Here is a 144,179-nt window from a genome sequence, read left to right on the forward strand (position 1 = left end):
AAGTTTCTTTCTATATTAAAGTCAAAACAATATTTTTCTAAGTTATCTTTTCAAAGTTTGAATTGTTTCACATTTAGGTCATTAATCCATCTGGAATTAAGATTCTTATAAATGGAGTGTTTTAGGGATATAATTTCATTTCCCAAATGTTATCGTTTGTTGGATTTGTCTATCCTTTCCTCATTGGTTAATAATGCTATTTCTATCATATCTATCTAGTTTCCTTATAATCATGAGTCTGTTTCTTGATCCTCTATTCTGTTCCATTTATCCATTTGTTCATCTCTGTGTCACTACCACACTTGTTAATGATTATAACTTTAAGTCTTTATATCTGAACACAAATGTGAAGATGAGCATGTAAACTTACACTAAAAAAAGACAGAATATTTATTGGAATGGCATTGAATTTATAGATTCATTTTGAAAAAAACCTGACATGCTTTAAAAAACATCTCAAGTCTTTCCATTCATGAAACCTATTTATGAATCCTTTTTGTCTTTTCCCACGTTGCTTTATAATTTTTCTCCATCTTTTGTAAGATTTAGTCTTAGGTACCCTATATTTTTGGTTGCAATTGTGAGCTGAAATATCTTTGTCCTTTTTTTCCGTTTTAAACTAGAATGCTCCTAAATTTTTTTTTTTAGTACAATGTTTGCTAGAGGCTTATTAGATACCTGTTACCATAGTAGAATATTCCTTCTTAGTCTCAGTTTGCTGAAACTTTTTTGTCATTAATGTCTTAGGGTTGTAATAGTAGAGATAAGAGAAGTGTGTAGATAACAAATATATTTTGGAAGTAGACTTGTTAAGATTTGCACATGGATTGGAGGTAGCAGCCCAGGGAAGGAAAAACATCAGAGATTATTCCGAGGTTTTGGCAGAAGTGCTGGTGGGGTTGGAGGAGAAAACTAATAATTTCCTGTTGCACAGGTTAGATGTGAGCAACATGACTATGTTTAAATCAGAGCATCATCAGCATGTAAATGAGATCACCTGGGGAGATTCTAGATATCGAGAGGAGCTATGTACCCTGGATCATTTCAACACTGGGAGGTTGAACATAGGCAGATGATCCAAAAAAAAGGATGAGAAGGGCTACCCAAGGAGGTAGAAGGGAAAACCCAGTAAGTATAGTGCCCTTTAGTTAGTAAGATGGGGATGATTACAAGGAATGGGTTTAGGATTGGAAGATTTGGATCTTGGTTATGGATATGTACACTCTGTCAAGTCTACCGGATATCCAAGTAGAGACATGGAATAAGTAGTTGAACATTTGAGCCTGAAGTTCAGAGACGTTTGGCCTAGAGATATTAACTTGGGAGTCATCAGTACTTAAGTCAGTGGTTGTCAATCTAGGCTGAACATTGAAATCACATGATGGCTTACAAAATTTATATATATCCAAACCCTACCCTAGACCAATTAAATTAGAGCTTCTGAAAGTAGATATTGGCACTAGCAAATCATAGCTGATTCTGGTTTGCAATCAAAGATGATAACCATTGGTATAGACCAGTGCCTCTCAAACTTTAATGCAAATGAATCACTTAGGGATCTTGTTAAAAATGCAGATTCTGATTCAGTAGGTCTGGAGTGGAGCCAAGATTTTAAATTTCTAATACATTCCCAATGTGATACTGATGCTTTTGGACCATAGCCCACCCTTTGTGTAGCAAGGGTATAGATAACATGTAAAGCCATGGGATTGAATGAACTCACCAAGGGGGTGAGTATAGACAAGGAAAAGGTGCAAGGGTACCTAGTTTTTCTCTCTAAATAGGTGAGAACTTGGTGTAAGCATTGAGCAGGGAAATTATTACATTTAACCAGGGTTAGGGTTTTTTTTTTTTTTTAATAAATATATGGCAGAATTAAAGAGGGGAAAAGAGTGGAACATTTATGCAAGGGGTGATTACAATGATAAACTAGGGACTCTAGTTGTGTAACTAGGATGGGGTCAAATAGTTGGTAGAGTGGGGATGTTAAAAAACATGAGATGAAAGAATAAGAAGTGTTGGTCAGGAATGGGAGATTTGACATCAGGACTTTAGTGATTTGTGTTTATTGTTGATATCAAGAGTGGGAGCTAAAAAGGTTGGGCAGAAAAAATATATTATTGGAGGTAAAGAAGTCAAAGTGTTTAGAAGCCAGTAAATTGGAAGATTGGTTCACATGATGTTGAAATTTCTAAAAGGACGAAAGAATTAAAAATAGAGAAGAGACTGAGCCAGGTGCTAAAGTCCTTATGAATGAGGGATGACTAGGAGGTCAGTAGATGATGGCAAAAATAAAGAGAGGGTGGTATGGTGTAGTGGCATCTATAGATTCTGACTCAGTTGAACTGGGACAAACAAAAGCATCAAATTTTGTAAAAGCTTCCCAGCAGATTCTAATGTCGACCAGGATTAAAAATCACTGCGTTAGAATAATCAATGCAAATTAAAATGAATGGGGCCACCGAATGATTAACTCCTTCTATAGTTGCTGAGAATTGTGGAGCCAATAGCCAGTGTTATCTTAGAATGTTAGTAAGCTCAGTTAACTGCCTTGCCCAAGGACACACAGCTAATAAACGTTTGAGCTGCAATTCAAACCTTGATTTGTCTGACTCCAAAGCCTGGACCGACTTCACTTTACCGTGTTTCCTAGGAGGACAATGTTTTAGTGCAGAAGATACTGAGATATCTTGGAAAGAAAGTCAAATTGCCCCAAATGAAATTCTAGTAAGCTACAGTGGGAGGAGACACTTTCTCTGGAATGGTTCTGATATTTACCGCTTTATTTACCCTTTTTCTCTCTTGAACTTTCTACCAGCTTTGATTCTCATCTATAGTTTCTACCACCTCCTCTAATGTCTCTTTCATGTAGCAGAGATACTACATGAAAGGGAGCCAACATCAGGGTCTTGCCAATGTGGATGCTGGCTGGCCCTGATGCCCCCCTGACTCCCAAGTACTATTTTCTGGGCCTCATTTCTGGAGGGGAAGGAAGGAGAATATGGCGTTGCCATATTCAAAACCTAGCATTTTGTCTCCCCCTACTTCTGCCTCCTAATGTATCAGCAGCTCTGTATAATGAAAATCTAAATTATTTGTGTGCACACATAGCAACTGTTTATTTGCTGTTAGCTTTGAGGACTCAGTGGGGGTTTGACGAGTTTAGAGAAGAGATCAACCCTGGGAGAGCCAAATCTCAGAAGCAGATGAAAAAAATGAAGCTTAAAATGCATTTCTCTACATCTGAGAGAGAGGCCAGTAATAAATATCTTTCAACTCCAGCCCCACTCCAGCTCAGAAAATGCTCTTTAACCAAGAAGGTGGCTATGACTCTTTGGAGGGGCCCTGTCTGCTGTCTACTAAGAAAGCTTTACTGGGTATGGCCAGAGATTGATTGTGAGTTCTAGAAATAGCACACCTTTCCCCTCAAGCCACCAAGTAGGATGCCTTCCATCCTTTACAAAATATATTGAGTATTAGTTTTCTTGAAAGTTCCATTTTTTCCCATCACCAGGCTTCCTTGGGACCAAATACAATCTTGAAACTACTTTAAATTAATATGAATATTTCTACAGAAAGCGAAAGCCAGACTCTGAAGAAAGTGTCCCCATCACATATTGAAGGAGCTAGACCTTTCCTTGGCACAATTTATGTGACAAATGTATAAAGCCTCTGCTTCCCAGAAGCTTCCTCATTCCCTCATCCTCACAGGGTTGTCTCTCATCCAGCCAGGACTTCATATTGCCATCTACTCTTACATAAGCCAGAACTCCTTTCCCAGAGACCAGAACATTTCCATCTTGGCTCAGGTCACACGCTCCTGCAAGGCACAACCCACTGCCTGGAAGTCACTAGCAGCTGTAAGTGAATGAAAGCAGCTTCTCCCCTGAGAGCAGAGGTAATGAGGTGTGACATTAGAGAGACAGCACCACCGAAGACACACCCCAGTGACTTAACACTTGCTAGCCCAGGTGTAGAAATTTCAATCCTCTAGACACAAAAGCATGCCAACTAGGTAGTTGCTGCCCATCTGACATTATTTTCTGAAAGGAGTATCTTGCAAAATGGGCTCTTATGAAATACTAAATGGACTGTGAGTTAGTCCAGAAGAATCACTTCCCACCTCTCTCCCCCTCCCCAAGAGCTAAGTGGTTCCAGGGTCATAATGGGCCCATAGTTAGGCACTCAGCCTGCATGCCCAGGCAAGGAACATGACAGCCAGCCAGGCATGGGACAAACCGCAGAGTCTTTTAGGTTCTTACCTCACTCATTCAGCCTCCACCTGACCCATGGGCTCTCCTTCTTTTCTGTACAATAGCAGCCCAAGACACAGATTTTGCTTCTAAAAGTTTTCTCCAGGCCATGGGGAAAAGAACCTAGTCTTGTCAGACATCTATGTAAAAACAAGGCCTGGCAGGAAAGAAACCAGACACAGGCAAGGAGGAATTTAAATTTGAATTGAACATGGGGCTAGATCCGTCTTTGAATATAAGCCCCTGCAGGCCTGGTTTCTTCACAGAAAAAAAATAATCTCTTTTAAATCCAGTTTCCTTTCATTGGAAAACAGGAGAAAACAGTCCAACTTAATTCAACCTGCAACTAACTCCTGCAAGGTGATAGTTACTTAAAGTGTTATTTCAAATGACCCCCTTCCTCTTCAGTCTCCTTTCCAGGGTCCAATTACTTCACAGTGTGTTTAGGTGTCTGGGCCATGGAGGAAAGCAAAGCATATACTTCCTGGGAAGCAGTGCGTAAGGCAATGGCATTGCCTGGTGGCTAAGAGCACTCACTGAAATGTTATTTTCCACTGGCCCCTCATACCCCCAAGCTTCATTCTCCACCCTTCCCTGCCATGCTCTGTGCCAAAGGAGTCTGACCTCAACTGACTATAGCAACAGGCTTCTTTTCCAGCTGCTGTATGGCTGGATCTGGCTAATGATGGGCACTGGCAGGAGATCAAAGAGTGGAAAGAGAGTGAGATATGGGTGTTCATTCCCCTCTCTCCCTCCTTACTGCATTTGGGCAGAGACTACATTGTGCTACCTGAAGCAACAGCTCCTGTGAGGCAGCCCCTCTTGTACATGTGCAGTACTTACTGGATGCCAATAACACTGTTTTTCCCCTTTGTCTTTTCAGTGTTAGGAGTAGTAATAATAATAGCCCCTCACTGTTCATACTCTTTCTATGCCTCACCATCAGTGGTAAGTTCCCTTAACCCTGCACACACCATCATAAATTGTCCTTTCACTGAGCTCATCTCCGCTAAACTCCTTGAGTATACCGTCTTTTTCTTGGCAGGATTCTGACTTATACAGTCACTTTGACAAAGTCTATCCTACAGAAATCCAGAAGGTTGCCTAGCCCGAGAAGAGAGATCGACTGATCCAACTATCTTTTCTGAAGTGAGCTATCTGCCTTTTCTCAAATATTTGACATATTCTCTATACCGTGGGCCTTCCTAAATTAAAGTTACATTATTGTGTCGACACAATAAAATTGAGGTTTAAGGTAGTTGCATTTTTGTTTTAGCTGTTCTTAGTCATCTTTCTTAAAGAAAGGAGGTGCTGCAAACACATTGCTTCCTTCCCAGTGAGGTATGTTCAAGTTGGCCTTACCTTAAACACTTAATGCAGTTCCATGAGGGAGATAATACGTGAAATGAATTCAATCACCAGTTCCCTACCACCTGTTATTCATCTTGCATTTGCCATCTTGATGATAGGAGTCGCTCACATACCAGAGTGGTCATCCCAAAATTTTCACTTGCCAATACCTACACATATCCATTAGACAACGTACTTCCTAAATATCTTCTTTCAAATTCATCTGTCTTCTCCGGCCTCACAGTCACTACCTTCCTCCAGGCCTTGATCGTTTTAAACTTAGATTATTGAAATATCTCTAGTTCTCCTCTTCTTTTCTTTCATTCTCCTCACTTTAGCCAAACTTATCTTTGAAAGCTACAAGTTTGTTCATGTCACTTCCCTTTCAATGACCCTTCTTCAGGATAAAATTCAAATGCCTTATTATGGAGTAAAAGGTCCCACGGAATCTGGCTACTGCTTCCCTTTTCAATTTCAGCTTTTGCCACCTCTTTTTACACCCATCTGTCATTCTAATGCTGTCTCCATGACTTGGCTGCCATCATTGCTTGTCTTGTGCACTCTTTGCCTTTGCTGACAAAGCTCCTGCTATTCATCTTTCGGACCCATCTTAGGTATCTTCTTTGCTAGGATGCTTTCCCATGAACCCCTTCATGCCAGGTTGGTTTAATGACTTCTCTGTGATCATTTAGCTATTCTTCTTCACTTTTCTAGCACTTAATACACTGACAAGTACTTGTCGACATGTCTCTCAATACCTCACCACTATCCCTTTTAAGGTGAGAAATTGTCTTTGTCCTTTTATCCCCAGAACTTAGCACAGAATGTGTCACACAGTAAGATACTCAAGAAATGTTTTCTGAATGAGTGACTCAGTAATGAATCAACTATAGATGGGGGAAGCATTTAAATTCACTTACCTATGTAAAGCCAATGGAAGAATTCTGACCTCTCATGAGATGGAATGTAACTTATGAAGCCAGTTTTTTTCTATTTCTATCCCTCTAGGTAGGGCTGTACCAAAAACATGCTGGAATTATTAAGAATAGAAACAGATGAGCTGGCCTTTTGAATCACGGGCCCTCCTCATTCCCTAAAGCTGTAGTTATGGAACAATAGAGCTGGCCTGAATTAACTGGGGTGGGGGGGGAGGAGTGAGACAAACTCTGCCCCCAGGAGACAACAAGTTCTTCTATACCATCCATCAACCTTGAGCACAGATGGGATGGAGTCCAGGCCTAAAAATACATCAGCCCTAGGTGACATCAGTGCTGTGTTCTTTTGTGGCTAACTCGCCCCAGATGGAGGAGAGATCATTTGACGAACAGTCTTTGAAACAGGCAGATGAACTTATGTCACATTAGGAGTGACTATAGGGGGTAAAAGGCCACCGTGGATTTCCTAGTCAATAAAAATGATCTCTGATAGAAATTTCAATAAGTATCTAACAGAAACATCCTTGTCACTGTCACTGTCACCATGAATTTAAATTGATTGAGTGCCCCACAAATGCTAGTCTATTCTCAGTACATTTGATGAACACTATTTCTGTATCTCTAAAGGATTAGGGAATATTTGCTACTATATATTTTTTTTGCTCATCACCCAGTCAGAACACAAAATGAATGCCTATGAATATTCTAAAGCATAATGAGGAAGGGGCTCCAGGCTAAATGCAAGTATCCTTGACTAACGTTTTCCCCACTGTGAGTCACCCTCCCCCCTCTCCCGAAGCTTCCCCACAACCAGGGGGAAAAAGAAAAGTGGGGAAAAAGAAAAGCAGGGAAGAAAAAGGAAGAGTCAAGGTGTACTCCTGATAATGACACAAAAATTGAGCAGTAGTACTCCAGAGATGTTTGGGGGTAGCAATAAATACTTGGGAATGAACTGTGTGAATGGAGTGGTAGGAACCAGCCCTGCCCATCTCATGCTCCCTCCCTGCACAGCTATTCTTACCCAGCCTTAGCTTTGGATCCTATTTTGCATAAAGGAGTACTTTGGGTCTTCGGGTTAGCAGGTACTTGCCAGTTGGGTAAATGTCTGAGATTGTTTCCTCTAGATGAATTTTATAAACAGCCAGTGACCTACTGGCTAAAAGATAAGTGAAAATGAATGACAGTTAGTTTAAAAAACATGCAAACACTAAGCTACACTAATGACAGTTAGATGACAAATGGCCTAATCCTTAGTAGCTCTTTTCAGGGCTCTCTCCTCCCATTTCCCACCCTCTCCAATCTTCTTTCAAAGCTCAAGGTTTGAGGCAATGGTCAAGCTCCATAGCATAAGAATTGGTATTCCTCATGATGCTCTCCACCAATATGACAGGCTTGGGGTTTCTTCCAGCAAAGCAAGAGAGCCAGGTGCAGATCAACATGGCTGCAGCTGCTCCACCTCCAGCACAGTAATAGGCCCAGCCAAGCCGACACGTACCTGTGAGAACAGGGACAGAGAATGAGGATTGGGTTGTCTTTTCATATTTTCTCTTTGGTAGTGAACTATAGAAATGATTCCAGAAAGTATCGTTTTTATACATTCTCTTTGAGATGCTATGGTTAGGGTGAGAATAGGAAACAGTGAATGCCCCTGGGCTTCCTATTTTCTTCTTTCCTTCTGTGCTGACTGCTGATCTTTGCTTTTTAGCAAGAGGTTGTAAGATTTTATTTTTTTGTTAGAGTAGGAGCCTGGGGGTGGTATGGGTGGCAATGCTAATGACAATGATGACAAGAACAACTTGATAAGATGTCAAGCATTATGCTAAGCTCTTTAAACATATACCTCACTGATCATTACAGTAATTATATGAGATAGGTACTCTTATTATCCCTGTTTTACAAAGGACAAAGCAACTGAGGCACACACAGCTACAGAAGATGAGGCAACTGAAAACCACACAGCTGGCAAGTGCTAAAGATATAAATGCTGACTCATCATGACTTCAAAACTCCACACTTTTAACCACAGTGATAGAATACTGTACATGGGCTGCCTGCATCATCAGGGGATTAGACAGGTAAAATAAAATCCACTCCCTCTTACATCATGTCTCTAGCCTAACCTAGCCTTCCAACACCCAGGAAAGAAATATGCATTGGAATCAAAGCCAAGCTTTGAAGTAGGTAGTTTTCTCTTTATAAGGTAACGGGAAAGGTCACCTGCTCAAAGACATCCACCCCACCACCTGCTATTCCATCAGAGACAGGTTCCTTTGTCTGAAAGATTTGTGACTTTTCAGCCATCCTTCAGAAAATGTCAATGCCTAGAGAAATAAGAGCTATTACTTTAAAAGGTATCAAAGTAACTAACTGCTAAAATAAAGTTAAGCAAACAGGACTCCATAAATTATGGTAGGGTCCCAGTGATACAAAATTGCAGAAAGGCCCTGAAAAGAAAGATAGGCAGCAACTTTCACCAACCTCTAAATCTTGAAGAAAGTTAATCCTGACTACAGTCAGTGGAAGATGTCAAGATTGATCTGTATGACAATTTATTTTTTAAAAGGCTAAATTCAAATAACCAATTATTTATTTTCATATGGTACCTGGTGAACCTTAATTTTACTGCTTTTAATTGATTAGTTGGTGTGTCCTAGAAAGAGTCTAAGATGGCCCCAAGCTTGGCTGCTTTCCTTTCCCATTCAGGCCAGCCTAATTTATCCTCACATTTCCCATCTCAGAAATAAAGTAGTCTACCACCAAGTCATGTCTCATGCTGTTTATCCTGCCAGAAACATCTTCTCTCCTCTTATTCACCAGTCTATAGCTTCCTCAGAGCACAATCCAGAACTTGGTACCTGCTTGAAGCCCTCCCTTAATTCACTCCATTGGGCTCATATCACCTCAACCAAGTAGCCCTCCAGGAATGTATCTGTATACTCCATAAACAGATGTACCTGCTGGACAAAATATTGGGAGAAAGATTTACATTTCACAGTTTTATCTGTCCTTTCCTCTCTTCCAGATTGTTGGCTCAATAGTACAGATGCATTTGTTTCTTTTTGTGATTATACTTTCATGTGCTCTATCCACAGTGGGTACCATTTCAGTATGTGTGATTTAGCCTAACAGTACTTCAAAGCTGAGTACATTGGCATTTTCAACCCTTAACACCTAAAACTACGGCTTAAATTTTGAATTAAAGTTGAAAAACCAGTGAATATAGTATTTTATTTCTTTCTGGAATGTGCCCTGATCCCTTGTACCTTAAGGCTTATGTACATTCTGTTTCCTTTGCCTAAAATATTTACTGCATGTGCACGTGTATGCATATACTTTCCACTACTTTCTTTACTTAGTCAATGTTTAATAATTCCTCAGAACTAAACATAATCATTAATTCTTCAGTAAAGTTTTCTCTGACCTTCCTAAGTCAACTTCCCTCGTCAGAGGCTCTCACAATACCATGTATCCTTCCTCTCTACTTGAATGGGTGAATGGATCCCTTATCCCCTCTTATGACCAGTGTCAAGTGTTACAGTCCTTCAGAGGAAATAGTACTTTACCAATAGACCTGGGCAGTCATATAAGTTCCTGAACTCCTGTGGTCCCACCCAAAATCATGGTGAAAGCCCAATTACAGCAGCTATGAAAATAGTGCAAACCTCAGAAAGAGCAAATTTGAAAGAGAAGCCTCCTTTGAGAAAGGAGCTCAACTATCTCCAAAGTAGTTTAAACAAGAACAACAATGGTGGACTCTGAAGACAGTAAACTGAAGAATAACGTATAGAGACAAGCAGCCTATAGAGCTGTATCCCCGCCTTGTTGTTCCTCCCCCTAGACACACAGACACACACACACTCATGTACACACAGACTCCCTGGTTCACATACACAAAGTAGGAAGGTTTGAAGGATGTTTTGGAATTCACAGAGTGAAAACTCCAGAGACTGGAAAACCTTCAACTTCTTGCCATCACTGGGAGGAAGACTGCAGACTTTATTGCAGCTACTTCACAAACCATAATATGAGGCTCTGGTGATAGCCCTGGGAACTCTCTCAGAAACAGAGAGGTAGAGGCAGAAATCCAGACCAAGTCTCTTTACTCCCAATTCAGTGCTGTGCCCTCTGCAGGTTTTTTCATCATACCCAAAAGCATTTTCCTCTTACGGGACCCTTGACCTGTAAGCCCTAAGGAGGGGGGTTCCTAAGTCAAGTTGTAATAGACTCACCTGAGCTTCTCTTCTAACCCCCTCCAACAAAAATCTCCTGTACTCACCTGGCAGAGGAGACAGGAGCCAGCTCTCAGGTAGGCCCATTGTCAAGCAACTTCATCCTCCCCAGCTTATTCCAAATCTAGTCTAGGTAAGACATCAAAAGTCTCATTTTGTTTCTTCAGCTGCCTGTCAGGTCATCCCCTCATTCGAGGAGCAAGGATATTTCTATTAGGTACATGCACCCTGGGATCAGGGAAAGACTCATTTCTCTGAATGAAGAGAATAAATGCATAGCATGCCATTACCCCAAAGCCCTAGGCAGGAAGAAAGCTGACAGAGTGGTCAGCTCCAGAGTGAAGAACTGGCTAGAAAGGCCCCAATAAACCTCACTGAAGCCAGACCAGGTATCACTGGGCTAGGAGCCAACACTAAAGTGCTCCTATTGCCATCCCAAGTGCCTTGTGAATTCCCTCTCACAGAGATTCCTGTTAGACCTCTGAAGGCATCTAAGCCCCAGGCTGCTGTCATAAAGGAAACTAAGGAGAAAGAGGGGAAATATCTCTTACATCCACATCCCTCCCCACAACTCTACCTGTTATCTACTGGAGGAAAGGAAGAGATTATATCATTGGCATTGTGAAAGAAAAAGAAAAGCAGACCTTTTAAGAACTACCTTACCATTTGGAGAGCCACTGTAAGCACTCAGTTACTCCACAGAAAACTTGCATGCTGGTCTGATGGCTCACTGAGAAAACCTTCTATGGAAGGGTGCGAAAGTAGGGAGCAGGTGGCAATGAGTTGCCATATTTTACCTCTTGTCGCCTTTTAGTGAAGTCCTGTGGACCATCATCTATTCCTAAATCCCATTATTTAAAGTACTATTGATCCTTATTTTCATCTGACAAACATGTATTGAGTACCAACTATATGCTAGGCATTTTTAATACACAATCTCATTTAATTCTCATAATAGCCATGATTATTTCCATTTACTGCTCAGGGAACTGCGTTTCAGAAAGGTAGATGACTTGGCCCACTTATAAGTGTCAGAATTGCAATTTGACTGCCAGACCTAACTCAAAGTTCATGATCATCCATTTCAACCATGCTAGGAGAATGAAACCAAGAACACAAATTACTACAGTCCAAGTCTTACGAGAATATACAATGTCTTCAGCCAATTACTTCACCTTTCTGGACCTCCGTTTCCTTTGTTTTTAGTGGAAGGATTTACTGAAGAGAATTCTAAAAGCCCTTCCAGTTCATATTTTCTATTGTAGTATGACTATGATAAGTGCTTTAAGAGATATATGTGTAAAATACTATAGGAATATCCAGGGAAGGAGGAATTATTTGCAGCTGGGAAAATTTGAGCTCAGGTAAGCCTTTGTAGATGCTACATTTCAACTTCGCTTTAGTAGTGGGAAGTGGGCATTCTAGGCAGAGGGAGTGGTTGGCGTGAGCCAAGTTATGTGAGTGAGAAAGCACATGACATGTTTCAGAAAAAGCATAACATTCAGAGTTGTTTCCAAAAAGGAGCTATAGTTGACAAAATAATAAACTGAATCTACATCAGGAGAGGTCATGAAATCTGTCATCTTTCTGACAAGCAGTGTGAAACAATGGAAAGTTTCTGAGCAGGGAACGATATGCTAGAGCAAGGTTTCTCAACCTTGGCGCTATTGACATTTGGGGTTGGACATTTATTTGGTGTGAGGGCGGGGGCAGGGGGCGGTTTTCCTGTACACTGTAACACCCTGGCTTCTACCCACTATATATCTATAGCAGCTTATTCTTCCTCCCCATCAAGTTGTGAAAACCAAAAATGTCACCAGACATTGCCAAATGTCCCCTGGTGTGAGGGGAGGTTGCTTTCTATTGAGAACCACTAAGTTAGAGGTATTGTTTGGAAATATTAACCTGAAAGGTCTATGTCAAATAGATTGGAGGTAAATGGAGGACATAGGCAGAGAGAGTTAACCAGAGGCCAGGGACACTGCTACACATCCAACAATACATAAAAAAGTTCTCCTCAACAGAAAGTGATCTGGCCAAAAAGTATCGATATTGTCTAGGTTGAGCAATCCTCATGTAGACAAACACCAGATATTTATACTTTAAATTATATTCAAAATAAATCTCGATGACTAAAAAATTAGCCCAACAGAATGGAAATTCCTCCCTTAAGAACGGCCATGCATGGTTCCTTCTTGACCTGGGAAGCAGACTGGGACCGAGGCATGGTCAGTCTTGAGCATTCTGGTATGTTACCCCCTGGAAGGCAAGGGAAACTCAAGGGGAGAGATCTCACAAGGTATTGAGGAGGAAGCACTGATTCCCTGGGAGTAAGGAGACAGGATAAACATATGAATAAATGTTTTGACTCCACCAGGTCTCAGCTCTTTAACCCTTAAAATGGGGAAAAATAATTAAGTACCTGCCTAAAGACATCACATTAGGATCAGATGCGTTCTTAAAGTCCCTTGAGAAACACCAGACTAACCGCTTCCTTGCCTTCAGATTAAATGCACTGACTCTACTTCCATGCTAGAATTGTTAAAAGTCTGTGTCCTTAGAAGATACTGCAGGGAGATGACATCACACCTAGAAATTTTCTCCATATCCATGCATGGGTGTCTGTGAAGAGAAAGATCGGTGGCAGGATAGGGGGAGAAAAGAGGTTCTAACTGCAAATTAGCTTTATGCAAAGATTCTGGTTGAGCCCTGAGAAAAGCCTATTCCTTTTTGTGCTCTTCTGTATCATTTCTAACACTCTATCTGTGAGTCACTCAACTCTAGTGTTGAATTTGCTGTGACAGAATCCCTCATATGAGTTATTAAATCATCACTCAGCAGTGGGCCTGACATTTAAATCAAGACACGTTGCTTTTATTCCAAGTTGCAAATCAAATTGGTTTGGAATTTGACTCTGTTTCCTTTGATGCAGCACTATGTTATGTTTTACAGCTCACTGTTTAGAGATAAATTGTCACTGGCAGCCACTTAAACTGACCACCCTCCCTAGAGCCGCAGTCATATGCCCTTCAGGGTTGTGGTGTCTGGCTAGTTGTCAATGGGTCATGATGAGCTATGGGGAGTTAGCCCTAAACCAGTGCTTGTGGTGGGACCTAGCATTGGTGTGAGCATCAAAATTATGGACCAGAGTGAGTCAGAATCTGATAGAGTGGCTCCCTCATTCAGGGGGCATGTGCAGAATGCCAGCTTAGAAACCAAGAATGCTCGAGAGTGAATCAAAAAAATGAGTTCTCTTTGGAGGAAGAAGGAAACAATGTCGAAAAGAAAGGGCATAAAAAGAGTGAGGTAAGTCTGTCTTTTGAGTGAGTTGAGTCTTCTCTTTCAGAGAATCATCTGATGAAATTCCAGGCTCCTGAAAGGTTGGAGGAAGAGTCAGGGAAGCAGGGATATAGCAAGCCCATAATGACAACTAACACCTCCAAAACTGAATAAGGCTGCATGAAATGTAATGGCACCTTCAGATCTATGACAATTTAATTTCACACAAGTGTTGCCAACAGTCAAGTTCTGAGAGCTGCTACTGTAGAAGAAAAAAACAAGCATGCTAGGACCCCGGATTATGGTAAGAAGTGTTCGATATTGGTGTGGCAGGGGAGAGGCTCATGAAGATGGGGTAAGAATTGTGAAGCAGTTTGGAGTTTCAGGGTCAAGCAAGAAGGGAAAAATCAATTTGGACAACATGAATAGTTCAAAGGTGTAGATAGAGGGTTGTATTCCACTAGAAAGATGAGATCCAATTTCTAGGAATTATTGCAATCAGAAGACTGGAGAGTGTTTCAGGTAAGGGGCAAAGAGAACAATATTAGCATTTGTTTTTTCATCTAAAATACTCCAATAATCAGGAAGTTTAAGAGACACTGCTCTGGCCTTAGATAGGCAAAAGAAGGGAAGGAATGACACCAAGGATAGAGAAGAACCTAAAATGGGAACCTGCATATATCATCCTCAACTTCACCACCCAGTGTAGAGGGACAGGACAGATATGCAGAGAAGTCTGCTTGGGAGTGACCCGGGGGTCTCGATGGCCTTCATAGGCTTCCACATATCAAGCCAGGTAGCCTATACTGGCCCTGAGGACAAAACCCTCAGCTACAGAGAAACGCCTAGGAATCCTTTGGAATTTGATAGAGTAGGGAGTGAGGCGAGGGAATAGAGAGAAATCAAAGAAGAGAAAGAGACTACAGGAGAATCAAGGGGGCGGGTGGAAGATTAGAACACTAGAGATAGGATCATGGCACATGGAGACTGATGGCTGGGGAAGGTTAAGCTTTTACAGACCTCTTCCTATTGAGGGTATTATATTTTCCAAAGCAAACTCAGTTCAGGAAAGCCAGCTGTTCTTCTCAACACTGTGGCACCATCTAAAGTCATGAAACCAGGTAACAATCCATCTCCCAAACTACCGTTTGGTACACATGGTAGAGTAAGGGAGGAAGTGGTGGTTGCTATTCACTGACTCAACATATTTTTGCCATGAGGACTTGAATTTTATATTAGCAAGAGCTGGTGGTCGCATCTGTTCAGAAACATACTGTTGACTTTAGGGTCTTTATAGGTAGCAACATAAAAACATTTTTAATGCAGCCAAGCTAAATGAGCAGAGAACTTTCTCTGCTAGGTTCAGCAAACACAGATGAATAATCCACAAAGATAAAGCAAAGCCAACGAATTCAAGAGCAATTGCCAAACATCCTACCACCCCCACCACGGCCCCCAGCAAAAAGACAGCCAAAGCTATGAGAACATCTCTCTTCTCACTCTCCAAGCTGGGCGTGAGTGTCAACAGCAGCCCAGATTGGAGGCCCAGAACCTACTGAAGATTCCAGAAGCCTGCCAGGCTCCTTTGCCAGAGAATAATAATAAAAAAAAAAAACCCACTGAAAACTTCAGTTGTTCAGGTAAATATGCTATTGTGAGTAGCCACTGACTTTTTGGTCCAGTCAGGTCTGCTGGAGGGGTAGGACATTCTGGGTTTTCAACTTCATCGCGGTTCAACCCAATGTTCCAAAGGGTAAGGGAAGACCAGAGCACTTGCTAGAAAGTCCATGCGAGTACTCAAAGAAGAGCCAAGCCCTCATGATGACAGAAATGCCCTGATTTGGCTGATTTTTCTTTTCTCTCTCACACACTTCTGCCAAACAAGTTGAGTCTTTCAATTAAAATCTTCCTCGCAACTATTGAGCATTAGCTTCCGACATTTCCTCATGTTTTGCCAACCTGTATTGCTTATTTATATCGCTTTTCATATAGCTGTCCTGAGTTTTAGCTACTCTGCTCATCTACCATGTCTCAGGCCAAGTTAAATTGTGCTTCTAGGTTTCTCTCCAGATTTACCTTTAGCTGCCTCTGAAAAACACTTCTGTGTCACCCCGTGTTGCGTTTTATATAGCCTGTCAGCTACACCTGGAGCAGCTTCTCAGAAGAGCTTTGGGCGCTCTCCTCAAGGAGATGGGTTAAAACCCATCTGACCAAATATTGGATGTATTTGATTCAGCGCTAGCTCTTGAGGACACTTAGCCTCTAGGAAATTGGTTCCTCTCCCCTAACATCTGCTCAGTAGCCCTCTGCTTGCTTCCACTTAAACTTTCTCAGCTAAATAAGGCAGTTACTGGAATAGTAATAGCTAATATTGGTTAAATGCTTCTATATGCCAGTCACTATAGTAAGCTCTGTAAACATACTGTTTTCTCATAGGTAAGATCAACAAACTAGATGAGTGAAAGGGAGTCAGAAGCAGAAATGGGACAAGGAAATAGACTATTAGTGTGACAAGTGCTCCGATATGGACTGCTACAAGGATATAGGTGAGAGATATCAAATCCAATTGAAAGGAGCTGGGGAGTTTTCAGGGAAAAATAAGAAGTTAGCTAGGTAAGGAAGAAAAGAAGGGCATTCCTAGCAAACGGAGTAGCACATGCAAAGTTGCAAAGGGGTGGAGGAACATGGTATTTTCGAGGTGGCTGGGCAAGAGAAGAAGATAGGGTCGTGATGGAAGTGATAGTCAGAGTCCCTGTAGGCCTTGCTAAAGAATCCGGACTTCATCCTGAAGGCAATGGGGAACCACTACTAAAGAAGGACAATGACATCAGATTTGCATTTTAGAAATGTCAGTTTGTCCACCAAATGGGAGATAGATAAAGGGGTTAATGTGCAGTACCTGTGTGGAACAGGGAGAGAGAGAGTCGGGGCTATTTTCAGTAATCTAGATGAGAACTTACATAAAGAGAAGGAAGATAGATTCTAGAGTTCTTATTGTGTGCCTTAGCATAACAACAGTAATTTACTCCTGACGACACTACACATTTGTGATTGACATCATTATGGCTGCTTTTGTTAGATTCCATCTGTGTGTGTGTGTGTATGGATCATGTCTCCTCAAATAAACTACAGGCTTGTTGAAGACTATATCCTTAAATTCTTTGTAGTTTTTACAATGCCTTATTCAGCATCTTGAATACAGTGAATGTCCAGAATATGCTTACTGAGTGACTGTTACTAAGTTTTGACCTAATCCTCAAATATTCAAGAATGCTAGAAAGCCAGACCCAGTGAGCTGACTTACCTCAGGACTCAGAAGTGCATGTTCCCTCATTCTAGCCATCAAATTAGCCCCATACCAGCAATGTCAGCTTTGAACATTAACTATTTCCATCCATGCTTTATCAGCCAAAGAATAAACACCATAGAGACTTTTCCAGGTCCAAGGTTCCTGGGTAATGACAAATGCCACAAATACCACCCAATATGAGTTTGCCCTGTATCATTTTTAAGGTATTTTGTAATCCATTATCTCATTTATTTATTTTTCATTTGTTTTATTCATTCTTCAAGTCCCAGCCAGAGGCAGGAATTATTATAGAGGAAAGAATCGAACAGTCAGATAAAGTGTCTGACCAAGGTCCCCACTTAGAGAATATAGAGACTGAGCCCAGGTCTGTGTGTGCTCAGGAAGTCAGTGTGATACAGGAAGAAGAGTCTGGGATGAGAGTTACAGGGAACTGGGCTGGAAATCATGTCCTTGCACAAAATGAACCTCTGAGGCAAGCCACTTATCCTTTCTGTGTTTCAGCTTCTCCAAGAGTAAAGTGGAAGTGATACCACCTATCTCACAGAGCAGCTACAAAGGTCAAAAAGATGACACATGCAAAACACTTAGCGCCAGGCCTAGAATAATTAATACTTCTAGATCCTCTTCATCTCAGCTAAACATGCTCCCAACTGGTCCAACAAGTTCCCAAAAGCATCTGAGAGAGTAGTAAACTACAGATTCCTAGGCCTCACTCCAGCTCTACAAAATTAGTATGTCTGGGGAGAAAGCCCAGATGATTCTGATACACAGCTCCATGGGGAACCACTGGATATGACCATATCATTAGTCCACATCAGTCTAAAGCAAGAGGAATCAACATTTATTGGAAACCTATACTTGTGCTTGATGCAGTGCTAGCGGCTTTCACTTGAAAGATACATTTGTCTCCTTCTCATAATTTCTCACAGTTCACCAGGGTGTGGCTTGGTGACAAAGATCTGAAAAAGTCATATGACATAGAACCCAGATATAACATATATTTTCACCCCTGTAACTCTAGCCTCGCCAGGGAATTGCTCCTAGGATTACAGTTGTCCCTAGTTTTCCTCCTGGTTCCTGCCTTTGAAACCCATTTCACTTTATTTAAAAAACCTTCTATATTGTCCAACCTATACTAATAACAATAGTAATACTATCAGTTAATGTCAAGCCAAGTGGCTCAAGCCTGTAATCCCAGCACTTTAGGAGGCTGAGGTGGGCAGCTTACATGAGTCCAGGAATTCGAGATAGCCTGGGCAACATGGTGAAAAATATTTTTTTAAAAATATATTTTTTTGTTGAGACGGGGCTTCACCACGTTGCCCAGACATTAACCGGAAGAAACAGAAGCAAGGTTAAAGTGTGATTCACATCCTTTGAGCTAAGGATCAGAGGCAGGACTGAGAAAGCTGCAGAGAATGAATTCACCTGACTTTACTGCCATCGTGTGGTCATCTGATGCATAGACAACTGGCTCACAATTCTGCATTCATTTTTCCAGTCGTTGAGCCTACTAGGCCCTCTGCAAGGCAATATGAAAATAAGGCCAAGTGAAGCAGAAGACCTGCCCTTCAGGCTATTGTAACAGCCTTGTTTTCCTCTGGAGTCATCCAGCTGGAAGTCACCTTAGTCACCAACTACTCCAGTGGTGAGCACCCCATTCTCATGCAGACTATGTCAGAAAAGATAGAAATGTTTATAAGCACCGTCATTATTTTTCCGTTCAAAATGAAAGTAGCTTAGTGGCCCATGGGATGTATAGAGTCTCATTACTTTAAGCACCTCACTATTTTTAATAGAAGATGATCAGGGGCGGAGCAAGATGGCCGAATAGGAACAGCTCCAGTCTCCAACTCCCAGCGTGAGCGACACAGAAGACCAGTGATTTCTGCATTTTCAACTGAGGTACTGGGTTCATCTCACTGGGGAGTGCCGGACGATCGGTGCTGGTCAGCTGCTGCAGCCCGATCAGCGAGAGCTGAAGCAGGGCGAGGCATTGCCTCACCTGGGAAGCGCAAGGGGGAAGGGAATCCCTTTTCCTAGCCAGGGGAACTGAGACACACAACACCTGGAAAATCGGGTAACTCCCACCCCAATACTGCGCTTTAAGCAAACAGGCACACCAGGAGATCATATCCCACACCTGGCCGGGAGGGTCCCACACCCACGGAGCCTCCCTCATTGCTAGCACAGCAGTCTGTGATCTACCGGCAAGGCAGCAGCGAGGCTGCGGGAGGGGCGCCCGCCATTGCTGAGGCTTAAGTAGGTAAACAAAGCTGCTGGGAAGCTCGAACTGGGTGGAGCTCACAGCAGCTCAAGGAAACCTGCCTGTCTCTGTAGACTCCACCTCTGGGGACAGGGCACAGTAAACTAAGACACACAGACACCTCTGCACAGACGCAAACGACTCTGTCTGACAGCTTTGAAGAGAGCAGTGGATCTCCCAACACGGAAGTTGAGATCTGAGAAGGGACAGACTCCCTGCTCAAGTGGGTCCCTGACCCCTGAGTAGCCTAACTGGGAGACATCCCCCACTAGGGGCAGTCTGACACCCCACACCTCACAGGGTGGAGTACACCCCTGAGAGGAAGCTTCCAAAGCAAGAATCAGACAGGTACACTCGCTGTTCAGAAATATTCTATCTTCTGCAGCCTCTGCTGCTGATACCCAGGCAAACAGGGTCTGGAGTGGACCTCAAGCAATCTCCAACAGATCCACAGCTGAGGGTCCTGACTGTTAGAAGGAAAACTAACAAACAGGAAGGACACCTACACCAAAACCCCATCAGTACATCACCATCATCAAAGACCAGAGGCAGATAAAACCACAAAGATGGGGAAAAAGCAGGGCAGAAAAGCTGGAAATTCAAAAAATAAGAGCGCATCTCCCCCGGCAAAGGAGCGCAGCTCATCGCCAGCAACAGATCAAAGCTGGACGGAGAATGACTTTGACGAGATGAGAGAAGAAGGCTTCAGTCCATCAAACTTCTCAGAGCTAAAGGAGGAATTACGTACCCAGCACAAAGAAACTAAAAATCTTGAAAAAAAAGTGGAAGAATTGATGGCTAGAGTAAGTAATGCAGAGAAGATCATAAATGAAATGAAAGAGATGAAAACCATGACACGAGAAATACGTGACAAATGCACAAGCTTCAGTAACCGACTCGATCAACTGGAAGAAAGAGTATCTGCGATTGAGGATCAAATGAATGAAATGAAGCGAGAAGAGAAACCAAAAGAAAAAAGAAGAAAAAGAAATGAACAAAGCCTGCAAGAAGTATGGGATTATGTAAAAAGACCAAATCTACGTCTGATTGGGGTGCCTGAAAGTGAGGGGGAAAATGGAACCAAGTTGGAAAACACTCTTCAGGATATCATCCAGGAGAACTTCCCCAACCTAGTAGGGCAGGCCAACATTCAAATCCAGGAAATACAGAGAATGCCACAAAGATACTCCTCGAGAAGAGCAACTCCAAGACACATAATGCCAGATTCACCAAAGTTGAAATGAAGGAAAAAATGTTAAGGGCAGCCAGAGAGAAAGGTCGGGTTACCCACAAAGGGAAGCCCATCAGACTAACAGCAGATCTCTCGGCAGAAACTCTCCAAGCCAGAAGAGAGTGGGGGCCAATATTCAACATTCTTAAAGAAAAGAATTTTAAACCCAGAATTTCATATCCAGCCAAACTAAGTTTCATAAGTGAAGGAGAAATAAAATCCTTTACAGATAAGCAAATGCTTAGAGATTTTGTCACCACTAGGCCTGCCTTACAAGAGACCCTGAAGGAAGCACTAAACATGGAAAGGAACAACCGGTACCAGCCATTGCAAAAACATGCCAAAATGTAAAGATCATCGAGGCAAGGAAGAAACTGCATCAACTAACAAGCAAAATAACCAGTTAATATCATAATGGCAGGATCAAGTTCACACATAACAATCTTAACCTTAAATGTAAATGGACTAAATGCTCCAATTAAAAGACACAGACTGGCAAACTGGATAAAGAGTCAAGACCCATCAGTCTGCTGTATTCAGGAGACCCATCTCACACGCAGAGACATACATAGGCTCAAAATAAAGGGATGGAGGAAGATTTACCAAGCAAATGGAGAACAAAAAAAAGCAGGGGTTGCAATACTAGTCTCTGATAAAACAGACTTTAAACCATCAAAGATCAAAAGAGACAAAGAAGGCCATTACATAATGGTAAAGGGATCAATTCAACAGGAAGAGCTAACTATCCTAAATATATATGCACCCAATACAGGAGCACCCAGATTCATAAAGCAAGTCCTTAGAGACTTACAAAGAGACTTAAACTCCCATACAATAATAATGGGAGACTTCAACACTCCACTGTCAACATTAGACAGATCAACGAGACAGAAAGTTAACAAGGATATCCAGGAATTGAACTCATCTCTGCAGCAAGCAGACCTAATAGACATCTATAGAACTCGCCACCCCAAATCAACAGAATATACATTCTTCTCAGCACCACATCGTACTTACTCCAAAATCGACCACGTAATTGGAAGTAAAGCACTCCTCAGCAAATGTACAAGAACAGAAATTATAACAAACTGTCTCTCAGACCACAGTGCAATCAAACTAGAACTCAGGACTAAGAAACTCAATCAAAACCGCTCAACTACATGGAAACTGAACAACCTGCTCCTGAATGACTACTGGGTACATAACGAAATGAAGGCAGAAATAAAGATGTTCTTTGAAACCAATGAGAACAAAGATACAACATACCAGAATCTCTGGGACACATTTAAAGCAGTGTGTAGAGGGAAATTTATAGCACTAAATGCCCACAAGAGAAAGCAGGAAAGATGTAAAATTGACACTCTAACATCGCAATTAAAAGAACTAGAGAAGCAAGAGCAAACACATTCGAAAGCTAGCAGAAGGCTAGAAATAACTAAGATCAGAGCAGAACTGAAGGACATAGAGACACAAAAAACTCTCCAAAAAATCAATGAATCCAGGAGTTGGTTTTTTGAAAAGATCAACAAAATTGACAGACCACTAGCAAGACTAATAAAGAAGAAAAGAGAGAAGAATCAAATCGACACAATTAAAAATGATAAAGGGGATATCACCACCGACCCCACAGAAATACAAACTACCATCAGAGAATACTATAAACACCTCTACGCAAATAAACTGGAAAATCTAGAAGAAATGGATAATTTCCTGGACACTTACACTCTTCCAAGACTAAACCAGGAAGAAGTTGAATCCCTGAATAGACCAATAGCAGGCTCTGAAATTGAGGCAATAATTAATAGCCTACCAACCAAAAAAAGTCCAGGACCAGATGGATTCACAGCTGAATTCTACCAGAGGTACAAGGAGGAGTTGGTACCATTCCTTCTGAAACTATTCCAATCAATAGAAAAAGAGGGAATCCTCCCTAACTCATTTTATGAGGCCAACATCATCCTGATACCAAAGCCTGGCAGAGACACAACAAAAAAAGAGAATTTTAGACCAATATCCCTGATGAACATCGATGCAAAAATCCTCAATAAAATACTGGCAAACCGGATTCAGCAACACATCAAAAAGCTTATCCACCATGATCAAGTGGGCTTCATCCCTGGGATGCAAGGCTGGTTCAACATTCGCAAATCAATAAACATAATCCAGCATATAAACAGAACCAAAGACAAAAACCATATATTATCTCAATAGATGCAGAAAAGGCTTTTGACAAAATTCAATAGCCCTTCATGCTAAAAACGCTCAATAAATTCGGTATTGATGGAACGTACCTCAAAATAATAAGAGCTATTTATGACAAACCCACAGCCAATATCATACTGAATGGGCAAAAACTGGAAAAATTCCCTTTGAAAACTGACACAAGACAGGGATGGCCTCTCTCACCACTCCTATTCAACATAGTGTTGGAAGTTCTGGCTAGGGCAATTAGGCAAGAGAAAGAAATCAAGGGTATTCAGTTAGGAAAAGAAGAAGTCAAACTGTCCCTGTTTGCAGATGACATGATTGTATATTTAGAAAACCCCATTGTCTCAGCCCAAAATCTCCTTAAGCTGATAAGCAAATTCAGCAAAGTCTCAGGATACAAAATTAATGTGCAAAAATCACAAGCATTCTTATACACCAGTAACAGACAGAGAGCCAAATCAGGAATGAACTTCCATTCACAATTGCTTCAAAGAGAATAAAATACCTAGGAATCCAACTTACAAGGGATGTAAAGGACCTCTTCAAGGAGAACTACAAACCACTGCTCAGTGAAATCAAAGAGGACACAAACAAATGGAAGAACATACCATGCTCATGGATAGGAAGAATCAATATCGTGAAAATGGCCATACTGCCCAAGGTAATTTATAGATTCAATGCCATCCCCATCAAGCTACCAATGAGTTTCTTCACAGAATTGGGAAAAACTGCTTTAAAGTTCATATGGAACCAAAAAAGAGCCCGCATCTCCAAGACAATTCTAAGTCAAAAGAACAAAGCTGGAGGCATCACGCTACCTGACTTCAAACTATACTACAAGGCTACAGTAACCAAAACAGCATGGTACTGGTACCAAAACAGAGATATAGACCAATGGAACAGAACAGAGTCCTCAGAAATAATACCACACATCTACAGCCATCTGATCTTTGACAAACCTGAGAGAAACAAGAAATGGGGAAAGGATTCCCTATTTAATAAATGGTGCTGGGAAAATTGGCTAGCCATAAGTAGAAAGCTGAAACTGGATCCTTTCCTTACTCCTTATACGAAAATTAATTCAAGATGGATTAGAGACTTAAATGTTAGACCTAATACCATAAAAATCCTAGAGGAAAACCTAGGTAGTACCATTCAGGACATAGGCATGGACAAAGACTTCATGTCTAAAACACCAAAAGCAACGGCAGCAAAAGCCAAAATTGACAAATGGGATCTCATTAAACTAAAGAGCTTCTGCACAGCAAAATAAACTACCATCAGAGTGAACACGCAACCTACAGAATGGGAGAAAATTTTTGCAATCTACTCATCTGACAAAGGGCTAATATCCAGAACCTACAAAGAACTCAAACAAATTTACAAGAAAAAAACAAACAACCCCATCAAAAAGTGGGCAAAGGATATGAACAGACATTTCTCAAAAGAAGACATTCATACAGCCAACAGACACATGAAAAAATGCTCATCATCACTGGCCATCAGAGAAATGCAAATCAAAACCACAATGAGATACCATCTCACACCAGTTAGAATGGCAATCATTCAAAAGTCAGGAAACAACAGGTGCTGGAGAGGATGTGGAGAAATAGGAACACTTTTACACTGTTGGTGGGATTGTAAACTAGTTCAACGATTATGGAAAACAGTATGGCGATTCCTCAAGGATCTAGAACTAGATGTACCATATGACCCAGCCATCCCATTACTGGGTATATACCCAAAGGATTATAAATTATGCTGCTATAAAGACACATGCACACGTATGTTTATTGCAGCACTATTCACAATAGCAAAGACTTGGAATCAACCCAAATGTCCATCAGTGACAGATTGGATTAAGAAAATGTGGCACATATACACCATGGAATACTATGCAGCCATCAAAAAGGATGAGTTTGTGTCCTTTGTAGGGACATGGATGCAGCTGGAAACCATCATTCTTAGCAAACTATCACAAGAACAGAAAACCAAACACCTCATGTTCTCACTCATAGGTGGGAACTGAACAATGAGATCACTCGGACTCAGGAAGGGGAACATCACACACCGGGGCCTATCATGGGGAGGGGGGAGGGGGGAAGGATTGCATTGGGAGTTATACCTGATGTAAATGACGAGTTGATGGGTGCAGCACACCAACATGGCACAAGTATACATATGTAACAAACCTGCACGTTATGCACATGTACCCTACAACTTAAAGTATAATAATAATAAATAAATAAATAAATAAATAAATAAAAGAAGATGATCAGTAAGAAAATCTAATGGTAAATTAGCTTTCTAATCTGTTATGCCTTGTACCTATAGAGCATTATTTTCATAAAGCACATTTATGTGCATTTTGTCATGTTATGGCCAAAACAATTTTTGAAGGTAGGTGTATTAGTCCATTCTCATGCTTCTACGAAGAAATACCTGAGACTGGGTAATTTACAAAAAAAAAAAAAAAAAAAAAAAAAGCCGGGCACAGTGGCTCACGCCTGATCCCAGCACTTTGGGAGGCCTAGGTGGGTGGATCACAAGGTCAGGAGTTTGAGACTAGGCGGACCAACATGGTGAAACCCTGTCTGTACTAAAAATACAAAAATTAGCCAGGTGTGGTGGCGCACGCCCGTAATCCCAGCTACTCAGGAGGCTGAGGCAGAAGAATTGCTTGAGCCTGGGAGGCAGAGGCTGCAGTGAGCCGAGATCGTGCCACTGCACTCCAGCCTGGGCTGCAGAGTGAGACTCCATCTCAAAAAAAAAAAAAAAAAGAAAAGAAAAGAAAGAGGTTTAAGAGGTTTAATTGATTCACAGTTCCACATGGCTGGGGAGGCCTCAGGAAACTTATCATCATGCCAGAAGGTACCTCTTCACAGAGCAGCAGGAGAGAGAATGAGTGCAAGCAGAGGAAATGCCAGATGCTTATAAAACCATCAGATCTTGTGAGACTCGCTTATTATCATGAGAACAGTATGGGGAAAACTTCCCCCATGATTCAGTTATCTCCACCTGGTCCTGCCCTAGACATGTGGGAATTATTACAATTCAAGGTGAGATTTTGATGGGGACACACAGTCAAACCATATCAGTAGGTAATATCATCCTCACTTTAGTCATGGGGAAACAGGTTTAAAGAAGTGAAATTACTTATCTATGGTCATACAGTCAGATAGAAACAGAGCCACCCTACAATTTGTTCATTCCATTCAGTGCAACACTTAGCATGCCAAGCACGACGGATGTGCAGTTGAAATCACATCCTGTCACAAACTTAACCTCTGGGGCAAGTCATCAAACCTTTTTGAGTTTCAGCTCCCCATGAGTAAAACAGAAGCGATACTACCTACCTCACAGAGCAGCTGCTTAAGTTGCCTTTTAACTGACTGATTCCCCGCTGCCTGCTCCAGCCCAACACAGTTGCTTCTCTGGCTGGATACCCCTCTATGTGTGGGTTAGACAGGCAACTAAAAAATCTTAAGCAACACCTAAGCCATGGATTTTTAAGGACTGCCTGCCAGGGCATTCTAGCTGATGCTGCAGGAAAATTGTGAGGGGCGGATGGCCTTCTATAGATGAGTTGCTTTGGACAATCCCTTTGGCCAATCTCTGGCCCCTGCTTCCATGGGTGGGTATTACTTTCTTTTCTTTTCTTTTCCTCTATAACCTAATCTTGATGGGGTGGGTATTACTAAAAAGCTTCTTTCCTCTAGAAGGGATGCCTTAAGTAGATTGCTTTAGTTTTTATTGTACATTTTAAACATATACAATATGTTTTTATAGTGAAATGATTACTATAGTCAAGCAAATTAACATATATTTCTCCTGTGTGTGTGTGTGTACACATTAAGAGGACCTGATATCTGCTCTTCTGTTATTTAAAAACAAATAGGTAGACATGAAATTAGATCAAAGACCTCACCATAAAATTAGGCATATCACAACACAGGGAGCTAGGCATGTATCTGGGGCCTCTGAGTACTTATTGATCTAGTATAATGCTCTCTATGTGGAAACAAGGAAACTAAGGCTCAGAGTGCCAAAGTGATATGCCCAAGCAAGCTTAAGAAGATCAAAACCCAGGTGCCCTGATACCCTGGCCATGGTTGTTTCTACCACACTTTGATGCCCCCCTATGGGCACAGAAATGTATTCGCCTGCTTCTTTGTGCTCTGGTGAGCACAAGAAAACAAACTGTCCATAAAGAAGGAAACTGACAGAAAGAAAAGGTAACAGGAAATGCCTGGAAACTGAACCCACAAAGGTCAAACCCCAAGTCACCATAAAAGGCTTTGAACTGGCAAGAATGAGCGGAAATGATGGGAGAGCAAAGGAAATGAACCTCCAGGAGAGGAAACACAGGGAGCACACACATGGCTTTTGGGTAGCCTCTACTGCAGGCCTTTGCCAAGTGTGTGTTGGAGGGAGTCCCTCCTTCCCTCCCAGAAGCCAAATCTGAGGCATCCCCTCCAAAAAGGCTCTTGAGAACTGGGCTGCTACTAATAGCAAGTTACATATAATGCAGCCTGTTGTGCTTTGTATGTGTCTATACTTCACTTATTCTCATTAAACCCAGGTCATTCTACTATTAACCTGTGCATTTATCCTTCATGCTGCATATACTGACTCCTTGCTGTAATAGGTTCTTTTTCTGGAAACTAAAGTGCTGGGAACATTTTTATTTTAACAACTGGTATCAGGATGATGATGATGATGATGATGATGATGATGATTATATCAGATATCAACTATTGACTGGTTACTATATACCAAATACTATACTGAGTGTATTGCATGCATTATCTCATCTAATCCTCATAACAATCCATGAGGTAGTAACAAACTCACAAATGCTGAATAATTTGCCCAAGGTCACAGGGCTAAGAATGTACCTATGCAAAAGCCCAGTCTTACAACTAGGCAATCTATGCCCAACCCTCCCTTTCAATTAGATGCTTGGTGAAGAATAGCATCAATTTAGAATTGGACTTCTCAAGAATTCATCTGTGTGGCATCAAGTCCATAAAATCTTCATTTGATGGCTGGAATTCAATTAACAACCAGCAAAGCATTTTTCTCAACTTAATTTTTTTTCATTTATTTAATAAAATTAAGGCATATGAAAGGCATTGCATTTGACAGGGCTGTTGCAAGGAGCCTTTACCTATTTTCTCCCTCTTGTTGAATGGGTGATTCATTCAAGAAACAGATACTGGGTTGCCATTAAGCAGCATCTACCGTATATGTGGGAGTCCTAGGTCACTAGTTGTGGGGCCTTGAGAAAGTCACCTGCTCTTATTTGCCCCACTGACTCATCTCAAGGTCCCTCTCAGTTTAAGTTTCAGTGTAAGTTCTGGTTAATGTTTGTTCATTTTCTGTTTTAAATATTTGGCTATTAGTTTCTTCTTTAAGTGAAGAAAAGAAGAAAAGGAATCAATTTCCTAAACCGTTCAACTGAAGACTGGTGGGACAGGGTCAGGTACATAATTTTCCAGCGGGGGTAGAGTGAGCACCAAGGGAGTCTCAGGACAGCAAGAGACCTGGAAGATGGACTAGAAGACACAAGAGAAGAACCTGGAAACAAAAGAGGCGGTGGAAGGAAGGAGGTCAAACTTTCCTGGTTTGCGGGGTTTTGTTTTCAAGGCTGTATCTTCCCCAAACCCCATCCAATCATTCATCCTCCCTATCCCCCAAACACATACCCCAGAAGATCAGAGAGAGGCCCCAGATAAACTGTATATACTCTTAGAACATGTGGAACACAACAATTTTTGTAGATATTTCTTATTTGATTGAGTTTAGCAGGACCATTTAGGTTCCTTTATTAGTGCAAATCAAATCTAGAGGCATTTAAGAATTTCTCATATATATCCATTCCAATTGGGATCTCTTTCAAAATTCCATCAGGTCCAGCCACTTCCTTATTTATGTTTAATCTGATTATACTAAAAGATTGAAGGGGGCTGGGGGTGGGGATAGGGGTTGAGGTGGGGATACAGGATGCAACACTAGGTACTTTCCATGATGTTTCAGACATTTGTTTCTGAAAACAATAGAGCTGAAGTGTATCCTAAAGAAAACAAATTCTCAAATGACTCAAGACATACTCTCACCAATGGAGAGGAAAAAAATTGTAGCACACAGGCAGTGAGTTAGAAGATAGGTTCCATTCATTATTCTGCCTTTAGTTTGCTGTGTGACTTTATACAAATCACTTTAGCTCTCCATCTCAGGTTTTCCTCATTATAAAAATGGCATATTACCATCAGTTATGCTTGAGTTTTTTAGGGTCTTATTATATTATGTTCATGAAAACATGTTGTGAATGTGATCCACTGGTGGACGATACAGACATGACCCTAGAATTAAGTGCTATTTATAACATGACAGTTTTATAAGCTTACTTAAAAGCAGCTATGTCTCATTAGAGACCTAAAACCATAAAAACCCTAGAAGAAAACCGAGGCAATACCATTCAGGACATAGGCATGAGCAAAGACTTCATGACAAAAACAACAAAAGCAATGGCAACAAAAGCAATGGCAACAAAAGCCAAAATTGACAAATGGGATCTAATTAAACTAAAGAGCTTCTGAACAGCAAGAGAAACTATCATCAGAGTGAACAGGCACTCTACAGAATGGGACAAAGTTTTTGCAATCTATACATCTGACAAAGGACTAATATCCAGAATCTACAAGGAACTCAAACAAATTTACAAGAAAAAAACAACCCCATCAAAAGGGGGCAAAGGATATGAACAGACACTTCTCAAAAGAGGACATTTATGCGGTCAACTAACATATGAAAAAAAGCTCTTCATCACTGGTCATTAGAGAAATGCAAATCAAAACCACAATGAGATACCATCTCACGCCAGTTAGAATGGTGATTATTAATAAGTCAGGAAGAAACAGATGCTGGAGAGGATATGGAGAAGTAGGAACACTTTTACACTGTTGGTGTGAGGGTAAATTAGTTCAACCATTGTGGAAGACAGTTTGGCGATTCCTCAAGAATCTAGAAACAGAAATACCATTTGACTCAGCAATCCCATTACTGGGTATATGCCCAAAGGATTATAAATCATTCTACTATAAAGACACAGGCACACATATGTTTATTGCAGCACTATTCACAATAGCAAAGACTAGGAACCAATGTAAATGCCCACCAATGATAGACTGGATAAAAAAAATGTGGCACGTATACACCATGGAACATTATGCATCCATAAAAAAGGATGAGTTCATGTTCTTTGCAGGGACATGGATGAAACTGGAAACCATCATTTTCAGCCAACTAACAGAGGAACAGAAAACCAAACACCACATGTTCTCACTCATAAGTGCTAGTTGAACAATGAGAACACATGGACACAGTGAGGGGAACATCACACACTGGGGCCTGTTGGGGGGTGGGGGACTAGGGGAGGGATAGCATTAGGAGAAACGCCTAATGTAGATGAATGGTTGATGGGTGCAGCAAACCACCATGGCAGGTGTATACCTATGTAACAAACCTGCATGTTCTGCACATGTATTCCAAAACCTAAAGTATAATTTTTAAAAAAGAATGTCTTTAATAATGTAGTTTAGGGACAGATGGCCATACAAAAATAACCAAGTTTACCAAAATGATGGTTAAAATGCCACATTTCTCTGAACATTGTCACTGAGCAACAGGAGTAAAATTCAAGATTTTTATGTCCTCTTCCTCAGAACTAAAGAGTAAAGGAAAATAACAGTATAAGAATCAGCTAAAAATAATCTGTTTCCTGATCATTTCATTTTGATTAAACTAAAACTTTAACATAGGAATAGTTTGACTTCTACCTTAATAGACTAGAACTTAAAGTATATATTATATTTTAAAAACTCACAAAACTGTGTTCTCTTTTCCCCTATGCTAGACAAAATAGGACTTCTTAAATTATTTTATCTTCCACCTTTTTCATCTGTAAAATAAAAATTGCAACATTAAAAAAGAAATTTATGTATTTATTTATTCTTCAAATATTAATGAGGACATTTATTGTGGACTCTGTGTTAGGTATAGAAGGTATAAGTTGAAACATATTATTTTTATCTTATAATCACAATGTAGTCTCCCATACCTTGACAATAGATTGACTCTATTACCAATAAATAGTGCTTTCAATAATAGGAAGTAGTAAATATTGTTCAATAAGGGACCAAGTTCTCTACTAAGATACTTCTCACTTGTTACATGTACAGTGTTATTTTCTTGAGCTAATTTAATATAAATGAACCCATATTTAAAATTAAAATATATTCTTACTTTAGTTCCCAATTGTTTTAAAGTATACTTCTTTTTCATTTGCTTTATATTTGGACCATGACTTTCTTATATATGTTTATTGCATGTTTGTTTATCTGGGCATTTCTAGTATTCTTTTTATCTGTCATCTGACATTTTCCTATTCACAAATTATCTTAACCTTTCAGTCAGAATTTCTCCTTCTTCAAGACTCCCTTTTCCTTATCAACCTTTTCACTGAAGGCCATAAGCCTCCTCCAATTGGGAACAATTGCCTTCTAATATGTTACAGAGGAGTCATTCACGCATTCTTCAAAAATTTGCAGACTTGTAGTTATGGTTTCTTGGATTACTTGCCTTCCTCTTTTGGGATTTATTCTCTCTTTTGACTGTAATGTATCTTCCAATATTCTCTTATGAAAAATGCATGAGAAATAAATGTTATATGGCCTTCCATGTTGAAAATCTTCATTATTTTATTTTACTTGAATGACAGTTTTTCTGGGTATAAAATTTTAAAAGCATTGTACCTTTTTCATCTAGCATTCATTGACTTTGATAAAATATATTATGCCAGAAGGATTTTGATTTTTATATGTATTTTGTCTTTTATAACTTTTTTCTTCTCTACGAGTTTTTAAGGCATTCTGTTTATCTTTAATGTTCTGAAATTTTATCATAATATGTGTATTCATGAATCCTTTTATTCTCATTGTGCAGAGTAATCAGGGAGACCTTTTATGTTGCTGAACATGACTTCTCACATCCCTTTTTTCATGTGTAGAACAAATAAACATCTAGTTTTTTGTGAAGAAAAAAAAGAAGTATATAGCTTCTCTAAGCTTTCAGTGGGACCTATTTGGGTGTCCCCTGTCTATATGCCATTGAATATGAAAGAATTCTCTAGTAGTGTGGTGGATTTAAGAGGATTTTGAAAATCTCGTCGAAGTTGAAATAAGTATATCAAGAAATCACTTGAAATCTCTGTTCAGGGCTCTTACTTAGATTTCTTTATAATACAATAAAAAAGTATCCTACTCATTGCACCCTCAGTTTCTCAGAGACTGTTCTTTTTTGCATCATTCTCTCTCCACTACAGGATCATTCCCATCAGCATCCAAGCATTTGGTCATCTTAGAAAAGGCCTTTCTTCATCCTGCATTCTCCTCCAGCTACTGCTTACTTTCTCTGCTCTCCTTCTTAGCAAAATTGCTTGAAAGAACTATCTACACACATTGGCTTCATTTCCCTCATCTCACAATACTGCCAGTATCTGTTACTCCAAAACTTCTCTTCTAGATCACCTTTGTCTGACTGACTCCAATGGTCACTTCTCTGTCCTCATCGAGTTTAATGCAGCAGTATTAAACATAGTTGATTACACCTTCTTTTTTGACATACTCTTTTTCTCTTGGCTGCTGTGGCCCCCACATTCTTGATTTTCTTTTTTATGTTTCTCTGGCTACTCCTCTGAGTCTCCTTAGTAAGTTTCTGTACAGAGAAGCAACTAAAAGCACAGACTCTCTCAAGTCGTGCTGTGCAATATGGTAGCCACTAGTCACATTGTGTCTATTACACTTAATAAAATTACATTAGATTAATTTAAAAAATTAGACATTAATAAAATTAAAAGTAATAATTCAGTCCCTCAGTCCCATTAGCCATATTATAATTGTTCAACAACATGTGACTAGCAACACGTTAGACAGCAGCACAGAGAGCATTTCCATCATTGCAGAAACTTCTGTTAGATGGTGTTGCTTAGATCGGACTTCTGTCTGCCACTCCACAGCTGAATGACCTTAGGCAAGTTACTTAACCTCTCTTAACCTCAATTTCCCATTCTGTAAATGAGGCTAATAATATCTTCCTTATAGATTGTGGCAAAGATGTAATGAGCTCTTGATGTATAGTGAGTGCCACATAGGAGTTCGCTATGATTGCCCAATGTTTACATATGAAGAATTTCCCATTACTAAGACTGGGCTCTCTTCTCTTCTCACTCAACTCTTTCTCCATAGCTAAATTCATCTCGGATAAGTCCCTTTACCTTTCTGTAAACTTCTCATCCTCATGATAAGATGAAGATAATGACAGCATCTATTTCACTTGGTTGCCGTGAAGATTAAATGAGATGATACGTATAAAACACTTGGAACATTGTCTGGCACATAGGTCACATTCACTAGGTGATAACCACTGTTAGTATTACAATCCTCTTTCCCAGTACTTTAAACATCATTTATGTACTAAGAACTTCCAATTTCTAAACTCAAGGTCAGATACCTCACTGAGCTCCAGACTGCTTGCTTGACATCTCCACTTGGATTTCTCACACAGGTATCTCCAAAACCTACCTAAAACTGAGTTTCCTTCTCTTTTCCCAATCCCAGCCACAGTTGCTTCTCCTCTAGTCTTCCCCATTTCTGGACATCTCTTCCATACCCATATCAAATCTACCACCTGTACAATTGATTATACCTTTAAAATATATTTTGAAACAGCCTACTTTCCCCAGCTCCACAGTCACCTTTGCTATGCTCATGTCTTTGCCTAGACTATGGCTCAGCCTCCTGACTGGTCTCCTGCTTCCACTCTTGTCACCATCCCCATAGCCATTCTCTATAACACTGCCAGAGGAAACTTCCTAGAATAGAAATCATATCCTATCTCTTTTCTTCTTCAAGCCCTGTAATAGTCTCTCATTGCAGTTAGGATAAAATACAAAGTCCTTTAAATTCTGACTAATGCTTATGTCTCTGAGATCATCTATTACTCTTCCCATTACTCACTCTTCTGATTCAGTAAAACTGGCCTTAGAGTAGTACCCAAATGCAACATGTGCTTTCCCACGTTAGAGCCTTTATAGCATTCTACCTCTTTGTGTGGAACTCTCTTCTTCACGTAGTTCACTTGGTTAAGCCTACCCACCTTTCAGGTTTCTTCTTAAATCTTACCCTCTTGAAGAGGACTTCCTTAATCCTCCTCTAATTGAAGTCAGATGCCCCTCTAGAATTCTCTTACCAAACCCTATCTCTTCCTTCATATCCTTTATCAACACTAATCAGACACCATGAGGATATCTACCATTTTTATAACCACTGAAGTTCCTTCCCTCATAGCACAGTGCCCGCCTGAGATTCAGAAAACCTAAGGTGTGTGATCTTGGCAAGTTCTTTTCCAGGTCTCAGGATTCTTGTCTTTACATTGAGGAGGTGGGATTAGATTTATTTGCTCAATAAGCCTCTGTTGAATGTGAAAAAGGACATACAAGGTCTCTGCCAACATGAAGCTTACATTCTAATAAGGAACACAGGTAATCAAATAGGCAAATCTAATAATTATAGATTGTGATTAGTGCTACAAAAGACACCAAAATGATGCTGTGATAGAAAAGTATGATGGTGGGGGACTTTGAGGTGGTGACATTGAAGACAAAGGATAATAAAGAACCAGCCAAACCCAAATGATAGCTAAGATCTATTTTGCTTGGACATTCTATGATTCTGTATGCCACACATAGCTAAGTATGCCAAGTAGCATAAAGGAGGGAGCTGCCTCATTAAAACTGGCACCAAGGGCTTTGTGCTCTCAGTGCAGGGATATGAGAGTTTTATTCTTCCTCTCAGGATAATATCAGTAGATGAAATCAACCTCACAGAATTGTTTTAAGAAACCAATATGGTAATGAATTTAATGTTCATAGCACAATCACCATAATGGTACATATAACATTTTTAAGACCTCCAAATTCAAGATTGTAGTTACTTCTGTTGAAGAGGCACAGAGATGTAATTGGGGCAGGATACACAGAGATCCAACATATTGGTAAGGGTTTATTTTCTAAGCTGGAATTCAAATTCCAGCTCTGCCACTCTACCAGCTGAGTGAGTGAACTTAGGCAAGCTACATAACTTTAAGTAGCTGCTTAATCCGTGATACGTACATGGATGTTCATGGTATTACTTCATATCTCTTAAAATATTTGAAGTATTGCATAATAATTCTAAAATGTAATTAATATGATGCCTATGCAAGCATTCAATAAATGATAGCAATTATTGTTACATAATGATCACAGCACTAAGTAATAGTTGACAGCTAGGGCAATGGAGACTGCCAGGCCTGGTTTTAAATCCTGGTTCTGCCAATTACAAGCTCTGTGCCCTGGGGTAACTTAAAAACCACCTTGTCAAGAATTTTGCTCCTTCAGTTATTCCCTCTCTGCCTGTCATCAATGTTTAAGTAAAATAATGTATTGGATAAAGTAAATTCTCAAAAACATATTAATTATTGTTAACATCGTTTTTATTCTCCTCAATCCTATGCACAGAAAAAAGAAAAAGAGTTATGAATAAGTGAATGGAAAGGATAAAGTGGGTCTCCCATCCTCTGCCCCCTCCCTTTCTATTTCTTTTCCTTGTTGAAGGAAGATGGCATATGCTAAAAACTGTTCTCTCCAAGAGAAGCAGCAGGAGGTCCTTCGATAGCAAGCCTGCCTGGGAGTTGGAGATGAGCTGCTAGAAAGAGCTTTGACTCCAAGCTAAAATACACCAAGGCAAATCTCAGGAACATTCTAATCAGGGTCTGAAATCAAAGTAGACTTAAATATAAATGGATAAAAGTTAAGGATTTTTAAAGAATTGTAATTGTAAATAGACACTGTTACACTTTAAAGTTGCTGGAGTTGAATATATTATTTGAAATGAGCAATAAAAATGAAATGTTATTTACTACTTTTCATAATTATTGAAATGCAGATTAAAAGAAGATACCAGAGTGGAAGAAACTGAAATGTTGACAATCCACAAAACCGAGGAGGCTATGGGACATCAGGCAAACTCACACTATGGGTTGGAGAATAACTTAGTGCAGTCTCTTTGGAGAGAATTTAATTCACCAGTGACTTCTGAAAATTTAAAATAACCATTAACCCAATCATTCCACTCCTAAGAATCTGTCCTACAGATAAACTAGTATGCTAAGACATATACACAAAGTTGTTCCCTGAAATATGTTTTGGAAAAGCCAAAAACTGGAAGCAACCTAAATGTCCATAAAGAAGTGGTTAATAATCATGATTCAATCATTCAACAAATATTCAGTACTATTTGGTACTCTTTAAGCAGGCACTGGGGAGATAGCAATAAACAACACAGACAAAAATCTGTGCCCTCACAGAGCATGTTATCCCTACAATGGGAAAATATGGCATACCTAAAATATAGAAGGAAGATCTATAAACATTGATAGCTTTTCAAGAGACATGAATAAGTGAAAAATCCAAAGTTCAGAACAGTGTAGCTAGCTAGATAGATAGAGAGCTAGATAATATGATCCCAGTTGGAAAAAATGTGTTGTATTTATTAAAAATTCTGGAGTATATAAAAGGAACTTAATGGTCACTTTGGGGAATGGGATTGAGGTCAGAAAAAAGACTGATTTTAAGTTTTAAACCTTTATATATGTATTGTTTTATTTTGTCACATACATGAATTATTTTTATTTAAAATAACGTTCTGAAATATACTTATGGTTTGGCATCTTTCTGGTTATCCATTGCTGTATGACAGACTACCTCAGAGCATAGCAGCTTAAAACCAACCATTTTATTATATCTCGTGGTTCTGCGGATCACAATTTGTTCAGAGCTCAGGTGGGAAATTCTACTTTAAATGGTATTAACTGATGTTATTCAGTGATATTCAGTTAACCGGTATGGAGGGTTCAGAACAACTTCACTCACATGTCTAGTGCCTTGGCAGGAATGGCTGCACTAGCTGAACTTTTCTGTCTTTAAGTAACTCTTGGAAATCCCATGTGGTCTCTCCAGGATAGTCAAACTTTCTACATGATGACTCAGAGCTCCAAGAAACCAAGATGGAAACTGCAAGTTCTTTAGACCATAGGCCTAGAATAAGCTTGACGTCACTTCTGTCATACTCTATTTATCTTTTATAATGAAGCTGACTAGACTATGAAGTCTAATGCTCTAATTAGATTTAATTAGATTAACTTAAAGCAGCTATAAGTCACTTAAGATTTGGGGAATAGGAATTTGAGATAGACCCAGCTTCTCTATGGGAAGACTGTCAAGAAATTTGTGGCTATCTTTAATCCAATGCAGACATCAAGATCAGTGCCTTAATATAAATTGTATCTTTGATCATTCAAATTAGGACTGAAAAATAGTGTGGATAGTTTAGGATAACTTGAATGAAAACCTAAGAAAAGATAGATTGAAGACATGAATGTGATTTCTTCATATAGGAGGCTACAGAAAACCTATCAGAGTATTAGAGTGGTAAATCCTTTTTACTTACTCTGACAGATTGATAATGCCTGCCTCTATTCTCCTCCATACCTTCTTCATCTCTCTGAACCATGTCAGGGTAAAAATCTTATTCCTTTGGTAGGGACTGTGTCTTTTCTTTTTTGGCTCTGTGTATCTCCCTTCCCAAGTAACTGGGACTATAGGTGAACATTGCCATGCCCAGCTAATTATTTTTACTTTTTGTAAAGAGAGGGTTTCACCATGTTTCCCAGGCTGGTCTTGAACTCCTGGGCTCAAGTGATTTACCCACCTCAGCTTCCAAAAGTGCTGGGATTACAAGCATGAGCCACTGCACTCAGCCCAGAACTACCCATTTATGAACTAGGTCCTTAGGTGGTGATTAGGGCAGAAAACAAAGTTGGTAATCTCCATGCAAATCACATATCCAACTTTTTACTTTGGCATTTTACCTTAATCAAAGTAGAATCATAACAATTCATTCTGTAAAGCCAATATTACCTTAATACCAAAAGTCAATAAACACATCACAAGAAAAGAAATGTACAGGTCAATATCCCTAATAAATATACATGCAAAAACCCTTAATAAAATGGTAGAAAAGTAAATCCAGCAAGGTATAGAATAAATTATACATCACGACCAACTGTGATTTATCCAAGAAATGCAAGGTTGGTTTAACATATGAAAATCAATCAACGAAATGCACCATATTGAAAGGATAAAAGACAAAAATTTCATGATTATCTCAGTAAATGAAGAAAAGGCATCTGATTAACTCCAACGCCCTATCATTATGAACACAATCAGCAAAATAGGAATAGAAGGGAACTTCTTCAACCTAATAAAGTTCCTCCTGGGAAGTGGAGGTGGCAGTGAGCAGAGATCGCACCACTGCACTCCAGCCTGGGTGACAAAGTGTTACTCCATCTTGAAAGAAAGAAAGAAAGAAAGAAAGAAAGAAAGAAAGAAAGAAAGAAAGAAAGAAAGAAAGAAAGAAAGAAAGAAAGAAAGAAAGAAAGAAGAAAGAGGGAGTGAGGGAGGGAGGGAGGGAGGGAAGGAAGGAAGGAAGGAAGGAAGAAGGAAGGAAGGAAGGAAGGAAGGAAGGAAGGAAGGAAGGAAGGAAGGAAGGAAGGAAGGAGGGAAGGAAAGAAACCAAGCAAATGTTTTGAATGCACATTTCTCCAAAGGAGATGTAAAAACAGCCAATAAGTACATGAAAAGATGTTTGAAATCATCAGCCATCAGGGAAATGCAAATCAAAACCACAATAAGAGAGCACTTTACTCCCACTAGGACAGCTATAACAAAAAAGTGGAAAATAAGTATTGAGGAAGATGTTGAGAAAATTGAAACCATTATACATTGTTGGTGGGAATGTAAAATGATACAGTCATTTTGGAAAGCCTGGCAGTTCCTCAAAAGGCTTAAACATAGAGTTAATATGTGACTCAGCAATTTTGAGATATATACCCAAAAGAAATGAAAATATGTCCACACAAAAATGTGTACACAAATATTTATAGAAACATTATATAATAATAGCCAAAAAGTAGAAACAAGTCAAATATTCATCAAATGATAAATGGATAAATAAAATGTGTTACATGTATACCATGGAATATTATTCAGACATGAAAAGAAATAAAGTACTGACACATGCTACAACATGTATACATCTTGAAAACTTCTCGCTCAGTGAAAAAGCCAGACACAAAAAACCACATATTATATGATTCCATTTACATAAAATATCCAAAATAGGTAAATCCATATTGACAGTGGTTATAGCAGCTGGGAGCAAAGGGAAATAGGCACTGACTGCTAATGGATAAGAGGTTTCTTTTTGGGCTGATAAAAATGTTCTGGGGCAGGGTGCGGTGGCTCATTCCTGTAATCCCAGTAATTTGGGGGGCAAAGGTGGGAGGATCACCTGAGGTCAGCAGTTTGAGCCATGGCAGAAACCCCGCTGCACACCCTGTCTCTACTAAAAATACAAAAATTAGTTGGGCATACTGGCGTGAGCCTGTAGTCCCAGCCACTCGAGAGGCTGAGTCAGGAGAATCGCTGGAACCTGGGAGGCAGATGTTGTAGTGACCTGAGATTGGGCCACTGCACTCCAGTCTGGGCGACAGAGTGAGACTCCATCTCAAAAAAAAAAAAAGTTCTGGAATTGGATAGTGGTGATGGCTAGACAACATTGTGACTATACTAAAACCCACTAATTATACCCATTAAATGGGTACATTTTATAGTATGTGAATTATATATCAACAAAACTGTCATTTTCAAAAAGTAGAATCAGTCCCCACAACCAACTAGGAAAAATGTACTCAATCTTTAGCTTTTACCTCAGCTAGCAGGACTAGTAGCTTGCTTCCCTTTCTTCAGCACCTGCCCCAGGTATTTACTCATTCCTTTATGTCAGAAATATTATATTTACCAGTCAGCCTTGCCCTGAGTGAAGAACACCGGACATTAGAGCATCCACACTAGTTACACTTTCCCTCGTGTTATGTTTGCATAATGAAAAACTTTCTCAAAAATGAATCAAGCAAGACTCAAAAAACAATCTGAGGCAACAGAGAGAAAGGGAAGTATTGGAGCACAAGCTATAAGTGGTTGGATGGCCTTGTTGTTCCCAAATCCTTCTGTACAATTGAGAATACCCAAGGAAACCTAGACATTCCCTCTCCTACTCTCTTTCATCATGATAGGTGGGGGAGTATTTTTGAAATCTTCCAATTAGAATCTAATCTATTACCAACTCACAATAGTGAATCTGAGACATTCTCAATGAAAATTGGCAACCAGAGAATGGTTCAGGGCTACTTCTGTCACCTACTCTAATATTTAACAACTCTTGCCGTTAGAAACAATTTTGAATATTTATATAGGTTCCTCATGCGTCAGGTAAACTAAATAACGTTGTGTTACATCTTCAGTGGAGACTGACAAGCAATACTGTTGATTTACATTTGGAAAATGGTGCCTAGAAGGAAACACTAGTAGGAACTAAGATTTATTCAGAAGATGGCAGATTGTTAGTCTCCAAGCATTTTAAATCCCTCTGAAGATAAGGTTGCCCTAACAGGTCATAGGTCTCTGGGTAAAAGTGCATAAATGGTATGGAGAGATAGTTAAAGAAGGGGAATTTACAGCTAACTCTTGTGAGTTAAGCCACCACTTCCCATAAGCTAACACATTGAGAGAGATTCAGGCAAGTACCACTAACAGAGTCCCCTCCAAGTGGTAAAGCGCTTTGGAAAACAGATTTCCCATGAACCATCACTGCCATCTGCCCAGGCCACCTTACCTAACTGAAATTGATTGGAGACATTCCCACATGTTTGCATTATCTCCGGGCTATTCCATCCTAAAGGGTATAAGGCACAGCCTGAGCTTATCAGCAGCCCTAGAAAGAAAGCATACACACAGGTAGAAAAAAATATAACGTCTTCTGTCACCCCAACATTCCCTTTGGATTAGCTCAGCGCAAATTCTGCCTCCTCAATTGAGCTTACACTTCCCCCTTTACCCTAAATTTCTATGAGAGTTCCAACTCAACAGGATTTTTTTTTTTTGGCCATGCCACAGGTAGTGGGGTGTAATAGGTAACAGAGGGGACAACTCATAAATTTAAAAAATGTTGAAAACTGAGACAACCCAATAAACTTTTTACAGTCAAAATACTTTAGTCAATGACTTACAAGGCCAGGTTGGCTTTTCCAACTTCTTTTGCTTTGGTCTGATACACAGAGAATAACAATGTAAAGGCTGCTACTCTTTTCCAAAATCCAGCTGTTTCTTAACATCAGGTAGGTCCCTATTAGCTGAAAACATGTAATGATTTCTGTAACATGGAGTCAACTGCTGGACTGATGAGCAGGGAACCACACTCCTCCCCTAATAAATCATTCCAGCTTTATACCAAGCAGTCCTTCCTTCTTTGGTTTCCAAATGCCTTCCACCATGAACCCTTACCCTAAATAAAAGGATTAAAGCCCTTTTATTTAGGTCATTTAGTCATTACAGGGAAATTCTGTTGTACCTTAGTGATAATCTTATTCTTCCAACCAGAGATACAAATCTGGATCTGCTTGCCAACACTGCCTTCTAAGGGCAACTGTGTTGCTCACAACTTTTTCTTGCTGCATACGTTTTCACATTTTATATCCTATGGCTTTTACCCTGCCTCTGGTCACAGAGGATTTTATCAAGCATTGGCATCTGACAACTAAAACAAATTCATTGGCTGGTCAGTGATGGGTGACATTGCAGCCTGGCATGAAGAGGTGACCTGCGTTAGATTCTTGTTTCTGGAATTTTTAATTGAGAAACATAAAGATGACTGGTCTGAAGGTAGTGAGTTGTCTCAATTGATTGTTCACAGTCAGTTATAGATTGAACTTATTGTTCTACTCTTTCCCCCTTCTCACTACTGCACTTGACTAGTCTGTTTAAAAATGGAGGGAAAAAAATCATAAAGATGCTGAGCTAGTTAACAGATAATGCAGAAGTTGAAAACACCCCCACAACACCAGAAGGTAGAATCAAGTCTGTGTCAAGCTAAAGCCAAGTTCAATTCAAAGTTATGAGTGGGTATGAATTCTGGATAAGCTGAGCAAACTGACTGGTAGAGGGAGAGAATAGAGGAGAATAGTGACATGAAGCAGACATACCATGAGAAAAACTCCATACTGTCAATGGAACTGCTAGAAAAAAAGAGAAGCCAGGCCTTCCTGATGGCTTTCCAATTCTACTTTCCTTATGTTTTAATAAATTCCTTTTTCACTGAGGAAACTCAAGTGAGTTTCTGCTACTTGCAAGCAAGAGTCTAATTACAATCACACCATACTTGGGTGTCACACTAATGATCATGGGAGGGACACCTGCCATGAATGTGGATGCAGAAAGTAACACATAGCACAGAACTGTCACAAAGCAGTTGCTTGATTAATGGTGAATGAATAGCACATTTACAGGTTCCAGAGCTCTGGGGCTCAACTGGACAGTGAAAAGCAGGCTGCTCCAGGGACTGCCAGCTTCATCTTCACTTCTCTTTTCTCACTGAGGAAGAAGCCATATATACTCTAAGGAACTCATATTGCCTTCAGATGAATCCTTTAGGAAGATCTCAAAGTAGCCTCCAAGCTTGGCTGCGCCATGGCAACTAGCTTTTCTCAGTACTCATTGAGGCCGCAGAAGAAGAGAAGGACCTTAAGAAATAGCAAGAAGGATTTAAATAAGAAAATATGGAGAATTTACTGACAGTGAGAATGGTTTTAGAAACTAAAACAATGACCAATTAAGGTTAGAAATTCTCTTCAGTGGAATGCTTAAAATTAGAACACATTCTTATCTGTCTCGTGGTATCACAGGAAGTGAAACTGGTCACTCAAAGACCTTTCTAGGCCCTGGAATTCATCCAGTGGTAATACAACAACACCCCCTGTTTTTTCCACAGATAAACTGAAATCCTAGGATATGAAGAGGTCGTCCAGAGTATGCACACTGGGTTAAGGACAAAAGTAGAAATGAAACCTAAGCCTTTTCCTGCTGCCAGTATATACCCTTTGAGGGAAAATTTAATAAAGACTGAGTTTTCCCACACAGGCTAGGAAGAAAAGAACACAAGTTTATAAAAGAACACCAGCTCTATTTTCTAACCTTCACATTCAGATCCCTGGGACTGGCACGAACTCTGCCTTCTCAAGCGGAAACTAGAGCTGGCCAAGTGCCTTTCTTGGCACAGTAGAGGGAACCTTCCATCTTCCTCAGACCCCTGCCCCTCAGATCTTACCATACTGAGGAGCTCAGGTCAAGGATTTCCTTCTCCAGGAAGTCTTCCCTCACCATCCCCAACCCCCAGGCTAAATTACATGCTCCTTCTTTCTGTTCCCATAGCACCCAGCGCTTACTCCTGTGACTAAAATAGTCTGTAATATATATTCTTTACAAAAGTTTATCATCTGCCTCCCTCACTAGAGTGTGTATTCCTTGAAGGAGGGAGACATACTTACCTTCAATTCTGTGTCCTTGGCACATGGTAGATAATAAGTACTTGATAAATACATCTGTTTCAGAGTATGCACAGGCTATATAACAGACAGTTTCCTTTGCCCACATTGTCCAAGTGGAAAGTCCCTTCTGAAGGGACTCCAATGTCACGGCTGGGAAATCATCCCAGACACCTGACACCGTAAAACAAACAAACAAACAAAAAAACAAAACAAAAAAAAACACACAAAACTTAGAAAGGAAAAGGCTTTTGGACATAACCTACCCTAATCTCTCCTTGTTACAGATGTGAATGTTGACACACAGAAAGGGAAAATGATTTACCCAAGGTCACATAGCAGTAACTAGCAATGCCTTTTTTCACTGATCAAAGAGATCATTAACCCTTAAAGGCTCTGTCCTTCTAGAGACATGTGTCCAGGGATGATTACCTCTTGGCAACAATATTTCTAGCAGGCACTAGGAATTTTCTAGGCATTAGATGGAGAGTGACAGCACAACATGGTGGCTTAAAACAATGGGTTCTGTAGTCAGAATGCAGAACTAGATCTGAATTCAAATTCCAGCCCTGCCACTTGGAAGCTGTGTGAGTTTAGGCAAGTTACTTAATTTCTCTGTGCTTCATTCACCTCATCTGTAAAATGGGAGTAATAATAATACACTTGTCCCTTGGTATTCACAGGGGATTGGTTCCAGGACCCCTGCAGATACCAAAACCTGCGAATGCTCAAATCCCTTATATAAAATGATGTAGTGTGCATATAACCTAGCACATCTTCTTGTATATTTTAAAGCATCTCTAGATTACTTATAATACCTAGTGCAATGTAAATGGTATGTAAATAGTTGTATTCTTATTGGATTTTTAAAAATATTTTTGAGTCATGGTTGGTTGAATCTGTGGATGCAGAACCTGCAAATATGGAGGGCTGACTGCATTTTATGGAGCTGTTCCAAGAATTAATGAGATTAATATACATAAAGTGCCTCATACATAGAAAGTGCTCAAGAAAAATTTATTATTCTTATGCAGCTGACTCTTCCTGTGGCTCCTCTCCCAGTTTCTACCTGTGTTCTCCATGGTAATTTCTTCCTCACCTCTTCAACCCTTTAACCTCATAACAAATAGCTAAAAAGTCCAAACCTGAACAGGGCTTGATTCAAAAGCCGCCTGGTTGGAGTTATCTTGCAATTTTGCAGAGGTACCTGCTGAAAGAACAGGAATCTCTGCAAAGCATTTGTTCAGCTCTAGTGCATGTAGCTCCATGCTCTGCCCAACCCGCCCTCCCACCCCTGCCATCTTCCTCAGCCCTCCATCCTGCCTTTTAGACAGGTGAGCACATTAGGTTGTAAACACACTTCATGAAGATATTTGACTTGTAACTGACAGCTGATTCCATTACATTTTATCATAGCTGGAGAAAGATGCCCCTGGGAACACATTAAAAATAAAAATGGATTCACTGAGTAATTCATTCTCAATTATATTTGTCTCCAGCAGTTCTCATTAATTTGGAGTTGTGAAGATGTGCTTCAGGTAGCAACAGGGAAGTCATTCACAAGTGTCAGTACCTGCCACCTTCTGAAAGAATGGAGGTTCATTAAAAATGTGGATTTTTGAACTTCAGCCCCAGGTATTCAATTCAGTAACTGCAGCCCAGGAATATGCATTTTAAAAGCACCCTGTAATGTGGAGGTATCTTGTCCTGGTACCAACACTTAAGAAAAACACCACTAAAAATGTTAAAAGCAGAAGCTCTGGTGGCAGAGAAAACTTGTTTAAATCCCAGCTCTGCCACATATGAGCTGCAGCCCTGGCTCTCACTTCTCTTCTGTGTCATTGTTAACTCCCAGTTTGACTTCCGCTTCAACCACATATGCCCCTTGAAGAAGTCTGTTTCAACTGCATATGCTTAGCTGGGAACTTTTCTAATCTCGCGTGCCTCTAGGAAGGAAAAGAAAGCCTTTAGAGTGTGTTACTGTCTTTACTCCCCTACTACACGTGGGCAGGTGTCCAACAGGCTGCCATTTTGTTTCCCTTCCTCAACTGCTCCCCTCCCTAAGGATCCCCTATCAAAAAAATACCAAATGTTCTCTCTGACATAGTTGCCATGGTTTGAATTTACTGAGCTAACCAAGAAGAGGGCTGGAGTTACTTTATTCAGCTTCAGCCCTTGTGGAAACTGGGACACCAATACATACCCTCAAGTGCAAAATCTAATACAGAACTTGGAACCCTCCCTCCAGCCATACCACAGCTGCTCTCAACTTTCCCCTCTTCCCAGCATTACTAGTTACCTATATCCCAGCTGCTATATAATCCTCTCCCAACTACACATTCTCAAATAGGTAGATGCCTAATCTTTGTCTTCTGGCAGGGATAACCTCCTCGTTGGGTATTACCAACCCCCATTGCACACCCCTCCACTATTCACAAGTGTAACTGTTGGGTGGCCATTTGTTAAACTTCCTGCTCTCGTTCTCAATTCTTTTATCTTTGCATAGCTGCCAATCCTGCTTTCCAAACAGAATTATTGGGTAGCTTGGAATTACTGCCCTGAGCAGAAGCCTAGTATGGGCTAATTTGTTATTATAACAATTTTGACTCAAACACAAACCAGAGGAAAATTTACAAACCTGACTTTCAACTATATCTCAGCTTTCCCTTCCTAGGGAGTTCCTTCACTTACCTCCCCCATTCATTCTACCCCATATTCCTCTTGGAGTTACAGGATAGTTCATACCTGCTAAAGATGTCAAAAGTAGATCAGGGAAGGCTTCACAGAAGGGCTGCATTGGACCTGGCCTTTGAGAGATAGGTAGATATTTACAGGGAGGGATAGAGGAAAAGGGAATTCCAGAAAGAAGCAACACCCTAAACAAGGCTGAGCAGAGTTTCTCAAATTTTAGTGTGTCCTGGAATCATGATAGTGAATGGTAAGTAACAACTCCCAGACAGTTGTTACCTTTTCAGTGGGGACAAGGGAATGTGATCAGGCTATAAAGGAGGCTTCAGCTATATTGCTAATATTCCATTTCTTACACAGAGTAGTGAGTACATCTGAAATATTTTATAACATATTTTCAAAAACATATGAGCATGAGAGGTTGTATATTATGCACTTTAGCAGGCCCTGGTGCAGTCTGTAGGACTAAGGAATCTGTAATAACAAGCACCCCAGGTAATTCTTAATCCAAGTGGTTCATGGACCACTCTGGAAAACACTGTGATAGCATTTCTTTTCCAACAGAGAAAAGAAAAAAAATCAAGAGCATCAGTGTATGAAGCACAGGATTGAGAGTCAGGAGTCCTGGACCATATTCTCAGCTCTGCTCCAATTTGCTACACAAGTCTTTGCTAGTGGGTTAACTTCCCTGAATACCACTTCCCAAACAGAAAATCACTTTCATAATCCTTTCTCAGCATGGTAAGGATAAATAAAATGATATCTGGTGAAACTTTGAAAGATTTTCCGGAAAAAAAAATGGTTTCCAGAGATGATAATGATTTTTAGAAGCATGGCACTCTTCCTGAAATCAAGTTCTCAGTGATATGCCTCCAACGGCAACTTTTATTCAGTTTGAAGCATATAATGTTAGGATCTTATACGGGGAAAAGCACTGGTGTGTTGAATGCTGTTCTCTTAACAATAAAAAATAATGTCCAGGGTAGTGATCTTCCCTTGGGCTGGGGAAAGGGAACACACATACACATCAAAGTCACTGGGGAGATTTCACTAAATGTATAGCCTTACACCTGTTGTTGTGTATGTCAAAATGGGAAACAAGACCAGAGAGTTGGAAAGCTCACATTTTTTAAGCACCCCAGGTGATTCTGATACACTCCTTGGTCAAGAAAGATTTTTGGCCTCCCATGAGTAACCTGATCCAAGATCTTACATTGTTTTCCTGCCAAGAAGTTCCTTATATTTACTACTCACCTATTTGTTCTTTGTTTAGCTCTCACTGAAGATAGAGGATCTCATAAGCATCTTGCATATGTATACACAGGGGAATGTGAATAATGGCCATGTTCTCAGGGACTGGGAGCCAGCTGTTTGGAAATCTCAGCATCCCCAGTGTTGAAATAATCTCCTGGCCAGGTGTTTCCTTCATTGATTGGAACAGGGCATGGAGGTCCCAGTGGAAGGCTCTCTGGACCCGAGGCTTGTCCAGATGGATCAGCTACAGGTGGAGCAAATGGGCCCCATGGGCCCCATCAGGTCACCTTGCTGAGTATGAGTCAGGCCAGCAGCTCTTTATTTCTTCCTGTCTCTCCCACTTCCCACAACTCATCTCTGTGGGCAGCCGCCAAATGGGGGAAGAAGAGTCAGGTGGGGGAGGGGGTAGTTCTTAATGGATACTCCATCTCTTCAGTGGTTTGGGGTCTGGGAGAGAGAAACCAGACCTGACAGAAATTGACTCCTCCTCCAATGTATTTCAGTTAATGCACTAGCTGCTGAGAAGCAGCCAGGCCTGAAGCAACAAAATCAATTCTCCTCAGCTACACAAGTTTGAACTTAATCTCCCAAACTCTTTCCCTACTGTCTTTTATCCATTGGGCCCAAAATGCTGCCCAGCCATGGTTTCCTTCCACTGGCAAAGCCTGTCTCAGAGGGTCAGGCCGAAGATGTCCAAAGATCTTTAGGTCACAGTCATATGCCAAGGGGCTTCTAGTAAGTTCATCCAAGCAACCCTCACCATTCTTTCACATCTGATATAACCTGGACAGCCACCAGTCTCTAGAAAGGAGGCAGGAATGGTTCTTAATTGACTGGTGTTACAGATGGGGAAGCTGTGGATGTCTAGTGATCTGTCCCAATATCAATTCCCTGCCCAGGGATAAACCTGGTAGCACACCCAGAGTCTTGAAGATTTGTAGGACTACTGCCAAATGGCATTTTCTTCTTGAGCTTTAAAGACCCTCATCTACATGTGAACACTGTGACTATGTTCCTATGAGCAAGGCTCTTGTGGATATAGAATGGCAGAATCATGTGAAACTAAAATGATGCTCATGTTTTTATTTCCTCTATATGATACCTGCCACTCAAAGTTCTGTCCCGCCCAAGCTGTGAATATCCAGATCTCCACTACCTTCCCACATCCCCCATCAACAATTTCATTTGAGTTTCTATACCTAGTAGGTGAAATCAACTGAAATATATCATATGGAGAATTACGAATGCTTTGTGAAAGTCTCAGTTGAGCCCAAAAGAGGAAGCAAGCTGGGGGTATGGGAGCTGCTTTAATGTGTGGAATCGGATGGAGGCTGTTGCTAGGCTTTCTGATTCTTGACAGTCAGCCCCTCCTCACTCTGCTGGAAACTCTTAGAAATACAAGTGAAACTAAACTGTCACTCTTTTGTCAGAAGAGATGAGAACTCAGGGTGCTAACATCCCTGCATGGAAGCCTGGAAAAAGTGGAAAAGATGTGAACTAATCCAGCTCTCACACATTCAGTTTATCTCAACATATGCTAGATATTGCCTTAGCCATGCATTCATTCTTTCTACAGTTACTGAACATCTGCTTTGTGCCAGTCACGGAACTGGGCTCCAGGGCTATGAATACGAATTGCAAGGATGACCCCTCTGCCCTATCAGCCAAGTGTCACTTCCTGAAATAATGTGTTCATAGCAGTGCTGAGTTAATTATAGCATGTTTAAAAATAAAAGTGAAAGGTAAGCCTAAGACCTATTTGTAATACCCATCGAGCTTCGAAAGCCAGCTAAAATAATTGGCTTAGATCAGCCTTAGCAACTGGTGTAGTATTACAGTTTTCAAAGGGAAGAAACTAACCTAATTATACATTCCAATGTGGCTAAAAACCCATTAGTGGCTAAACGGTGGGAAAAATCAGAAATGAAGGAGGCTAGAATGGTAATTCAGATTTAAAACTTTTAAAGTCTGAGAAAAGAGGAAACCAGAAAGCATCACCTTAATTGGTATTACAAAAAGAGTCTGATGCTTTTCATAATCAGGCCAGGAAACCATGGTAGCCTAGCCCAGGGTTTCCCAAACTTGGAACTATTGACATTTTGGCTGGATACCTCTTTGTGGTTGTGGGGGAGTGTTGTCTTCGTCTTGTGCATTGTAGACGTTCATCAGCATCCCTCACCTTTACCCACTGGATGTCAGTAGAACCCTCCCCAAGTTGTGACAGTTTAAAATGCCTCCAGACATTACCAAATGTCTTCCAGGGGGAGGGGCATGCAAAAGTAGTCCCCATTGAGAACCACTGTCTTAGCTCATCACTGCCATCTCACTCCAAGGCCACCTGAATGCAGTCATTGGGCAGAAGAAAGAAAGATCAGATCTGGACTATATCACCAGGGGACAAATTCAAAGGAAGTGAAGCATAGGAAAGGTCATGTCATTTTCCCACTATGGTCACACAGCAACTTGGTGAAAAAAACAGAAGTGAAATCCAAGTTTCCTGGCCCTAGTGACCCACACTGTCATGCTAATGGAGATAATAATGATAATGAATTGGATAATAATTCTAAAACTCTGTAACAACAAACTTCAGCGGTAGATTCTACCAGCACTTTTTTCCAGTGCCTGATCTAGGTTTTGCAAAATAGTCAAATATTCACATATATATTTTCCTGTCTTTCTAAATTTGGTTTTTCTTCTCAGACGTTCAAATTATACAGCTCTCATCGTCTTTCTGAAGTCTCCCATTTTTGCATTTTGTTTTTTTCTAGCCAGTCCACACACTGCCAGTATCTCAGGTTCCCTTCACTAAAGTTAGCGGGAGCCTGAATGAGGGGAATAACAAGTAAGGTGGGTCAAGGTCACAAGAAATCTGGGTAGACTGCTAATAGTTGCCAGACAGGGCTAGCCTTAGATGTGTTCCAAATAAGTAGTCATCTACAGTTTGTCTCATACCTAGCATTTCACTATTAGAGGCGTATTTCTTTGATGAGAACTGTTAGTAATTTGTACCTGTGTGTATGTGTTTATCAGATCACTGTTCTCTGAGATAACTACTAGAGAGCAGGACTACTAGAGATTAAGTTTATATTGGAGCAGTAATACTAGAGTGTATGTTGCTGCCTCTGTAAGGCAGATATATTAATAGATAATGTTTTTAAATGGGCTACCTGCAGGCAGATGAAGGTAACAAAAATAGAGGGTAAACAACAGATATCAACTCTGCCTACTAGCCAAATTTACTGTGAATAAAACTCTGATATTGATTGCACTTTGGGAAGTCCTAGACTAAAATTTTAAATGAGACTTCATTCATAGCCTTAGAGTTGGACAAAGTGAAGGGGATGAGAATGGGTTTCCCCATAAGGCTACACTCCCCACTCCTCCCTGCCCCAAAGCTACCCAACCCACTCAGTCCTAAAAGCACAGTCTTACCTCCAACAAATTGCGCTGCTCCCATGCAACGTCCCATCATTCTGGAGATGAGCTCCTCCATGCAGCAACCCAGGACAGCAGCTAGTGCCACCAGGAGTAGCAGAGCACAGCCGGCACCTGTCACCACCGTGCACATCTGCCAGGCCAGGCTTGGGATGGCATTGAAGCTGGCATAGCGCCCACATTCTTCCACCATGATCAGACTGTGTCCCTCTCCCCGCACAGGGTAGTTGCACCTCCGGAATGTACTGAATGACACTGGCTTCCCCAGCTGGGATCCAAAGAGCCAGTAAGGTAGGAAGTAACTGGTAGAACTGGTCACGGCAGTAACAAGGGACAGGAAGGCCCAGAGAGTTCCCACCATGGTCAGGCTGCTCCTCATGGTCACAGGTTTCTCTGCAGGGATGGGGAGATGAGTTGGATCACAGCACCAAATGCAGTAAGTTACCATGTAGGTTCCACTGGCCTGTTTTTCATCTGGTTGGCCAGTCCTGGGGCTCAATTATGTGCCACTTGTTCATTGCTTCTAGATAAGATTATTCTCTCGAGGACCATTTGGATCCCTGTGGGATTTTGCTTTTCAGTACTTTTCCCACCTTCCCTTCCTTCTGCCTGATTTAGAGTTCTATGGTCTTTAGGCTGCAATGGAGGAACCAGATAACTGAATTAGGGTCTGCTCTGCCAACTCAAATACAGCCGGATCAGACAGCTTTTAACTCTTGACATACATCGTGGAACAAGTGGCAGGAAAGGAGACTAAATGAAAACAAGGCTGCTGTCCCGGCTTCCAGCTGAATGGACTTCCTGGCCTGGTAGCTTGGAAGGAGGCAATATCTGAAGAGGATCAGGAACAAAGTTGTTTTCAGTGAGTGAAGGAGAAGGAAGACAACTTAGCAGGACCTGCCCCTACTATAAGGGGTAAGAGGGAAAGAGACCTCGCCATGGAGTTCCAGGTTGTTCCCATTTGACTTTGGTAAGATGTCCAGCAGTGTGTTAGTGTGGGCTTTTCAACTGGGATGCATCAGCCAGGTTAAAATGGATAGAATAAAATAAGGGGTGTCTAGTCTCATACCCTGTGCTTGTCACTGAGAGAGCACTGATCAGTCACTTTTCCCACAATTGAAATGGGAGGCAACTTTCCAACCAGGAGAGGTTAACTCTGGACTGGCTATTAAGAAAAGCTTCCTCGTCCTTTGCTGGATATAATCCAAAAAGCTTCTCAAAATTCTGAAATAGATCAGGATCAGGCACTCCCTACCTTGCAGAAGGAACATATAGCTGTAAGGACCTTTCAAGGTCCTTTTTGGAACAAGTAATCTTGTAATCAAGACGCTGAGAGTCTTTCCAGATCTAATTCCTCAGCTCAGCTCACAAATGGTTTTCACAGACCCCTCTGTCAAAAATCAACAACTTTCCTCCCAACTCCATTAATCTGCCATTGCTTTCTGGCCTGTTTCTCTATTGGGCCGGCTAGAGACCACACTGCAGCTTGATGACAGGACTGTGAATGTCTCCAGCAGGCAGATGGTGGAATATGTTTCAAAAACTTCTCCATGATTCACCACCATTGCTTAAAGTTATATGTGGTGGTGTAGAGGACAGGGAAGGAGGTTGGGGGACCCAAAGCAGGGGAAGTACAGGAACTGGCTGTATGGGGTCATTGCCACATTCCTAATTTTAGACACTGACAGGAACAAGCAGCAGAGGTACTAAGTGTCTCAGGGTCTCAGTCATGAGCCCTTTCACAACCATCGTCAAACAGTGCCTGACACAGAGCAGGCAGTTCAATTCACGTTTGTTTAGTGAAAGCCATTTCATAGAATCATTCAATTTCCAGATGGGTAGGGAACTTAATGAATCATTTAATCCAACCTTCTTGTTTTACATATGGGAGAATTTGGCCCAGTAAAGGAGGAAGTGATTTTCTTCAAGTCACAGAGTAAGCAAGCAGCAACATCAGAACCAGAAACTTGATCTGCAGATGCCTAGGCCAGTACTTTTCTACCACGCAATGTTAAACTACCCCCTCTCCATCACTTTACAGATGGGAATATGGAGAGGAAGTGATTTACTCAAGGGTGAAGGGCTAGTGAGGTACACTGGCCAGATCAGAGCCCAGTTATTTGATTCTTAATATAATGCTCTTTTTTTACTCAACCACAATTCCCCTCTTGATACATATGTATTTTGTGCTATGTGTTTTGTGCAGGAAGGGAGCAGAGATCGTAAATTGCAGGTGCTTACTCTGGAATGTTAGGGCTTGGGAAGAAAGTGCCCTGAGCTGGGCCCCTGAGAATTAGGCTTTGTGGCTGAGAATGGGAGGAATGAGAGAAAGATGTGATGAGGGATTGAAAGGCAACAGGGGGAGAAGTGGAACTAGTTTTGAGTAATTGCTGTTAGACAGCAGGTATGGTTGGCCGCAATGAGGTAATGCCTCTGCTTGTTATATTAGAGTTTGTAAGATTACAAAAAGTGCAAGCAGCCCTCCGTTACAGACTCATTTCCTGATGAAGAAGCCCAGGCCAGAGGAGGAGAGGAAACAAGCTGACAAACAGCTATTAGCTGTGTCATCACAATCCCTTCCAAATCCGTTATTGTATGTCCTCTGCCCAACGGTCTTCTTAGGTTAGTAAGAAAGATATTATCCCAAATTTACAAATGAGCAAATTGAGTTTCAGAAAGACAAGTGACCTACCCAAGGGTACACAGTGATTCAACGGCAAGGCCCTAATTTCTCACTTCTCTTTTACCTGAAGGCTTCCCCTACAGTATTACCCCAAAAGTATTACAATTAAAAGCCTCCATGATTTCCCATAGAGAATTAAAAAAAAAAGTTGAAGAATCAGGAAAGAATTCCAGGGAAGACAGAAGGAAACCCAAATTCTCCAAACATAGTGCAAACACCGTCAGGGCAAGAACATTATTTCTTTCAATCTCAGCACTTGCAGTCAAAACTAACTCCAAATGTCCCTCATGGACATCATCACCTGGAGATCAAAAGTCCCAGTATGAAGCAAAAAGAACAAATCTGGAAGCATCATACTACCTGATTTCAAACTATACTATAAGGCCAGTCACCAAAAGAGCATGGTACTGGTATAAAAATAGGCACATAGACCTATGGAACAGAATAGAGAACCCAGAAAAACCCAATTACAGCCAAACGGTCATTGAGAAAGCAAACAAAAACAAAAAGTGGGGAAAGGACACCCTTTTCAACAAATGGCGCTGGAATAATTTGGCTAGCCACATGTAGGAGAATGAAACTGAATCCTCATCTCTCACCTTATACAAAAATGAACTAAAGATGGATTAAGGACTTAAACCCAAGACCTGAAACTATAAAGATTCTAGAAGATAACATTGAAAAAACCCTTCTAGACATTGGCTTAGGCAAGGATTTCATGACCAAGAACCCAAAAGCAAAGGCAATAAAAACAAAGATAAACAGCCGGGACCTAATTAAACTAAAAAGCTTTTGCATGGCAAAAGGAATGGTCAGCAGAGTAAGCAGACAATCCAGAGTGAGAGAAAATCTTCACAATCTATACATCTGACAAAGGACTAATATCCAGAATCTACAATGAACTCAAACAAATCAGTAAGAAAAAGAAAACAAACAATCCCATCAGAAAGTTGTCTAGAGACATGAATAGACAATTCTTAAAAAAGGATATACAAATGGACAACAGACATATGAAAAAAAAAAATGCTTATCACCACTAATGATCAGGGAAATGCAAATCAAAACCACAATGCAATGCCACCTTATCCTGCAAGAATGGCCATAATCAAAAAATCAAAAAACAGTAAATGTTGGCATGGATGTGGTGAACAGGGAACACTTCTACACCGATGGTGGGTGTACACTAGTACACTGTGGAAAACAGTGTGGAGATTCCCTAAAGAACTAAAAGTAGAACTACTATTTGATCCAGCAATCTCACTACTGGGTATCTACCTAGAGGAAAAGAAGTCATTATTGCAGCGACCTGGATGAGATTGGAGACTATTATTCTAAGTGATGTAACTCAGGAATGAAAAACTAAACATCATATTTCTCACTGGTATGTGGGAGCTAAGCTATGAGGATGCAAAGGCATAAGAATGACACAATGGACTTTGGGGAGTTGGACGGAAGGTGAGAGATAAAAGACTACAAATATGGTGCAGTGTTTACTGCTTGGGTGATGGGTACACCAAAATGTCACAAATCACCACTAAAGAACTTACTCATGTAACCAAATATCACCTGTACCCCAATAACTTATGGAAAAATAAAATTTTTTCAAAAGTCCCAATGTAACAACCAGTAGGAGGGGCAGAGAACTTAAGGCAGAGGATCGGACTATCTCTGTGTAGTACCGAGACTACAGTAGAAATGAGGGGAGGTGTTGTAATATATGGTTGTCCTCACCTGTGACAAATGAAGCTGTTAAATTAAACTACAATACTATCAACTACTGTTACCATGATTTCAGTTTAAAAGTAACATTTTTGAAGCCAAGACATAGGAAGGCAAATTCTCAAAATTCAATTTAAATTAAATATGTTTAGCTTTAGAAAAACTCATTATAATATACATTCTTCTCAGCACCACATCATACTTACTCCAAAATTGACCACGTAATTGGAAGTAAAGCACTCCTCAGCAAATGTACAAGAACAGAAATTATAACAAACTGTCTCTCAGACCACAGTGCAATCAAACTAGAACTCAGGACTAAGAAACTCACTCAAAACCGCTCAACTACATGGAAACTGAACAACCTGCTCCTGAATGACTACTGGGTACATAACGAAATGAAGGCAGAAATAAAGATGTTCTTTGAAACCAATGAGAACAAAGATACAACATACCAGAATCTCTGGGACACATTTAAAGCAGTGTGTAGAGGGAAATTTATAGCACTAAATGCCCACAAGAGAAAGCAGGAAAGATCTAAAATTGACACTCTAACATCGCAATTAAAAGAACTAGAGAAGCAAGAGCAAACACATTCGAAAGCTAGCAGAAGGCAAGAAATAACTAAGATCAGAGCAGAACTGAAGGAGATAGAGACACAAAAAACCCTCCAAAAAATCAATGAATCCAGGAGTTGGTTTTTTGAAAAGATCAACAAAATTGACAGACCACTAGCCAGACTAATAAAGAAGAAAAGAGAGAAGAATCAAATCGACGCAATTAAAAATGATCAAGGGGATATCACCACCGACCCCACAGAAATACAAACTACCATCAGAGAATACTATAAACACCTCTACGCAAATAAACTGGAAAATCTAGAAGAAATGGATAATTTCCTGGACACTTACACTCTTCCAAGACTAAACCAGGAAGAAGTTGAATCCCTGAATAGACCAATAGCAGGCTCTGAAATTGAGGCAACAATTAATAGCCTACCAACCAAAAAAAGTCCAGGACCAGATGGATTCACAGCTGAATTCTACCAGAGGTACAAAGAGGAGTTGGTACCATTCCTTCTGAAACTATTCCAATCAATAGAAAAAGAGGGAATCCTCCCTAACTCATTTTATGAGGCCAACATCATCCTGATACCAAAGCCTGGCAGAGACACAACAAAAAAAGAGAATTTTAGACCAATATCCCTGATGAACATCGATGCAAAAATCCTCAATAAAATACTGGCAAACCGGATTCAGCAACACATCAAAAAGCTTATCCACCATGATCAAGTGGGCTTCATCCCTGGGATGCAAGGCTGGTTCAACATTCGCAAATCAATAAACATAATCCAGCATATAAACAGAACCAAAGACAAGAACCACATGATTATTTCAATTGATGCAGAAAAGGCTTTTGACAAAATTCAACAGCCCTTCATGCTAAAAACGCTCAATAAATTCGGTATGGATGGAACGTACCTCAAAATAATAAGAGCTATTTATGACAAACCCACAGCCAATATCATACTGAATGGGCAAAAACTGGAAAAATTCCCTTTGAAAACTGGCACAAGACAGGGATGCCCTCTCTCACCACTCCTATTCAACATAGTGTTGGAAGTTCTGGCTAGGGCAATCAGGCAAGAGAAAGAAATCAAGGGTATTCAGATAGGAAAAGAAGAAGTCAAATTGTCCCTGTTTGCAGATGACATGATTGTATATTTAGAAAACCCCATTGTCTCAGCCCAAAATCTCCTTAAGCTGATAAGCAACTTCAGCAAAGTCTCAGGATACAAAATTAATGTGCAAAAATCACAAGCATTCTTATACACCAGTAACAGACAAACAGAGAGCCAAATCAGGAATGAACTTCCATTCACAATTGCTTCAAAGAGAATAAAATACCTAGGAATCCAACTTACAAGGGATGTAAAGGACCTCTTCAAGGAGAACTACAAACCACTGCTCAGTGAAATAAAAGAGGACACAAACAAATGGAAGAACATACCATGCTCATGGATAGGAAGAATCAATATTGTGAAAATGGCCATACTGCCCAAGGTAATTTATAGATTCAATGCCATCCCCATCAAGCTACCAATGAGTTTCTTCACAGAATTGGAAAAAACTGCTTTAAAGTTCATATGGAACCAAAAAAGAGCCCGCATCTCCAAGACAATCCTAACTCAAAAGAACAAAGCTGGAGGCATCACGTTACCTGACTTCAAACTATACTACAAGGCTACAGTAACCAAAACAGCATGGTATTGGTACCAAAACAGAGATATAGACCAATGGAACAGAACAGAGTCCTCAGAAATAATACCACACATCTACAGCTATTTGATCTTTGACAAACCTGAGAGAAACAAGAAATGGGGAAAGGATTCCCTATTTAATAAATGGTGCTGGGAAAATTGGCTAGCCATAAGTAGAAAGCTGAAACTGGATCCTTTCCTTACTCCTTATACGAAAATTAATTCAAGATGGATTAGAGACTTAAATGTTAGACCTAATACCATAAAAATCCTAGAGGAAAACCTAGGTAGTACCATTCAGGACATAGGCATGGGCAAAGATTTCATGTCTAAAACACCAAAAGCAACGGCAGCAAAAGCCAAAATTGACAAATGGGATCTCATTAAACTAAAGAGCTTCTGCACAGCAAAAGACACTACCATCAGAGTGAACAGGCAACCTACAGAATGGGAGAAAATTTTTGCAATCTACTCATCTGACAAAGGGCTAATATCCAGAACCTACAAAGAACTCAAACAAATTTACAAGAAAAAAACAAACAACCCCATCAAAAAGTGGGCAAAGGACATGAACAGACATTTCTCAAAAGAAGACATTCATACAGCCAACAGACACATGAAAAAATGCTCATCATCACTGGCCATCAGAGAAATGCAAATCAAAACCACAATGAGATACCATCTCACACCAGTTAGAATGGCAATCATTAAAAAGTCAGGAAACAACAGGTGCTGGAGAGGATGTGGAGAAATAGGAACACTTTTACACTGTTGGTGGGATTGTAAACTAGTTCAACCATTATGGAAAACAGTATGGCGATTCCTCAAGGATCTAGAACTAGATGTACCATATGACCCAGCCATCCCATTACTGGGTATATACCCAAAGGATTATAAATTATGCTGCTATAAAGACACATGCACACGTATGTTTATTGCAGCACTATTCACAATAGCAAAGACTTGGAATCAACCCAAATGTCCATCAGTGACAGATTGGATTAAGAAAATGTGGCACATATACACCATGGAATACTATGCAGCCATAAAAAAGGATGAGTTTGAGTCCTTTGTAGGGACTTGGATGCAGCTGGAATCCATCATTCTTAGCAAACTATCACAAGAACAGAAAACCAAACACCGCATGTTCTCACTCATAGGTGGGAACTGAACAATGAGATCACTCGGACTCAGGAAGGGGAACATCACACACCGGGGCCTATCATGGGGAGGGGGGAGGGGGGAGGGATTGCATTGGGAGTTATACCTGATGTAAATGACGAGTTGATGGGTGCAGCACAGCAACATGGCACAAGTATACATATGTAACAAACCTGCACGTTATGCACATGTACCCTACAACTTAAAGTATAATAATAATAAATAAATTAAAAAAAAAAAAAAAAAAAAAAAAAAAAAAAAAGAAAAACTCATTATCCTTCAGAATTTAGATGAAGTACTTTCAACTTTACGGAAAATTCATAGCCTTTATTTCATTTATGACTAAGGTGACCAACCATGTCAGTTTCCCTGGGACTCAGAGGTTTCCTGGGATGTAGAATTTGCAGTGATAAAACCAGGAAAGTCCCAAACAACCTTGGATGAAATGGTCACCCTATTTAGGACTAGAGATGTTATGGGCTAGCACGATCCATGGACAGCAGTTTAAGAATCACGGCCACAGATAATTCTTTAATATTCTCTTTTCAGGACTCAAACAATATAAAGTTAAAAGTGACCATGGAATTAAACATTGAAGATATGAAGTTTATATACTTTAAATGTAAACCTTTCTAAATCATAGACTTCACTTGAATGGAGTCAAGGTAGAGATCTCAGAGACCCAATTGCTTAATAGTTTCTGAACACAATATGAGTCTCAGCCCAACTTCTCTTGTGGCTGGATAGAGAAGCCGCAGGGCACATGTAGTCTGTTCACACACACTGCTTTATGTTCACATGTGGTGGACAGTGAAGTGTATTCTAGAAAATGCTTTTAGTTATGCCACCTGCAATGGAGTAATCTCCTTCATGACAACCCTCCCAAGCAATCCAAGTTCATTCCCAGAAACCGGCTAAGTCACTTTATATTTACATAACTAGAAATCACAAACAATGCTACATTTTATTCTATCTTAATTCCTGTTGTATACTTCATGTATGTAACAGCTTTGTTTCCCTGTCCTAGAATTTCCAGCCAAATAGCCACACTGGGTTTCAGGAACCAAGAACTCACCCTGATGCTCCTGCTGAGTGGTCGAGTTACCAGGCATTGATAGGACTGCAGCTGAACCTCTCTCTCTAGGTGTCACATTATCCCTCATTCCTCGGGTTTTTTAATCTGCTAGATGGGTCACAAGCCTGTTTCCGAGATTGGTTGTATGAGATGCAGTGAATGCTGCCAGAAAGTTGTAATAAATAGGATAAAAGCATGAGTTCTGTTCTGAATTTGCTATCCTTACTAAAGCCTGATGTTTGCTCATCTTTAGAGATAATGCTAGCCATTCTAGCACAGCCTCGTGGGTAGAAGTCACCTCAACCTATATGATGCAGGAAACCCACCTAAACCACACATGGCAAATGGTTATCTCTACTACTTTTAAAGAACTCTAGGAAAGGGGAATCTATAATATCTCTGAGTAGCTTAACAACTCTCACTGTCAATAAATGATTTGTCACATGCCTTTATAAACTTTGCTTGTTGCAACCTAAGGCCAGATCCTTTTGTTGGGTCCTCAGAGGGAATGGAGAACAGCTAGCCACCATCTTCCAGATGAGAGCCCTTCATCAACTTGATTGCTAGCAGGAGATGAGATCTTTAGCCTTTTTCGCCATAATGAGCATTCTCCCTCTCCCTGTGGTGTCCAATTGCCAAGCCTTTAATAATTCGTTCTCACTCTTTTTTTCACTCTCTTGTATACCTGCTCATGTATGGGCACTTACAATGAAGTATCAGTGAAAGTGAAACGTTGCTTTTATATTTCTCTTGGTGGAGAAAAACAAAGCTACTCCTTCCTCTATCACCTCCTCCCCAGTACCCACAGAAAAAGACACAAATCCTTTTGTTCCCAGTTGAGCTTGTTGTGCAACTTCTGAGTTAAGGAAAGCACTGCCTTTCCCAGGGTAAGAGGGTACAGGCAAAACAGTAAGCAAATTAAAGACTAGAACATGAAGTGGTAAGAAAGGGAGTCAGTGACTTAACAGCTGCTGAGAGAAACATGCTTGCAAGACTGCTGGTTTAGGACTGGTCTGTGAAGAGAAGCTTTCTTGGCACTGGTGTTGGCAAAGGAATGTGAACAGGCCTTTCTCCTCACGCCCCCAGACAGTGTGCATTGTCTTCCTGCCAATCCTGTTACAAATACATCCTACCCAGAGTTGAGACTTCCCTAGGAAATGAACGAGATATGCAGGCATATGTTTCCAGTGGGTAAATAGAGTCCTGCTCCACAGAAACGTGTTGGACTGATGTGACTCCTTATATCAAGTTGGGTATATGAGCAGCCTGACCATGCTAGATCTGTCTGTTTCAGACAAAGCTTTAAAAAAAAAATACTGCTACTCCCCCAACATTTCTCTCCTCATGTTCTGCTACCTATCTCCCTCAGGGGTTTCTTCTCCCCTGGCTACCTCCATTATGAGAAGTGCTCTGAGTTCTCCTGTGCCTGAAATCATCTCACGATGTACTCACTCAAAGGGCTTTATTTTCCATTTCTACCTTGGTGACTCTAAGAAGATCTCTCTTTTGACTTATGTCTTTTATTTCAAATTCCTCAGATTTCATGTTTGCTGAACCTCTTTCTGGGCCTTCTTCTTCCTTCCCTCCTCTTTTAGTTTGGGGTAGAAAGACTAGTAAAACTGTGTTGGGTGAGTTTATGTGTTTATTTGCATCTCTCCATCCACAGGTGGGAATGCTCACAAGCTGGTAAGTCATTAAAAGGCAGGAAGCCAGAGACTAAGTGGAGAGAAAGGACTAACTGAGCAATTGATAACTTTGAAATGATCAACTCTAAATAAATATATTTGACGATGCAGAGACAAAGTGAGCTCAGAAAAAGAACCTCTACATCAGGTCCTGGGCTATTTCCTTTCTCCAGAGTTTGAGACTGAAAAGGTAGGAACTAGAATAACCTCCCCAAATTTCATATCAGCTTCTCTCTTCTTCCCTCTCCCCAAGATGCTGCTCCTTGAGCTCCCCATCTGTCCTATGATTTTAAAAGTGAGGTGCCAATAACAGAGCTTCATCTCAGTTCTTATTCTGGCTAGACAGGTGCCATCATCTTCAGTGATAAGCTGGTTAGCTACGAGTTCTGTCTCACACTCTCAGCTAGTTAGAAACTACCCCTATCAAGATCCCTGGCAAGACACTGTTAAGTTCTAAACTCCAGCCATGTTATTGTTGCCCATTAGTCTCTCTACCCCATTGTATAAGCTGGAAATAAAATGTCACCACAGCTGACCACTTCCATTGAGTGAATCTGGCCTATATGGGAAGAAGATGGGCTGATTGCTTTTCCAATCACTTCAGAGAAGTTGAGAGGCAGCATGGTATATCAAGAATGTTTCTCAACAGAATCACTTTCAATGCTTGTTTAGAATCACTTTCAATGCTTGTTCAAAATGCAGACTATGTCACCCCCTCCTAGATTCACTGAATTCGAATTTATGGGAATTCATACTGTTAAAAATCCCCAATTGATTCTAATGGGAACTAATGATTGAGGAATACTGTTTTAGTGGAAGAGTCACAATTTTGAAATCAGATCAGAGACAGAGTCCTGAAGTCTGCCCCTTACAGGCTATATGCCCATGAAAAGATCACTTAAAATCTGTGAGTTTTGGTTTCATTTATAAAATGGAAATGATTAAGCATAAAATTCAAGTGAAACAACATCTGCACTATACCTAACACCACAGTAGGTATCAATTCTCTCCCTTTCTACCAGAAAAGAGACCCTATTCTCTCATAAGTAATGGAAAAGATTTGAAGCCATCTAAGAATTAGAACGTCTCTCCTTTCCCCTTTCTCTGCCCACAACCACTCCCTGGGTGATTTTTCCTCACCCCTAGGCTTCGTTCTATTTTCAGTTCCCCACGACAAAATGAAACCACTTGGCCGAGTGTTCTTTGCAAGAATGGATTTGTAGTTTAAGTATCTCAGGTTCTTTTGGAAATTGTCATGCCTTGGCGCACATAGTAGGAACTCATAAATATTTACCGAATGGATGCATTCTTTTATTTCCAGCCTGAGAGGCCTCAATATTTGCATTTCAGTTTAACTTCATTACCCCATTTCAGTCGCATAACCCCTCAGATTTAGGCAAATCTAGATCAACCTACCACATTAGCAAACCGGATCCATTTTTACTTGTATAGACAGGTCATAACAAAATCACTCTCTCCACTCCCAGAAACAGGCACTTCCTCTCCTCAGGTTACCAACTCCCCTGGGGAAACCAACTAGCGCTTAACCCTTAGGTCCTCAAATCTTGTCAATATGAAATAGGAATCCAGCCCTGATTCATCGTAGCCTCTGTGCAAACAACGGACTATGAAGAAATAAAAAAGCACCAGGCTGCCCTTGGGTAGAAAACGGCTTCTCTGAGCTTTGAGATGAAAGGACAGGAAACCTGAGAAAGGAAAGGGAGAAGGGGGGCTGAGCAAGGGGAGAGCAAAGCAGTTTCTTATCCAGCTGTTTGAATTGCATTTGGCCCAAGTTGCATATTTACCTTCTGACCACGAAGGCTGACTGACTTGTTCCCTCTCTTCAGGCTCAGATCTCAGAAACAACTTCTCCTCACAGCTTGTTAAACAAGGATGGGAATACTAGCTGCCCTTTGCAGTGATGCCTGAAAACCTTGCTTTACCTTTGGGAGAAAGGGGCGGAGTCCAACCTAATGGGGATTAACTCCAAACACGCTGGAGGCTTCAAACCCAGCCTCAGACATACAGGCACTTGAAATAGAAAGTAGCTTAGCGGGCACAGAGTCCCCAAACCTCCAGCCTCACAGCGGACAATTCAATTCAGCTGTGTGTGTGTGTGTGCGTGTGTGTGCGCGCGCGCATGCGCGCAGGCATGCCCGCTCTTGAACTGCGTTATGTTACTTCCTCACTTGCTGCCCAAAAGCCTGCTGAGGAACAGAGATTATCTCTAATTTTCCTCCAATGACCTAAATAATCTCTACCATGGTAGGCAGCAGACCCATGTGGCTAGAAGTGACTGAGAGAACACATGCCTAAATAGAATAAGACAGAACAATCTCTTCTCCCCAAACTGATTTCCATTGCCTGATGGGGAAGATGCTCCCGCAGAGCAATCTTTGGCTCCAAGATGTAATGAGCTTACATTTAAGAATTTGTGGAAATCATACATTGAAAGGAATAACTAACATATTTTTATAGTAATAATACAATCAAAAGTCAGTGTTTCATTTATCCCAGTGCACTAATAACTGCTCCTCTGCTTGGGAAAAGAGCTGAGTGGTCTGGAGATGAATGGAGCTTTGCCTGATGTTCTACTCCAAACTGATGTCATATTTCCCACGTGTGAATGTCCCTGACACTTCATATTTTAGGAAACTTATTATCTTCTACCTTGTATTATTATTATTGTTATTATTATTATTTTCATACATGTCTCTTTTCCCCTCCTACATGTCCTGTGAATGGGGCACTTTGTTGAACAAATCCAAATGAATTAGAAGGAAGAATGGTTCCCTTAACAGAGCACACTGGACTGATCCAAAGTATCCATGCTTCTCTGATGGCCCAGTTCCCTCACCAGAATTCTACAAAGGTGATTAGGCCTATTTTCTGGCATTTTGTGGCAATAATTCAAAATATGTCCATAAGTTAACATATTAATTGTACCGTGATTCTTTAATGAACTTACAAAGTTTCTCCTGCCTTCTGTGTATACCACCTGGATCCTGCCTTTTATCAGTGATATAATCTTATACTAATGCATGTATTTGTCTATCTAGCAACTTTCCATCCGCAATTTTTACCGTTTTGTTCTACAACACAGTAATAAATCACATTTCCATCTGTAATCATGGCTTACTGAGGCCATCATGTTTCTGGGGGAAGCACAGATGACCCCTTAGGTAGAATGTCAGTCTTTTGGCAGTGTAAGCCCCCCAACTAAGTTTTAATCTCCAAACTGTCATTCCCTTAAGAGCCATTGCTTCAGACATAGGATTATGTAAAAAGAAATGTTAGGCCCTCCTTCATTAAAAATAGGTTAATATTAACTGACACATAGTAACTGTGTGAGATATGGCTGAAAATGTTGACATATAAAAAATAGATTATCCCCACTCTATGCACAGCAGTAAATATTGCCCTTTGCTTAGTGACTACACCTGTCATTTGGGGAACCTATCATTATTTGAAACTCTAAGAAGAGTACCATTTTGCTTTCGTTTTACTTTCTTCTTTTTATCCTCTTTTCTCTATAGACACTTAAGTGTATAATAAATAATAATCTAATTTATTGGGCAAAGTTTTCTTTCCTGTTCTTAACAGCTGAACGCTCTCTCAGAAAAAAAAAATTGCTTGCATCTGTGGCTCTTGATGTGTTTTCAATTAAAAATGCTCTTCAGCCATGCTTTCCTAAGATTATGTGGAAAGGCTTGAGAAAGGAACACTTCTTGTAATGTATTTAGGGGACGGGATGGTGCTAAAATGGGTATTGGAAAGGAAACTAGGGAATACCTAAATCCTGCCTTTGATCAGTCTGGAATAAGAGATTCTGCAAGGGTAAGATATGGGTGACAGGTGATTCTGATATATGCCCCCATCCCCATCCCTCATTTGCCAAACACTGTTGCATACAATAGCATTTCCCAAATGAGATCAACACCCCCACAGCATTTTGCAGTCTAGACAAGAGGTCAGCAAGCCAGAGACTGTGCATGCCAAATCCAGTAGGCTGTCTGTTTTTGTAAAGTTTTATTGGCACACTCCCACTGTTTATTCACTTATGTATCATCTATGGCTGCTTTCACGCTACAGTTGCAGAGTTGAGTAGTTGTGACAGAGATCTTATGGTCCACAAAGCCTAAAAATATTTACTAAGTGACTCTTTACAGAGAAAAGATGTTGACCCCTGGTTAAACACACATCGATAGATTATGGTAGAGACATTATATTGATTATGATGAGAAAGAGGTTGGAAAGGAAGGGAAAATGGTGAAATAAAAAGAAATACTGCTTACTGTCAGCTTTGTTAAGGTGCCAGTTAACCCACACTAGTTAAAATCTATTCCCTGTGAGTTAGCAACACACTGGAATTCAGCTAAGCCAAACATTTGGTAGTTTTATGAAAATGTATTTTTCTGTTAATTATCCTTTGAACCTCTGTTGATGTTGTTTTCCAACATATTTTAAGTTATTTTTTCCTCTTTTGTCAAAGTTTCTTCTTCTCTTATCAGTATGTTCTGTTGTAGTCTTCAAAGACAGAGCATTTATTTTGTAAAAAAAAAAAAGAAAGAAAAGAAAAAATCATTTCTAGAGTCCCATTGCCCTTGAACTTTGGGAAATTTGTATATACGTGTTTGCAAATTTAAAATCATGTGAACTCCATGACCTCTCACCCATACAGGTTGGATATGGAAGGTACTCCTTGCCTAAACTATAGTTTCAGTTATAGATTGAAAACCTAGAGATGAAACTTATATTTCTTTAGTATATAAAAATGAGAACCAATAACTCTCTTGTTGAGTTTCCTTTTTGACCTCGAAGGATGAACTGATAGTGTTAAGCAGTGATGTGGTGTGTTGGTAAACGTTTAGTAACTGGCTTCAGGAGGTGGGAGGTGGAGGACTGCAAAAGAGCCCTAATTTGTGGCATTTGCTGATTTCCGTAGTATAAATACTCCCATCATGGCCAATTTCAAGCTACCAACTTGACATCAGTAAAAGTAAAATTGGGAAGAGATAAGCACAATCGATTCTTAGAAGCTGCTACAAGCCAGCTCCAGCATACCACTGGAACTCGGATTCAAGAAGTTACTTCTATCTTGGTCTGTGTAGCTTTATAAGCTACACACAATATTAACAAAAATGGGATTGCTGTTATAGTTGTTTCATATGTTACACATAGGCTTCTCTCCACTACACAATATGTTTCAAAATATATTTTAAAATGCATTTCAAAAATATTTTGCTGCACCAACTTTTAAGCTTTTGCAGTGCAATTTGTGTATTATTCAGAAGTAAACCAAAAATAAATTTGCTCATGGATCTTGCTGCCTGCTTTAACAGCTTTTGAGGGAGGATTTTTATTATATTTATAGTAGATGAAAATAAAACAGATTGCAAATCCTTTTTTAACTAAAATCATGTACCAAATTTTGGGTCCAAATTGAATAGGGTAAGTTAAACTAAATTGCATTATATTCACACCACTATGAGTATCTTTCTGTAAGCATATTTATGTTTAAGTAAATTTTTAAAAAACAGATTTAGGAAGATAAAGAGTAGATTGATGATTACCAGAGGTCTGGAAACCAGCGGGGAAGGAGGATGAGTACAGATTGGTCAATAGGTATAAATATACAGTTAGAATAAGACCTAGTGTGTGACAGATGAGTAGGGTGACTATAGTTAACATTAATCTATTGTACACTTCCAAATAGCTAGCAAAGAATAATGTAATTGTTCCTAAGATAAAGAAAAGAGAAATATTTAAGGTAATGGATGTTCCAATTACCCTGATTTAATCTTTACACATTATATGAATGTATCAAATTATCATTTGTACTCTGAAAATATGTACATGTATTATGTACCAATAAAAACCAATATGTTTTTATTGGTACATTTAGTGGCCAGGCGCGGTAGCTCATGCTTGTAATTCCAGCACTTCGGGAGGACGAGGCAGGCGGATCACTTGAGGTCAGGAGTTTGAGACCAGTCTGGCCAACATATTGAAACCCCATCTCTACTAAAAGTACAAAAATTAGCTGGGCATGGTGGTGGGCGCCTGCAATCCCAGCTACTCTGGAGGCTGAGGCAGGAGAATCATTTGAACCCACAAGGTGGAGGTTGCAGTGAGCTGAGATCGCATCACTGCACTCCAGCCTGGGTGACAGAGTGAGACTCCATCTCAAAATAAATAATTAAATAAATGGAAACAGATTTAGTGAAAATTTCCATCAAGATGTTAATACAAAACTCTTAAAAAGTCCTATATATCAGAATTCTATATACCTTGGGCCCCTGTATTCAAAGTACCTCAATGCTGAGCTAATTATGAGATTGGTTAGCTTAGGAACAGAAAGTCAACTCTCTCATGGTCCAGTTAGTGAAGATTTGAGTAGAATTTTACTCTTCAGGCAGTATCCCAAATGATGGTCCAGAAAGCTGAAAGAACAAATCCTCTACCAACTTTCTCAACAGTATTTCCTCTGTTATTCTTCCTCATCCTACCTCTCTTACCACAAAGCCATCAGTGCCTTTCAAACACTTTCTAACATAAACATCCCTCTCTTTTCAGTCAGTCAAATCATGTGGAGGAGTGGCCATTGGTGGCATGGCTGATTTTCCAGACCACCCCAATTCATTTCCTGGAGAATTTTTTCTAAAAGTCAGTTTTAGAAAATTCAGTGAAACAAGAGAAGCAGCATTCCAGAACCAAGAAATCATTGTTCTTGCCTCTGTCTCCTAAAGCAAATCACGGAGCTTTGACAATTTTGGGATCTCACTCACAAAGACTTTGGTTTCTAGGCCTCTCGTTGGTTATTACAGCACTGCAATAGTTTCCTGGCTTTGCTGAATAGTATAGGCAGCCAGGCTGCTCCAAAAGACCTGGGAAGCCACACCACAGAAGGACATCAAAAGAGCTAAAAGGATGAACATGTCTTCTGCCATTTCAGTGCTGGCTTAGAGGCTGAAGGAAAAGTGAAGGCTACAAGATAGTCCCCCGTTCCCCCAAAAAAATGCTCAGGAAATGAGACATGGAGCTCAGGAAATACACGGCAACCTTTTCTACAGGGGTAATCTGATAGGGCCAGTGGCTGGCCAGTGGAGACAGTGCTACAAACTAGACTACTTGCCCACTAAATCCCATGAAGCAACAGCTGCAGGAAGCAAAGATGATACAATAAGAAAAGCCCTGCTCTATAAACCTCAGCTTTGTTCTCTGGCTAAGTATTCGGGTGCTAGCTTAAGACCACCCCAGAGAACATTTGGGCATTTGCCTAGTGATCTGCGATATAAACCATGTTTTCTTGGCAGCAATGAGTAAAGCAATTGACAGCCAAACAACTTCATTTCATCACTTCTTGGGATGTAATTCTGATCTCTGGGGAAATAATAGGCACATTGGTGGATTCTAACATGCCTTCCATTTAGAAGATCTGCCCAGGAGGCTGTCATTAAGAATATTTGCTAGGAATTACAGGCAAACATTGCCTAATCCTTGCAAGCAGGACTTGCATTTTAATGAGTAATGATTCCTAAAATTTGAATAGTAAAGTTGATCCTCACAATAAACTTATGAAATAAACATTACCCCCCTTTTCAGAGCAGGAAACTCAAGCTTAGAAAAGTTAAATGACTTTTCCAAAGCCACAGAGCTCTTACGTCTGTTGAGTAACAGATTCAGGAAAAAAAAAAAAAAAAACCCTGGAGAAAGAAGAAAGGCTGGAGGCTGGATGAGGACAGAAGGCAGGGTCCAAAAGGGAGTAAAGGAAAGGGAGAAATATTTTATGAATCGTAAATTTCTGCTTTGAGAAAATTTGTGCATAGATATATCCTTCATTAAAATAAGAACACAGGCACACGGCAGTATCCCCACCTCTCCACACTCTTTCTCCCTGGTAGTGGATGGTGAGGATCAGTAAATTATTGAGTTCAGCATCGCTATTAGGTTCAAAGCATCTCTGTACATCCTAGTGGACATATGCAATAAACATAGTTATATGGGTCTAGAGCTCAGGGGAAAGTTTCGGGCTGAAAGTTCATATGGGGAAGATACTAGCCTACGGGTAGATGATAGAACAAAGGTGTTTGTCAAATACGAGGGCCAGGAACAGGAGCAACCCTGAGAAACACTCACACTTAAGGGATAGGTAAAGAAACAAGGACTTATGAAGGAGACAAAGATTGGTCAGACCTCCCCCAACCACCCTGTTTCCCACATACCACAGCTTCTCAAGGACAAGAGGTGGCTCAGGAAGAAGTGACTCAGGAAGGATGTGGGGACTGGGGCAAAGTGGTTACATATCCTTTCAGCTTTAAGTGCTGTATCGACCAACTATTGTCCGGTGGTAACCAGGGATGAGCTGTGAGAAACCAATCTTACCCAGAAATGAAGCAGTATTTCCAGCTTCCTTAACAATTCTTTTTCATTTTTAATGAGTTCTAAGGGGCGACTCAGTGGCTGATACTTGCTGTGCTTGGCAAAGAGCCATCAACTCTGGTACCACCTGGTTTTCTTTCTTGAATTTAGACAAACTTTGAGGAAATACAGGGAGGCTGGAAGCAGGTCCAAGCACCTTGAATTTGGCCTTGAGTAGCTTCAAACCATGTGTCTCTTGTGTCTTTCTCCCTTTACTCTTGTGGGATACCACAAGCTAAATTAATGCTGTGAGGATTGCTCCACAAATCAAAGATTCCCTGTTTCACCTTGGGCAGTCACTTTCACCCTTCTCAGGACTTAATTCTTCTACCTAGGGAAAAAGTTTAAAAAATTTTAAAAATTATCATTATACTATGAGAACAAATCATTAAGTAGCAAAATAATTTTGAGGTAATTGTTATTAGTATTACTACTACTTATGGGACCACTACATTCATTCTATAATAATTTGTTGACCACCTATTATGTGTCAGAGACTGGAGATACAGTGATAACAGGACAGACAAGATCCTTGCTCTCACAGAGCTCACCTATTAGTTGGAAAGACAGCCAATAAAACAAGTGAACATTAATGAGGTACAGAGATAAATTTTAAAACAAAAATAAAATTTGGTTATAGGATAGAGTGGTGGGGTGGGAATAAGGACAACTTTAGATTAGATGGAGTAGTTAGGACACTCTGATGAGGTGATATTTCACATGAAACCTAAAAAGTCAGAAGCCAGCCATACAAGGAAGAGAGGTAAGAAATTTCCAAGCAAAGGAAACAGCAAATGAGGAAGCCTTAAGTTATACAAATGATCGAAGTGTTTAAGGAACAAAAAGCAGATTAAGGACAACTGTATATTTATATGCAAAAGAATAAAGTTGAACCTCTACCTCATCTCACACCATATACAGAAATTAATTTAAAATGTATCAAAGAACTCAATATAAGAGCTAAAACCATAAACCTCATAGAATACATAGGCATAAATCATTGTGACCTTGAATCAGGCAATGTGTTTTAGATATGACACCAAAAACACAAGCAACAAAAGAAAAAAGATAAATTGGACTTCAACATTAAAAGCTTCTACGCATCAAAGGACACTATCAAGAGAGTGAAAAGGTAACCCATATGGGGGGGAAATATTTTCAAATTGTGTATCTGATAAGAGCCTAGTATCTAGAATATATAAAGAACATGAAGGCAACCTAATTTTAAAACACCCCGAAGACTGGAGTAGATATTTCTACAAAGAATATATGCAAAAGGTCAATAACCACATGAGAGGATGCTCAAAATTATTAGTCATTAGGATAATACAAATAGAAACACATGAGATGGACTAGGAAACAATACAGTCAGGATGGCTAAAGGTGACCACAAGAAACCAAAGGGCAAGATGTCTGCTTATGCCTTCTTTACGCAGATGTGAAAAGAAGAACATAAGAAGAAAAACCTAGGGGTCCCTGTCAATTTTGTAGAATTTTCCAAGAAGTGCTCTGAGAGGCAGAAGACCATGTCTTGGAAAGAGAAGACCAAATTTGATGAAATGACAAAGGTGGATAAAGTACACTATGATCAGGAAATAAAGGATAATGGACCAGCTGAGGGAGGCAAGAAGAAGGACCCTAATGCCCTCAAAATGCCACTGTCTGGATTCTTCTTGTTCTGTTCAGAATTCCGCCCCAAGATCAAATCCACAAATCCTGGCATCTCTATTGGAGGCATGGCAAAAAAGGTGGGTGAGGTGTGGATTAACTAAAGTGACAGGGAAAAACAGCCTTACATCACTAAGGCAGCAAAGCTGAAGGAGAAGTATGAGAAGGATGTTGCTGACTATAAGTCTAAAGGAAAGTTTGATGGTGCAAAGGGTCCCACTAAAGTTACCTGGAAAAAGGTGGAAGGGAAAGACAAAGAAGACAAGGAGGAAGAAGAGAAGGAGGAGGAGGAAGAGAAGGAGGAAGAGGTGGAATAAAAAAGCCTGTTTATCTGTCATCTTGTGAATACCTTAGAGTAGGGGAGTGTCATAATTACTTATCTCTTATTTGAGAAGTGTCTGTTGCCCTCACTAAGCTTAATTGCAAAATTTGACCATGATCATAGTGTAGTCTCTCAAAGTGCTCTAGAAATTGTCAGTGGTTTACATGAAGTGGCTGGGTGTCTGGAGCATCCTGAAACTGTATCAAATTGTACATATTTCAAACATTTTAAAAATGAAAAGTCACTCTGGTGTTCTCCCTACTCTGTGTACATTGTAGTTGGTGTGTCAAGGCATTTAAAGATGTTTTTGGCAGTTTTTTTATTTTTAAGGTGATATTAAGTCTATGGTTATTGGCTAGAAATGCTGAGTTATCAACTGCATATATCTATAATTTGTAAAAAGAAAAAACAATCCCGACAAACTATTCATGCTCCTTGCTTGGCGTTGAAGCTGTGGGGGAAGATGCCTTTTGGAGGGGCTGTAGCTCAGGGTGTGCTGCTGCTGTGAGGCTCCACCTGTTGACTCTGCATGGGCATCCATTTAGCTTCAGGTGGTCTTGTTTCTGGGTTATAGTGACATAGCATTCTGCTGCCATTCTTAGCTGTGGACAAAGTGGGGTCAGCTGGCATGAGAAGTGTTTGTTTTTTTGTTTTTAGTGAAGTGTGGTAGTTTTTAAACTGTTTTTAAACAAACTCTAGAATTCTTAATTGTCAGTAAAGATCCACTGGATCAATGAAGTTCAAGAACCTTCTGTACTTAAATACGATTTGCAACGTTCTGTTATTTTTTTCTACGTTTAGAATGCTGAAATGTTTTTTAAGTTAAATAAACAGTATCATACTTAAAAAAAAAACATGAGATACCACTTTAGACCCACTAGGATAGCTATAATAACAACAATTTTAAAAACAGAAAGTAAGTGTTGGGAAAGAGTAGAGAATTTGGAACCCTTGTACTTTTCTGGTAGAGGTGCAAAATCATGCAGCTGCTGTGAAAAACAGCTTGGCAATTCCTCAAAAATGTCACACAGAGTTACTATGTGACCCAGCAAGTCTACTTCTAGGTATACATACTCCAAAATAAAAGCTAGGTACTCAGGCAAAAACTTAAGCGTAAATATTCATAGTAGCTATGAGTATTCACAGTGTTTATAGTTTCTCAGTGGCCAAAAAAAAATAGAAACAGCTCAGATGTTCACTAACCAATGAATAGATAAAATGTGTCCATTATATATAACGGCAAATTATTCAGCCATAAAAGAAGGAAGTACTGATAGATACTACAACATGAATGAACCTTGAAAACATTATGCTAAGTGAAATAAGCTAGACACAAAAGGCCACATATTGTATGATTTTTTTATATGAAATGTCCAGAACATGCAAATCTATAGGGATAAAAAGTAGATTATTGGTTGCCAGGGCCTGGGGGAAGGGAGAATGGACAGTGTAGGGAAGGAAGAATCATTTTTTTTTCAACTTTCACAAATTCCAGTTAAAGCAGATCCCTGTAATAAAAGGCAGAGGCAGAGTAACAAGGGAAAAGCAAAAGGAAGTTTATTGCCATATATATAATCTGTATTCATATTATGCATATTATACATACATATTATATAGACACATATATGTATTTATATGAATATATAAATATATTTCCATAAATATATAAATATAAATATATATTATATATAATGTATTATATACTTATATAAATACAAACATATAACATATTCTATATACATGTTATATATTATATAATGTTATATATTATATATTATATAATATATAGTTTTTATATGTTATATAGTATGTATCTTATATTTGTTATATATAATTATATGTACTTATATATTATATAAGATTATATATGTTGTATATAATACATAATATATAATTACATATAATATCTATAACATAAATATGGAAGATACCCAGAGAATGAGTAATTCTCAGAAAGGTGGCTTTGAAGTCCACCTTAGGTAGCACCATCAACAAACAACAGTCAATTTTTAGAGAAGTGACAAGACAAAGAAAGAGGACTGTGAGTCTCTAGGAGTGATAACTTGTGAGAATGCAAATAAATGGCACATAAAAGCTTGTTAGTAAAGCTTGTTAATGTAGATTTCTGTGTTGCCATCTCAAGGCTTATGAGAATCTAAAGTTTTCTTCAGTGGTTAGCCTTTGTTCTCTCTGGTAGAAGGGAGAGGTGGTGTATCTTTTGTCTTTCTAAATTTATATTCTGTTTTTAGACAAAAAGAGGGAGAGCAGAGAGCTTTCCGGCATCTGCTTTTTCTCAATTGCCTTCAGCTTAAGACAATCCTTATGCCAAAGAGGCATATTTGAGGGTGGTCTATTCTGGTCTCCCACAGGAGAGATTGCTCAACATTTACACATCGTGAAAAAAAAGAAAAATAAATCACCATGAAAAACATAAAAAGAAAAATAATTTAAAACATCATGAAAAAAATAAAAAGAAATTAAAATCAGTTTCAACACCAGAGGATATCATGAAAAAATAAAAAATGAAATAAAAACTAAAAACATTTACAGAGCTTCTTTCAGGGCAATAAAAATACTCTAAAACTAGAAAATGGTGATGGTTGCACAACTCTATGGTCATACTAAAAACCATTTTAATTAGGTGAATTGTACAGTTTGTGAAATATATCTCAATAAAACTGTTATGCATTTTCAAAAACCAGGCTAATGTGATAGGAAAATCGTAAGCAAGAGGGAAAGTGACAGAAGGGGCAGAAATGGAAATTTCCTAAGGATGTCATCCTCCTATGGCCCCACGAAGGTCTAAGTCTCATCATGCTAGGTATAAGCTTAGCAGTTTCCTTAGCTTCCTTGAGCTAGGCAAAAGGTCTTTTCTTTCCTTCTAGAAAGTAGCACTCCGAAAGAAAGGAACAAAGTTCCCTATAACAACTCAGGGAGAAAAAGAATATTTGTCCCTGTTTCTAGAGCAAAGGTAGTCCTAGTACTCTCCCTAGTCCTATAAATGCTGTGAATATCCTCCCAACTCCCCACTCCACACTTTGTGTGTCTAGAGTAATCAAAAGAAGCAATGGAGAGTAATCAAAAGAATCAAAAATGGAGAGTAATCAAAAGAATCAAAAAGTAATCAAAGAAGCAATGGAGGGAGGCTACAATAGGGAGAGGATGTCCTTCTTGCCACAAAGACATGGAGGTTTGTTTAATGGCTCCCTACATCACATCAGTTCTCTCCAGAACGATGGCCCAAGGATCACCTTGGTTAACATTAACTACATTTTATTCAATGCTTACTGTGTGCCAGGCATTATGCTAGGTGATTTTACATAGGTTATCTCATTTGATTCATACAACAATCTAGTGATTATTTTACACATTTATAACCCAAATTTAATAGTTGAGGAAACTGTGGCAGAGGTGGTTCAAAACCCCGCTTAAGATTTCATAATCAGAACTGGCGTAGAAGTTCTGTCCATCTTAACTTGTTCTTCAGCATCACATCATACTACTCTGTCCCTTCTGACCCCCAGGAGTACTCCTATTCTGTGGGGTTATGAGAGGAAGCTCTGAGATCCTTCTAGAAGTTAGAGGTATGCTCTAAATACATTTTATTTTTTAATCTGGTTAATTTAGTGGGATAAATATACAAATTTTGGCCAACAAGGAATGTAACTGGCCGCCTTAGAGGAGATAGGTAGAGAACCAGAAACATCCTATCTGTACACCTTCATCAGGCCACTTCTCTGTCCCAGCTGAGGTCCAGGAGGGAAGAAGGAAAAAATGTGTTTGTTATCAGGATTCCAGCTTTAATTGTTTCCCTCATCCCATGAAAGCCATTATTCTGGAATTATAGCCTAAAGTTGTCTTAGCTAGCAATCATAGCTAAGAGATACTAATCATTTACTATATAGTAAGTGCTGTAGTAAGCACTTTTACACACATTATCTTGTTTGATCCTGACAACAAGCCTGAGTAATAGGTAGTATTTTATCATCCCCTTTTCATGATTGGGAAAACCAAAGCATATTTACAAGAACAAACTTATGCTAGATCTCTCAGCTCATAAAAATACTGACACTGAGGTCCATTTCATACCACAGGACCCTTACTTTTTTTTCTTAACTTTTAAAAATTTTGGTAAAAATACATGACATACATTTTACCACCTTACAGTATTTGTCTTTTTGTGATTGGCTTATTTCACTTAGCATAGTGTCCTCCAGGTTCATTGGTGCTGTAGGATATGATAGAATTTTTTTCTTTTTTAAAGCTGAGTGGTATTCCATTATGTGGTGTGTGTATAGACACACACACACACACAATGTATATATAAATATATATACACAAATTGTATATGTAATACATTTATATTTTGTTTCCATTCATTTTGTTTATCCACTCATCCTTCTATGGGCATTCGGATTGCTTCTGCCTCTTGCTATTGTAAAAATAGTGCTGCTCTGAACAAGAGTGTGCAAATATCTATTTGAGACACTGCTTTCCATTTTTTTAGATATACACCCAGAAGTGGGATTGTTGATTCATATGGTAGATCTATTTTTAATTTGGGAGGGAGGCTTCATACTGTTTCTCATAGTGGTTGCACCATTCACAATCCCAACCACAGTGCAGAAAGGTTGCAGTTACTCCGCATTCTTGCCAACACAGGTTATTTTCTGTGTGTTTTTTGTTTTGTTTTGTTTTGTTTTGTTTTAATAGAAGTCATCCCAATAGGAGTGGGCTAATATCATTGTGTTTTCATTTGCATTCCTCTGATGATTAGTGATGTCAAGCATCTTTTCACATGCTTCTTGGCCAGTTGTATATCATCTTTGGAGAAATGTCTATTTAAGTCTTTTGCCCATCTTTTAATCTGGTGATTTAGCTTTTCATTGTTGAATTGTAGAAGTTCTTTATGTTTTGGATATTACCCTTTATCAGCTATGTGATTTGCAAATATATTCTTCCATTCCATAGACTGCCCTTTCAACCTTTGATGAAAATTGTTCATCAGCTTGATGCAGTCTCGTTTGTCTATTTTTGCTTTTCTCACCTGTGCTTTTGTTGTCATATCCAAAAAAATTATTGCCAAGTCTCATGTATTCTAGGAGTTTTATAGCACTGGGTTTTATGTTTAGGAATTTAATACACTTTGAGTCAATTTTTGTATACTGTATGGTGTAAGATAAGGTTCCCACTCTATTCTTTTACATGTGAATACCCAGTTTTCCCAGCACCATTTTTTGGAGAGACTGTTTCTTCCCCTACTTGAGGGGGAAATCTTTGCAACCTTGAGGATTATTTCACCATATACATGAGAGTTTATTTCTGGGCTGTCTATTCCATTCCACTGGTCTTTCTGCCAGTACCATACTGTTTAGATTACTGTATTTTTGTAATATGTTTTGAAATCAGGAAGTGTGAATCTTTCAATTTGTTCTTATCAAAATTGTTTTGGCTCTTTAGGCTTTCTTGAGATTCAATGTAAATTTTAGCATGGATTTTTCTATTTCTGCAAAATATCCCATTGGGATTTTGATAGGGATTGTATTGAATCTGTAGATTGCATTGAGTGTTATGGATATCTTAACAATATTAAGTCTTCTAATCCATGAACACAGGATATCTTTCCATTTATTTATGTCTTAATTTCTTTAAGCAACATTTTGTACTTTTCAGTGTAAAAGTCTTTCATCTCCTTGGTTAGGTTTACTCCTAAGTATTTGGTGCTGTTGTAAATGAAATTGTTTCTTAATTTCATTTTCAGATTGTTCATTGTTAGTGTGTAGAAATACAATTTATTTCTGCATGTTGATTTTGTATCCTGCAATTTTGCAGAATTTCTTTATTAGTTTTAACAGTTCTTTGTGGAATATTTAGGATTTTCTATATATAAGATCATGTTTTCTGTGAAGAAGAATAATTTTAATTCTTTCTTTTCAATTTGGATTTTTAAATTTCTTTTTCTCATGTAATTGCTCTGGCTAGGATATCTAAAACTATGTTGAATAATAGTGGTGAGAGAGTGGTGAGAATAGGTTTCCTTGTCTTGTTCCTGATATTAAAGGAAAAGTTTTAATCATACCAATGAGGATGACATTAGTGTGGATTTTTCCTATGTGGCCTTTTTTTATGTTGAGGCATTTTCTTTCATTTCTAGTCTGCTGAGTGTTTTTATCATGAAAGGTTATTTCATCTCGTCAAATGCTTTTTCTATAATCTCAGTTGAGATAGTGATGTGGTTTTTATCCTTCATAATGTTAATGCAGTGTATTACGTTGATTAATTTGCACATATTGACTCATTCTTGCATTCCAGGAATAAATCCCACTTGGTCATAATGTATAATTCTTTTAATGTTCTGTTGAACTCAGTTCACTGGTATTTTGTTAAGAATTCTTGTATCAATATTCACCAGAGATATTTATCTGTAGTTTTCTTGTAGTGTCTTTCTGGCTTTGTAATGCTGTACTTATAGAATGAACTTGGAAGTGTTTCTGCCTCTTCAATTTTTGGAAAAAGTTTCAGAAATATTGGCACTAATTCCTCTTTAAATGTTTGGTAGAATTCTCCAGTGAAGCCATTTGGTTCTGGATTTTTATTTGTTGGGAGGTTTCTAATTATTAATTTAATCTCCTTACTTATTATTGGTCTATTTGGATTTTCTCTTTCTTCGTGATTCAGTTATGCTAGTTTGTGTGTTTTTAGAACTTGATTCGTTTATTCTAGTTATCCGATTTGTTGGTGTACAATCATTCATAGTACTCTCTTAAAATCTCTTTGTGTTTCTGTGGTGTCAGTTATAATGTAGCCTCTTTCATTTCTGATTTTAGTTATTTGAGTTTTCTTTCTCTTTTTCTTGGTTAATCTAGCTAACAGTGTGTCAATTTTGTTTATCTTTTTCTAAAAAAAACTCTTGTTGATTTTTTTCATGTTTTCTATTCTCCATTTTATTTATCTCTGCTCTAATTATTATTTCTTTTCTTCCACTAGCTTTGGGTTTAGTTCATTTTTTTCTTCTAATTTCTTGAGATATAAAGCTAAGTTGTTGATTTGATATCTGCCTCTTTCTATTAACTTCTCTCTTAACACTACTTTTGCTATATCCCATACTATTTTGTATTTGTGTTTTTGTTTTCAAAACAGAAAAAAAAATCTCGTTTTGTCTCAAAATATTTTATAATTTCCCTTGTGACTTCTCTGACCCATTGGTTGAGTGGTTTGTTTAATTTTCACATATTTGTGGATTTTTTTCTACTGCTATTGATTTCTACCTTCATTGCATTGTGATCAGAAGAGATGCTTTTATAATTTCGATCTTTTTGAATTTGTTAAGGCTTATTTTGCAGCCTAACATGTGGTCTATCCTGGGGAATGTTCCGTGTACATTTGAGAAGAATGTAAATTCAGCTATTGTTGGATAAAGTGTTCTGTGCATGTCTGTTAGTTCCAATTGGTCTACAGTGTTATTAAGTCCTTTGTCCTGTTGATCTTCTGTCTGGTTGTTCTATTCATTGTTGAAACAGTGAGGTATTGATGTTTTCTACTGTTATTTTTGTATTGCCTATTTCTCCCTTCAATTCTATCAAAGTTTGTTTTGCATATTTAGAAGCTCTGGGGTTTGGTGCATAAATATTTATAATTGCTCTATCTTCTTGGTGAATTGCCCTTTTATCATTATATAATGTTCTTCTTTGTGTTTTGTAACAGTTTTTTTATTAAAGTTTATTTTGTGTGATATTAGTATAGCAACCCATACTCCCTTTTGGTTGCCATTTGCATAGGAGCCCTTGCTTTTAGCCCCCCATGTCATACTGCCTTCCCTCTGGCCCTTCAGTACTTTTTTCTTGTGGAGAGAGAGAGGGAGCTTTGAGTTCTTTCTAGGGGTTAGGTATGTGCTAAGATATTTTATTATTTCTCCTGTAAATCCAGTGGACAAATGAATAAGACCTGTGGTAATCCAGGGGTGTAGATGGCACCCTTAAGGAAGGAGATATGTAGAATATCAGAGAGTCTTGCATACACATTCATAAGACCACTTCTCTAAAATTTCCCACTGTTGCTAAGTAACCACCTGGTACCAACAGGATGGCACTTCAACCACTCAAAGTCTTTTCAAAGGGTCCCACTCAAAGCCTTTTCAAAGGGTCTCTGATATTACCTATCACTGAAATGAAGCAAAGCTTAAAGGACTCCTGAATCTTTCAGCCTCCTTCTTCTCATCTTTTGCCAAGAGTGCCTTGTGACCCTAAAATTCAGAGTTAGCAGGGGTCAAGGCTAGTGAAGGTCTTTGAAGTCTTTCTTATGAGGCCAGAAAAAGGAAAACATAAAATGAGCCTTCTAGATAGATCTGTAAACAACTTATCTGAAAGTCAAGTCCTGTGAACTAACATAACATCTTGTCTTCAGAGGAGGCTTGTTGCCCATATCTGAGTCCCTGGGTTTCAAGGCTGTTCTTGGGACTTCCACCAAGTGGGGCCCTTCAAAGTAATCTTTGGGAGAACTGCATATAGGAAAGACCATTTATAAGCTAGAGCAGTGGCAATAGAACTAGTTGCTACAGCTAAGACTCTACCAGTTACCTGCATTCCCACTTTCATCTCCCCATACCTCAGCCAGTTTTAGTTCTCACTGACTTATATCCTTTACAAAATAGTCTCTGTGATAATGCAGATATTTAGGTTGGCTACAACTGGCTTTGTGCCAGATAGGTCTCCGATAGAAATAATCTAACAATAGGGTTTTTTGTGAAAGTAGAGAGCTGAATGACATCCAATAATCGTGAGGAATCCTACTGATTAATGGGCCAATTGTCCTGAAGTTCATCTGGTCTGAACTGGGCTAGAAAACATCAAACATGTGTTGTTACCCAAAGCAACACAACAGCTGCTCCTTATAGCTTCCATGCTATGCCAGAATGAAAAACAACAATCAAATTTTTTAATCACAGATGAGCTATACCTTTACCTGGCACTCTCAGGAGCTTTTCTTCATTATTCCTAAAAGATCAGCTGATCCTTAATGCATATAACCTGATTTTCCCCTCTTTGTGGAATTATCAAATGTCTAGTCTCTAAGTGCTCTCATTCTACTCCAAGAAATTTCTATAAAAATTGGCCTTTCAGAACAACCGGTACCAGCCACTGCAAAAAATGCCAAATTGTAAAAATCGTTGATGCTATGAAGAAACTGCATCAATTAATGGGCAAAATAACCAGCTAACATCATAATGACAGGATCAAATTCACACATAACAATATTAACTTTAAATGTAAATGGGCTAAATGCCCCAATTAAAAGACACAGACTGGCAAATTGGATAAAGAGTCAAAACTCATCAGTGTGCTGTATGCAGGAGACCCATCTCATGTACAGAGACACATCAGCTCAAAATAAAGGGATGGAGGAAGATCTACCAAGCAAATGGAAAGTAAAAAGAAGCAGGGGTTGCAATCCTAGTCTCTAATAAAACAGACTTTAAACTAACAAAGATCAAAAGAGACAAGGAAGGCCATTACATAATGGTAAAGGGATCAATTCAACAAGAAGCACTAACTATCTTAAATATATATGCACCCAATACAGGAACACCCAGATTCATAAAACAAGTCCCTAGACACCTACAAAGAGACTTAGACTCCCACACAATAATAATGGGAGACTTTAACACCCCACTGTCAATATTAGACAGATCAGTGAGACAGAAGGTTAACAAGGATATTCAGGAATTGAACTCAGCTCTGCACCAAGCAAACCTAATAGAAATCTACAGAACTCTCCACCCTAAATCAACAGAATATACATTATTATCTGCACCACATCACACTTATTCCAAAATTGACCACATAATTGGAAGTAAAGCACTCTTCTGCAAATTTAAAAGAACAGAAATCACAACAAAGTGTCTCTCAGACCACAGTGCAATCAAATTAGAACTCAGCATTAAGGAACTCACTCAAAACTGTGCAACTACATGGAAACTGAACAACCTGCTCCTGAATGACTACTGGGTACATAACGAAATGAAGGCAGAAATCAAGATGTTCTTTGAAACCAATGAGAACAAAGGCACAACATACCAGAATCTCTGGGACACATTTAAAGCAGGTGTAGAGGGAAATTTATAGCACTAAATGCCCACAAGAGAAAGCAGGAAAGATCTAAAATTGACACTCTAACATCACAATTAAAAGAACTAGGGAAGCAAAAGCAAACACATTCAAAAGCTAGCAGAAGGTAAGAAATAACTAAGATCAGAGCAGAAAGGAAAGAGATAGGGGCACAAAAACACCTTCAAAAAAATCAGTGAATCCAGGAGCTGGTTTTTTGAAAAGATCAACAAAATTGATAGACTGCTAGCAAGACTAATAAAGAAGAAAAGAGAGAAGAATCAAATAGATGCAATAAAAAATGATAAAGGGACTATCACCACCAATCCCACAGAAATACAAACTACCATCAAAAAAATACTATAAACACCTCTACGCAAATAAACTACAAAATCTAGAAGAAATGGATAAATTCCTGGACACATATACCCTCTCAAGACTAAACTAGGAAGAAATTGAATCTCTGAATAGACCAACAACAGGCTCTGAAATTGAGGCAACAATTAATAGCTTGCCAACCAAAAAAAGTTCAGGACCAGATGGATTCACAGCCAAATTCTACCAGAGGTGCAAAGAGAAACTGGTACCACTCCTTCTGAAACTACACCAATCAACAGAAGAAGAGGGAATCCTCCCTAACTCATTGTATGAGGCCAGCATCATCCTGATACCAAAGGTGGCAGAGACACAACAAAAAAAGAGAATTTTAGACCAATATCCCTGATGAACATTGATGTGAAAATCCTCAGTAAACTACTGGCAAACCGAATCCAGCAGCACATCAAAAAGCTTATCCACCATGATCAAGTGGGCTTCATCCCTGGGATGCAAGGCTGGTTCAACATATGGAAATCAATAAACGTAATCCATCACATAAACATAACCAAAGACAAAACCACATGATTATCTCCATAGATGCAGAAAAGGCCTTTGACAAAAATCAACAGCCCGTCATGCTAAAATCTCTCAATAAACTAGGTATTGATGGAACATATCTCAAAATAATAAGAACAATTTATGACAAACCCACAGCCAATATCATACTGAATGGGCAAAAACTGGAAGCATTCCCTTTGAAAACCGGCACAAGACAAGGATGCCCTCTCTCACCACTCCTATTCAACACAGTGTTGGAAGTTCTGGCCAGGGAAATCAGGCAAGAGAAAGAAATAGAGGGCATTCAATCAGGAAGAGAGGAAGTCAAATTGTCCCTGTTTACAGATGACATGATTGTATATTTAGAAAGCCCCATCGCCTCAGCCCAAAATCTCCTTAAGCTGATAAGCAACTTCAGCAAAATCTCAGGATACAAAATCAGTGTGCAAAAATCACAAGCATTCCTATACACCAATAACAGACAAACAGAGAGCCAAATCATGAATGAACTCCCATTCACAATTGCTACAAAAAGAATAAAATACCTAGGAATCCAATGTATGAAGGAGGTGAAGGACCTCTTCAAGGAGAACTACAAACCACTCCTCCATGAAATAAAAGAGGACACAAACAAATGAAAGAAAATTCCATGCTCATAGATAGGAAGAATCAATATCACGAAAATGACGACCACACTGTCCAAGGTAATTTATAGATTCAATGCCATCCCCATCAAGCTACCAAAGGCTTTCTTCACAGAACTGGAAACAACTACTTTAAACTTCATATGGAACCAAAAAAGAGCCTGCATTGCCAAGACAATCCTAAGCAAAAAGAACAAAGCCAGAGGCATCATGGTACCTGACTTCAAACTATACTACAAGGCTACAGTAACCAAAACAGCATGGTACTGGTACCAAAACAGAGATATAGACCAATGGAACAAAACAGAGGCCTCAAAACTAACACCACACATTTACAACCATCTGATCCTTGACAAACCTGACAAAAACAAGAAATGGGGAAAGGATTCCCTATTTAATAAATGGTGCTGGGAAAACTGGCTACCCGTATGTAGAAAACTGAAGCTGGATCCCTTCCTTATGCCTTATACAAAAATTAATTCAAGATGGATTAAAGACTGAACTGTTAGACCTAAAACCATAAAAAACCCTAGAATAAAACCTAGGCAATACCATTCAGGACATAGGCATGGGCAAGGGCTTCATGACTAAATCACCAAAAGCAATGGCAACAAAAGCCAAAATTGACAAACGGGATCTAATTAAACTAAAGAGCTTCTGCACAGCAAAAGACACTACCATCAGAGTGAACAGGCAACCTACAGAATGGCAGAAAGTTTTTGCAATCTACCCATCTGACAAAGGGCTAATATCCAGAATCTACAAAGAACTCAAACAAATTTACAAGAAGAAAACAAACAACCCCATTGAAACATGGGCTGAGTATATGAACAGACACTTCTCAAAAGAAGACATTTATTCAGCCAACAGACATATGAAAAATGTTCATCATCACTGGTCATCAGATAAATGCAAATCAAAACCACAGTGAGATACCGTCTCACGCCAGTTAGAATGGCAATCATTAAAAAGTCAGGAAACAACAGATGCTGGAAAGGATGTGGAGAAACAGGAACACTTTTACACTGTTGGTGGGATTGTAAATTAGTTCAACCATTGTGGAAGACAGTGTGGTGATTCCTCAAGGATCTAGAACTAGAAATACTATTTGACCCAGTGATCCCATTACTGGGTATATACCCAAAGGATTATAAATCATGCTACTACAGGCACATGCACACATATGTTTATTGCAGCACTATTCACCATAGCAAAGACTTGGAATCAACCCAAATATTAATCAATGATAGACTGAATAATGAAAATGTGGCACATATACACCATGGAATACTATGCAGCCATAAAAAAGCATAAGTTCATGTCCTTTTCAGGGACATGGATGAACGTGAAAACCATCATTCTCAGCTAACTATCACAAGGACAGAAAACCAAACACCACATGTTCTCACTCTTAGGTGGGAATTGATAAATGAGAACACTTGGACACCACACACTGAGGCCTGTCATGGAGTGGGAGGCTGGGGGAGGGATAGCATTAGGAGAAATACCTAATGTAAATGATGAGTTGATAGGGTCAGCAAATCCACATGGCACATGTATACCTATGTAACAAACCTGCACGTTGTGCATATGTACCCTAGAACTTAAAGTATAATAGTAATTTTAAAAAAAAAGATTTTTAAAAATTGGCCTTTCAATATACAACTCAGAGTACATAAAGTGTATGATTTATTTAATCACTTGTGTATAAGCCCCTGGTTTCTGCTTGGCTTTTCTCTCTGGCATTTGTTTTGTTTTCTTCCTTTAGGCCTGGGTACAGGGGGCCCAGTGTTTTCCTTGGGAGGTAAGAAAGCCCTCAATAAAAATATTGTATCACCAGAAATAAACTATTGGTAAGTTTGCCACAAAAGACAAACAAACGAACAAAAGAGATCATCAGAAAATAAAAACATCTTTGGTAAATTTCAGTGTGGTGGCCCCCATTTTAGTGAGCTTTTAGTGGTGTACAGGTTTTGTTCTTGTTGTTATTTTTCAACTTCTTGTTTTCTTTTGGGGGGTGAGAGGAATCTATTATTATCTTTTAATGAAAGATAAATACTTGGGTTTTATGAAAGCAACTATTCAGAACAGATCGGAAAGGTTAGGAAACTTCCTCACCTATGGCTGCCTATTCTGGGCCCACTGCCGACCCTGACATTAAGCCTAACCAATGGACTCTCTAATAGGGATCTGGTATTTTCAGAAGTCCTTTTGTGTCTTTACTTTTGCTAGCTTCTTGTTTGACCTCTTCCATGGTCTCCCTTCCCCCCTTACACTGGAGTCAGTACTCTTGAGAGACTAGCCAGACCTCACTATAAGAGACACTGAAGCCATAAAGTTTTCTGTTACGTGTTCTGGCATCACCCAAAGGAGTTATGGCCTTCATATGCATACCCTGAAATCGATACTTTTTTGTTTGTTTTACAAATGTTTGTTTTCTTCTTTTAAGAGTATCTCCTTGTCCCAGAAATCACATTGCTGGATATATATGCAGAGGAATATAAATTATTCTATAAACCACATGCATTTGAATGTTCATTGCAGCACTGTTCACAAGAGTAAAGACATGGAATCAACCTAAATGCCCATCAATGACAGATTGGATAAAGAAAATGTGGTACATATACACCATGGAATACTATGCAACCATAAAAAGGACAGGATCATGTCTTTTGTGGCAACATGGGTAGAGCTGGAGGCTATTATCCCCAGCAAACTAATGCAGGAAGAGAAAACCAAATAGCACATGTTCTTACTTATAAGTGGGAGCTAAATAATGAGAACTTATGAACACAGAGAAGGAAACACCAGACACTGGGGTCTACTTGAGGGGAGAGGGTCGGAGGAGGGAGAGGAACAGAAAAAGGAACTATTGGGTACTGGGCTTAATTCCTGGGTGATGAAATAACCTGTACAACAAACCCCCATGACATACATTTACCTATTTAACAAACCTTCACATGTACCCCAACAGCACATCCTTGAATTGGACAAGGCGAACCTCTGTAGATCCTAAAAACTTAAAAAGACTTTCTCACAAGTACCTACTTGTTCCTTAATCTCCAAGTAATGGTGCACTCTACCACCTGGGTCATATCAAGAGGGCCTCCTCAGGGCAGACTTGGCACTCTTGGGCTTTGTGATTTAAAGTACAACTGAGAGGACTCAATGTGATAGACTCTCTTTTTATTCGTTCTTAACCTCTTTGGCAGAGGGACAGATTTCTTATCTTTAAAACAGAGAATAGCACCATTTAGTTAGCTAGAACAAGTATGCAGCATGTATTACTGAAGTCTGGAGGTTTTCTTACAGAAGGCTGCATATTCTGCAGCCTTAAATGTTTCAATCTGAGCATTCTGCTCGTCCTTGAATGCTTATCTCAGGCCTAGCCAATGGACCCTCTAAACAGGGATCCTGCCTTCCCAGAAGGCTCTTCACATTTTGGCTAAAAGCCAGATATTTGGCCTCTTGCTTGCACCACCACAAGAATACATATTCCTAACAGATCACCCAGGCCTCCTTAAACCATAAAGTCTTATTCTAAGTGTCCTGGCACCACACAAAGGAATGATGACCTTCGGGTGCCTTTCCACAGATACAGTAGCCATTACTATAATTTTCAAGTTTTACACTTTTTTAAAACTTCTGTTTAGACAGCAGGATCTCAGTCACGTGGTTGGCCAAGGAGAAACATTGCTGTCCAAAAAGTTTCTCTCTCGCCAATGTCTAACTCTGCTTCTGAACAGCTCTCACCTCTGGGCAAACATGTGGTTTAACATGCAAGACCTACATAGTGTACAAGGAACCATGGCCGAAGCTTGTCAGTTGAGATGCTGGGAGAAGTATGCCTGAGGCCTGGGCTTCAGTGAGAGTGCTTTGGAGTCCAAAGTCAGTTTGAAGTACATAAATATTCAGTGACATTTTATACTGGCTTTCCTCATGTCTCCACCAGCCCACAAGCTCAAAAGCAGCCCTCAATCCCCATCAGAGGGGAAAAGAACAGATCCCTTACTTTGAGCATAGGCTGAGAGGATCCTGAGAGAAAGGTTTGGAGATTTCTCGGGCAACACTTGCTGGTAAGAAAACCCGCATCTCTTTGGTGGATAAGTGACAAGATTACAAGATGATGGCAGAATGCAACAGAGAGTAGGAAAAGACAATAGGGTTCATGACTTTTTCATGTTGAGAAAAATGAGAATGAATGTGACATTGTGATATAATAAGATATATCTGGTCTCTGCCCCTGGTTCCTGGCGCACAGCTCCTAAAACCCTTGGAATCTCTGGAGTGACAAGAGTGTATGGTAATGAGATGACTGGTGGCTGGGGCACCTAGATAGCTTCAGAATGGGGGCTGGTCATAGGAAAGACCAAGGCATAGAAGATTGAGACTTTCAGCCCCATCCCCTCAACCTCTGGGGAGGGGAGAGAGACTGGAGGGGGAATTGATCACCAATGGCCAATGATTTAATAAATCATGCCCACATGACGAAGTCCCCATAAAAACCTAAAATGACAGGATTTGCAGATCTTTCTAGTTCCCAAACTCATAGAAGTTCCTACAGGGTGGGATACACAGAGAGGGCATAGAAGCTCCACACCCCTGCCCCATGCCTTGCCCTATGTATCTCTTCCCTTCGGCTGTTTATCTGTATCCTTTATAATAAAGAGGTAAACGTGAGTAAAGCATTTTCCTGAGTTCTGTGAGCCACTTTAGCAAATTAATCAAACTCGAGGAGAGGCTCACAGGAACTTTATTTTATATCCAGTAAGTCAACAGTATAGGTGTTAACCTACTACTTGTAATTGTCATCTGAAGAGGGGGCAAACTTGTGAAACTAAAACCTTAACCTCTGGGATCTGACACTACTTCTAGGTAGATAGGGACAGAATTGAGATAAATTATGAGATACCCATTCAGTGTCCACTAGAGAATTGCTTGGTGTGTAGGGAAACATCTCCCTGCACCCAACTGCATATCTGGTCACAGAACTGGGGATGGGTGGACACAACCACCTCTGGGCCACCACCACTGGGACTGCATTGGGTCAGATCTAAAGCCAGCAATGCACTGGGTCTCACCTAGGACCCACTGTAACCAATACCTGCTTTCCACCTATGTTCACTCAAGGCCCTAGGGCTCTACAGTCAGCAGATGGTGACACCAGCCAAGTTTGTGTCTCTTCCTTCAGGGCCGCAAGTTCCCCCTAGACCCTGAGTGTGTCCAGAGATGCTGTCTGAGAGTTGGGGATTGGAGTAAAAATCCTTAGAAATTTACCCAATGTTCTATTTTACTATGGCTATGTTGGCATTCAAACCACAAGTCAAATTTCTTCCTAGTGGAACTTCCCTTTCCACAGGCAGAAGAGCTTCTCCTTGTGGCCACTACCACCAGTTTCTTCCAGGCCAATGCCAATGTTCACTTAAAGTCCAAGGGATCTTCAGTCACCTTGTGGTGAATGTGTCAGGCCTGGGACTCACCCTTCAGGGAAGTGGGCTCCCTTCTGCCCCAAGGCATGTCCAGTAATGTTGACCAAGAGCCTAGGCCTGGAATTGAGGACCCCACTACCCTGCTTGGTGCTCTACCTCACTGTGACCAAACTGGTACCTAAGGCTCAAGACAGACTCCCCTTTACATTTTCCGCTCCTTTTCTCAAACAAAAGGAATCTTTCACCACAGCCACCACAGCTGGGAATGTGCTGGCTGACACAGAGCCCAAGGCCTATAGCATATTACCTGAGTATTGCTATTCATTCTTTGGGGCCCAAGGTCTCTTTAGTCAGCAGGTAACAAATCCTGCCAGGACTGCATCTTTCTCTTCAAGGCAATGAATTCCTTTTTGGCCCAGAGTATGTCTAGAAATGTTGTCTGAGAGCAAGGTCCGGGAATGGAGGCCTTATGACTCTACCCAGTGCCCTATACTACTGTGACTGAGCTGGTATCCAAGATACAAGACAAAGTCCTCTTAGTTATTTGCTCTCCTCCCTTTTAGCAGAAGAAAGGAGACACTTTCATTGCTTCAAGCTGCACTGCCTGGGGTTGGAGGAGGAGAGGCACAAGCACTCCTTTAGCTACCCCAGAAGGTGTCTCTCTAGGTCACATGCTACCCTAGCTCTGTGGCTCTGAGCCCAGCTCAGCACTAATAGTTGCCTAGGAATTGCAGTCCTTGTGTCCTAGATTGCTTTTCAAGTTTACGTAGGACCCCAGAGCACTCCAGCCTGTGGTGGCAAGGCTTGCCAGAACTCAAGCTCTGATCACTGGGATGAGAGATTACTCCCTGGCTAGGGCCAGTTCAAATGCTTCCCTCCATGGGCGGGTGCCAGCTGGGTACAGCCCGGTTTTGCTTTCTGCTGTGACAGGGCATCTTCACTGGGTTCAATGTAAAGTCCTCCAGTTCCTGTGCTCTCCCTCTTCCAAGGACGCAGATTCTCTGCTACTGGGGAATGGGGGAGGGATAGCATTGGCAATTCAAGACTGTCTCTCCTACTCCCTTTCAATGTCCGTTTCAGCAATATGAAGTTAAAATCAGGTACTGTGATTGCTCACTTGATATTTTGTTCTTCTGATGGTGCTTTTTTGTGTGTAGCTAGCTGCTAAATGTTGATGTCCTTGTAGGAGGAAGTAATGGTATAGGCTTCCATTCAGACATCTTGTTCTGCTTCCCCATTTTAAAATGTGTTTTTCCTTCCTAATTGAAAGGTTGATTCTTTTTTTTCCCCCAGCTTGCCTGTTTGGAGATGCCCTCAGACAGGAAGATGTGATAAACCTTTGTGTCAGGCAGAAGTGACCCTCCTTTAGGAGGTACAAATGACAGGGATGGGGCCCTGTGATCACCCCCTTACCATTTTTTTTTTATTTTTCCCTTTAATAGTAGAAAGGAAGAATTTCCATTTAATAAAAAAAAATCACTCTGTAGTTAACTAGAGAAAATATGATGCATTCATCTTTAGGTGGGCGATTTCCTCACCAATGGCTTCAAATCTTACAGTCTTAAGGTTTTAATCTGAAAGCACCTCTTCCCTGAACAATGAGTTAAACCAATGCACCTTCTTAACTGGAAACTTGCCTTTGCAGAAGGTGGTTTGCATTTCAGCCCTCTGTTCACACACACAAAAAAATGATCTTTTTGCCTTACCCCTTTCCTTGCCATCTCCATCCACAACTACAGTATTTGCACTCTTGACTAGGCCCACCACCATGATCACCACCACCAGCAGCAGTAGCTTACAGAAAGCCACTCAAGCCATAAATCTTCTGGTATATGTCCTAGAATCACACATAAGAGTTATGGCATTTCTGAGTTATTATTCATCAAAGAGATACATTTCCTTGACCCCTTTTTTTAGGCTTTTAGAATTTACATTTGTTCTCTTTTTATATTAACAATAGTCTCTAAGTTATGTGGTCAACTATGGTGAACCCATATAGGTCTTGAAAGCCAAAGATGACTTTACTATCTACCTGTTATGTAGTATTTAAATAACAGCTTTTAAAAAAAGATTTTCGAATATATTTTTGTTTCTCCATGTCATCAATAACCCATTAATTCGTGTGGTCTGCCAAGGTGATGTACTGTGGGTTCTGAAAGCTCAGAGGCTCACTTGCCAGTGTCTGCCTGTTCTGTCCTCTTTAAATAACAGTGCACCCTACCCTTGGGTCAGGCCAATGGACTCTGGCCTGGGCAATCTTCACAGTCCTAGGCTTCTTACTTAAGAGGCATCTATCATAGAGGAAATAATATTTCCTCAGCAAACTTTCTAAGAAGTCAATCACAGGGAGGTGTAAATGGCTGGAATGGCTCAATGTGGTAGCCCACCATTTCATTTATTCTCACTCTATTTCAGTGAGAGGGAAAAACGGTTTATTTTAACAAAATATAACATGTTTTAAAACACATGTATGGCATGTACACTTGAGTTTTAGAGATTTTCTCACTGATTGATACATATTGTTAAGCCATACATGCTTTAGAGATAGTAATCATGATTCCCCAAACATGATTCTACCTAATAAACGAATGAACAATAATCTTGCATTCCCATACCCTTTAGATTGTTTTGATAATTAGAAACCAGCTTTGTTTCCATTCTCTCCTTTTCTTGTACCCATCCACACCCACAGGAATCAATATTCCAGCCTGATCCCACAGGCCTCCTTCTGTGAGCTAATAGAAACATAAAGTTCAATGTCAACTATCTAGATAGCAAAAAAAAAAAAAAAAAAAAAAAAAAAAAAAAAAAAAAAAAAAAAAATTTATAGTGGGCTTCATGTATTTTCCTTCTAAGAAAATGCTGTCCTAAGAAAATAAAATGAGAATAAAAAATCCAAACCACATATGTTAGTTTAAAATTTTCAGCAGGGACTTTTTTTAAAAAATGAACTTATTTATTGCAATAATTTTATTTAATCCAATACATGCACAATGTTATCATTTTTTTAATTTTTTTTTTTATTACACTTTAAGTTCTAGGGTACATGTGCACAACGTGCAGGTTTGTTACATATGTATACTTGTGCCACATTGGTGTGCTGCACCCATTAACTCGTCATTTACATTAGGTATATCTCCTAATGCCATCCCTCCCCCGACCCCCACCCCACAATAGACCCTGGTGTGTGATGTTCCCCACCCTGTGTCCAAGTGATCTCATTGCTCAATTCCCACCTATGAGTGAGAACATGTGATGTTTGGTTTTCTGTTCTTGCAATAGTTTGCTGAGAATGATGGTTTCCAGCTGCATCCATGTCCCTACAAAGGACATGGACTCATCCTTTTTTATGGCTACATAGTATTCCATGGTGTATATGTGCCACATTTTCTTAATCCAGTCTGTCACTGATGGACATTTGGGTTGATTCCAAGTCTTTGCTATTGTGAATAGTGCCACAATGAACATACATGTGCAAGTGTCTTTATAGCAGCATGATTTATAATCCTTTGGGTATATACCCAGTAATGGGATGGCTGGGTCAAATGGTATTTCTAGTTCTAGATCCTTGAGCAATCACCACACTGTCTTCCACAATGGTTGAACCAGTTTACAGTCCCACCAACAGTGTAAAAGTGTTCCTATTTCTCCACATCCTCTCCAGCACCTGTTGTTTCCTGACTTTTTAAATGATCGCCATTCTAACTGGTGTGAGATGGTATCTCATTGTGGTTTTGATTTGCATTTCTCTGATGGCTAGTGATGATGGGCATTTTTTCATGTGTCTGTTGGCTGTATGAATGTCTTCTTTTGAGAAGGATCTGTTCATATCCTTTGCCCACTTTTTGTTGGGGTTGTTTGTTTTTTTTGTGTGTAAATTTGATTGAGTTCTTTGTAGGTTCTGGATATTAGCCCTTTGTCAGATGGATAGATTGCAAAAATTTTCTCCCATTCTGTAGGTTGCCTGTTCACTCTGATGGTAGTTTCTTTTGCTGTGCAGAAGCTCTTTAGTTTAATTAGATCCCATTTGTCAATTTTGGCTTTTGTTGCCATTGCTTTTGGTGTTTTAGACATGAAGTCCTTGCCCATGCCTATGTCCTGAATGGTATTGCCTAGGTTTTCTTCTAGGGTTTTTATGGTTTTAGGTCTAACATTTAAGTCTCTAATCCATTGTAAATTAATTTTTGTATAAGGTGTAAGGAAGGTATCCAGTTTCAGCTTTCTACATATGACTAGCCAGTTTTCCCAGCACCATTTATTAAATAGGGAATCCTTTCCCCATTTCTTGTTTTTGTCAGGTTTGTCAAAGATCAGATGTTTGTAGATGTGTGGTATTATTTCTGAGGGTTCTGTTCTGTTCCGTTGGTCTATATCTCTGTTTTGTACCAGTACCATGCTGTTTTGGTTACTGTAGCCTTGTAGTATAGTTTGAAGTCAGGTAGCGTGATGCCTCCAGCTTTGTTCTTTTGACTTAGGATTGCCTTGGCTCTTTTTTGGTTCCATATGAACTTTAAAGTAGTTTTTTCCAATTCTGTGAAGAAAGTCATTGGTAGCTTGATGGGGATGGCATTGAATCTATAAATTACCTTGGGCAGTATGGCCACTTTCATGATATTGATTCTTCCTATCCATGAATATTGAATGTTCTTCCATTTGTTTGTGTCCTCTTTCATTTCATTGAGCAGTGGTTTGTAGTTCTCCTTGAAGAGGGCCTTCACATCCCTTGTAAGTTGGATTCCTAGGTATTTTATTCTCTTTGAAGCAATTGTGAATGGGAGTTCACTCATGATTTGGCTCTCTGTTTGTCTGTTATTGGTGCATAAGAATGCTTGTGATTTTTGCACATTGATTTTGTATCCTGAGACTTTGCGAAGTTGCTTATCAGCTTAAGGAGATTTTGGGCTGAGACAATGGGGTTTTCTAAATATACAATCATGTCATCTGCAAACGGGGACAATTTGACTTCCTCTTTCCCTAATTGAATACCCTTTATTTCTTTCTCTTGCCTGATTGCCCTGGCCAGAACTTCCAACACTATGTTGAATAGGAGTGGTGAGAGAGGGCATCCCTGTCTTGTGCCAGTTTTCAAGTGGAATGCTTCCAGCCCATTCAGTATGATATTGGCTGTGGGTTTGTCATAAATAACTCTTATTATTTTGAGATACGTTCCATCAATACCGAATTTATTGAGAGTTTTTATCATGAAGGGCTGTTGAATTTTGTCAAAGGTCTTTTCTGCATCTATTGAGATAATCATGTGGTTTTTGTCTTTGATTCCGTTTATACGCTGGATTACATTTATTGATTTGCATATGTTGAACCAGCCTTGCATCCCAGGGATGAAGCCCATTTGATCATGGTGGATACGCTTTTTGATGTGCTGTTGGATTCGGTTTGCCAGTATTTTATTGAGGATTTTTGCATCAATGTTCATCACGGATATTGGTCTAAAATTCTCTTTTTTTGTTGTGTCTCTGCCAGGCTTTGGTATCAGGATGATATTGGCCTTATAATATGAGATAGGGAGGATTCCCTCTTTTTCTATTGATTGGAATAATTTCAGAAGGAATGGTACCAGCTCCTCCTGGTACCTCTGGTAGAATTCGGCTCTGAATCCATCTGGTCCTGGATTTTCAATGTCATCATTTCAACATGTAATCAATATTAAATTTGTTAATGAGATATTTTACCTTATTTGAAATGTGATATGTATTCTGCATTTACAGCACATCATAATTCTGACCAGTGACATTTCAGGTGCTCATTAGCTATACGTCACTAGTTGCTGCCATATTGAATGGCCCAACTATAAGTAATACTTTTTATTCTCCAGATTTTTGAAATATAATTTGTATATCATAAAATTTATCCTTTTAAAGTTACAATTCAGCAACATCTAGTATAGTCACAAGGTTTGACAACAATCACCATTATCCAACTCTGGAGCATTTTCATCTACTCAAAGAGAAATCTCATGCCCATTAGCATTCACTCCCCATTTCTTACTCCCCTTGCCCAAACCCCTTCCTACCACTGATCTACTTTTTTCCTCTGTGGATTTGACATTGTGGACATCTCATGTAAGTGAAATTATAGAATATGTGACCTTTATTTGGCTTCTGTCATTTAGAATAATCTTTTCAAGACTTATTCATATTGTAGCTTCTCTCAGAAATTCAATTCTTTTTGTGACTGAATAATATTCCATTGCATGAACATACCACATTTTGTTTACCCATTTATCAGTTGATGAACATTTAGGTCATTTCTTTTATGAATAATGCTGCTATAAACATTTTCATACAAGTGTTTTTGTGGAAATATGTTTTTATTTCTTCTGGGTATATACCTGGGAGTGAAATTGCTGAGTCATATGGTACCTCTACTTTTAACATTATGAAGAACTGCTAAAGTCTTCTCCAACAACAATATAGAAATTTTCCAGTTTCTGCACATCCTCATCAACATTTTATTTTCCATACTTTTTTCTTATAGCTAGCCTAGTGGATATAAAGTGGTATGTCATGGTGATTTTGTTTGCATTTAGCTATTAAGCTAAAGATTTTTCACATGTTTTAATGCATGTATTGGCCAGTCTTATCCGTTATGGAGAAATGTTTTAAGTTTTTTGCCCATTTTTAAATTAAGCCATTTGTCTTTTTGTGTTGAGTTGTAAGAGTTCCTTATATATTCTGGATACTGCATCCTTAAAAATGTTATTATTTGCAAATATTTTCCCCCCACTCTGTGCATTGTCTTTTCTGTTTCCTGATTGTCATTTGAAGCAAAATTTTAAAAATTTTGATGAAGTTGTATTCACTTTTTTTTTTTGCCATTGTGTTTTTGGTGTCTTATCTAAGAAACCATTGCCTTATGCAAGGTCACAAATGTTTAAACCTAAGTTTTCTTCTAAGGGTTAGAGTTATAGTTTACACTTACATTCAGGTCTTTGATCCATTTTGAGTTAATTTTTCTATATGTGTAAGGTGAGGTGAGGTAGGGGTCCAAATTCTTTCTTTTACATGTAGATATCCAGCTGTGCCAGTACCATATGTTGTAAAGACTAGTCTTTCCTCATTGGATGGCTTTTGTGCCCTTGCTGAAAATCAATTGACCGTAGTTACATTGGTTTCTTTCTGAACTTTCAATTCCATTCCATTGATCTACATGTCTGTCCTTATGGAAATGCCATGCAGAATTGGCTACTGTGGCTTTGTAATAATTTTTGAAATCAGGAAGTGTCACTCCTCCAGCTGTTCTTTTTCAGGATTATTTTAGCTATTTGAAATCCTTGTCATTTCCACATGAATTTTAAAATCAGCTCCTCAATTTTTGTAAAAAAGGCAGTGAGGATTTTGATAGGGATTACATTGAAGTTGTAGATCAATTTAGGACATATTGCCATCTTGAAAATATTAAGTCTTTTGACTCATGAGCATGGACTATCTATTCATTTAGGTCTTCTTAATTTCCTTCAGTGATGTTTTCTAGTTTTCCATGTACAAGTTTTGCAACTTAAAAAATGTATTCCTAAGTATTTTATTATTTTTGGTGATATTGAAAATGAAAATGTTTCTTTAAATTATTTTGCAATTTTCATTGTGAGTATATAGACATAACATTTATTTTTATATACGTATCTTGTGTCTCCTAACATTGCTGAACTCTAATGATATTTTTTTGGATTTCATAAGGTTTTTCTATACACATGGTCATGTAATCTGTGAACAGATATTGTTTTACTTTTTTCCATTCTGGATGTCTTCTATTTTGTTGTTGTTGTCATTGTTGTTGTATAATGGCCATGACTAGAACCTGCAGTGCAATGAGGAACAGAAGTGGCAAGAATAGAAATCTTTGTCTTCTTGGTCTTAGGGGAAAGCTTTAGTCCTTCACCATTAAGTATATTAGCTGTAGATTTTTATATGCCCGTTATCAAGTTGATGATGTTTCTTTTTATTCCTACCTTGTTGAATGTTTTTTATCAAGAAAGAATGTTGCATTTTATAAAACACTTTTTCTTCATCTATTGAGATGAACATATGTTTTCCCTTTACTGTATTCATATGGTGTATTATAATGATTTGTTTTCAATATGCTCTATCAACCTTGCATTCCTGGGATAAATCCTACCTGGTCATGGTATATAAGAATTTTTATATGTTTCTGAATTTAGTTAGCTTATATTTTGTTTTGGACTTTTATTTCTATATTCATGAGAGATATTAGTCTTTTGATTTCTGTTCTTGTGGTGTTTTTGTCTTGCTTTTGTGTCAGTGTAATATTGGTGTCATAGAATGAATTGAGAGGGGTTCTCTCCTCTTCTATTTTTTTAAAGTGGTATTGAGAAAATGTTATTAATTCTTCTTTAAAACTTTGGTACAATTCGCCAGGATAAATATATGGTCCCGGGCTTTCTCTTTTATTGCTAATTCAATTTCTTTACTTTTTATAGTTATATTCTGATTTTCTATGCCTTCTTGAGTCAGTCTTGATGGTTTGTGTCTTACTAGGAATTCATTCTTTTCATTTAGGCTATCTAATTTGTGGGCATATAATTATTCACAGTATAACATTATAATCCTTTTTCTTTTTATAAAGGTTCTTGTAATATCACTCTTTCATTCCTGATTTAGAAATTTGAGTCCTCTTTCTTTTTTGGTCAGTCTAGTTAAAGATTTTTTTCCATTTTGTTAATATTTCCAAAAAATAATTTTTTGTTTTGTTAATTTGCTCTTGTTTTGCTGTTCTCTATTTCACTTACTCCCAGTATAATATTTATTATCTCTTTACATCCACTTGCTTTGAATTTAGTTTGCTCTTTTTTTCTTAGTTTCTAAGATAAAAGTTTAGGTTGTTGATTTAACATTATATATATATGTGTATATATATATATATATATATATATATATATATGGCTATAAATTTTCTCCTAAGCACTGCTTTTGTGGTATCTCACAAATTTTGGAATGCTGCATTTTTATTTTCATTCATCTCAAAATATTTTCCAATTTTTCTCATGATTTTCTTTTTGACTCTTTGGTTATTTAGGAATTTGTTGCTTAATTTTCACTTATTTGTGAATTGGTCATTTCCTTCTGCTATTGATTTCTAATTTTATTTCACTATGGTCAGAGAATACACCCTGCATGATTCCAATCTTTTAAAATTCTGTAACACTTGTATAGTAGCTTAACATATGGTTTATCCTGAAGAATGTTCCATGTGCATTTGGAAAGAATTTGTGTTCAGCTGTTGTCAGGTGGAGTGTTCAATAGATGTTTGTTAGGTACAGTTGTTTTATAGCATTGTTCAAGTCTTCTCATTTATTTTTCATCACATATCCAGTTATTGTATCTATTTCTCAAAATGGAGTATTGAAGTCTACTACTACTACTGTTCATTGTCTATTCCTCCCTTCGATTCTGACAGTTTTTGCTTCATATATTTTGGGACTCTGTTGTAGGGGTATATATATGTATATATATGTGTGTGTGTGTGTGTATATATATATATATATAGCGCCAGTATATCTTTTTGATGGATAGACTCTTTTATCATTATGAAATGTCCTCTTTGTCTCGAGTAAAAATTTTGATCTTAAAGTCTATTTTGTCTGATGATTAGTGTAGTCACTTTAACTTTCCTTTGGTTACTATTTGTATGGCATGGTTTTAGAAATCTTTTATGTTAAACCTATTTTTTCTTTGAATCTAAAGTATCTTTTGTAGACAGCATGTAATTGATTGATGTTTTTAATCTGTTTCAACAATTTCTTCATTTTAATTGAAGTGCTAAATCTACTTACTTTAATTGTAATTACTGATATGGTAAGATTTACTTTGGTCATTTTGCTATTTGTTTTCTATATATCTTATGTATTTTTTCACTCCATTTCCCCATTTATGCCTTCTACATTCTAACTAGATATTTTCTAGTGAGCAATTTAAATTCTACTTATTTTTCTCTTACCATTTCATTATAGTCATTTTCTTAGTCATTGTTCTGGGGATCAAAAATAATAATTTATAATAATCTAGCTCTGATTAATATAAATTTACTTCCGTAATATAGAAAAACTTGGCCCTTATATACCTCCATTCACTCTTTCTTTATTATGCTATTATTGTCAAATAAATTACATAGTTACATATTGTATGCCCATCAACAGAAATGTGTGATTATTGCTTTATACAGTTGTCCTTTAAATCATACAGAGAAAAAACATTACAAACAAAAAATACATTTAACTGTCTTATATTTACCTGCATAGTTACCTTTTCTGGTGCTCCTTATTTCTTCATGTACATTCAAGTTACTCTCGAATATCCTTAAAGTGGCTGGGCGTGGTGGTTCACACCAGTAATCACAGCACTTTGGGAGGCAGAGGTAGGTGGATCACTTGAGGTCAGGAGTTTGATACCAGCCTGGCCAACATGGAGAAGCCCCATCTCTATTAAAATACAAAATTAGCCAGATGTGGTGGCATGCGGCTTGTAATCCCAGCTACTCGGGAGGCTGAGTCAGGAGAATCTCTTGAACCCATGAGGAGGAGGTTGCAGTGAGCCAAGATCACGCCACTGCACTCCATCCTGGGCGACAAAACGAGACTCTGACTCAAAAAAAAAAAAAAATCCTTAAGGATATCAGCCTTAGGACTTCCTTTATTATTTCTTATAGGGTAGATTTACTTGCAATGAATTATCTTTTTTTTTTTTTTTCAAATCTAAGAATGTCTTAATTTCTCCTTCAGTTTTGAAGGATAGCTTTGCCTGTTACGGAACTGTTGTTCAACTGTATTTTTTCTTTCAGCACTTTGAATTTCTCATCCTTTCCTTTTGGCTTCCATGACTTCTGATTAGAAATCAACTATTTATTGTATTTAGGATCTATTGTGTATGATAAGTCACTTCTCTTTTATTGCTTTCAAGATTGTCCCTTTTGCAGTGGCTTTTGACAGTTTGATTATGATGTATCTTGTTTGGATCCCTTTGAGTTTATCCTGCTTGAAGTTTGTTGGACGTCATGGATGTGTGTATCCTTATTTTTCATCAATTTCAGGATGCTTTTGGCCATTATTTCTTTGGCTATTTTTTCTATTTGTTTCTCTCTCTCCTTTCCTTTTGGTACTCCCATTGTGTGTTGGACAAATTATGGTATCCCACAGGTCTGAAGTTTTCTTTTATATCCTTTATTATTTTTATTTGTGTTAATCAGAATGGAATATCTCAATTGATCTCTCTTCAAGTTTGTTGATTCTTCTTCTGCATGCTCAAATATGCCATTGAGCTTCACTATTGAATTTTTTATTTCTGTTATTGTACTTTTCAACTCGAGAATTTTTATTTTATTCTTTTTCATAACTTCTTTTTACTAATTTCTCAATTTGACAAGACATTTTCATGCATTAATTATTTGGGCATGATTTCTTTCATTTCTTTTAAAGTATTTTTAATAGCTGATTTAAAATTATTGTCTAATAAGTGCAAAACCTAGGCTTCATCAAAGAACATTTCTATTGATTGCCTTCTTTTCCTATGCATAGGTCATACTTTCTCATTCATTTGCTTGTCTTATATTTTATATTGTTGAAAACTGGACATTATAAATAATATAATGAGATAAATTTGAAAATCATATTCTCTCCCTTGGCCAGGATTTTTTGTTGTTGCTGTTTGTTGCTGTTATTGTTTTTGCTTGTTTAGCAACTTTTGTGAACATTTCCGCAATACCACTTCCAAAAACTACAGAAGAGGAGAGAATGCCTCCCAACTCATCCTATGAGACCACTATTACATTGACACTAAAATCAGACAAAATTATCATCAGAACAGAAATCTAAAGACCAATATTTCTTATGAATGTAGACATAAAAATCCTAAACAAAATACAATTTCAATGTAGCAAAATATTTTAAAATTACATACCACGATAAGATAGGATTTATCCCAAGAATGCAATGTATATGTATATATCAGAACATCACATTGTATACCATATATCTATAATTTATATATATAATTTTTTTAAGAATAAAGATAACTCTCCAAACTTAGCCTTTCTATAACAGAAAACATTAATTCCAGCACTGCTTACACCATCCAGGAAGAGAATGCATAGGTTTGCCTTTGGGGTGTCAATGATTTAATAAGAGCTGGTCATTTAATCTGCTATGGTGGGTTTATGGCAAACATCAGAATGCATATATTTTCTTAAAATTCAGTGGAAAATACTTCTGTGTATTTGGTACCTACTAAAATGTCTACAAATCATAGAAAGTCTAAGTTGGCCACTACAGAAAGTGTTATAGGTGCCTTGGATACAAAAATCTACAGTAACTCATCACACTTATGAATAACCAATTCAACTAGAGTTTGCAGAATATATTATGAAATCACAGAGGAAAAGTACGGTTCATCCAGCTAGTATCTCTGTCAGACCTCTGTAATGGCATGATTCCAACTCAAGATACCTCAGTGTCTTTTTTACCAAGTTTGGACTTCCACAGTAACACACCCAGTCAATTCCCCCAGTCAAAAAAAACACAATTGAAAGCAATTTAGCATCAAGGTCTATTGGTAGTCTTGCCTTGACTGCAATGACCATTAGCACATGTATAAGACTTGAAGAGAGCTGTGGTGTAGGTCTTCCCAGTCAAATGGTACCCAAAGGGTTCCCTTGAGACCCTGGAATTTTGCTCCCTCAGGCTTTGCTCCAAAATCTGTGGAGGCTATCCAAAAGAAGGTCAGTCAGCTTAGCCCAAGGGCTTTATTAAAAGATTACAGCACAAGTAGACGTTGGTTAGGGAGTCTCAACCCTCAGTGACCACATGACTTCAGGTGGTGCTAGAGAAAAGTCTACCAAGGGGGGGAAAAAAGAATAATCGTGATGGCTATCATATATTGGTGAAAATATAACTCTTCAAGCTGTCTGTTCTCAGGGTGGTATTTAGGACACCTCTGTTTCCTTGCAAATCTTCAGAAACTTGCAGTATTTGCCACATATACGCACACCACAGTCATTACATCTTACTCAAAATTCTCTTCTTACTCATAAAGTCTGTTTTACATATTTCAAACCTTTTAATTTCCAAGTTTCCTATGAAATTTGTGCTTCATGGTATCCCAAAGTTGAACTGAAAGTGGTCTCTTTGTAGTAATACAGCTCTCTAATATGCAGTGTAGCCTACAGTAGAAACTGGCTACTCTCAAGGCTATTGCCTTGCATTCTCCATCGTCTTGATCTCATGCCCTTCTTTACATATCCCTAGCAAGATCTCAAGATATTTTTATTTCTGAGCCATAGGAGTGTTTATTGCTTTTTCCCCTTGAATTGTGTGCCAACAACTGATTTATTTATACTAACTGTTGACTGCATCAGTGAGAGAAACTTAAGCACATAACCTTGGTTTGTCCTATTATATTGTAACTCAAGTGCCCTCTTATTTTACTGTCCTCATTACCTCCCCTCGAGATAGTATGAGTGCTATCTATCCCAGATTACATTAACCCTGCTTGTATTTCAGGATACTAGAGAAGAGCCTCTTTAGCCTTGGAAGAAGAATGTTCCGAAGAGAACAGGTAAGAGTTAGGGAAGGATGTGCACTTTTGCTATGCTTAGTGAGAAGATTGAAATTTAATGGTGAAGATTTACAGACTTATAAATGGGACTTTTTGTCACTATTTCAGTTAAAATTCCAAAGCTGAAGATAGTAAGACTGGACTACCTCTCCACACACATATTCTTTAAAAAGCATCAAGCAGCTGCTAGACACCCACTCCAAGGCTTTCTAACAGATATTTTAACTGCTCTTGTAAACCTAACCCCACTCCCACTCCAGCTGAGCTACATGGAAGAAATATATTAAATTAAATTAATTCATATGGGTAGTGAGTGGTGGAGAAGATTAGGGGCTTTTCTCTACAGTCTGGATATTACTCTGGGCTAAAAGATCAGAGAAATGGAAAGAAAGAATTATGTAGGTAACAAAAGCATAGGCCCTGCATCTGATTCTCAGAGGTGGGAATAGTGGGGTCTCATGACCCAGAAAGGAAATGGCTATGGGGTATGTGTCCTAACGATGACCACAACAATCCTTATAAAAATACTAGTATTCCAAATGTGGAATAGAAGCAATAGAAAGACTACCATGTCCCAGGCAGGCACTGGACAACAGCTCTCTGCTGAATTCTATAAATCACCAAATAGAGATAGTAGCAACAAGACAGTGGTGATTTGTGTGAACTAATAGTCAACAATCAGATGGCTCCACCTTTCTCTCTTCCCAATGCTTTGGTATTGTGTAAGATCTCACTTGAAGGAATGCCAATTACTCAAACTGATACTTGGGTGGGTGTAGACTTTAATAAAGACAACAACATTTTTACTTGGAGTAATAGGGAAGGGAATGTCATAGGAGGGTTTCCAGGCACATTTTGAGCACTATCAGGAGAACCAGTGGGGCTGGGAAAGATACTATACTAGAGTCTAATAATTCTTCTGAGAAAGAATTATGTAAGCAGAATCAAGATAAACAAGTTTGATTCAATAGAAACAGACAAGTGTTTGAACACAGAAGGTATGTAAATTTTAAATATAGGATGGTATATATCAGATTGAATTTTATTCCCAACCTCGGAGTACTAAGTCTGAATTCTTTAGCAAAGAGGTTGCAGTAAAGAGATAAAATCGCCATAAGATATTGCAAGCCAAAGAATTAGCAGCATTGGTACCAAGAGCTTTGGCAGTAATACAATGTATTGCCTTTTATGCAGGTTAAGTACTCTAAGTACAAGCATCTGCAGCAGTCTCAAAGAGGGATTCAGCACCTGTAATGTTGCCTCGGTCCAACAAAGAGTTTAGGCATTGATGTTCTCAGTGAAAGCATCAGCATCCTGAAGCCATCTGTGGAGAGCAGTAGCAAAAGACATCTTTAAGTAGATAGTGACAGGGGTTGACTGAAATCCTTTAGAAGGATATTATTGCAAAAGCTACGAGCTGGGTAAATCAGCCAAAAATTTCACATTAATATCCTATTTTGCTACTCCCAGTACATTTCAAATACATTTCACCATCCTAGTCAAGGCAAACGAGAAGTGGGGGCAAGGATGACAAAATGGCTACTGAATGGACAATTGCAATGAAACAGATCAAGAAAGAGAAATAGGCTTTGTAGTAACAGTAAGAACAAGAAGTGGTAGCTAGATGTAGTAAAACTCTATGTAAGATTCTAAAGTTAACTGCAGAATTCCATCAGATTTATATATCAGATTTGTTGTGTATCTAGTTCCCCAACCCCCACCTATATTTACCCTAGCCCCACTGTTTATGTCAAGACCATGTGGAGATGAAGACTTTTTTTCTGGAATAACCATCTGTATCTTATCTCCCTACATTGCCCCTGTTTAATAGGAATACTGAGTTAAGAGGTAAAGAAAGTCAATTAATCAATAAGCATCGGTGGTGTCAGATATGACAATATCAGAGCAGAGGAATAATGGGAAACTTAAAGAAGAGTAAAAAGAGATTTAACTAAGGGGCACTTTTACCATTCCTATGAGGAAAGGAGAGACCAATAAAACAACCTACTTTTTTTAACATTACAATTGTGTCTATCTTGACCTTAAGCTAATTGTAAGGGTAGAAAATACTCAAGGATTCCCACTTCAGAGAGTCTGTGGACAAAGACCGACTTTGCTCATTGTTTAAGCAAGTAGTACCTTCAGTTCCACAGGCCACAAATTTAGTATAAATAATGTTATTGAAACATCTGAAATCTGCCAACACTGCCAACACGACTAATAAAAAAAAGTCTCCAATTAAAGGGCTTTCACTCTCAGGCACTGTTTTCGTTGACATTATTACCGCACTGGCTGATGACACATAGATGTGGAATAAATTTTTTTCAAATTAAAAATTGGGACAGATGGTCTATCAAGATATTCTTTTCTGATTTGTTAATGAACATTCTTACCAATGAATAAGAAATAAATCACATTTAGTCAAACATTCACATTTCCTTTATTTAAAATAAAATTTAAAAACTTGGAACTATTCCAGAAATAGCTGCATGTATTTTTTACTTATTTGTACAATTAATATGCTGGTAACTATTTCAGCTGTACTTCAGCTAGCATCCTAGGATTTCCCAAGCCTTTGTCTTTCTATGCTGTGTGACCCGCCACAAAACCCAACCATTTATTTTGTTTGTAGCTGCTGAGTTCTGCTATAGAAAGTTGGCTCCACTAGAAATGTATGTCATTTCTTCTCAATTCAGCCTTCAATACTGCTTGACAAGTCCTTATTCATCCCTATGTTGATGCCCCTCAGCAGCTGTTTTAAAAAATGTTTCATTTTTCATAAGCTCTCAATCCTCAAATGAGAAAACCAAAGGAAGAAAACAGAACAATTGTTTTTACAAAGTATGGTTCATGAACACTTCTCTGAAATGGGATTTAAAACTTCAAGTTAAAAAGGGAAATTAACCTAGCAAATTAACCAACACAGAGATACATTCTAGTAAAATTATTGAACCTTAAAGAAAATAATCAATAAAAGGACCAAAATAACTAATAAAAGAGAGAAAACAAGATTATCAGACTTTGACAACAATTTTTTTTGTGTCAGCAGAAAATGGGATAGCATATTTAACATTCCCAAGGAAAGAAAATGTGAGTCAAAGATTTTATGACCAACCTGAGTTCAAGTAAAAATGCCAAGACAAGTTTATCAACATGTGAGAACTCAGGAAATACTGTTCCTGCAAGTTCTTCCTGATTTTACAGAATAAGCTTCTAATAACTGAAACACCTGGTGAAATATCACCAACCTAAAGACTGATGGTATTAATCATTACTGGTAGCTAATATCAGAGAAAAGAGAGGCAACCCAAAATTTTGTACCTCCAAATAGATCACACCACTATGAAGTCAAGAGGAAAAAAACATCAACTCAAATTTGGTTCAGCCTATAGAACTAACTACCGATTTACAAGAAGTACAGGACAGAGTAACTTATTAAACTACAACAGGAGACTCCATCAAGCAAAGTTAAGACTATAAGAAACTCTTAGAGGAAAAAAGACAATATTTCTTGAATGAATTACAATGAAAAAAAATATGAAGGCAGTCTCCAGATTAAAAAAAAAAAAAAGACTTAGCAAGATATGAAGCATAACGAAACTAGTGCTTAGGAATGAACTTTTTGGTGATAAAATAAAATAAAGGTGTGATTACCATAAAGATCAGGACTGTTATTACCTTTGAAAAGCAGGAAAGGGCTGTGATTAGGATGAATGGCAAAATTCCATTTTTTGAACATAGTTATGGTTATAAGGGTGTTTGGTTTGTTTTATATAGTTTCCTATATCTGTTAGATTTTACAATAAAAAGTATTTTTAAGCAAATATGTCCCATAAAAAATAAACAAGCCAGACAGAGATGACTGGAATAAACAGCTAATCTTTCAAAGCAAAGACATAGATGTACATCCACAAGAAACAGCAGACAGAGAACCATGACTCCTCAAAGAGATAAAGCAGGGAACATATAACTGATTGATATGGTTTGGCTCTGTGTTCCCACCGAAAACTCATGCTGAATTGTAATCCCCAAGTGTTGGGGAGGGGCCTGATGGGAGATGATTGACTCATGGGAGTGGATTTTCCACTTGCTGTTCTCGTGATAGCAAGTGAGTTCTTGAGAGATCTGATGGTTTAAAAGTGTGTGGCACTTTCCTTTTCACTCTCTGTCTCTTCTGCTCTGCCATGCTCTGTAATTCATTACCACCAGATCTGCCTTATAAGGCACCATAAGAGAGTGATAAATATGGAAAGACTGTTACCAGCCACCACACAAACACACTTAAGTACATAGACCATTGACACTATAAAGCAACCACACAATCAAGTCTTCATAATAATCAGCTAACAACAGGATGACAGGATCAAATCTGCACATATCAATATTAACCTTGAATGTAAACAGGTTAAATGCCCCCAATTAAAAAGCACACAATAGCAGGTTGAATAAAGAAGCAAGACCCAAATATATGCTGTCTTCAAGAAACCCATCTCACATTCAATGACACAAATAGGCTCAAAGTAAAGGGATGGAGAAAAACCTACCAAGCAAACAGAAAAAAGAAAACAGGTGTTGCTATTCTAATTTCAGACAATAGAGATTTTAAATCAACAACTATAAAAAGGGCAAAGAAGAGCATTACATAATGGTAAAGAGTTCAATTCAACAAGAAGACCTAACTATCCTAAAGGTATATGCACTCAACACAGGAGCATCCAGATTTATAAAGCAAATTCTTAGAGATCTATGAAGAGATTTAGATAACCACACAATAATAGTAGGATACTTCAACATCCCACTGACAGTGTAAGACACATCATCGCAGTGGAAAACCAACAAAGATATTTGGACCCAAACTCAACACATGACCAAATGGACCTGGCAGACATCTGCAGAACTGTCCACTTGAAAACAAGAGCATATACATTTTTCTCCTCTGTACATGGCACATACTCAAAAATCGACCACACAATCAGCCATAAAACAATCCTCAGCAAAAAAAAAAAAAAAAAAAAATCTCAAATCATACCAATTGCACTTTTGGACCACAATGCAAAGTAAATAGAAATCAATACTAAGAAAATTGCACAGAAAATCACCTTGATTAGAGGAAGACAGGGAGGAAAGAAAGAAAAAAGGAAAGACCACAAAACAACCAGAAAACTAGTAACAAAATGGCAAGAGTAAGTCTTTACTCATCAATAGTAACATTGAATGTAAATAGATTATGGAACTGGAAACCATTATGTTAAGTGAAATAAACCAGGCACAGAAAGACAAACATCTCATGTTCTCACTTATTTGTATGATCTAAAAATCAAAACAATTGGCCTGGCGCGGTGGCTCATGCCTGTAATCCCAGCACTTTGAGAGGCCAAGGTGGGTGGATCACAAGGTCAGGAGATCGAGACTATCCTGGCTAACACGGTGAAACCCCATCTCTAGTAAAAATACAAAAAAATTAGGCAGGCGTCGTGGTGGGCACCTGTTGTCCCAGCTACTTGGGAGGCTGAGGCAGGAGAATGTCATGACCCCGGGAGGCAGAGCTTACAGTGAGCCGAGATCGTGCCACTGCACTCCAGCCTGGGCGACAGAGGGAGACTCTGTCTCAAAAAAAAAAAAAAAAAAAAAAAATCAAAACAATTGAACTCATGGACATAGAGAGTAGAAGATGGTTACCAGAGGCTAGAAAGGGTAGATGGGGGTGGGGATGGTTAATGGGTACAAAAAATAAATGAATAAGACCTACAATTTGATAGCACAATAGGGTGACTATAGTCAATAATAACTTAATTGTACATTTTAAAATAATTAAAAGAATGTAATTGAATTGTTTGTAACTCAAAGGATGAATGTTTGAGGCACTCCATTCTCCATGATGTGCTTATTTCACATTTCATACCTATATCAAAACATCTAATATATTCCATAAATATATACACCTACTATGTACCCACAAAAATTTTTTAAATTTTAAAAAATTTTAAAATAAAAATGAATTGTGCAAAACCATACAGTTACATGGAAATTAAACAGTCTGCTCCTGAATGACTATTGAGTAAACAATGAAATTAAGGCAGAAAACAAGAAATTCTTTGAAACTAATAAGAACAAAGATGTAGCACAACAGAATTTCTGGGACACAGCTAAACCAATGTTAAGAAGGAAGTTTCGAGTGCCAAATGCCCACATCAAAAATGTAGTAACATCTCAAATTAACAACCTAACATCACACCTAGAGGAACCAGAAAAACAAGAGCAAACCAATCCCAAAGCTAACAGAAGACAAGAAATAATCAAAATCAGAGTTGAACTTTAGGAAATGGACACCCAAAAAGCCATACAAAAGATCAATGAATCCAAGACTTTTGTTTTTGAAAGAATAAATAAGATTGATATATCACTAGCTAGACTAATGAAAAACAGAGAGATCCAAATAAACACATCAGAGATGACAAAGAGGACATTACCACCTACCCCACAGAAATAAAAATAAAAATAAAAAACAAAATAACAAACCCTCAAAGACTACTATGAAGATCACTATGCACACAAACTGGAACACCAGGAAGAAAATGGATACATTTCTGAAAACACACAACCTTCCAAGATTGGACCAGAAAGAAGCTGAATCTCTGAACAGATCAACAGTGAGTTTCAAAGTTGAATCACTAATAAAAAGCCTACCAATGAGAAAAAGCCCAGGACCAAACAGAATCACAGCCAAATTCTGCCAGATGTATAAAAAAGAGCTGGTACTACTGCTACTGAAACTATTCCCCAAAAATTGAGGAGGCGGTATTTCTTCCTGATTCATTCTATGAGAACAGCATCATCCTGCCACCAAAACCTGACAGAGACATCACGAAAAAGAAAACTTCAAGATAATATCCTTGACGAATATAGATGCAAATATCCTCAGAAAATACTGGCAAACTTAATCCAGCAGCATATCACAAAGCTAATCCATCAAGACCAAGTAGGCTTTATCCCCGAGATGCAAGTTTGGTGCAACATAAGTAAATCAGTAAATGTGATTGATTATATAAACAGAACTGAAGACAAAAAACACATAAATATCTCCATAGATGCAGAAAAAGCTGTTGATAAAACTCAACACCTCTTCATGTTAAAAACTCTCAATAAACAAGGTACTGAAGGAACACATTTCAAAATAGTAAGAGCCATCTATGACAAATCCACAGTCAGCATCATACTGAATGGGGAAAAAGTGATAGCATTCCCCTTGTAAACCAACACAAGACAAGGATTCCCTCTCCCACCACTCTTATTCAACATAGTATTGGAAGTCCTGTATAGAGCAATCAGGCAAAAGAAAGAAAGAAAGGACATCCAAATATGAATAGAGGAAGTCAAACTATCCCTGTTTTCAGATGACATGATTCTGTAGAAAACCCCAGAGCCTTGGCCCAAAACCTCCTTCAGCTGATAAACAACTTCAGCAAAGTTTCAGGATACAAAATCAATGTACAAAAATCACTAGCGTTCCTATACACCAACAACAGCCAAGTTGAGAGGAAAATGAGGAATGCAATCCCATTCACAATTGCCACAAAAAGAATAAAATACCTAGTGATACTGCTAACCAGGGAGGTGAAAGATCTCTGCAATGAAAATTACAAAACACCGCTCAAACACAGCAAATGGAAAAACATTCCATGCTCATGGAGAGGAAGAATCAATATCATTAAAATGGCCATACTGCCCAAAGCAATGTGCAGATTTAATGCTATCCCTATAAAACTACCAATGACATTCTTCACAGAACTAGAAAAAGGTATTTTAAAACTCACATGAAACCAAGAAAGAGCTCGAATAGCCAAGGCAATCCTAAGCAAAAATAACAAAGCTGGAGACATCGTGTTACCTAACTTCAAACTATACTACAAGTTGACAGTAACCAAACAGTATGATATTGGTGTGTAAACAGACACATAGACTAATGGAATAGAATAGAGAGCCCAGAAATGAGGCCACACACCTACAACCATCTGATCTTCAACAAAGTTGACAAAAACATGCAATAGGCAAAGGACTCCTTATTCAGTAAATGGTGCTGAGATAACTGGCTAGTCATATACAGAAGACAGAATCTAGACTCCCTCCTTATACAAGATACAAAAATCAGCTCAATATGGATTGAAACTTAAATGCAAAACCTAAAACTATTTTTTTTTTTTTTTTTTTTTTTGAGATGGTGTCTCGCTTTGTCTCCCAGGCTGGAGTGCAGTGGCTCCATCTTAGCTCACCACAAGCTCTGCCTCCCAGGTCCACGCCATTCTCCTACCTCAGACTCCCGAGTAGCTGGGACTATAGGTGTCCACCACCACACCTGGCTAATTTTTGTATTTTTTAGTAGAGACGGAGTTTCACCATGTTAGCCAGGATGGTCTCGATCTCCTGACCTCATGATCCTCCCGCCTCAGCCTCCCAAAGTGCTGGGATTACAGGTGTGAGCCACCACGCCCAGCCACTAAAACTATTTTTAAAAACCTGGAAAATAACCTAGGAAATAAAATTCTGGACATAGGACCTGGAAAATATTTCATGAAGGTGCCAAATGCAATTGCAACAAAAACAAAAATTGACAAGTTGGATCTAACTAAAGAGCTTCTGCACAACCAAAGAAACTATCAACAGAATAAACAGACAATCCACAGAATAGGAGAATATATTTGTCAGAGAATACATCTGACAAAGGTGTAATATCAAGAATCTATAAGGAACTTAAACAAATTTCCAAGCAGAAAACAACTCCATTAAAAAGTGGGCAAAGCAGATGATCAGACACTCTTCAAAAGAAAACATACACACAACCAGCAAGCATATGAATAAATGTTTAACACCACTGACCGTTAGAGAAAAGTAAATCAAAACCAAAATAAGATACCATCTCACACCAGTCAGAATGGCTATTACTAAAAAGTCAAAATAAAACAGACACTGATGAAATTGTGGAAAAGAAAGAACATTTATAAACTGCCAGTGGGAATGTAAATTTGTTTAGCCATTGTGGAAAGAAGTTTGGTGATTTTTCAAAGAACTTAAAACAGAATTACCATTCGACCCAGCCATCCCATTATTAGGTATCTACCCCAAAATACATAAATCGTTCTCCCATAAGGATGCATGCATGTATATGTTCATCACAGCACTATTCACAATAGTGAAGATATGGAATCAACATAAATGCCTATCAACAGTAGGTTGAATAAAGAAAATGTAGTATATATACACCATGGAATACTATGCAGCCATAAAAAGGAATGATACCATGTCTTATACAGCAACATGGATGGAGCTGGAGGTCATTATTCTAAATAAACTAATGCAGGAACAGAAGACCAAATACTGCATGTTCTCATTTAAAAGTGGAAAGTAAATCTTGAGTACACATGGACACAAAGAAGGGAACAATAGACATGGGAACTACTGGAGGGTAGGAAGAGGGTAAGAATTGAATGACTACTTATCAGGGACTAAGTATATTACTTGGGTGATGAAATAATGTGTACCCCAAACTCCCATGACACATAGTTTACCTGTGTGACAAACCTGCACAGGTACTACTGAACCTAAAATAAATGCTAATTTAAAAATATCAAAAAACACAGAAAGAAAAAACTGCCATTCAAGAGTACTGTATCTAGCAAAGTTATTGTGCAAATATGAAGAAGAGATAAAGTTTTTTCCAGACAAATAAAAGTTGAGAGAGTTCAGCACCAGACCCATCTCACAAAAAATGCTAAATGTAAATGAAGGATACGGACAAACCCAGAATACTCTAATACTGTAACGTTAGATTGCAAACCATTCATAACATATTGTGAATCCCAAAAGACAAAATTTTCAAAGACAACAATAGCTACAGCAACCTGTTGAGACAGAAGTAATATAAAAACATGTAAATTAAGATAACTGAAAGTCAAAATGTTGGGAGGATAGAGTTAAGGTGTAGAAGAATTTCTTTTGTTTTTAATTTGTTTCTATTCTTTTTGATTTGAGATTAGTTTTTACTCCTCTGAAATAATGTATTATGTCTATTAGATGTTTCTGTAAGTCTGATAATAACCACAAAGTCTAAAATAGATTCATGAAAAATAAAAAATAAAACATCCTACTTAAAAAAGAAATCACTTGACCACAAATGAAGATGGTAAGAAAGGAAGAAAGGAGTTACAAGACAACGGGAAAACAAACAAGAAAATTGTCATACAAAGTCCTTAGTTATCAATAATAACACTGAATATAGACTCAATTATCCAGTTACAACACATAGAGCAGCTAAGTGGATAAAAATAAGACCCAACTGTATGCTTCCTACAATAAGCCCACTTTACCTTTAAAGACACATAGACTGAAAATAATGGGGTGGAAAAAGCTATTTCATACAACTGGAAAACGAAAAAGAAAAGTAGCTATACTAGCTATACTTATATTAGATAAAATAAACTACAAATCAAAGACTGTAAAATGCCAAAAAAAGATCACTATGTAAAAGAGGTCAATTCAGCAAGAAGATATAACAATTATAAACACCTATGCATCCAGAGCTTTTATGTATGCAAAGCAAACATGAATAGCTCTGAAGAAAGAGATAGACTAAAATGCAATAATAGTGGTGGACTTTAACATTTCACTTTCAGTAATGAACAGATCATCCAGAGAGAAAATCAACAACAAAAAAAGAGCAAAGTTAAACTATAAACTAAACATAATAGGTCTAACTTACATTTACAAAACATTTCATCCAACTGCTGCAGAATACACCTTCTTTATATTAGCACATGTGGTATTTTCTAGAATATTTCATATCTTAGACTACAAAACAAGTTTTATCAAATTCAAAAACATAGAAAAAATATCAAGTATTTGTTCTGACCACAATGAAGTAAAAGTAGAAATTAGTTACAAGAGGAAACTCAGAAAACTTAACAAACACATGGAAATTAAACAACATGCTTCTGAATAACCAATGGGTCAACAAAAGAATTAAGAAGGAAATTTAGAAATTTCTTGACACAAATGAAAATGGAAATGCAGCATACTGAAATCTATGGGATATATCAAAAGCAGTACTAACAGGAAAGTTTGCGGTAAAACCTTATATCAAGAAAGTAGAAAGCCCTCAAGTGAACAACCTAATGATGCACCTCACAAAACTCAAAAAGCAAGAATAAACCAAACACAAAATTGTAGAAGAAAATAAATAATAAAGATCAGAGTAAAAATAAATGAAATTGAGACTGAAAAAACAAAATAGAAGATAACAGTAGGTTTTCTGAAAAGATAAAATGGACAAACCTTTGACTAAGAGAAAAAGAGAGATCAAAATTATCAATGTGAGAAACAGAAAAAGGGACATAACTACTGACATTAGAGAAATGCCAGGAATCACTAGAGACTATTATGAGCAACTATATGTCAACAAATTAGAAAACCTAAAAGAAATGGGTAAATTCCTCGATACATCCAACCTACTAGGATTGAACCATTAAGAAATATAAACTCCTAATAAAACAATAACAAGTAATGAGAGTGAAGTTGTAATAAAAATCTCCCATCAAAGAAAAGCCCAGGACTTGATGACTTCGCTACTGAATTCTACTAAACATTTGAAAAACTAATATCAATGTTATTCAAAAAAAATGAAGAGGAGGGAATACTTTCAAACTTGTTATATAAGGCCAACATTACCCTGATACGAAAACCAGATAAAGACACAATGAAAAATGAAAATTACAGGCCAATATCACTGATGAACATATATGCAAAAATTGTCAACAAAATACTAGCAAACCAAATTCAACAGCACATGAAAAAGATCATTCACCATAGTCAAGTGGGATTCAATCCCAGGGATGCAAGGGTTGTCCAATATATGCAAATAAATAAATGTGAAACATCAGCTTAGCAGAACCAAGAACAAAACCAATATGATTATTTTAATAAATGCCAAAAAAGCATTCAATAAAATTCAGTATCCTTTATAATACGAACCCTAATCAAATTGGGTATAGAAGAAACATACCTCAAAATAATAAAGACCTTATATATGACAAAGTCAGAACTAACATTGTACTAAATGGGGAAAAAATTGAAAGCTGTTCATGTAAAATGTGGAACAAGACAAGGATGCCCACTTTCACCACTTTTATTCAATATAATACTGGAAGTACTAGCCAGAGCAATTAGGCAAGAGAAAGAAATAAAGGACATGCAAATTTGAAAGAAAAAGTTAAATTTGCCTTCTTCACAGATGACATTATCTTATACTTAGGAAAACCTAAAGATCCCACCAAAAACTATTAGAACTGATTAACTAATTCAGTAAAGTTGCAGGATACAAATCAACATGCAAAAATCAGTAGCATTTATATACACCAACAGTAAACAATCTAAAAAAGAAATCAAGTGACAGAGCAAGACTTAACTAATTCAGTAAAGTTGCAGGATACAAATCAACATGCAAAAATCAGTAGCATTTATATACACCAACAGTAAACAATCTAAAAAGAAATCAAGTGACAGAACGAGACTCTGTCTCAAAAAAAAAAAAAAAAAAGAAATCAAGAAAGCAATCTCATTTACAATAGCTACAAAATATGTAAAACATCTAGAAATATATTTAATCCCAAAGTGAAAGGTCTATACATAAAAAACAATAAAACACTGAAAAAGAAATTTAAAAGGATACCAAGAAAGAAAAGATATTCCATGATCATGAACTGGAAGAATTAATGTTGTTAAAATGGCAATACTACCCAAAGCAATTTAAAAATTCAGTACAATTCCCATGAAAATATCAATGACATTCTTCACAGAAATAGAAAAACAATCCTAAAATGTATTTAAAACCCAAAAGACCCCCAATGGTCATAGCAGCCCTGAGCAAAAAGAACAAACCTAGAGGTATCACACTACCTGACTTCAAAATTTACTACCAAATTATAGTAACCAAAGCATCATTGTACTAGCATAAAAGCAGATGCATAGACCAATGGAATAGACCCAGATAACCTAGATATAGCCTAGGTATACATACATGCATTTACAGAAAACTCATTTTTGACAATGGTGCCAAGAACATACAAGGGAGAAAGGACAGTCTCTTCAATAAATGGTGCTGGGAATACTAGATGTCCGTATGCAGAGGAATGAAACTAGACCCCTATCTCTCACCATACCCAAAAATCAAATCAAAATGGATTAATGACAAGTCTAAGACCTGAAACTGTGAAACTACAGGAAAACAGCAGAGAAATGCTCCATGACATTGGTCTGCATAAAGATTTTTGTGTAGGATCTCGAAAGCACAGGCAACCAAAGCAAAAATAGGCAAAATTACATCAAGCTAAAAACCTTCTGCACAGCAAAGGAAACAATCAACAAGCTGAAGAGACAACCCACAGAATGGGAGAAAATAGTTGCAAAAGACCCATCTGACAAGGGATTGGGGATCTGACCGGAATATATAAGAAGCTCAAACAATTCAATTCCAAAAAAAGAGAAATAATGCAATTTAAATGGGCAAAAGGCCTGATTAAACATTCATCAAAAGAAGACTTACAAATGGTCAACACATATATGAAAAAAATATTGAACATCACTTATAATCAGATAAATTCAAATCAAAATTTTAATGAGATATCATCTCATCACAGTTAAAATGGCTTTTATCAAAAGACAAGTAGTAACGGATGCTGGCAAGGATGCAGCGAAATGGGAACCTGCATACACTGTTGGTGGAAATGTAAATTAGTACAGCTACTATTAGAACAGCATAAAGGTTCCTCAGAAAACTAAAAGCAGAACTACCATATGATTCAACAATTCCACTACTGGGTAGATATCAAAAGAAAGAAATCAATATATCAAAAAGACATGTGTCTGCACTCCTGTGTTTATTGCAGCACTATTCACAATAGTCAAAATATGGAATCAGCCTACATGCCCATCAGTGGATGAATGGATAAAGAAAATGTGGTATGTATATACAATGGAACATTATTCAGCCATAAAAAGAATAAAATCCTGTCATTTGTAGCAACGTGGATAGAACTAGATGTCATTATGTTAAGTGAAGTAAGCCAAGAACAGAAAGACAAATACTGCATGTTCTCAATTACCTGTGGGAGCTTAAAAAAAAAAAAAAAAGTGGATCTCATAAAGATAGAGAGTAGATTGGTGGTTACCAGAGGCCAAGAAGGGTAGTGAGTAGGCAGTAATAAAGACAAGCAGATTAATGAATACATATATATGGTTTGATAGAAGATATAAGATCTAGTGTTAGATGGATAAGTAGGGTGACTCTCGTTTACGGAAATCTATTGTATATTTCAAAATACCTAGAAGAGAAGAATTGAATAGTTCTAGCATAAAGAAAATATAAATATTTAGGGTAATGGATATTCCAGGTACACAAATTTGATTTTTATGAATTGTAGGAATGTATTACATTATCACCTGTACCCCAAAACTAGGTACATCTATTATGCATTAATAAAATTTTTAAGCTGTTTATCTCTAAGACTTTAACAAATTGATTTCAAGTAGCATTATCTTTCTATGGAGTTAGAAGATAAAGTTTAAGTGCTCTTAACAATCAGTTAACCGTAATTGAAACATGCTCTAAGAGGAACATGGCTAAGATATATTAGCACTTTAAGAAATACTTTTTAATGTAAGTGTTAGATAAATATACAATCACTGATATTCCAAAGAGTTGCTATCCCTTCGATTATTTTCCCTAGCATAGTTATGGAGAAACAATGAGATATTGTTTCCTAAAGAACTAGAATACACTGACTTGCTATGCAATGAAATGCTCAAACTAATAGGTGTAATTTTTGTTTAAAAAAAAAAAAAGAAGTGTGTTCAATCAGAATTCCATTTCAGATCAATTTCAGGGTCAGTTTTACCCTGACCTTAACAAGGCACCTATGGAAATAATAATGTTTACACTCAAAATATGATTAGCATAATCATTTCTAGAAAAGTATTGAACGAAAAAAAATGCTTCCCAGTAAGAAAAACAATCTCCGCATTAAAAATGCTTACTAACAGTGAATTAGCATTATTAGTGTTCCAGACTTACCCTACTATCATAAAGAAAAGCCTGTAGCTTTTTTTCCGTGACTGAACCCATTCTGACTTCCCTCCTTTAGTGTATTGCAACTGCCTTCTCATGGAAGCATACTCCTCAGAACAATGAAGCACAATTTCCAATTCCCTCGAACTATTCACTGAGATGATTGGAATAAATTCAACATACCTTTTGATGTGTTGCCCATCTGGAAAATGGTTTCAACTTTCAATTTGGCTTCCAATCCTTCTCTTTCTGCTTTCAACTAGGGGTGGGGCTTCCAGAGCTCACTGGCATTCCTCTCATAAGTATAACAGTCTAGCCTTCAAGGTATTTGCCTCCATGTTGCTAACCTTGCAGATTATGGTTGTCTGGCCACTATCTGCAGGCACTTCTATCCACTTCTTGGAATTCTCTATTCTCTCCTAGCTGCCTACGTTGTTGGCCACTGTAAGCTACTCTTCCACAATTTGGCTTCCCTGATTGTACAGTTGCCTGCTTTCTTTTCTACTAAGAAAGCAGATTTGCCCTCTATTGTAGTTGGAATTTCCTATCCACTGACAGATTTCTTATCCACTCCCCAATGTAGTTGGAGTTTCTGCCCACTTTAGCTGTCCACTTTCTTTTCCACTGTGACCCAGGATAATAAGTTGTTGCCACTATTCTGGAGTTGCCGGCCCATTCTGAGACAAGACTTCTACCACTTCTGTCTAGTAGAGCTTGCCTCCACCCTGCCCCAGCATTCTCCTCATGCTAGAAGTCTGTCTCATATTCCTGTTTTTTTTTTTCCACCAAAATCGCACATTGAGACAAAGTTAATGCCTGTCACAGCCACATAGTCATTTCAATAAACCTGTGGTATATAGTGCAGCTTATCTGGCCATGTGTTTGGTGATGACTTTTGCCTGCCTATTTCTTCAGATAAGCATTTTCTTAAATGGATCGGAGAACACAAACAACTAGTCTAGAAACAAGCATCACTATGATTACTTTGGGATGAGACTTTTTGTCCTCTTCCTTCAAATCAGCATTTACACAGAAGATCAGACCCATGACTAACTTGTACAGGAACTTATCTCACTGGAATCAATTTTTGTGTTGGCATTTTTCCCCCTCCCTCTTCAGATAAGCATTTACTTATAAGGATTAGACAATATAAATAACTAGTCTAGAAACAGATATCACTTCATGTAATTTTGGGAGTAGCTTTTTTGCCTCTCCTTCTTCAGAGAAGGGGTTGTTAATGTGAATTAGACACCTGAGTAACTCATCCAGAGTTCAATATCACTATGATTAATTTTGGTGATTTCACCCTCTTCCTTCAAATAAGCATTCATGATTACGTATGATAATTGGTCTCTTCCTGTGCTGCTATAACAAAATACCCGAGACTGGGTAATTTATAAAGAGCAAAACTTTATTTTCTCACAATTCTGGAGGCTGGTAAGTCAAAGATCAAGGAAATGGCCATTGGTTGTCTGGTGAGGGCTGCTTTTTCCTTCCAAGATGGTACCTTATTACTATGTCTTTCAAAGGAGAAGAATATTGTGTCCTTATATGGCAAAAGGTGGAAGGGAAAAAGATCTAAACACTGCATGAAGCCTTTTTTAAGGGCTTAATCTCATTCATGAGGGAAGGAGACCTCATCACCCAATCATCCCTTAAAAGTCCTACCTCTTAATACCATCACATTGGCCATTAAGGTTTAACACCTGAATTTTGGAGGGAATATACTCAAACCATGGCACTCCCCATCCAGAAAGAGCCTCCGATAGGCTCCGCATTTTTTCAATAGCTGTTTTCCAGAAAGTTCTGACCTCATCCCTCTACTCTCACAGAAACACTCAAGGACAGGGGCTTAGTTTGGTTATCCTTCAACCAAACACATCTAACCTTGTCTACCATCATTTGATTCTTCCAGGATGCTCTCTTTTCATGCCCTTGACACTGCAGAAATTCCCAGAGAAGGGGAGTTATACTCAATTCTTCAATCACTTTCTGATCCTACTCCTGAAATTTTCCTTAGACCATCCCTTGCAGTCAATCCTACTTAGGATTTTCCTTGTCCCATAGGCCAAGTGGTCTGGCCTCCCCTTCAGAATCCTGAGCCAAAACAATGCCCTGATGGGATCCCACTCAGGAGTTGTAGCAATGGCAGCAGAGGGCTGCGTCTGGGGTGAGGAACCATATGGTCACTGTCCAGTAGTTGGCTCTCCTCTTAGGACACGCATGTGGCTGGACATATAGGTTCTGGGGAGTATGCCATGGTCACAGTTCTCCAGAGGAGCTACTGAGAAGAGGTATGGCTGAGGCCTGAGCTCTAGTGACTCTTTCTTCTGGTTTCCTTCAAGTCTCTGTCAGTTCAGCTAAAAAACTCTCTCCACTCATCCAGATTATACAATAGCTCCCCAAAGTAGTACCCTAATGAAATATGTAAGTAATGCTGACTTATTTTATTCTCCTTCCACAAAATAATCTCATTCTCAGCATAAATAATATTTTCATTAACCAAAATGTGGGGCATATGTTCTATAATTAAGAACTTACAACCAGAGAATTTGGAATTGTGGCTGCTTTTGGGAAATCCAGAGCTTTTTGTTTCCAGGAAGTAAATCCAGACTAGATTTTTGGAGGAAACTAAAATCTAGTTCACCAAAATAAACATAACTCAGTCAGCTGAACTTTATTAGATGTCCAAGTGATCAATGATATACACTATCAGATCAGACCTTCCATTTTCCCTTTCCTCAAGAGGATGACCGAGGTCGTTCCATCTCCAAAATGTTATATAAGAGTCCCAGAATTTTCCTTAAATGTGAGCACATATACTAGCTAGAAGCAGGGATTCTGATGACTAAACAATATGAACACCAAGTAAAAATGTTCAAGATGATTATTTATTAGATATACAAGTTTATTCATACACAGCAAGTGACCATAAATACATACTGCAAATATTTCCAAATAATGTCTTGTACAGGCACCATGATGGGTGACAAGAGCTATGAACTGGTAATCAAGAAATCCAGGACAGGGTGCAGTGGCTCATGTCTGTAATCCCAATGCTTTGAAGGCTGAGGTGGGAGGGTCACTTGAGGCCAGGAGATTGAGACCAGCCTGAGTAACATGGCATGACCCCACCTCTACAAATTTTTTTTTAATTAAATGAGCATGGTGACAAGTGTCTGTAGTCCCAGTTACTTGGGAGGCCGAGGCAGGAGGATCACTTGAACCCAGGAGTTCAAGGCTACAGTGAGCTATGATTGCACCACTGCACTCCAGCCTGGGTGAGAGAGCAAGATCTCATATGAAAGAAAGGAAGGAAGGAAGAAAGGAAAGAAGGGAGGGAGGGAGGGAGGGAGGGAGGGAGGGAGGGAGGGAGGAAGGAAAGAAAGAAAGAAAGAAAGAAAGAAAGAAAGAAAGAAAGAAAGAAAGAAAGAAAGAAAGAAAGAAAGAGAAATCTAGTCTTTACCATTCAGTAGCTGTCATCATAAATCAGTGTACCATGCTTGAAGAAGGTTACGTAAAAATCTTTGCCAATTCTACAAAGGATTAAAGACTGAACCTTTGCAGTTTTCAGGATATTACAGAAAAGAGAATAGCAATAATTTGGTGAAAAAAATATTTCTTAGCTCTATTAGTTCTCTTCATGTCTAGGAATATCTGGAATATACCAAAGGCATCTCAAAGGAAGAGTAATGTTTCTTTCTACAGAGTAAGAAAGATGCTGTGGTCTATAATGTTATCTTTACTAAAATACAAATGTCCACTTTACTCAATGGAACCCAGAATGAGGTTCTAGCATTTTTCTCTTTTATTCTGAACCAAACATGTGCTGGTAAATATTTAACAACTGGCTCTCCAGGGGGAAAGCAGATATTTGTCTGTAGCATTAACATATTTATACAGTGTAAAAATCTGCCACCGTGGCTGATTTTATGCCACTTATCTTACTCTCTTTTGCTGCTGCTATAACAGAGTAACATAGACTGTGTGATTTATATAAGCTTATTGACTTACAGTTCTGGAGGCTGGGAAATCTAAGAGTGAGGAGCTGCATCTGATGAGGACCTTCTTGCTGCATCATCCCATGGTGGGAAGGCAGAAAGACACAAGAGCACACACAAGTGAGAAGAATGCTGAACTCATCCTTTTATCAGGAACCCATGCCTGTGATAATGACATTAATCCATTCATGAGGACAGAGCCCTCATGACATAATCATCTGTTAAAAGTCTCACCTCTCAACACTGTTGCATTGGGATTAAGTTTCCAACATGTGAACTTTGGAGGACACATTCAAGCCATAGCACCACCAAAGCGATGTCACTGAATGCAGAGTTAAGAAGAGATACACAGAATTAGCTCTCACAAAATGTTGTGAGCCAGCCAGATCTCTGATAAGAAATGCAATCTATGCAAAACAGAAGAGAAAATTAAAAGGATAATGAACAATATCTTCCGCTTGTGAAGGGCTGTCATAAAAGGTGATGTTTATTCATTCTCTAATTCAATGATATTACAAAACTGTTGTAGGAGATGAGTGATTAGCATAGAACTCAGAAATTAGAGACAGTCACATTGGATTCAAGTCCTGAATCTGTCATTACTAACTTAGGCAAGTCGCTTGACATTTTGGGGCTTTAGAATCCTCATCTAGAATAACTTAATACGATAGCACTTGCAGAGTTCTAAGAACACTGTCTGGCATACTCAATAAAATGTTAGCTCTTATTATCATGACGATCATCATCATCTGCAGAATTGGTATAAAAAAGCTAACTGGTCAACTTTCCTCAGAGGTTTTGAAAATTGAAATATTGCATGTAAAGTAATTTGTAATCTATAAACACTATCCAATCTGATATAGTGTTCCATTGTTACTTACTTAGCTCAGAGATATAAAACTGAAGGAATTCTTAAGGGAAATGTATATTAACTTTTTCTAGAGAGCTTTAAAAATAAGAGAGAATCTCATTGTACATGAAGAATCCTGTCAGAGTCACAATCAGAAAGGAGTTTGTTATTCTTTAGAGATCATCCAATCCAACCACTCATCATATAGATGTGAAAATAGTTGACAAAAATTTAAGTAACTTAACTAAGAAGTTAGCAACGGAGTAAGGACTAGTATCTAGGTCGTTTGACTCATAGTATTCTTTCCATCAAGCACATCACAATATTGGACTCTACAGTTGTTTGCAGGTCCTACTGTCTAGCCAGCCACAGAAGGATGGTAAATAGCAAAATGTTCTTATCCTTATCCCGACACCAGAAACTAGTGGAACTTTGGACATATATTATACGCTTAATTCAGTATCGAGGTTTGGGATTCACACCCATCATTATTTTCTCACAAGTAGTGAAAGTGAGGGATCTGTGTTAATGTAAGTCTTTATTTTAATTGTTCTGGGGCTACATTTTGCCTGTTTTCTTCAGAGGCAAAAGAAAAGGCTCCTGGTCCACTAGGGTCCAAAGTGTAAGCTTGTCCAAAAAGCCCATCACTTCCCAGGGCTTCAGTTTCTTCATATGTAAAGATAGATGGTTTAATTAGATTACTCAATTTTCAGTTTGAAAAGCATTTATTTAGTACCTATTTGGTGGCAAATGTTGTGCTAGACATTTGTGCTAGATACCAAGAGGAGACCAACAAGCTCTTATCTCTGTTGAGATTAAAAGTCCATTGAGGAAGCAGACACACTCATTATATTACAAGTGTAACTGCATTACCATTTGTGCAATAATAGCAATATCTACAAGGTGCCACAGAGGACACAACAACCACTGGTAATGTGGCAGATTTCAAAAAGCGGGTAATGTTTTAGCTAGATCTTGAAGTATGTGTAGTCGTTTCATAGGTGAAGAATTTGCAATAGAGCATTCCAGGCAGGGGAATCAACATTCACAAAAGTAGAGAAGCATCAAAGTGCATTCACAAAGGTAGAGATGCATCAAAGGTTTGGCTAACATCAAGAAATTTGAAGTGACCAGAATTGAGAGTGTCTAGTAATGGTAGCAGTTAACATTTATTGAGCATGTTGTATGAACCAGGAACTGTTCTGTAATCAGTAAAAAAAAAAAAAAAAAAAGAAGAGATATTTTACTTTCTTTTAAAACTGATAGTATTTTACATTTACTCTACATCTGAATTAAAACCAAACATATTTCAGATGCTCAAAAGCCATTTACAGTTTGTGACTGCTATATTGGACAATTCGGTCTAAGTGAAACTTTTCGTTGTGCTCTAGTGTTTTTGTTACTGTGGTTTTTGTTGCTCTTTTTTTGTTTTGTTTTCTGTTTCTGTAATCACAGTTCATAGGGTCATCCCTGTGACTCAGAAAACTCAGAGATTCCCTAACCAACCTATTATGCAGTCTTAAAATTTACTACCCTTTGGGTCAGGTTCATTGACATTTTTCTGGGCTGCTTTGGCATTTTTTAGCTTGTCTGGTAGGCAAGTGAATATGCCTCCATCTAAGCTTAATAGCAAGAGATATGCATGGTGATTTCTTCATCAGCCCATAGTAGTAGTTGAAACCATGGGAATGGATGAGGTCAGCCACAGAACATTTGTATACACTGCAGAATGAGAAGACAAGTGGACTGAGGATCTCAGAGAAGCATCCACACTCAGTGAGAGCAAAGGAAGAGAAATGGTCAAAAAATTAAGAGCAGAGCCAGGAACAGAGTGGTATCTCAGGAGACAAGGAAGGAGAATCTTTAAAGACAGGAATAGACAACCATATTGAAACTGCCTTTGCAAAACTTATAACAGCGAGAAAATTATGGTAGTAAAGGAGATCTGATCTAACCAACCCCTCATCTTGCTTTGAGCCTTCAAGCTGCCCTTAATTATTCCTGGGCTTGGGCCAAACTAACTTCCAGATACATTTAGTTTATAATTTAAATAATAATGGCACTTCCTCAAAATGCAACTGCCTTTGTAAAGCTAAGGACAGACCACCAGGCTACGAGGATAAGAGGAGCCTGAATTCTGCCAAGGTATAGACATAAATGATTACTCGCCGTTATTCCAGAAGCCACAAGATATGAAACTTCCCCAATTACTCCTGCAGATAACGTAACTATTGTAGAACCTAAAATTGACCTTTTGAGATGTCTTTTCGGGTTTGTTGCATGTCTGATAACCAATGGCTCCACCTGGACCTGCCAACTGCTCCTGTGGTCTCACCCAAAAGTGACTCAGTGGGCATGAGAACCATTTCCTATGCCCCTATGATTGCATCCCCAACCAGCTGGCAGCAAGTACCTAATTGCCTAGTCACCCCGCCTCTCTTCACCCAAAGTATCCTTGAAAAACCCTAGCCTCCAAATTTTTCAGGGAGGTTGATTTGATTTAGCCAGCTCTACATGTGTGAAACTCTTTCTCTATTGCAATTTCCCTGTCTTGATAAATCGGCTCTATGTGGGCAGCAGGCAAAATGAACCCATTGGGTGGTTACAATATCAACTGCTGTAGAGGAGTCATGATGATTAAGAAGCTTGTCAGCTCTATCATTATACAATTCCATAATCACTAATGAATGTGTTTTTAAAAAGAAAAAAGTCAAATTTGTTAAAGAAAGTAAAGATGGTATATCCCCCATGAAACTGCCTGCATTAAAATTTTCATTTTAACTAAAAGCTCCCTCTTGTGTCCAGAATGGAGATTTTCTTGAGAGTTGATGAAAAGGCTTTAAAAACATCTGCTGATGTATATCTTTCGTAATATTCTTTTGTAATATTAATTTTTGCCAATAAATACGTATTAATTTTATAACCAAACAGAAACAATATAACAAAATGTTTAAAACACGATGGTGTTTTTTCTCTAGACCTGGGGCTTCTGTAGAAAGTCATCATGTGAATACAAAAAATTCCAGTAAGTGTCTGCTACCTTTCTCAAGGGAGTGGTGAAAGTTCTTTGAGAGTAAGTGTCTTCTGGGAAAGACTAACATGTTTAACAATCAACTCAGGTGATTCAGATTCATACTACAGTGTGAAAACTATCTCTTTATGCTCTCAAGCTACCATGTCTCCACTAAAAGGAGAAAAGAAAAATGTCCTCCCTTAGAAGAATCCAGGAGATCTGTAAGGCTCATAGTCCAGACACAGGGAGTGGAGTAGCAGTGGAAGGTGCCAGAAGCAGAGGCTCTAGCTTTGTTTGTTTCACTGTTGGAAGCTCTGGGGAATTAGGGAAAGAACAGCGTCCTAGGAAGCTAGAGGACTAGGGGCTAATATCAGCTTTGCCTCTAAATGGCTGCATGTGTGTAACCTTGGACAAGGCGCTTCCTTTTCTGGGTCTCAGATTTTCCTTTGATGGGACCCTTCTAATTCATAATCTAAGAGTCACACCACGAAAGAGGCAAGACTGTAAAGCAGGCAATGTTTCCCATCCTCTCATCTTACCTGTTTTCACGGCTACTATCCCCATGAAAACCCAAGGTCCTGATGCCACCTACCCTAAACTGTTGAGTACTCTCAACACCCTGTGCAAATGAAAAGCAACTTGAACCAGCCTCCTCTCCATGTTGAAGTATATCTGGCAAACAAGAAATAGTTAACAGTGACCCAGTGGTTACATTTTTAAAAGGATCTAAGGGTTGTTGCAGAGGAGGGAGTAGAGTAGTATACCTTTTTTTAGGTATGGGTTGGGTTTTTGTTTGTTCGTTTGTTTGTTTGTTTTTACCTTGTATACATTGTATGTGTACAAGTATGCATGTTCATGTATGTGTGTTAAGCAACAACATACTTTGCTTGCCAATTGAAATTCCTTGCCCTCATAGCCAAATGCAGTTGAGAAAAATGAATTCCCAGTGAGTTTTTACTGGTACTATACAATGGTAGAATAATATATACAGTCCAGGAGTCCATTGCTACATGGGACTCAAACAAAGTTCTTACGAAAAGGAGTTTATTTGGCATTATGGGTTAGTTACCGTGCTAGGTCCTAGAATGAGAACCTAGGGTGAGCTGATTCCAAAACCTATCTTATCTTCCTCATATCATGTATTTTTCTTGACTCTACAGTAAGGAATGGAAAGGCTGTAGCTAAAAGAAAGATCACATGTTTAATGCATTGCTAAGTGGAGAAACAGGGAAAAGCAAATTAGGTAGGTGTGGAGCCTGGGGACACTTGTTTCCGAGTTTTCTTCATATAGTTCCTCTTCTTTTTTTCTCCCTCTTCTGTTTTTTGAGTCTTTCGTTTCTTCACCTTTTCTTCTCTTTTCTTCTCCTTTTCTTCCTTTCTCTTTTTGTCAAAGACTTTAAAAGAACAATTTCTCTTACCCTCATCTCCTACAAACAGAGATCAATAGAGTGGCAATAGCAATAGGGACTTAGCGCTGATTAAAGTTGACATATTGGGTGTGGTAGCCTATAGCCTGGCAAGGGTGTAACAAGATCACCTCAACTGATCAATTGAGGTTTTGCCTTGGATGTGAGCAAAGCTGTGGTGCAGCAAACAGTAGCAGCTTCGTAGGGAGAGGCAGTTAGGGGTAGGTTATTGGAGCATTGACTTGAGTTTTTATTATTATTGTTATTCTACTCAATTTAGTGATGTACTTAAAAAAGGTATGTGAGAACAAAGGATTCTATGCTCTACTCATGAAAAAGATCAAGGGTTACATTTGGATTGGACTGTTACTACTCACTTGTGATTGGGAAGGAAACAGCTTCATGGGGTTTAGGACACATCTGGGCATTAACCATTACAAGTACAAAGCACACACAGAAACAAAAACAGTGCATATCAGCAACAATGCACATTGTCTCTTCTCTTTCTCTCTCTGCTCCCTTTCTCTCTTGTCCTCCTTCTTCTTCTTTCTCCTCTCCTCCGCCTCCTCGTTTTTCTCTTTCTTTCTCTTTCTCTCTGTCTCAATCTCTCTCTCTTTCTCTTTCTTTCTGTCCCAATTTCTCTCTCTTTCTCTCCCTCTGTCTCTCTCTCTGAGGTGATCCAACCAGAGATCTCTTCAGAGATTTATTACAATGAAACAGAGAAAATAGAGTAGTTTTGTTCTCCCCTGTAAAGCTGTATGCACAGATCGCAACTCAGCACTCACCAGAGAGTTCTCTCACTTCCCTTCTCCCTTAAGAGAGAAGAGGAAGTAAGCAGCTAGTCAAGCCTGCCTGCTGAAAAGAGGCCAAGCGTGGGGGGAATGACTGACTAGTTTGGGAGAATGACTGAGTAGCTACTCCTGTGCTGTCAAATGGAGTTTGCCTTGAGAGCCAAAACTACTAAAATGGGGTCTGGAAGCTATCAGAGAAGAAATCTGATGCATGTGTGTTTTTACCCACAGTCGTCCATCACCAGGGATTTTTGTGTTTGAGGCATGTTGCAGAGACTCCAGCAAGCTGCTGTATATCAACTGTGATCAGTTTTTAACATCCTGTCATAATCTAAAGGGAAATAACCCCCAAATCTACATACCAGTACTTTTTCTTTTTCTAATTTGCCTTTCAATGCCAAAAATTGCAACAAAAACCTGAAAGGCAAGACTTACATTGAGCAATCGCTAGTTTGGAAAGACCTAGCTTACTTGAGTGTGTGTCTGTGACTACAGAATAGGGTGTGCATATTTAGGTAAAGACAGTGAATTTGAGTAATGCCACTTGAATTGTGTGGGCCACCTATTATGTTCCAGGCACTATTTAAACATATATATCTTAACATGCATAAGGCTTAGCGCTTTATATATGTTAAAACTAACAAGAAGAAAAAATATTCTTCCTGAATGTTATGAACTGAGTGTTCATTCCCTCAAAATGTATATGTTGAAGCCCTAGTGCTCAGTGTGATGGCATTTGGAAGTGGGGCCTTTGGGGAGTAATTAGGTCATAAGGGTGGATCCCTAATGACAGGATTAGTGCCCTTACAAAAAGAGACATGAGAGAGATAATCTTCTCTCTGCTGTATAAAGATATAGTGAGATGTCAGTCTACAATCAGAAAGAGGGAAATTGGTCAACACCTCGGTCTTTAACTTCCCAGTCCCCACAACTATGAGAACTAAATGTTTGCTGTTTAAATCACCCAGTCTATAGTATTTGTTATTGCAGACCAAGCTGACTAAGATACTAGGTCAAAAGGGATGTGATACTACAAAAGCATTTTAGGTTAATGAGATGAAGAAAATAAATACAATTTTCTGCTTAAAGAATATTCAATCATGGAACTCAGAAATTTGTATTATGAATATTATTGCAAAGCAATTTGCAACAATCTTCAGAAAAAAAGGTACTATATTAGAAGTTGGAAGATACGCAGTCCTAAAATGTGTTAATATTCTCAATCATGTACACCACAGAATAGTTTTAGAAAGTTCCAAGAGGAAAGATTGGGGCCACTATGTTGGGGTTTCTCATTCAATCCCACAGTTCCTAAAAGATATAGTCCAGGGCTAGTGCCAACAATTCCTGGAACTTCTCCTTTGTCTGCCCCTTAAATACTGATAGTCCTCTGAGTTTCTATGTTTGGCCCATTTTCTCTCTAGGTGGTCTCAACCCTTCTGATGACTTTTACTGACATCTGTATGCTGATGCTTTTCAACTCTACATCTCCTATTCAACATCTCCCCGGGCCTCAAGATTCACATATCAAAAACAAAAAAATGTCCAGTGGACATTTCCATCTGGATTTCCCATAACCATCTGAAACTCAAGATGCTCAAAATGAAATCACTGTTCTCCCAGGATCAGTTCTCCATTATTTTTCTTGGTTGGTGAACCAAAGTTCACTTGTCATTAAAGCCAAAAACCTGAGATTCCTCCTCAACTCCTTTTTCTTTAACCACCATATCGAATCAGTTACCAAGTCCTGCCACTTTTAATTCTCCAATCACTTATCCCTTCTCTGTCACCCCTGCTTTGCCTTAAACCAGGCACTCCTAATCTCAAGTATGATCTGTTATGATAATTTCCTACCAGCTTTCTCTGCTTCTGGCCTTGCTTTTTCTAATCTCACCCCCTTCAATCCTATCCTCCACTCTGCTACCAGTCTAATACGTACATCTGTGCATCTGGTAGCCTCCTAATTAAATCATTTTAATGGCTCCCTTTCACCTACGAGAGTAAGTTCAAACTCCTTGGCATAGCATACAAAGGTCCCCTAAACTTGTTCTCTGCCTTACTTTCTAGCCCTGTTTCTTCTGCTATTTACCTTTGATGCACTTCCTTCTCCAGCAATCCTGAAATACTTGTAGCACTTCCCACATTCCATGCTGTTGCATACTCTATACCTTTGCTCCTGTTATTCTTGCTACTGGAATGACAACCATTCCTATCCTTTCCTTGCCTGGATAACTATTCTTCACCCCTCAAAACTTAGTTCCAAGCTGGGCGCAGTGGCTCATGCCTTTAATCCCAGCACTTTGGGAGGCCAAGGTGGGCAGATCACTTGAGGTCGGGAGTTTGAGACCAGCCTAGCCAACATGGAGAAACCCCGTCTCTACTAAAAATACAGAAATTGGCTGGGCGTGGTGGTGCATGCCTGTAATCCCGGCTACTACTCAGGATGCTAAGGCAGGAGAATCACTTGAACCCAGGAAGTGGAAGTTGCAGTGAGCTGGGATCGTGCCACTGCACTCCAGCCTGGGTGACAGAGAGAGACTCTGTCTCAAAAACAAACAAACAAACAACAACAAAAAAAAAACATAGCAGAAGTGGTCCCTCCTATGGGTAGCCTTTACTTACCTCTCCACCCCTAGAACAATATTCTTCCTCTGTGCTCCTCCAGCACCCTGTATGTGTCTCTTTCTCACGGAGCATACCATATTGTATTGCAACTGTTGGTTTGCCTTTGATTTGAGGTCTGTCTTCTGTACTTTATTGTGAGCTCCTTGAGGGGGAGTAGAGACTACATTGCAACTTCCAAGCAAGCATGAACTATATTCAGTTGATTTTTTTTTTTTTTTTTTTGAGACAGAGTCTTTCTGTTGCCCGGGCTGGAGTGCAGTGGCACTATCTCAGCTCACTGCAAACTCTGCCTCCCAGGTTCAAGCAATTCTCTGCCTCAGCCTCCTGAGTAGCTAGGACTACAGACATGCGCCATCACGCCTGGCTAATTTTTTTGAATTTTTAATAGAGATGGGGTTTCACCATGTTGCCCAGGCTGGTCTCAAAGTCCTGGCCTCAAGTGATCCACCTGCCTCCACCTTCAACAGTGAGCCACGGCCTCCAGCCTGTTCAGTTGATTTCTAATGAAGAAACAGATGTGCTTTACTTTTTTTTTTCTTCTTCTTTTTTGAGACAGAGACTTGCTCTGTCATCCAGGCTGGAGTGCACTGGCGTGATCTCAGCTCACTGCAACTTTTGCCTCCTGGGTTCAAGCAATTCTCCTGCCTCAGCCTCCTGAGTAGCAGGGATTACGGGTGCAAATGCCACCACACTAGGGTAATTTTTGTAGTTTTAGTAGAGATGGGGTTTCTCCATGTTGGCCAGACTGGCCTTGAACTCCTGACCTTAAGTGATCTCCCTTCCTCTGCCTCCCAAAGTGCTGGGATTTCAGGCATGAGCCACTGTGCCCCACCCGGAAGTGCTTTACTTTTGACCTCTCCATTTGGATTCATCTCTCTATTCCTATTGCTACTATGCTAGTACAAACCCTAGTTATCACTCATCTAAATTCCCTCCCTGTACATAACTTGAACACAGAGAGTCTTTGATGATTCTCTAAAGAGTAGAGTCCAAACTCCTTAGGGTAGCATACACAAACTGGTCACAACCAACCTTCAGGCCCATTTCCTGCTAATACCTAACCTGCCAACATCTATACTCCAGCTATGCTTAACTACCATCCATTTGCCTTTGCACGTTCTGTGCCCCTCTTGATGAACCCTTATTTACCCTTCAGAGTCCACCTTAAATATGCCCTTCTCCGTGACGCCCTCTGCAAATTTCTCCAGGCAGTTAGACATGTTTATCTTTGCATTCCTATTGCACCTGTCTATTCTAGCACTTTCTACACTCAATTATAATCATCCACTTAACCTATCTTAGCCTCAGTTTCCTCATCTGCAAATAGGGGATAATAACAATTTCTCCTTTATAGGTTAGTGGTGAGAAGTAAAAAAGACAATGCATGCAAAGCAGGTAGCCCTGGATAAATAGGAGCTGACATCAGTTGAGCTCTCAATATGTGCCAGGCACTTTACATGTATGAATTCATTTCTTTGTCCTCATATGGTAAGTACAACTATTGTCTCCATATTTAAGTGAGGATACGATGACTGAGGGGCTGAAATGACTTGCCTAAGGTCACACAATTGGTTAGTTGAAGATCTGGTTGAACCCATGTGGCCTGGTGCCAGACCATGCTCTTAACCACTATTCATCTGTGTACACTTTCTCATCCCTACTAAATGTGAACTCCTCTAGGACAGGAGCTACTCTTTTCTTCATCCAAAAGTTAGACTCACAGTCTCTAACTCTCTCAAGTCGGCTCCCTACAGGAGATAGGGATGCAGATTTCCAGCCCTCCACTCTGCTTAGATAATCAGCACTTTACTTTACTCTCCTCCCTCAATTGCCCCCTGCTATTCAGCTACCTTGCCCTAAAACAACGTACTTTACATTTCTAAGCCTGTCTCCAGCTACCGCTTTGCTCCTTTCCATTGCCTCAGTTACTTTAATGCTTTCCAGATCCATATGAAGAGGCCTGAGAGCACTTCAGGTGAACAGAATACGGTTGTACACTGCATAAGAGTTTCAATCAATGTTCATTAATTGTTTTGGGTATAGTTTTATGATTATAAGCAGAACTACAAATGTACCACACAGGCCAATATTCTGAGTGGTTCTGTCCAAACTACCATCTGGGACCTACAGATACCAGGTAAACTCTGCAAGCATCTCAGTCTATCCCAAAGATATTAAATGTTGACATTGTTTTACAGTCTTAAAAAAGAGATTAACACAGAAAGTGAAGAACCAAGAGTAGCTCCAGAATTTCTATATAGAGAAGCTGCATCTACTCACCTCCTACCCTTTTACCGTTGGTATTTACATTCTCTCTTTATGTGAAGAGGTTTGGTGGGACAGGTAAAAATTAAAAGATTGGTCTTGAAAACATGTTTGTAGAGCAATCACACTTTTTGTAAGCTTCTTTGGCATAACTTGATTAATTTGGGCTAATACCTCTTTCTCCAAGTCAAATGGCACTACCACTGTGAATGGCTTACAGTCACACAGTGAGTCTTAGATAAAAGATAGATTAGAAGTTCTCATTTCTTGGCTCCAATTGCTGGGTTGCAGAAAACTTAGTTCCACCATCCTTTCCAGACACCTACTAATTTCAGAGAAGATGAAAACCCTTTGCTTGTGAGAAATCCCAATTAGAATGATAAAAGAGTCATGCTAGAGAAGGAAGAACTGGGGGAAGAGTGGGATGGGAGCCAGGAAGAAGGAAATCACACCCACTCTGGAGTCAAGGCAAGGTTTGTAGTTTCCACTAAGAAACCAAAAAGCTAAAAACAGGAAGAAAGAGGTGAGGTGCAATCCAAAAAGCAATCAGCTCACTGACACTTTATTTATTTTTACCTGGGGAAAAGGGGTGTGGGGGGGGCTTGGGCTCCCAGGCTGACCCAACAGCTGCAGCTGCTATAAAGGAAGTGGGTGTTTGGGGGAGGGGGGATCAGGATAGGAGAGCTTGCCTGTTTCTTGCCCCCATCAGAGGCCCTGGGATTCTGAAGGAGGGAACCTGAGACTGTCAACCCGAGAGACAGAGATATTTCCAAGAGCAGCAGAAAAAGAAACATCTCTCCAAGGACACAAAATCTATGGCAGTCCTGACCTGGAAATCTCGAGGAGGCCTCCTTGCCCTCACTGCCTTTTAGCCTGCCTTGCTTGCCTTGGCCTTTTTAAGTGCAGATGAAGGCAATGGAATTGCAAAGCAGATGGAGGAAGAGGAGAGGAAAGACAGAGACTGTGCCAATAAAATATTACTATAAAAATCTAACTGAAAACAAGACTTTCCTGAGATTTTGCCCTGGTCTTATAACATCTGGTTTCATTTCTCTTCCTTAAAGAAGAAAGAACATAAGAGAGAGGGAAGGGGGGGGAGAGAGAGAGAGAGAGAGAGAGAGAGAGAGAAAGAGAGAGAGAGAGAAAAGGAAGGAAGGAAGGAAGGAAGGAAAGAAGGAAGGAAGGAAGGAAGGAAAGAAGGAAGGAAGGGAGTTGGTGAACTTAGTACATACGTTTTCAATGGATTCCTTTAAAACATGCTCAGGCAGCTGGGAGCTCGAGCCCTGAGGTGGAGCTCTTGTCACTGATGGAGACAGCATCATTCTGTCAGAAGGGTATACAGGACTCTGTGTGGTCCTGACCAAGTTATTCCACTCTGCCCCAGCTTCTACCTCACAGAATGGGTAGTGAGACTTTTAAAAGAAGTAACAGCAGAAAGTGTGCCGAAAAGTCTAGTAATAGTACAAACAGTTTCTGGAAGCTTCCTGTGCTTTACTTGCATGTTCTCATTTAATTCCCACAAAACCTGATGTGATAAGCTATTATTGCCCCATTTTAGAGATGAGAAAAGTGGATTAAAGAGAGGCTGGCTTGCGATGATCAATATCTAGTAATTGCACCCAGCTCTGTCTGACTCCAGGGCTTTTAACTTCTAGATCATATAAAGTAAGATTATTGGCATTTTGATTAAATTGTACACTTCATGGTTTCCATATTTTATCTGGAGGAAATGTTTGCTTGAAAAGAGTTTGAGAGATGGGGACTAAGGTACTTCTTTCTGTTAAGTGGGAGCTGAGAGAGGGGAACATTTGAAGCTGCAACCCAAATTCCAAACTTCTAACTGAAGCAAGTATCCCCATCAGGCATTCTGGGCTCAGTAATGTCAGGTGTGAAGAAAGTCAACCTCCTCATATTCCCTTGAAGAGCCTTGATGTTTCAACATATCGCTTGCTTCAAATTGAGAGTCACATTCATTCTGACTGGTTCAGTTAGTGCCCTAACCCAGCTCTGCCATCACCAAGTCTCCCTTTCATGGATACCTACTAACTAGGTTCCAATACTGCATTTAGAAGAATCCCCCAAAGAAAGAAAACTTAAATGTGCACAGTGATCATTTGGCTGTAAAACATGTTGAAATATTGGAATGTGCAACTGAAAAGGAGAGTTGAATCTGAAGGACTTAAGGAGCAGAAGGATCTGAGAAGCTTGAGCTGGTCAAGGGGTAATTCTGCTAAGAGGCCAAGGAATGGACAAGCTTTCCTTATAAATTTCCTTCTAGCGCATTTACTCAGATAAAGCTGGCTCAGAAGAGAGGCCTCACAGGCTTAGATTTCCTAGACTGGTAGCCCTAAAAGGAACTTGTGAATTCATCTAGCCCAAATGTGTTCTCTTAAAAGTAAAGAAACGTGAGTTTGATATTCTCTTTAGTGCCATAATCTTTCTTTATGCCCCTGAGTCCTATCTTTTGTCACTCAAGAGGGCCATCTACCAGCTGCTTCCAACTGCAGCCTCCTAAAATCCAGAACACATGGAGGAAGAAGCATATCCACTAGGTATGGTTCAGTGGAAAGATCTCTAGAGCAAAGGATGGAATGCCTAGGTTGTACTTCTAGTTTTGCCTCTCTCTAGCAGTATGACCATGATCAAGTCACTTGCTTGTGAGCAAATGGGGTTAATTATACCTGCATAGTCTACCTCACAGCTGTAGCCTGAAACACACACACACACACACACACACACACAGAGAGAGAGAGAGAGAGAGAGAGAGAAATAGAAAAAGAGAGAGTTATGAATGTAAAGTTCTATAGTCACTTACACAGGCCACACTTTGACTGTGCCTTGTAATATCGAAGAATGGAAAAGAAAAAAAAAAATCCTGCAAAATTGAAAGTAACATTTTAACAAAATGACATTATTATTTTTAATTGGCATTTCACTTTGTTTCTCAATGGAGGAACTAGATTCCAACTTTGTCCATACAGAATACAAGTGGGCCCCTTTCTCTTCCTAAATTGTTTTTAAATAAAATACAGACAGGGTCTCACTATGTTGCCCAGGCTAGTCTTGAACTCCTGGGCTCAAGTGATCCTCCTGCCTCGACCTCCCTAAGTGCTGAGATTATAGGCATGAGCCACTGCACCAGGCCTCTTCCTAAATCTTAAATATATATGTGAGTGGCTGCTGAGAGAATGTAATAATCAGAGGCAGTCACTAAAGGAGAATGTGACCAGCCAGGAAATTACCCTGAAAAGTAAAAATACAACTCTCTTTTCTGGCGATGGCTTAGCAGGTAAATATGAAGAGGGAGTGAGAGAAGTGGGAGACAAAAACAGATGAAGGAACAGAAGACAAGAGACAGAGCTGAGGCAACGGGGAGGAATGCAGGGTGAAGGACAGAGTTGAAGAAATCCAGCTTGGAGTCTTGGGCTTTAACATATCCAGCAGGTGCTTGATCCTGTAGCAGACATGGAAGTGGTGTATAGATTTTTAATTCTGTTTGTTAAAAGGAGAAAATAAGCATTTGGCTCACATGAAGACAGCTTGTGATTCTTTAGTCATCAATGCTTGCCTTGGTATGGACACCAAAGGGTGTTTTTTCTGCTGTGAACTGGCTGTACTCCTACTCCGAGTCTTTCCCATTCCCTAATCTTTGAGACTCTCAAAAACAAACAACCAAAACAACAGCAACAACAATAACAAAAAAACAAAAGATGTGAGATGGATGAGAAGGGACTTCTGGTCTCTACAATGGTTCACTGACTGGCCCGCAGAACATAGTAGTTAAGAGCATGGGCACTGAACTTGGCCAGACCTGGCCTTGCATCCTGATTCTGTCACTTACCAGATATGTGACCTTGAACTAGTTGCTTCCTCTCTCCATGCCTCATTTTTCTCACCCATAATGGAAATATAATAATAACTTCAATTTATTAATGTCATTGTGAGGATTAAATGAATTAGGGCAAAGAAAAAGCCTGGCACAGGGCTCAACACATAGTAGTGGGCACTCAAAAAAAAATGCTCAACATTGCTATAATAATTTGGTACAAGAAAGAGCTGCCCCCGAGCCATATTTTGCAGAAATTCTCCATTTCATTCAGAGTAATTGCTGCAACCAGACTAGCCTGTACCTTCTATACTTTTTCAAATGCATTATCCAAACGCCGAAAAGACTTCCCTTTTATCAATCTCTCTCCCGCCTTAGTGCCCTCTCCAGCTCTCTCACGCTCTCTCATGCTCTCTGTTTCTCGTCTAACATCTCTCCTCCCCCACCATCACCAAAGAAGTCCCCAATGTTCCAAATAGATAAAAAGATGTGGCGGGACACAGGCCCCACTCCATTTGAATCTGGGTAGACTTGTCCGAAGGGGATGACAATATTGCTTTTGTTTCTCAGATACTAGAATCTCCCACAAATCCTTAAGTGGACATTCCAGCGCCTCTTCAGCCCACTCTTAGCTACTTCCGCCTAGGCTCTCAGGAATCCAACAGTGCCACCTTTAAGGCCTCTCTCACAATTCTGACACCTGCATCCTGGCTCCTATAGAAACCCTTTCCCTCTTCTCAATGTATGTGATGTTGAGAAAACTGGAGGATGAATAGGGAAGGCATAATCATAATGTTAATCAGACTTTAGACATGCAAATGTGTGTCCTGAGCATGGATGAGCTGAACAAAGTCGATGTGAGGAACAGAAATGGACAAGTGCCATCAAAGCCCCAGATGTGTGACACTGGGAAGAGGGGACCTAGAAATGATGACAGGAACACAAGGGTTATTTAGAAAAATGGGACATTTGAAGGACTTGGTGAGAGGTGTGTAAATGAACAGACAGCATGAGAAAGTAGGAGAAAGAAATCTAAGTGCCTGCTAGGAGCATAGATCACAGAGTTCTTCAAAGCCAGAGGGTAGAAGAGGAGGAGGCTGGGTGGGAAACTGCCAGTGACTGGGGGCTTTGTGCTCAAAGAGCTTTAGAAGAGGAGACTATGGGGGCCTTGTTTGGTTGAGCTACCAGGTAGAATCAGAGCACTTTCAATCTGGGACCAAAGGGCCCACCTAGCAATGAAGCTGAAAAGATCTCACCTCCCATTGACGAATTAGGCTACTCTGTGAACTTGGCCTTCTTCCATCTGCATAGCCATTGGACCTTGAATTTTTTCCCACTGTAATAACAATAACACATTTCAAACAGCTAGTTAAAAATCCTGACAGGGAGGTCCAAAAGAGACTGAAAGTATATGGGAAGGACCTTGGTCTTGTGTCTAACCTACATTAGTGCCTATACCTTAAGACATTGCTCTCCTCTTCACAATGTTTTTTAAACTATCCCCTCAGAAACTTTTGTGTTTTGTGAACTAAATAAGAGTATTCTGCCACTAAAAATGAAATGAAATGAAATGATGGTCTTTCCACCAAGTTTTTCAAGGAAAAGCAGTAAGTTTATGGATAGAATGTGCTCCCGTAAATTTTCCTGAAACCCTTGGTCCCTGCTTCCGTGTGCCTATACTAGAATGAAAAAGTTAGCATCTGATTTAACATAGAATTATATTTGTAAACATTTTATGATTTAAATATGACTATTTTATAGTTTTCCACGGAGAACTCTATGATTCCCTGTGCTGTGTTACTGGAACAAAGTGAGAAACTCTAGAATTGAGGATTGGAATCATTACCTTTATTCTTCATAATTACTTTCTCACTTTCATTTTTGCTCCCTTCCAACTCATTGTCCACACAGTAGCAAGAATGAACTTTCAAATATGTCAACCAAGTCATGTCATTTCCCAGATTTAGACTCATTAATGGCTCCCCATTGCCTTTAGACTGAAACCCAGACTCCTGTGCATGGCCCATAAGCTTTGCATGAGCTGACCCCTGCTCACCTCTCCAACCTCATTTTGTGCCACTGTCCTGCTTGCTCACAACATTCCAGATACACTGTCTTCTCGGTTCCTCAAATATGACAAGCTGGAGTCCATCTCAGTGCACTTGGTCATTATGCTGTTCCCTCTGCCTGCAATACCCTTTTTATCTGTGGGAGGCAGAATTTTGACTCCCATAACCTTCACTGCCTGATATCAAACCTATTGTCGTGTGCAGATATAATCACGGTTACTAGTAAACTGACTTCAAGATTGAAAGATTGTCCTGAATTAGCCAGGTAGGTCCAGTGTAATCACATGAGCCCTTAAAAAGCAGAAAAAAAATGCAGCAGAAAAGGAAGTCAGAGATATTTGAAGCATGAGAAAGTCTCCAGACACCCTTGCTGGCTTGAAGATGGAAAGAGCCATGTGGAAAACACAAAAAGGAAATGAGCTTGGAAGTGGATTCTTCCCCAGAGACTCCAGCAAGAAATGCAGCTGGCTTACACCTTGATTTTGGTCTTGGAGATCTTAAGCAGAGAACCTACCTCAGCCATGCAGTACCTGGACAGCTGCCCCATGGAAACTGTGAGATAATAAATCAGTATTGGTTTAATTCACTAAGCTTGTGGTGATTTGTTATGGCAGCAATAGAAAACTAATACACAATCCTTCCCTTTTCATAATTATCTCCTTTCAATCTTTTGGATCTTAGCTTAAATGTCACCATATATCAGGGTCATACCTTGACCATCCTGCTCAAAATGATTCTCCTCTCTCCCATTCCCCTTATTCTCCCTCTCTGTGGCCATTCTTTGCTTCCCTGATGGTCTTTATCATAATTTTTGCTATTCTATTTATAGAATTTCTAACTATTTTTTGGATGTCTCTCCCACCAAATTGCTATGAGACAAAGGGCCACATTTGTCTTGTTTTCCATCTTAGCCTCATTGTCAGCACAGTAGATCACATATAATAGGAAATTAATAGAAATGTGCTGAAGGAATAAGTGAGTGAACGAATAGTGCTTGTCAGAGTAATATTCACAATATGAGCCACTGGAATGTAAACTCCACGAGAGCAGGAATTTTTGTTCACTGCTGTATCTATGGAACATAGAAGAATGAAAGGCATTAAGTGGGCAGTCAATAAGTATTTGTTGAATGAATTAATATTTATTGAGCCTCTACTTTGTGCCAGGAACTATGTTCTGCACTTTACCTACCTTATTTAATTGGATCCTCACAATACCAACTCAAGCTGGGCACTGTTACTTTCTCCATTTTATAAATTACGCTCAGAATGGTTATGCATTTTGTTCAAGGCCACACAGCTAGTAAGCAGAAGAGCCAGAATTCAAAGCCAGGCCTTTCTACAAGCCTATGCTTTCCACTGTGTCATGCTGCCTCCTGAGTATTAACACAACCCACTACCTTCTGGCTTGATAAGAGCTTTACAATGTGTAAAAAATGCACATGTGGACATTCACATGAAACTCGGCATACAGTGTTAGGGAACTCATAGAAGCTACTTATAAACCTCAGGTTAACTCAATGAATGCTAATAACACATCAAATAATGCTCATGCTTTAATACAGATTAACCGGATTGTACCAGATGAACTTCATGTGTTTTTCTAGCTCTTAAATGGGCATTCTTGAAGATGGAAAAATAAAATCTTCAAGACTCGGGCATCCAATACCAATAATAAGATGACAGGTGTTGGTGAGGCCAGCATTTCAGGGATGAGGCTCTGTCTAATATTCCTGATGACTAAACACCATGTAAGTCTCCAGTCCTGGCTGCGGCAGTTCTTCTGGTGGTACCTAATCTCCCAAGTAATTGTGAAGTCATCAGAGAGTTGACAATAGCATGAAACCAAAAGTAAAATCTCCCCACAGAGCTGTGTACTTTAAGGTAGGGCATGCTTCATACCCTTTGACTAAAAGCCCCCACCCAGCCCTCACTCAGAGGAGCTTGCCAATCCCTCTCTGAGCACTATGTCTTCAAAACCAAGTATTGATGTTCTGTCTCAGCTTTATGTAACACTTAGAATTCCTTCCAGATAAACGACAGGATTGTGGCCAAGAAGGAGCCAATAAAGAAGTTAGAGATAAGACCTAAAGGTTTGATTTATGAAGACAAATATCTGAAAATGCTCATACCCCTCAGTGGCTGGGCAGCAGTCGGCTGGCTTCTTTCTTCAAGACTTCCTGCCACCACCCCAGGGATTGCGGGGACTCTTCTAGTGCCCACAGCCTGAGATTGCTACTCTTCCTTTCCCTTATCTCCAGTCACCCTCCTCACAGTGAGTCATTATGACAGCCACAGACTCTCAGGACAGGCTCCCTGAGCGCAACTGAAACTACCCTGGGACAGACAGCAAGGATAGCATGAGCACACCCAGTTCACATGCAAGACTGGCTTGTTCCCCACAGATACGGGCCACCCACCCCAAAGCTTATGTGCTTTAAAGCATCTGGACACTTTCCAGCTAAATCTTCTTCCCTTTTCTAAATAGGCTCCTTGCTCCCCAAGGCCTTGCCTGGGTTTTTATCTTCCAATTTGCAAGGGGGCTAGTGTAATGGTTAAGAGTGCAGGCTCTGGAGCCACACTGTCTAGATTTGGATCCTGGTCTACCATTACTTGCTAACTAAGTGTGTGACCTGTGGCCAGTTATCCAACCTCTCTGGATCTCTTTACTCATCTGTAGAATGGGGATAATGATGATAGTCCTGCACTCTTAGTGGTATAAGAATTCAACATGTTCATAAAAGGAAAGCACTTAGAATATCACCCTGACTCATAGTTAGGACTCAGAATGTTACCTATTATTCTTTATCTATTCTGGAAGGCAAGGTATCTTTTTGTATATTAAAAGGACAAAAGGCCTTGCCTGCTGCTTTTGATGTTATTACTATGTACTACATCACAGCAATGGGTGATGGCCCTAACTTGGGGCTATATAATGCCTTGCCGTGAAAATAAAAACCGATACGACTTATTGAACACTGACTGTGCTTCAGGCACTCCCCTAAATGCTTTACATGAATTATTTTATTTAATCCTCACTAAAAACCTAGGAGGTAGGTGCTGTTATTTTCCTCATCAAAGCACAGAGAGATTAAATAACTATGTAATATAAAACTTAAATAAGCTTTGTGCAAGGGATAATTATGAGTTGGGGGCAACAATGGAATGGTCCATGGAGGATATAGAACTCTAATTTGATTTTGAAACGTAGATTAGAAGTAGGGTAAACAGAGAGGATGAGGAGGGGAGTCCAAGTGGAAGAAACCACAGAAACAGAAGGTGGAAATTAGCCTGGTGTGTGTGGAATAAAGAGAATAGACTGACTCGAATGCTCCAGAGGCTACAGAATGGAGAAAGGTAGGAAGTTGGGCTGAACAATTGAGCCTTGGTACTGGAACAGCCCCATTCAGAGACTCAGACCCAGAAACAGCAATCTTTTGCCATCCCGGCCTACTCTGTCCACTTTAGATGATTATGTTTTTAAATCATACTTCAGGGCTCCCCACAAGATAACTTCATGGTATACCATCAGTTTCCAAGGTCGTGATCTCCCCTTCCCAACTTGGCTATCCCTTTGTGTCTCCCTTTGTGCACCCCACTGAGATGCAGTAAGATGTATAGGTTGGGTCAGTGGAGTGGGCATTGTGAGGTCTAAGCTAAACTTGGTCCCTTTCCTGCCTTAGGACTTCAAAGCAAATTCGATCTACTCCAGAATCTTACCGTAGCTCCATACTTGTCCTGATCTAGATCACTTGCTTCACTACTGACTCTTGGGTTTTGTCCCAGATAAAAAAGAGTCCTTTAAGAATAATAACATTTAATTTTGCTATAAAAGCTTGTGAATTGCTCAGCCATGTCAGACTGTTAGTGAAATTCTGTGGGGTTATATAGAATCAGAAGAGAGAAGTAAGGCAAGTTAGGTTTCAAAGGAAGGAGATATAGCTAGAACAAATTTTTCCAGGCTGGGAAAGGTTAATGGCAGCATAGTGTCTTATATTGCAAGTAAAATATCAATGAAAAGAAAAGCATCTCTGCCTCCCTCCCTCCCTCCTTCCTTCTTTCCTTCCTTCCTTCCCTCCACTTCAAAAATGATGATACTGCAAACAAGAAGGGAGTGTCTACTTCACCATCACCCCTGTCCTCCCCACAACTTGACAGCTGGAAACCCATTCTCTTGGAGTGATGAATCATACCTTGACAGGAATGAGTGGCCAGGCAGGATATTAGTATTATATCTTCTCCCTCGAGCCTGAAATGCATGCCCAGATGTTGCCATGGTAACTCATTAGAACACAGCTCCAATCTACACAAGCTAGCACAGCTTTTCTAGGGACCACCTGGTTCCACATGCTTTTATGTTTTGTTTCACCTTTCCCAGACATCAATAACATGCTGGAGTCTTATCAGATCACAGGCTAGTCTGGAAAATGAATATATCATCAGTAAACACAGAAAGAAGAGTAGTCTAAAACTGGTCTGTAAGGTGGAAGACTGGGTTTTATTTGGACCTCTGCACCAGTGGACTATGTGACATGGCAAGGTGTTTCACCTCTCAGACCTTGTATTCCTTTTCTAGTGTATGAGTGGGGTGGGCTGGTTGATTTCCTCAAGCTTCTCTCTCCCCAAAATGATTCTGTGCATGTCTTTAACATGCACAGAAATGTCAGTGGTAACTATTTCTAGAGATAGAGTCCTGAGCATTTTTTAAAGTGGCTGTTTAATGATAGGCCTATGAAGGGAATAGAAGAGAGAAAATAAATGGGTTGGGAATGGGTGGAAGACAAATGGTAACTTCATACATTCCAGTTTGGTGGTACCTGTATTCCATGAGAGCACATTCAGGGTCAAATGTAAGGTGGAAATGGAGCCACCTTCACTGTTACTTGAAGGTAAAAGCTCCCTTTTACCTTCAAGATAGCTGGTATCCTTCTGCCTACTTAGTCTCCCACATTTTCAGGTGACAGTAGTTCATTCTTCCTTTATTGTCTTCTTATGGACGGCCTTCCCCATTTGAACTCCCTATCAAGTCTACCAATTGCATCCTAAATATGTGTTAAGTCTAGCTCAAGTCCCATCAGCCCCATGAAGGCTGTCTGGATCTCTCTCAGGTTACAGGGACCCCTCAGACTTCTGTGGCTCTTGGGATATGCACCTCCTAATTCTTACCATAGACTGCTCTCCCATCATAGGTACTTTTGTTTTTATTGTTTTAAATGCACTTTTTAAAAATTTTAATTATTTTCATATTGATATTAAATATGGAGAGCGATAAAGGAGAAACTTCAGCCAAATGAAATTTGAAGGAGTTGAATTGAGCAATGAACGATTTGCGAGTGGGACAGCCCCGAGAATCAGAGCAGATTCACAGAGACTCCCTGCCTCGTGGTCAGAACACATTTATAGACAAAAAAAGGTAAAGTGATGTACAGGAATCGGAAGTGAGGTATAGTGAGGCCTTATTTGAATACAGTTTGAACATTCAGCAGTCTTTGAGAGGTTGAAGTATGGCCCCTGGGATTGGCCAACACTCAGCTATTGTTACAGGTGTATAATATTAAGT

At 39.1% G+C, this 144,179-nt stretch overlaps 1 protein-coding gene and 1 pseudogene across 2 annotated transcripts; one reads left to right on the forward strand and one right to left on the reverse strand.

The window, feature by feature from the left end:
* Positions 1 to 5,517: 5,517 nt before the first annotated feature.
* On the reverse strand, positions 5,518 to 63,629 carry LHFPL1 (LHFPL tetraspan subfamily member 1). Of its 2 annotated transcripts, NM_001265846.1 has the most exons (4): positions 63,425 to 63,629; positions 51,034 to 51,429; positions 40,956 to 41,054; positions 7,507 to 8,033 (listed from the first exon to the last, which is right to left on the reverse strand). In NM_001265846.1, the coding sequence occupies exons 2-4, from the start codon at positions 51,413 to 51,415 to the stop codon at positions 7,852 to 7,854; spliced, it is 663 nt and encodes a 220-aa protein (NP_001252775.1). In that variant the 5' UTR covers positions 51,416 to 51,429; positions 63,425 to 63,629; the 3' UTR covers positions 7,507 to 7,851. The 2 variants fall into 2 exon arrangements, with proteins under 2 accessions (XP_028697627.1, NP_001252775.1); XM_028841794.2 differs by lacking the exon at positions 63,425 to 63,629 and having other exon boundaries at positions 5,518 to 8,033; positions 51,034 to 51,869.
* Positions 63,630 to 71,413: 7,784 nt separating this feature from the next.
* Positions 71,414 to 72,025, forward strand: LOC100426404 (high mobility group protein B3 pseudogene; annotated as a pseudogene).
* Positions 72,026 to 144,179: the final 72,154 nt, after the last annotated feature.

The sequence above is a fragment of the Macaca mulatta genome, chromosome X (assembly GCF_049350105.2).
Source record: "Macaca mulatta isolate MMU2019108-1 chromosome X, T2T-MMU8v2.0, whole genome shotgun sequence".
NCBI classification, from domain to species: Eukaryota; Metazoa; Chordata; class Mammalia; order Primates; family Cercopithecidae; genus Macaca; species Macaca mulatta.

Bases quoted from the DNA above. Each gene is read 5' to 3' on its own strand.
- LHFPL1 (XM_028841794.2), bottom strand. From the start codon at position 51,484: ATGGTAACTTACTGCATTTGGTGCTGTGATCCAACTCATCTCCCCATC. The intron at 41,055-51,033 runs GTAAGACTGTGC...CTTTCTTTCTAG, and splicing joins AGCAGCGCAATTTGTTGGAG to GGCTGCTGATAAGCTCAGGC. The intron at 8,034-40,955 runs GTAAGGTGGCCT...CTGTTCTCACAG, and splicing joins CTCCAATCAATTTCAGTTAG to GTACGTGTCGGCTTGGCTGG.